The 121,899-nt window shown below is 40.1% G+C and overlaps 4 protein-coding genes across 10 annotated transcripts; 1 reads left to right on the top strand and 3 right to left on the bottom strand.

Moving 5' to 3' along the window:
- The first annotated feature begins 8,633 nt into the window (after positions 1-8,633).
- On the top strand, positions 8,634-56,049 carry MCUB (mitochondrial calcium uniporter dominant negative subunit beta). Of its 4 annotated transcripts, none has more exons than XM_070757913.1 (9): positions 8,634-8,986; positions 40,473-40,619; positions 41,780-41,855; positions 42,875-43,045; positions 46,617-46,721; positions 47,321-47,481; positions 50,239-50,442; positions 52,334-52,450; positions 55,671-56,049. In XM_070757913.1, the coding sequence occupies exons 3-9, from the start codon at positions 41,780-41,782 to the stop codon at positions 55,746-55,748; spliced, it is 912 nt and encodes a 303-aa protein (XP_070614014.1). In that variant the 5' UTR covers positions 8,634-8,986; positions 40,473-40,619; the 3' UTR covers positions 55,749-56,049. The 4 variants fall into 4 exon arrangements, with proteins under 4 accessions (XP_070614014.1, XP_070614013.1, XP_070614015.1 ...); XM_070757916.1 differs by having other exon boundaries at positions 8,697-8,986; positions 41,780-41,915; XM_070757912.1 differs by lacking the exon at positions 40,473-40,619 and having other exon boundaries at positions 8,655-8,986.
- A 1,158-nt stretch (positions 56,050-57,207) lies between these two features.
- CASP6 (caspase 6) lies at positions 57,208-76,273 on the bottom strand. Of its 3 annotated transcripts, XR_011559641.1 has the most exons (9): positions 75,840-76,273; positions 70,222-70,260; positions 69,497-69,539; positions 67,121-67,273; positions 65,045-65,121; positions 63,685-63,860; positions 60,874-61,039; positions 58,006-58,613; positions 57,208-57,384 (listed from the first exon to the last, which is right to left on the bottom strand). XR_011559641.1 is itself a non-coding variant. In XM_070757917.1 (8 exons), exons 1-8 carry the CDS (start codon positions 75,880-75,882, stop codon positions 58,378-58,380), a joined length of 933 nt encoding a protein of 310 aa, XP_070614018.1. In that variant the 5' UTR covers positions 75,883-75,973; the 3' UTR covers positions 57,208-58,377. The 3 variants fall into 3 exon arrangements, 2 of the variants coding, with proteins under 2 accessions (XP_070614018.1, XP_070614019.1); XM_070757917.1 differs by having other exon boundaries at positions 57,208-58,613; positions 75,840-75,973; XM_070757918.1 differs by having other exon boundaries at positions 57,208-58,613; positions 70,222-70,257; positions 75,840-75,973.
- Positions 76,274-82,306: 6,033 nt separating this feature from the next.
- PLA2G12A (phospholipase A2 group XIIA) lies at positions 82,307-91,258 on the bottom strand. The gene is made up of 4 exons (XM_070757886.1): positions 90,580-91,258; positions 88,180-88,256; positions 85,408-85,573; positions 82,307-83,375 (listed from the first exon to the last, which is right to left on the bottom strand). The coding sequence occupies exons 1-4, from the start codon at positions 90,800-90,802 to the stop codon at positions 83,257-83,259; spliced, it is 585 nt and encodes a 194-aa protein (XP_070613987.1). The 5' UTR covers positions 90,803-91,258; the 3' UTR covers positions 82,307-83,256.
- Positions 91,259-94,525: 3,267 nt separating this feature from the next.
- On the bottom strand, positions 94,526-119,551 carry LOC139170528 (complement factor I-like). Of its 2 annotated transcripts, XM_070757884.1 has the most exons (14): positions 119,167-119,551; positions 118,753-119,008; positions 117,499-117,649; positions 112,377-112,549; positions 109,715-109,825; positions 109,494-109,598; positions 108,361-108,387; positions 107,685-107,711; positions 104,911-104,946; positions 104,453-104,556; positions 101,699-101,805; positions 98,294-98,571; positions 96,993-97,094; positions 94,526-95,284 (listed from the first exon to the last, which is right to left on the bottom strand). In XM_070757884.1, exons 1-14 carry the CDS (start codon positions 119,221-119,223, stop codon positions 95,067-95,069), a joined length of 1,752 nt encoding a protein of 583 aa, XP_070613985.1. In that variant the 5' UTR covers positions 119,224-119,551; the 3' UTR covers positions 94,526-95,066. The 2 variants fall into 2 exon arrangements, with proteins under 2 accessions (XP_070613985.1, XP_070613986.1); XM_070757885.1 differs by lacking the exon at positions 107,685-107,711 and having other exon boundaries at positions 119,167-119,519.
- Positions 119,552-121,899: the final 2,348 nt, after the last annotated feature.

Genomic DNA, 121,899 nt, shown 5'->3' with positions numbered 1-121,899 from the left:
ATCTCATTGCCCAAACCCAATTTATGGTTAATGGGTTAGTTATGGGCTGATTTTGTGTGTGTACGTGCACATAGCCACTGCCTTAAACACAATTTTGAAAGTTGATAAAGTCTTTTCTAAAAAGTTCTGTACTCGATGGATTCTCGATTGATTTGACTTTAATACTGATAATAAGCATGTCAGATTATTCCATATGTATAATCTTCATGCTATAACAGTATTTTCTACCAAAATTGTAAATGTGAATCAATGCATAAATGAGCCAGGAAGGTAGTTTTACCCTGATAGCTACCATAAGAGTCATCAGTTCTATTGCCTCTGAATCAGTGGTGAATTTATGCTTTGTAGTGGCATGGAGTGAATAGGGCAGGAAAGCAGGAGGGTTTTTTTTAGCTTTTTAACTGAATAGATTTTGTGCATTTAGAGAATTTACATAAGCAGTATTTGAAAGAATTATTAGCTGAAGTTAATTAAGCTCAAGCTAGCTTACTCGCATTGAAAAAGGGTAGAAAATTTCATTTAAATCCAAATGTATTGGTTTTACTGATGTATGGCTGGCAAAATGGAGGGCAGCCTGTCATTATTGCATTACCTGTGCTTATTTAGAAGGAGATTCTAGTAATAACTATATGTTAATGGTAAAATCTGTTTGTTTTTTGTCTTTGAAAAGTATGTATCTTTAACAAGCCATGTGTGAAGCTTTTGCAAGTCTCAAAATGGAGAGATATTCAGGCTGAACTGAGCTACTAACCTTATTCTCTGTATTGAGACAAGTAGAAGGGCTAAGCCTACATATTAAAGAGAATCTTAAATGCTACTCATTTATTGTTGTCTTTTTCCAAGAGTGTGAAGTACGTAATCTTTTTTGAGTGAATATGCATATTTGGACTTTTGTGGGTATGTTTGGTTAGCGGAAGGCAGACTATAGACTGTGTCTACATTTTGATCTGAGATGTTTCGTGTAGGACTCGGAATATATTGGAATATAAATCCCCTAGAACAATATGTGCACAATCGCTTTACACTGATTGGTTGATGGTGAATCCTAGAGAATTCATTCCCAAATGGGAAACTGCATGCAAATGTGACATTTCCCACACAGATTTGTTTAAAGTCAGAATCTGAAGCGTGAGAAACTACTTATATTAGTACTGTGTTCTGAGTGTAACTCAAAGAAAAAAATGTCTAGGACTTGTGAATATGAAATAGATTAAAGAACGTGTAGTGCTTTCTGGATCTATAATTGTACTAAGCATGGATCTTTTATTTTGATCGCTTTCAGATATAGAATTGTGCATATTAATACATTGCACACATAATAGCACCACTTGTAGCACTTTATGTACATATTTGGAACTATCCCCAGGTATTAGTGTATTTTAGTTGGGAAAGAATTTATGTTGAAACTGAGTTAAAGTGATTTGCTTAAGGTTAGTTTGCATATTCAAAGCAGATTATTGGGAAGAGAGGAATTATACAAGTGTATAATTGTATATAATATTGTACAGTTTACAATTATATCAAGTCAGTTCCCAATGTTTTTGTTTTGTTTGTTTAGAGAAAATGTTATCAACTGATCAAAAATAATGCACCAAACAATGAATAATTTAGAAGAAAATTGCAACCAAATGTATTTTATAGACTAAATTTCTATGGAGCCTGACTTTGGTTTAACCTATACAGTGTTCCCTCGATTTTCGCGGCTTCGAACTTCGCGGATAGCCTATACCACGGTTTTTCAAAAAATATTAATTAAAAAATACTTCGCGGTTTTTTTTCCTATACCACGGGTTTTCCCCACCCAATGACAGCATATGTCATCGCCAAACTAATAATTTTTGCAAATAAATAGCAAAAAAAATAATTATTGTTAATAAATAATTATGTTTATAAATATCAGGGTCACTAAGTGTCTTATTCCATGGTGAGTACCAGTAATAATGGTGAGTAAATGGTTGTTAAGGGAATGGGAAATGGTAATTTAGGGGTTTAAAGTGTTAAGGGAAGGCTTGTGATACTGTCCATAGCCAAAAATGGTGTATTTACTTCCGCATCTCTACTTCGCGGAATTTCGACTTTCGCGGGTGGTCTCAGAACGCATCCCCAGCGGAAAACGAGGGAACACTGTATACAGTAGTACCTCTAGATATGAGCTGCTCCACATGCGAGTATTTCAAGATACGAGCCACGAGGGGAGAGAAATTTCTGTTCCAGTCCCGAGCTCAAATTCGGGATACGAGCCGAGCGTCCACTAGGTGGCGCAAGAATCCTTGCTTTTGGTTATCTCGGAGGGGAAAAACAAAGTCTAAAGCAATTTGTTCCAGATACGAGTTGCTCGACATACAAGCTCCCTTCTGGAACGAATTATGCTCGTATCTAGGGGTACTACTGTATATTGTATTTTTCATTCCATAAGACACCGTTTTTTGTCTCCCAAAAGTGGATGGAAATGTCTGTGTATCTTATGAAGTGAATATTTCTGAAGCCCCACCTACCTGCTGTCCACCACCAACACCTTTCAGCCATTTTTGGCCTCTGCATTCTATTTTTGGTCATCTGTCCCGTTTTCGGCGTTCATGCGTCCTGTTTTTGGCCTCCGCAAGGCGGCTGCAAATGTGTGCGGAGCCCAAAAATGGGGTGCATCTTATGGAGCAAAAAAATACGGTAGTTCTGCCTAAAACTATTATCTAGTGTTCTATGCTAATGCTTTGCATGATTTATAGAGGTTTTAGGAAGATATAAAGATTTTGGGGACTCAGAAAAATAGATATGGAAGGATGCCCTCCATATAGATAAAACATTTTCAATTTTCAAATAGTTACATATACAGCGTTCCCTCGATTTTCGCGGGTTCGAACTTCGTGAAATGTCTATACCACGGTTTTTTCAAAAATATTAATTAAAAAATACTTTGCGGGTTTTTTCCCTATACCACGGTTTTTCCCGCCTGATGACATCATATGTCGTTGCCAAACTTTCATCTGCCTTTAATAAATATTTTTTTAAATAAACTTTCATAAATAAACATGGTGAGTAATAATCTAAATGATTGCTAAGGGAATTTTGCAATTTAGGGGTTTAAAGTGTTAAGAGAAGGCTTGTGATACTGTTCATAGCCAAAAATAGTGTATTTACTTCCGCATCTCTACTTCGCGGAAATTCGACTTTCGCGGGTCGTCTCGTAACTCATCCCCCACGAAAAACGAGGGAACACTGTATTATTAGATTTGTTACTGTACATTGTTTCCATTGCTGTGAGCCGCCCCGAGTAAACGGAGAAGGGCAGCATACAAATCTAATAAATAATAATTATTATTATTATCTGAATATTTTATTTATTTATTTATTAGACTTCTATGCCCCCTTCCCGAAGTGACTCAGGGCGGCATACAACATTGTAAATGCAAACATTATAAATGCAATAATAATATATTATTAAACTATAATCTTTGTGTAACAGCCAATATTAATCGGTGATGTAGATAGGCATCAAAGGTCTCTGTTTAGGGAACTGAGTCTAATCCTCTTCACACATAGGTTGAAATGTTCCCATTTAATGCCTGTTACTATGGAAACAGATTACTAGTTTATTAAATCTTGATGCTTGAATTGCCGGTGTCCTGGAGAGCAAAGCGCCCATTACTTTTCTGCATTTGGGAATCTGACATGTTCTAAAGTATATCTCTATCCTCCAGCATCATTTTTTTAAATTTCCAACAAGCTTTGAAAGCTTTATAAATCAAAATGATGTAGACCAGTTACTCAGGAAAGATAAAATGAAGTAGATACGGAGCTGCTATTCTGGAGCCTTGGAACATATTTTTACAATCCAATCAATCGGGCGTTTACAGTGGGGTGTCCCTCTGACCTTCCTGCCAATCAGCTTAAAGTTTTGATGGCAGAATTGTTGCTAGACTTATGGTTGGGGGCCACCACAACATGAGGAACTGTATTAAGGGGTCACGGCATTGGAAAGGTTGAGAACCACTGCTCCAAACCAACATCCCAATCGTTATTTCACTCTGATGATTAAAAACTCCTTTTAAACAGCAACATTGCTGACTAGGCATTTTGTCTGTACTGCAATTGAAGAGGCATGGCTGCTTTGGTTGCCAATTCCTGTATCCCACACAGGCATTTTAATAGCATTTAATGCTATGGAATTGGAGGAGCAGCATGCTGCGAGGTGGTATTCTCTGCCACTTTTTCTCTCTCCCAACCTCTTCGGCCACCCATGCTGAAAAACACTGGTGGAGTTAAAAAAAAGGAAGCAGCTCTTCTGTCAGTTTTCCCATCCTGAGGTGTGATTATAACATCATAGTTCAGAGAAGCATAGAAACATAGAAGACTGACGGCAGAAAAAGACCTCATGGTCCATCTAGTCTGCCCTTATACTATTTTCTGTATTTTATCTTACAATGGATATATGTTTATCCCAGGCATGTTTAAATTCAGTTACTGTGGATTTATCTACCACGTCTGCTGGAAGTTTGTTCCAAGGATCTACTACTCTTTCAGTAAAATAATATTTTATTTATTTATTTATTTATTTATTTATTGGATTCTCATGTTGCTTTTGATCTTTCCCCCAACTAACTTCAGATTGTGTCCCCTCGTTCTTGTGTTCACTTTCCTATTAAAAACACTTCCCTCCCATGGCCCAGTTTCTCTCCAATCCCAAGTGGCAGGATTGATTGATTGATTGATTGAGATTTGTATGGCCAACTCATTCTCAGCAACTGAGTGGCTTACAACCAATAGAAATCCCAATATAGAATACTTTAAAACAGTGAACTCCACACACACACACACACCTAGGAACAACACACAATCAACAAGCCATTCTCACCTCTCCAGGATCATTGGCAACACCAGAGCATCCTTCAAGTCTCTGTGGGGATGATGTTACTAAGCAAGGGAGTCATCACAGAGAAGGCCCTTCTTTTGGGTCCCACCAGATGTACTTCCTACATCTATACAGGACCAGCAACATTCCCTACATTTTCAACCTTTCCAACAAGTCTTCGGAGAAGGGAGGCATACAAATCTAAATAATAATAATAATAATAATAATAATAATAATAATAATAATAATAGGTCGGGTGAATGTAACTGGGAAGAGATAGTCTTTGAGATAACCTGGTCCCAAGCCATGAAACATAGAAACATAGAAGTCTGACGGCAGAAAAAGACCTCATGGTCCATCTAGTCTGCCCTTATACTATTTTCTGTATTTTATCTTAGGATGGATATATGTTTATCCCAGGCATGTTTAAATTCAGTTACTGTGGATTTATCTACCACGTCTGCTGGAAGTTTGTTCCAAGGATCTACTACTCTTTCAGTCAAATAATAATTTCTCATGTTGCTTTTGATCTTTCCCCCAACTAACTTCAGATTGTGTCCCCTTGTTCTTGTGTTCACTTTCCTATTAAAAACACTTCCCTCCTGGACCTTATTTAACCCTTTAATATATTTAAATGTTTCGATCATGTCCCCCCTTTTCCTTCTGTCCTCCAGACTATACAGATTGAGTTCATGAAGTCTTTCCTGATACGTTTTATGCTTAAGACCTTCCACCATTCTTGTAGCCCGTCTTTGGACCCGTTCAATTTTGTCAATATCTTTTTGTAGGTGATGTCTCCAGAACTGAACACAGTATTCCAAATGTGGTCTCACCAGCGCTCTATACAGCGGGATAATAATCTCCCTCTTCCTGCTTGTTATACCTCTAGCTATGCAGCCAAGCATCCTAATTGCTTTCCCTACGGCTTGACTGCACTGTTCACCCATTTTAAAGGACTTTAAAGATAACAACTAGCATTTTGAATTGCTAGTTGCAAAAGCAAATCGGCAGCCCATGCAGTTCCCACATGAGAGGTGATATATGTGCACTCCTGGGTCTGTACAAAACAATCTGAACTTCCAGATGCTTTCTAAGGGCAGCCCTATATACAGTGTGTTACAATAGTCAATAGATTCTCTAGGTGATAAGGCCTGAGCAGGTACTGTTGATCTAGGAAAGTTGTGCAAAGGCTCTCCTAGCCATGATTGCCACCTACTCAAGCAGCACTCAAGTCCAGGAGAACCCCCGTATTACACGTTGGTTTTGTTTGAGGTGCCACCCACCCAAGATCAAAGGATGAAGAAATGTGTCTTTCCATTGCTATTTTTTTGTCACTGGAATGACGGTCCCAACCCCCACAATCACACAAATGAATCTATGGGGGAGCTTGAATCCTAACCCTGCCATGATAAAGATGCTGATGATTTTATGATGCCGCTCCGAGTCTTTGGAGAGGGGCAGCATACAAGTCTAATAAATTATTATTATTATTATTATTATTATTATTATTATTGGTCTGCATAGCAGTCAAGTTAAAGAGTCCAGTCACACACATTCAAATCAGTCGATATCTCTCAATACAATAATATTACAAGCCTGTCTTTGTCTTACATATCAGACATACATTACAGCTTACAAATACAGCAAACCATTTCAAACACAGAGCTTACTACATCAGTCACAGTGAATCAGCAGAAAGAACAGTGCAGAGAGAGACAATCATGCTTTCTGGCTCCCTCTTGTGGCCACCTGCAACACTATCTCTTAAAGCTATAGTACTTTAATACAAACAAACATTGTTTGCTTGTTTTTCCCCAAGTTTATTTATGTTTTCAAATACAGTAAAAAAAGTAGAAATAACTCATTGTACATTGCAGATCATAGCCCATTTCAGTTCTCATATATTGCGATTCGATTTCTGTTTAATTACATCATTAAAAGAAGAGAAATAAGAAGAAAATAGTAGAAATAAAGTCCCTTTATCTTATTGAACATTATAGTTTATATCTTATGTCTGAAGTTGTCTGGGTAGCTTTGTCTTTTGCCCTCTCCTAGTATCATTTTATTCTGGATCCAGCAATGCCATTTATCCCATAGTTTATCTTCTTCACCTGTTTGAATACCTTTGATGTCTCTTGACATCTCAACCATCTCCGCGCAGCTAAAAAAAAATTATATTTGTTTTTCTGATGGAGTGTCCTGTCTTTTCCAACTTGAAGCATATTTTATTCTCGCGGCAGTAATTACATGCGTCATTATATGAAGAGTTTGTTTGGAGTACTTCTTGTCCCAAATTCCTAATAAAAAGGCTTTCGGGGTAAATTCTATTTCTACTTGAGTAATTTTTAATAGCCACTTATGTATAGTGCTCCAATGTTTTTGCTTTTTGGCAGGTCCACCACATGTGGTACAATGTGCCTATTTCCTTTTTGCATTTCCAGCAATTTGTATTTGTATCAGGGTATATTTTCGCTATCCTGAAGGGTGAGAGATACCACCTATAGAATATGTTATAGTAGTTTTCTTTGTACGTTGCGGATAGTGTGATCTGTTTGCTTGTTTATGTATTGCAAAACCCAACTGTTTTGTACATAGTACTAACAATACTGACACATGAAGACTAGTGGACACAGAACAAGAACAAACAGCTGTAGCATGGAAGTCCATGTTCATGCCTCCACATGCTGAAGAAGCAGGCTTCCTGGATGTTGGGACAAGCAGGATGTGCGGATGAATACTCGGTGAAAAGACAGCAACCCAGATTGGAAGACCTGGTAAAGCAAAGGTGGTTTAAGGCTCTGTACTTTTAAACTCCAGACATTTGCATTTATTTCCCGTTGCAAGAACTATAACGGGCGTGCCATTTTCTCTTTTAATTTCCTGCCATTTAATATGCCAACCTACACAGGCTGCTGCATGCTTCCTCTTAGTCTTTGTCTTGGACTGCCTCGAATGTATAGCTGTTGGCAGCCGCCCAATCTGCCTATTCACTATTGAGTCATTCTCAAAGTAGGCCCCGGGGCAGCCGAATGGGAGAGCTCAGGAGGAGCCAAAGCTCTTTTGCCGCTTTGAGGAGCTGAAAAGCTTCATTAACTTCGCATTGTGGCTCCACTCAAGGCAATTCCATGAGGATTTTTTTTACTTTTTTACGGCCAAATCGACATTTTAAAAAAACTTTTCGGGGCGGCAAGGCCTACATCAGGCAGCAGTCCTGTCTGGTCAGAATTCACTCTTTCTTTCTACCTTTCTATCTGTCTGTCTATCTATCCACCCACCTGCCTATCTATGTATCTATCTATGTATCTATCTATGTATCTATCTATCTACAATCTATCTACCTACCTTTCTATCCGTCTATCCACCTACCTACCTACCTACCTACCTACCTATCTATCTATCTATCTATCTATCTATAATCTATCTATCTACCTACCTACCTTTCTATCTGTCTGTCTACCCACCCATCCACCCACCTATCTATCTAATTTGTCAAACATAATAGTAGTTTGTATACACACAAGTAACTGTCGCTTCACTTCTTGCGAGTTTCAAACAAAACCCCGTTTTAACGAACTCCACCACCACCACCACCACCCCCGCGAGCCGCAGACAAACGGCTGCCTTCGGAACGCGGGAGAAAGCGAGAAGCTCGAGCCTCCGTTTCGAAACGGGACACTTTCCTTCCCTCCCCTCCCCCCCCCCCTCGCTTCCCATTTCCCTCAGCCCCAATCGCGCGCGCGCGCCTTTCGCGCCGACCCGAAGAAGGGGGGGTGGGGAGAAGGAGCACGGAGTCAAACGCGAGGAAGCCACGCCCCTTTCCTTTAAAAAGCCCGCCCTCCTTGTCTTTGGTGGCGGCATTCCGGAGAGCCAAGCTCGCGACGGGAGTCTCGCGCCCCAGCGCGGGCATCGCCTTCCTCAGCGGGTGCGCGCGCGCGCTCCCGCTTCCCCATGCCTCTTTCCCTCCTAAAAGCTTAGAACGGAGGGAAGAGAGAGGAGAGAGAGATGCTCTCCGCGGCTCACCGGTTGCTCCGTGGCTGCCGAGGGAGATGGCGAAGGATTCCGATGCTTCCGGGCCCTCCTTTTGCCCAGCGAGGGCGAAGTCCGGGCGGCTGCCTCGCCCTCCCAACGGTCCGGTTGCAGGTGAGGCTTTAGAAACTCGCCCTTTCTCGTCGCAGCGGCGGACTTCGTGGCTCTCCTTCCGAGGCCTTTAAGGAAAGAGGGGTTTTTTTTGGCTTGCGCGCCTTGGGCGAGGGAGGGAAGCTTTGGGCAGGCGGCGTTTAACTTCTCCGGCGTTGCTTCAGGAAACCCTAGATTCAGGGTCCTCAAACTAGGCAACTTTAAGACTTGTGGACTTCAACTCCCAGAATTCTCCAGCCAGCTATGCTGGCTGGAGAATTCTGGGAGTTGAAGTCCACAAGTCTTAAAGTTGTCAAGTTTGGAGACCTCTGCGAGAAGTTCAATCCGCTTTCTGGAGACGCTGCGGCGACGGGAGCCGAAAGTTGGAGCTGCTTTTTAAGTGAATTGCATCCAGTAATTACAGGATAAATTGTTATTGGATTAATTAATCTAGAAATGAAAGTTTGAATTAAGGTGGGCATAATAGAGAGTTTGATATTGTTTATACTGACGCGATATAATTCTTTAATGTAAGGTGGGCAAAAAGATGGTGGTTGTTTTTTTGAGGTTTTCTTTATCTGAATAATATTATCTAAGTTCTATAGAACGGTGGTTTTTTTATGGAAGGAAATAAGCCTCCATTGAATGATTAATAAAAAAACAGGAAAAAATATTTTATTTATTTATTTTATTTATTTTGTCCAGTGCACAATAATATACAATGAAGCTTATAGAGATTTATTATTATTATTATTATTATTATTATTATTATTATTATTATTATTATTATTATTAAAATTTATATGCCGCTGGTGTCCATTGACTCGGGGAGGCTCACAGCAACAGTAGAAAACAATGTTCAATACAAATCTAATATTTAAAAGACTTAAAAACCCATAATTTAAAAAACATACACACAACATGGTATAGTAAAGAAGATATATGAGATATATATTTATATATGTTTTACTCTGAGCATGGTTTTAGTGTTTGTACTTAGGTATTGTTTTCCTTTTTTTTTTTTTGAAAAAAATTATTTACAAATATAATACAAGGTACATAGGGTACATAAAACATTACATCCAATATGAAAAATAAAAACACACAACCCCCCCCCCCAAAAAAGAAACCTATATATTAAAATAAAGGCGTGTACAGGATCAATATCTATATTCTTCCGAATCTAAAGAAAATTTACATAGGTATTGTTTTTTAATCTATGTTGGATAAAAATAAAATTTCTATTTTGGAGCGGGGAAAAGGAAAGAAAGTTGGAGCTGGCTTGGGGAGGGAGGGATGGTGTGGAGTCAATTGAGCCCCCTTTCCTTTTCTCCTCTCCTGTCCTTTTTCTCTGTCTCAAGATTTGCCTAATGCAATCCTCAATTCTCCCCTGGAAGAGAAGCCGGGATGCTTATGGCACAGAGGATAGAGGAGGAACGGCCCCTTGGGTTCTTATTTATTTATTTTATTTATTTGTTTTGTCACGTAAGTATTGGTGGTATACAAAGGTATAATACACTGCTCAAAAAAATTAAGGGAACACTTAAACAACACAATATAACTCCAAGTATATACAACAACAACAACACAAGAGCATGCAATAGATACAAACTAAATATAAATCGCTCCAAAGTAGATTGCAGAAAATACGATTTGAGCAATAGAGTGGTCAACGCCTGGAATTCACTACCGGGCTCTGTCGTTTTTCTCCCCAATCCCAAAATCTTCAACCTTACACTATCTACAATAGACCTCTCCCCTTTTCTAAGAGGGTCTGTAAGGGGCGTGCATAAGTGCAACTTCGTGCCTACCGTTTCTATCTTAATGTCCTTTATCCTTTCTATCTCTACTTTATACTTATGTTAATACAGTACATATTATAATACTATGCGAGTTTGACAAATAAATAAAATTAAGTAAATAAATTAATAAATAATAAATAAATAAATGTAAATCAAACTTCTGTGAAATCAAACACTTAAGAAGCAACACTGATTGACAATCAATTTCATTTTGTTGTCAGCACATTCAACGTTGTAGAGAAATGAGAACATTTCATTCCTTCAAGTCTAGGATGTGTTATTTGAGTGTTCCCTTTATTTTTTTGAGCAGTGTATTTACTTTCTTACTAGTAAGAAAGAAACATTAGGACAGGGGACGGAAGGCACTCTGGTGTACTTATGCATGCCCCTTCTTCTCTCTCCTTGCAAAAATTTTGGATTCTTTCGAGGATGGAATATTTGGATGTTTAGGGGAAGGGCAGGGAGAGCATCCCCATTAAAAGTTTTCCGGATTTTTTTTTTTCATTTTAAGTTAATCTGCCGACATTCAAATTACAATGGGCGCCTCGAGTATGTTTTCCACAGAATCTGATCTGAAAACATTCTGTTATTTAGAGAGTCTTCAATCAAGTGGTTTGCAGTCCATTTTATAGAATAATTCAAAGGAGAAAAGGGGGGAGAGAAGGAGGAAGAAGGGATGGAGGTTGGAAGAGAGGGGAGTGTTGAGTTAGATAAATAGATGTTGAAAAAAGGTGCACAATAAGAGATTGGTTTACAAAATAGTGAAAATGTATCTGTATTTTATGGGTATGTATTTAAGACATCTGTGTTTTGTTATAAAGTGGTATTTGTGGAAAGGAATAAAAAAATTCTTAAAAATAAAAAAGAATAATTCAAACCATCTTGTTGTGTTGAGCTAGGGGAAAATAAGGACAGTCTCAGTGGTGTCCAAGCCATAGGCTAAGTTGTCATAGATGATGAAAACAACTAAGAAATGAGCTTTATTCTTCTTCCAGTGCTCTGAACTGCAATATAGGCAGAGTTTTTAAAAAATCTAGACTGTTATAAAATCAGCTTGTGTCAGTAAATTCAGAAAATTACATTAATTAAATAAACCACGGTTTGTTACCTGGAGGTTGGTGGGTTGTGTAGATTTAAGCCCTAGAAGATTTTGTTAATTGCTAATTAAAAATGGATAAGTATGTGTGCTGGCCCATAATTGTTTTCTTTGGTGCTTAGAAACTGTCGTATAATCATTCGTAGTTCAGAAATAATTCATAGTTTTAGGCTCACTTCTTTGTATTAATGTACTTATAGTTCGTAGAAAGTTCAATAATATACTCCTTTTTGCAACAGACGTAAGTAATGGAGAAATGTAGAATGTGTTACATTTTATTAACATTTTAATCTGTAGCTCTGCCTATTTTTGAAGGATCTCCTTAATTAGGCTCCAGAACACATAGAAATTCTATGACGGTTATTAGAAGGGACTAATCACTTCAGCTGAAGAACACTGAGATCAAAGGAAAAAAGGAAATTTAGAAAAAATGCTGCAATATTAAGTGATAATATTAATGAACCACTATCCAAATTAAATACAATTTTCCATCATAATGTTACGTGCTTTTGAAACCCAATGATTACAAACTGATCCCCTATCAACAATTTTAGAGATATACTGTATTTTGCTAAACCTTCATACAGTTTAATAGGAATTGTCCGTTTTTGAGCCTCTAGGCATTTTTGGAACAAATGTATTTGGCAGAGGTTGTTGAGTTGTTTGGGGAAAATAGGAGTGAAAGGAATCAGCATCAGAACCTTTTTGGCTCAAAATATCTACCCGCTCTATCTACCACTTTTGAAATATAAACAATTGTGCATGAAAATGAATCCTCTAAATAAGATCTTATATGTGAGATTCCTAGCCCTTGCTATTACAGAAGTCTTTTTGCTAACAAGAAAGGTTAATCTTGTTAACATTAATCCTAGATTTTATATATCCAGCATGATGTGATTTTATATATCACATCATTATGTAACGAAGTAGAATCTTTCTTAGTATTTCTTAGTTCAGCAGTCAAATAAGAGTAGAATTGGAGGTGCAAACCTTACATGGTCCTATTCGCTTATAGTTTTATTACTGGGTTGAGCATCTTGCAGTTCCAAGGTTCCAGGCCTCCTTTTTTTTTTTTTACCCCTTTAAATCCCCTTTGACTGCAATTGCTGAAAATAACAGAATTTCCTCCAAGTTTGAGATGGGAAATTTATTTATTTATTTATTTACAGTATTAGATTTGAATGCCGCCCCTTTCCGTGGACTCGGGGCGGCTCACAACACAATAAAACAATTTATAACAAATCTAATAATATACAATTTAAAATGTAAAATAGTTAAAAAAAACCCATTTTTAAGCAGACATACCTACAAACATGTAAACAAATTTGTTTTGAATATCAGAACTAAATGTCTATAGAGATTCTCAGTCGTCCAGGTCATAGTTGTCTGACAGGTGCTTTTTCAAGAGGCAACTGGACTTTCTGGTTTTTCTTTGAATGTGTTTTACTTCTCATTCAAGAAACTCAAATGTTTTAAAATGCATGGACTTCATTTCCCAGAATTCCCAAGGCAGCATGGAGTTCGCCCATCTTAAACTTGCCAAGACTGAAAAACACTGATCTTCAGATAGGAATTTTTCCATTCCTCTTTTACTGGTTCTTACTTATGAGTAATCATAATGCAAAATCCTCACTTCCACCCCATTCATTCATTTATTTTTTTATTTTTTTATTTGATTTGATTTGTATGCCGCCCCTCTCCGTAGAGTCGGGGCGGCTAACAACAGTAAAAAACAATATAAACAAATCTAATATTAAAAGAAGTTTAAAAACCCCAATTTAAGAAACCAATCATACACACAAACATACCATGCATAAATTTTGTAAGCCTAGGGGGAAGGGAATATCTCAATTCCCCCATGCCTGACGACAGAGGTGGGTTTTAAGAAGCTTACAAAAGGCAAGGAGGGTGGGGAAAACTCTAATATCTGGGGGTAGTTGGTCCCATAGGGTCAGGGCCACCACAGAGAAGGCTCTTCCCCTGGGTCCTGCTAGACGAAATTGTTTAGTTGAAGGGACCTGGAGAAGGCCAACTCTGTGGGACCTAACCGGTCGCTGGGATCCCAGAGCAACCACAATTCCCGCACTAATATGCTTCCCAGCTCTTCTCTCCTGCATGCAGGATAACAAAAGAAGACAATGTGACTACCAGTTTCAAACAAAGTGCAATCAAACTTTCCAACTTCTCAGGGGGAAAAAAGATCTCGTGAAGTTAGAAGGTCTGACTTGAACTTTTTCTTTTTACTGTTGCCTTTGATCTTTCCCCCAACTAACTTCAGATTGTGTCCCCTTGTTCTTGTGTTCACTTTCCTATTAAAAACACTTCCCTCCTGGACCTTATTTAACCCTTTAACATATTTAAATGTTTTGATCATGTTCCCCCTTTTCCTTCTGTCCTCCAGACTATACAGATTGAGTTCATGAAGTCTTTCCTGATACGTTTTATGCTTAAGACCTTCCACCATTCTTGTAGCCCGTCTTTGGACCCGTTCAATTTTGTCAATATCTTTTTGTAGGTGAGGTCTCCAGAACTGAACACAGTACAGTATTCCAAATGTGGTCTCACCAGCGCTCTATATAAGGGGATCACAATCTCCCTCTTCCTGCTTGTTATACCGCTAGCTATGCAGCCAAGCATCCTACTTGCTTTTCCTACCGCCCTTTAATTTTTTATTTTCTACTCAGTAGGTCACCACACATCTCCTCTTCTGTTTATTAATACTCCCACTTCGGTTTGAAGAAAAATGCAGTTAGGCAGGTTTTGATAATTTGCAAATATTGTTTGCCATGTTTAAATAAGGATTAATTGAAAATGTTTCTAACAATACCAAACAAGGTGTGTTTAATTTTTCCTTTCAGAATCACACTCAATTTCCAATTATCAGATAGCTGCAAACCACAGTCAACAGTTTTACAACTGCTGATCATTTTGGCTTCCGGGTAAGGACTGAAGGCAGATTCTATGCCCTATGAACAGCTGTGCATGATGATTCCTGCACTGGAATCTTCAGTATGATGGAATGTACACCTATAGCAGCAAAGGAGAGGATTATTGCTAGAAAGAGACTGGAATCAAGAGTCTGCACGATTCTGTGCTTGATGTGGGAGGGAAAAGGAAGAGGTTCAGAGTAACTATACCCTTGAATCCTTCAGGATATATCTAGTAGAGCAGGGATGTCAAACTTAAGGCCAGTGGGGTCTAACATTTGGCCTTGAAATAGCAAAGGACTGGCCCGCGGTGCCGCTGTTAGCGAAAATGGAGCGTGGAGGATATGGTGGTCTCTGTGCACCCCATTTACGGCCTGGACAGTCTCCTGCAGCACTCTGCTGGCCAAAACGGCACAGGGGAATGCATTGGTTGCCGATCAGTTTCCGGTCACAATTCAAAGTGTTGGTTATGACCTATAAAGCCCTTCATGGCACCGGACCAGATTATCTCAGGGGACCGCCTTCTGCCGCACGAATCCCAGCGACCAGTTAGGTCCCACAGAGTGGGTCTTCTCCGGGTCCCGTCGACCAAACAATGTCGCTTGGCGGGACCCAGGGGAAGAGCCTTCTCTGTGGCGGCCCCGGCCCTCTGGAACCAACTCCCCCCAGAGATTAGAATTGCCCCCACCCTCCTTGCCTTTCGTAAGCTGCTTAAAAGCCACCTCTGCTGCCAGGCATGGGGGAATTGAGATACACTTTCCCCCTAGGCCTTTACAATTTTATGCATGGTATGTCTGTATGTATGATTGGTTTTTACATAATGGGTTTTTAATTGTTTTTAGCATTGGATTATTGTCATATACTGTTATTACTGTTGTTAGCCGCCCCGAGTCTGCGGAGAGGGGCGGCATACAAATCCAATAAATAAATAAATAATAAATAAATCCCAGGTGTTAGAAACATAGAAACATAGAAGTCTGACGGCAGAAAATGACCTCATGGTCCATCTAGTCTGCCCTTATACTATTTCCTGTATTTTATCTTACAATGGATATATCTTTATCCCAGGCATGTTTAAGTTCAGTTACTGTGGATTTATCTACCACGTCTGCTGGAAGTTTGTTCCAAGGATCTACTACTCTTTCAGTAAAATAATATTTTCTCATGTTGCTTTTGATCTTTCCCCCAACTAACTTCAGATTGTGTCCCCTTGTTCTTGGGTTCACTTTCCTATTAAAAACACTTCCCTCCTGGACCTTATTTTATGCTTAAGACCTTCCACCATTCTTGTAGCCCGTCTTTGGACCTGTTCAATTTTGTCAATATCTTTTTGTAGGTGAGGTCTCCAGAACTGAACACAGTTCTAAATGTGGTCTCACCAGCGCTCTATATAAGGGGATCACAATCTCCCTCTTCCTGCTTGTTATAGGTGTTGCAGGAGAGCGTCTGTCCCATCTCCTGTCCCTCCCCCTTGGCCCGGCCCACGGAGGACAATTACAATGCTGATGTGGCCCTCCAAGAAATCCATTTTGACACCCAGTTTGACAGAAAGTTATAGCTTTAGTTTGGGAAGATTATTTTTGGTGTAAGCCAATAAAGAATTGGACTCTATTGGATCTCACTGTGTGGCCTCTGGGATTGGGCCTTAGAATCAGCCAGGAGTCAAGTTCTTTTTGATGAGTAGAACAGAGAGATTGTTAGAGTTGCCCATTTGCACTCTGTAAGATCTACTCCTCGCAAGGAGACTGGAGGAAATGAGTCGCTTGTGGTTTGGTCATGAGTTGATGAACTTGGGAGCCAAAAGATAATTAACTTCTATGCAGCCTTTATGGACATTTGATGGACAAAGGCTTCCCTTTCTTAAACACTTTCTGATTTAATTACTTTATAACTTAAAACAGATATTTTAAATTGCATGAAGCTTAAAGACTCTCAGTGAGTACTTTAAAAGAAATTAAGGCAGGAGGGAAAGGGACTATTAAAGGATTTTAATTTAAAGGCAAAAGGCTTAACAAGGTTGTGATTCAAGAAAGTTTTAAATGTATAAATGAGCTGGGGTGGCGCAGCAGGTAGAGTGCTGTACTGCAGGCCACTGAAGCTGACTGTAGATCTATAAGTCAGCGGTTCAAATCTCATCACCGGCTCAAGGTTGACTCAGCCTCCCATCCTTCCGAGGTGGGTAAAATGAGGACCCGGATTGTGGGGGCAATAGACTGGCTCTGTTAAGAAGCGCTATTACTAACATGTTGTAAGCTGCCCTGAGTCTAAGGAGAAGGGCGGCATAAAAATTGAATGAATGAATGAGAAGGAAAAACGTTTTTTTTACAGAACTGCCTATGAGAATAGCCATAGTAAATAGACTAGCACTAGCAGATCAGACCAGTGGTTGCTACTGGTTTGCCTTGATCAGGTGAACCAGTGGCAGGGGGCTCCGCCCAACCACCCTGACCTCTCTGCACATGTGCAGAAACGTTTTGCACATGCTCAGAAGCGCTATTCACCAGCTCCCAGTAGCAAACCAGTAGCGAAGATAATTGAAATCCACTACTGGATCATATCTTTGTGGGAATGCAGATTTTCTACTATTATGAATGATAATTGCTGAATTTTACAAACCAAGAAAAGGATATAGGCTAAACCAGTGATTTTCAACCTTTTTTGAGCCACGGCACATTTTTTACACTGACAAAACCCTGGGGCACATTGAGTGGGGAGGAGTGCTAAAAAAAGTTTGGACAAAAAAATTCTCTCTCTCTCTTCCTCCCCTTCACTCTATTTCTTTCTCCCTCCCTCTTTCTCTCACTTCCTTTCTCTCTCTCTCTCCATCCCTCTTTCTCTTCCTTCCTTTTTGCTCTTTCTCTCTCCCTCCCTACCTCCCTCTTTCTCCTTCCCTCCCTCTCTTTCTCTCTCTCTTGCTTTCTTTCTCTCTCTTGCTCTCTCTTTCTCTCTCTCTTTCTTTTTCTCTCTTGTTCTCTCTCTCTCTTGCTTTGTTTCTCTCTCTCTCCATCCCTTTCTCTTCCTTCCTTTTTGCTCTTTCTCTCTCCCTCCCTCTCTTTCTCTCTCTCTTGCTTTCTTTCTCTCTCTTGCTCTCTCTTTCTCTCTTTCTTTTTCTCTCTTGTTCTCTCTCTCTCTCTCTCTTGCTTTCTTTCTGAGCTTCGCGGCACACCTGACCATGTCTCGCGGCACACTGGTTGAAAAACACTGGGCTAAACTGTGAGACTAAATCGGACTAATGAGTTAAATATATAGAAAGGTAAAGAAAACAAAGACAGAGAGAGAAGCATGCCTTTTACTTTTTCAAAAGTAATTGAATACGTTCACCCTACAATGGTAATCATAAGAAAAGCTGATAAATTAGGAGAAGTCTGTGCAGTGGCTCACTAGAACAATTTACAGATAAGGACATTTCACCAGATTATTGCAGAAAAGTGTTAAAGTAAGAGGCAAAGATATATTGTGTTAAATGCAATGCAAAAATGGCAGAAATTGTATCTTTAGTTCTAAACGATTTTTGTAAGTGCAGTTGAGCTCAGAATCAATATTTTGACATAATAGCCTTTTCTTTTCTTTTTCACATTATAGTGGAAACAAGATACCTTGCTTCCCCCAAAATAAGACATCCCTTGATAATCAGCCCAATTGGGCTTTTGAATGCATGGCCATAAGGCCAAACGCTTATTTCGGGGTTAGCACCCCTAATCCCCAGCCCAGAGCCCATCAAACTTGGCAATTTTAAAGACTTGTGGACTTCAACTCCCATTCCTGAGCTAGTCCTCCTCTAACTGTGGCTGCTTTGCTCTTTGAACTTCCCAGCTCTATTTACAAAGAGCCATAAAGATTATCAGGAAAGGAAGATCAAAGAGGGGAGATAGCGAAGTTACAGTACTTCTCTTTTCAGAGTAAAAGACACACCTTTTTCCTCCCTAAAAGAGGCTGAAAATTTGGGTGTGTTTTATATTCTTATACTCTAAATCTAGCTTTTCCAAGCCCGAACAAGGTACTAAGGATCTTCCCAGCTTGCAGGCTTGTTTTCATTTTTACTCTCTGAAGAATGTTTTTTCCAGCCCCTAAGTCTTTGCAGGCTTTTTTTCCATTGCTACTTGCTCCGAGTAAGTTTTTTCCCAGCCCTAACCAGGGGATAAAATAATGTTCTGAGGCTGACCAGACTAAGGACACTAGCCAGATGAACCTGTTCAGCATTCTCCCCACCCCCTCTATTTACCTCCCCAAAACTAAGGTGCATTTTATACACTAGTGTGTCTTATATACTGAGAAATATGGTAAGTTAGTAACGCCATTAAATAAGTAAGTGAACTTTGTCAGAATGTTACTAAAGGTAAATTACAAGATCCCTATTGCACTGCAACCATCATAAATATGTCAGTTGCCAAGCGTCTGAATTTTGACCAGGTAGCCATAGGGATGCTGCAAGGTTCGTAAGTGTGAAAAAAAATGTTAATGAGCCATTTTTTACAATGCTGACTTTGAACAGTTACCAAATGAACTGTTGTAAGTTGAGAACTACTTGTATTTTGAGGTTTTGCTTTGAAGTTCACGAGGTTTGAAAGTGTGTGTGTGGTGGGGGGAGAGACTAGGAAATAATGCTACCAGGGTGGCAAATGACATTTTATTTTCCCAGCTTCCTACTGCTAGATTATTTATTTATTTATTATTTATTTATTTATTTATTATTTATTTACTTACTTACTTACTTACTTACTTACTTACTTACTTACTTACTTACTTACTTACTTACTTACTTATTGGATTTGTATGCCGCCCCTCTCCGTAGACTCAGGGCGGTTAACAACAGTAATAAAAAACATCATATAAATCCAATACTAAAACAACTAAAAAACCAAACATCCATACAAACAAACATACCATACAAGAATTGTGAAGGCCTAGGGGGAAAGAATATCTCAATTCCCCCATTCCTGACGGCAGATGTGTGTTTACGAAAGGCAAGGAGGGTGGGGGCAATTCTAATCTCCGGGGGGGAGTTGGTTCCAGAGAGCCGGGGCTGCCACAGAGAAGGCTTTTCCCCTGGGCCCTGCCAAACGACATTGTTTAGTTTATGGGACCCGGAGAAGACCCACTCTGTGGGACCTAACCGGTCGCTGGGATTCATGCGGCAAAAGGCGGTCTCGTAGATAGCCTGGTCCGGTGCGTTTGGAAAATAAAGGCCGGTATTTCCCTTCAGGTGGCATCTTCTCACGCCCTGGTGTATAGTAGTGTAGGTTTTTTTGTTTCTCAAAAGTGTCTGATGTGCATATAATTGCACAGTATCTTGATCACATCTCAGGATATTGGTGGCTGCTTTGCATAGTCCTTTATGTGACTACTGTTTGCTAAACACATTATTGTATGTTTACCTTTTTTGAGCCGCGGCACATTTTTTACATTTACGAAACCCTGGGGCACATTGAGCGAGGGGGGGGGGGGGGCGGCTAAAAAAAGTGGACAAAAATTCTCTCTCTCTCTCTCTCTCTCTCTCTCCCTCCCTTTTGCTATATTTCTCTCTCCTTCCCTCTTTCTCTCCCTTCCTTTCTCTCTGCATCCTTCTTTCTTTCTCTTCCTCTCTTTTTTCCTCTCTCTCTCCCTCCCTACCTCCCTCAATGTCTTTCTCTCTCTCTGTCCTTCCCTCCCTCTCTCGCTTTCTCTTGTTCTCTTTCTCGCTCGCTCTTTCTCTCTCTTGCTTTCTTTCTCTCTCTTGCTTTCTTTCTCTCTCTTGCTTTTTCTCTCTCTTGCTTTCTCTCTCTCTCTGAGCTTCGCGGCACACCTGATCATGTCTCGCGGCACACTGGTTGAAAAACACTGATCTAATCAACGTATGAAATCAACTATATGCCCATTGTCCTATCTCCTTTAAAAACAACCTTTTTGTTGCGGTCAGGTTGTCTTAACACATTTTCACAGGTGACAGATCTTGTTACTCATAATTGCCCAGTCACAAAATAGTTTGACTTAATGTGCAATGTTTCTTGGTTTGATAGATCTGTCAATGAACAATTCATTTCCCCTAATGTGTTTCTGGTAGAAGTGACATTTGAACCATTTTCATTTGCAGTGGAGTGAAAGAATGGGTTAAGTGTGGGATAAAAATAGATCTTTGTCATCTGGTTTCACAATTGTAGTGACTTTAGGTTTGTCCTGTTCTTTTCACAAAAAGTAATGCAGGCGTTCACTTATATCTGTGATGTATATATTATACTTTTCCTCTTATTCATACCCATGTTGAGCATGTTAAATGCCAGATCTTGATATATAAAAAACATCTCAAAGCCAATTAAACACATTTTGTGTTAACGTATGTTCTGTCTGGGTCACTCCGGAAGCCAAGACCAACCCAAAAAGAGAAGCCAAACACACCGGTAAAAGGCAAAGGCAGTTTATAAAATTCAAGAAAAACACAGGTAACAGAAAATGTCCTGACAAACAGGAAAACGCTGTATCTTCAGATATATCCACGAAGACAAAAGTCCATGCAGCAATACAGGATTCTTGCTGCCAAGCCGAGGCTGTAGATAGCAGACCTACACCTCCCACGGGTCTTCCAAACTGCTGGGCCACAAGCCAGGAACAGACACGCCGAGAACACAGCAGGACACCATAACTCCAATTGATAACACTCCACATGGCTTCAAGGGCTTGCCTGCCTTTTAAACCCTGCTGATGAGGACCACACCCAAACCGAGCTGTTCCTAATTCAATGGTGATAATATTTCTTTAACTGCTCCTTTCTTTGCTCTGAACGTCTCTGTCGCATGTCAATGACGGCTTGAGCTTCATCCCCTAATGATTCCAAGCTACTGGCTGGGGAGAGCCCCCCCCCCCCCCGGGCTCTCATGCTGTTCATCCTCATCCCATTCCTGGCTGTCCCCTCCCCCGTCCGACTGCTCAGCCCCCTCCTCTTCGCTGTCATCCTCCTCCGGGCATGGAGCCAGCAGAGACACAGCTGGTCCCTGAGCAGCCTCAGGCTGAACCACAACAACGTATAGAATTATCCCCTTTTTTCCAGGATATTTCAGCATTTGAAGAAAGTAATCAGATCATCTTATTTCAGTTACAACAGATTTGCCTCCTTCAGCACTTCTAACAACAAAATTTATCCATCTTTTGCTTTTTTTCTTCTTCTTCAGCATAATGGAATTGAAAGTGGCATGCTGCCATCACCGTGTTTGGCTAGGAGAGAGGAATGCTGCTACTTTCAAATGAAAAATATTTGCTTATTTGTAACTTTAATTATATAACATTATAACCATCTCAGCTTTTTGGGGAATTAACTGCAGAAAGCCCACCATTTGGAAATAATTTACTATAGCAAAATGATCTAAAAATATTAAAAATTATGTGTCTGTTGCCAGTCAAATAAATATTTATTTTATTATTAGATTTTAGTAACTCAAGACAGCGAATATGGTAAAACTCCTTCCTCCTACTGTTTTCCTCACATCGATGACCTATAAAGCCCTTCAGGGCATCAGACCAGAATATCTCCGGGACCGCCTTCTGCCGCATGAATCCCAGCGACCAGTTAGGTCCCACAGAGTTGGCCCTCTCTGGGTCCCGTCAACGAAACAATGTCGCCTGGGGAAGAGCCTTCTCTGTGGCGGCCCCGACCCTCTGGAATCAACTCCCCCCGGAGATTAGGACTGCCCCCACCCTCCTTGCCTTTCGCAAACTCCTTAAAACCCACCTCTGTCGTCAAGCATGGGGGAATTGATTCCCCTAGGTCGTTTCCGCTTTATGTATGATTTGCACGAGATGTATGATTGTTTTTATATTAAGGGTTTTAAATTATTTTAATCATTGGATTTGTACTGTTCTGTTGTTGTGAGCTGCTCCGAGTCTTCGGAGAGGGGCGGCATACAAATCTAATTAATAATAATAATAATAATAATAATAATAATAATAATAATAATAATAATAGCCCTGTGAAGTAGGTTGGGCTGAGATAGAATGGCTGACCATTCAGTTGGCTTTCATGCCTTAGGCAGGACTAGAACTCATTATCTTATTTCTAAGTCAGCACCTTAACCACTAGACAAAACCATCTCTTTCTTATTCAATAGCAATAATAAATATTCCGATAGAAAGTTCTAGCTAGTACACTTCCAACAATTTGGAATGGGCATTTTTCACTCAGAAAATATTTTATTGATTTTTTCCAAATATTTGTTACCATAAAATATCATTTGATAAGCAACTTAAGACACACATGGCCAGGTCCCCACGCAATCTTGAACAGCACAAAAACCACGATCTTGACGAAACAATGAATCAGATAAACTGCCTTGAGGCTAAAGCACCAGGTTGCACTTTTATCTGAAGCACTAATTACAGCAGCACCACCCAACCACAGGTGGCCTCATTTTCTCTTGTAATAATCCTTCAGTTGTTGTCTCCTATGCATCACTCTACGCATGCGTGGATGTGTCATTAATTCTTGTTCAGAATCCAAGGATGATACAGATCATTGATTTCCTGGGCTGTCTGCCAAACTCCCCTCTTCCCTGTCACTCATGCTTCCTTGGTCAAAGGAGGCTTCGTCGGCAGATTCCATTGGGAGCAAAACAGCCCTGTGGCATGTGGATGTGTCCCCCACATCCACTTGCACATTCCTTGGGGCAGGAGCTGGGCCAGAGCTAACCACAACATGTATGCAGCCCCTCTCCGAAGACTTAGAGCGGCTCACAACATGCAATATACAGGGTGCAAATCCAATATTACAAATAGTATGTATGTATGTATTTATTTATTTATTAGATTTGTATGCCACCCCTCTCCGGAGACTCGGAGTGGTTCACAACAGCAAAGCACAGTACAAATCCAATTATTAAAAAGAACAGTTATAAAAACCCTTAATATAAAAACAGTCATACACCCCAAACAATCCATACATAAAGCAAAACGTCCAGGAAGAATCAATTTCCCCATGCCTGGCGGCAGAGGTGGGTTTTTAACAACCATACAACCCACATAAACCATACATAAATCATAATAGCTGAAGGGTATATTAATTTCCCCAAGCCTGGTGACATAGGTGGGTTTTCAGGAGCTTACGAAAGGCAAGGAGGGTGGGGGCAGTCCTGATCTCCGGGGAGAGTTGATTCCAGAGGTCCGGGGCCACCACAGAGAAGGCTCTTCCCCTGGGTCCCGCCAGACGGCATTGCTTAGTCGACGGGACCCCGAGAAGACCAACTCTGTGGGACCTAATCAGTCGCTGGGATTCGTTATTATTTAATATTTATGGTTTCCAAGGAGGAATAACACTTCTTAATTGTTCTCAGCATAATGGTATAATCATTGCAAGTGCTACTGCTGCACTATTGTATTTTTCATAACAAGTTTATATGTCCTAACCTCCCAATCACTGAATTGGAATAGCTGCGTTACACAACATTTTGAGGCTACCTCAAGCTTCTATACATAAGTGGAACAATGCAAGTACAGTATTAAATTGGAGATGAATTTGCTGCAGTGCCCTAATTCTGTGGCATAATGAAAAATCTATCTAGGTTTTTCCTTTGACTGGGTTTGCCCAGATAGCTGTCCCAGTTTTGGATTTGATTGAGAAAAGAGACTATGCAATATGCTGACTTATGAATATAGCATCTGCCTCTTGCTCATTAAAACAGTTGTGCTTTTTCCCAAGACTCAGTGACTTTCATGAAAGTTTCACTGCAGCAGCCATGCAACTTTGATGATGCTGTATAGCTGCTTTAATGGATTGTAGACTGGTTCTATGTTCCAAAACAATTCCACACTGTTGTGGTTAGCTCTGGCCCAGCTCCTGCCCCAAGGAGTGGATGTAGGGGAGACATCCACATGCTGCAGGCCTGTTTTGCCCCCGGTGGAATCTGCTGATGAAGGCTCCTCTGATCAAGAAGACAGAAGTGACAGGGAGGAGGAGAGTGTGGCAGACAGCTCAGAAGGAGATCAATTATCTAGCTCCTCCTTGGATTCAGAACAAGAGTTAATGATACAGCCACGCATGCGGAGAGCGATGCATAGGCAGCAACAACTGAGAGATTATTATCAAAGAAAATGAGGCCACCTGTGGTTGGGTGGGGCTGTGGTCATTAGTGAGGCTGCTATAAAGAGCAGCCTGTGGGTTTGGCCATTGTGGAGGATTATCTGATCTTTGTGTTTGGTGACTGCTTTACTGACTTTGACCTTTGTGTGCTGATTTTCCCCCGCTTTGAAACTAAACCACAGCAAAGTGTGTGTCACTTTGTGAAAGAAGAAGGACTGTGAATTGCCTCACAGCTGCAAGCTAAGTATCACAGAACTGATAAGGGACTTGTACAAATTACCAGTTTGTTTGGAGACAAGTGCTGCTTGCTATACCAAAAGAGGGCTTGGTTTAAGTGAATTTTCATTATAAAGAACATTGTTTTGAATTTTCAAACGTGTGTGTGTCTGAAATTTGTACCTGTGAATTTTTGGGAGGAGTCTACCAGAGAGCCCGACAGAACACACACTATCTAAACAGCATGACAGAATTCAAGTAAGGATTGGAAATATTCTCTTTAGATGCACATTAATTTTATATTGGTCTATCAATGGTCCATTTAATTTGGAGGTCCATTAAAGATCAATATAATATCAAAATGCAAAAGGATATTCTTAGGCACATTGTATGAATTTGATCTTAACTTAGTTTAATTGGGTTTCTGTTTATTTTTATACTCAGTTCAATATGCTGGACATATTTTTGAGCCAGCAAATGGAAGGAATCTTTCTCTTATATCATCTGTTTTAAATTAATCAATACAGTACTAGAAACATTTCTGGAGTTGTTTTCTTCTGTGGTGATATTATGGCCTTGGAATATTGAAACCTATTGTTATTGTTCTATTAGAGTTTACTTAACTTTTTATTTTGGTGGGCTTTTAATGTGTAATATTTCCTCACTTTTCTTTCTTAAGAGTTTTATGTATACTGTATAGGTTTTAGAATAGCTGGCATTTGTATTGATTTATGTTTATTTTTCACTCTTCTCTTCAGAGCATATAGCAAAGTGTACCACATAAATGGTTGATTCATACCATAATGATCTGTAATATTTGAAACAGTTCCATTAACAGTCTCCTTATTTTTCTGATGAGTTCTTACAAAGGCAGACTGGAGACTTCACTAAAATTAAGGAAGTAATTGCCTTATTTAATACTCCTAAATTGAGGCAGATAATGTGGGAGATATTTTATTTTATTTTATTTATTTCATTTTATCCAATACACAATAATACACAATGAAAGTTACAGAGGATATAGTAGAGAAAAAATACGAGATATAGGAGAGACTATAGGACAGGGGACGGAAGGCACTCTAGTGCGCTTATGTACGCCCCTTACTGACCTCTTAGGAATCTGCAGAGGTCAACCGTGGATAGTCTAAGGGTAAAATGTTGAGAGTTAGGGGATGATAGTACAGAGTCCGGTAATGAGTTCCACGCTTCGACAACCCAATTACTAAAGTCATATTTTTTACAGTCAAGTTTGGAGCGGTTAATATTAGGCTTGAATCTGTTGTGTGCTCTTGTGTTGTTGTGGTTGAAGCTGAAGTAGTCTTTGACAGGCAGGACATTGCAGCATATGATCTTGTGGGCAATACTTAGATCATGTTTAAGGCGTCGTAGTTCTAAGCTTTCAGGACCCAGGATTGTAAATCTAGTTTCGTAGTGTAATATTTATTTACACATTGAAATGTTCCAAGTACAGATTCCCAGGTTTCTGCTATTATTTTGTGACTGCTAGCTCAGTCGCAGCTAACGACTAAATAGCTTTTAAATGTGCTTGGTTGGGCTGAGAGACCAAGGCACATCCAAGAGTAAAAAGTAATTTATTCTAAATTTGGATAGAGGTATCATGTAAAGAGAACAACTATTGTCTATACAGAATCAAGGCTTGTTTTGTCTTAGGTAATATTAGATATTTTATCCTTAATTCCCATTGCATTCCAGGGATGCAATGATCTGTAGGAGAGATTTTAAAGAGAAAGGGGGAGCTAAGAGGGATCAATGGAAAACTATATAAATGATTTTATCAGAAAAACATAAACTTGGTACTTTAACAATACCTGACTTAGTCCTATATAAAATTAGCTGCACAAAATGTCTTGATTCATTTTTAATATATTGAAACATTAACATAGAAGACTGATGGCAGAAAAAGACCTCATGGTCCATCTAGTCTGCCCTTATACTATTTCCTGTGTTTTATCTTACAATGGATATATGTTTATCCCAGGCATGTTTAAATTTAGTTACTGTGGATTTACCAACCACGTCTGCTGGAGGTTTGTTCCAAACATCTACTACCCTTTCAGTAAAATAACATTTTCTCACATTGCTTCTGATCTTACCCCAACTAACCTCAGATTGTGTCCCCTTGTTCTTATGTTCACTTTCCTATTAAAAACACTTCCCTCCTGAACCTTATTTAACCCTTTGACATATTTAAATGTTTCGATCATGTCCCCCCTTTTCCTTCTGTCCTCCAGACTATACAGATTGAGTTCATGAAGTCTTTCCTGATACGTTTTATGCTTAAGGCCTTCCACCATTCTTGTAGCCCGTCTTTGGACCCGTTCAATTTTGTCAATATCTTTTTGCAGGTGAGGTCTCCAGAACTGAACACGGTATTCCAAATGTGGTCTCACCAGCGCTCTATGTAGCGGGATCACAATCTCCCTTTTCCTGCTTGTTATACCTCTAGCTATGCAGCCAAGCATCCTACATTATTATTCGATTTTACTTTTGAAAAAATTATATGCCATAGCCATAATTCCCACTGCAGATTGATATTGGAGCAAAATACCCTCTTCTCAGGACTAAATTTAGACAAAGAAAGAACAAAGGTAAATTCAAGATAATAAAGCTTCCCAATAGATGTTATACATTTTTTATCAGAGTTGAAAGACATTTAAGCCAAAACACACATGACATACTAGCACAGAGGATTAGGAAGGTATGTCTAATGAAGTAATATTATAAATATGAAACTCATGGCTTGAAAATAATTTTCAGTAGTACATGAAAAGTTTGCAGCATAATTATTCAATGTATAGATGCTCACTGAAGAATGAGCAATGGTAAATGTAGGGTAATGTTCAGTTAGTAATAACAGATCTGTGCTGTGTTGCATGATTGCCTAATGGTAGTAGGTTACCAAGAATGGTAAAATGTAATACTGTATATAATTTCAGATGTCACTTCAGATATTTTCAAAGTAGTGGAAAAAGCCTGCAAACATTGCACAATGTATATGTCCTTTGAAAATACTGGTGTCTCATGCAGTGGCTTACAATCTGGTTAGTCATAATATTTGGTATTAGGTCATGTGGTTATTTGGTCATGTGTTGAATAATCTTTTCCCCCTGTGGAGCGAGCTTGTAGCATGAATTTGTAAGAAGAACTGAAAACAAAGACAGGAATGTGTTTATGCCCAGCGGTTAGAATTGCCTTGCTCTGGTACATGTTTCAGAAAGTGTTTGGAAACTTCAGGCCGTGCAGAATGCAGCTGCGAGAGCAATCATGGGCTTCCCTAAATATGCCCATGTTACACCAACACTCCGCAGTCTGCATTGGTTGCCGATCAGTTTCCGGTCACAATTCAAAGTGTTGGTTATGACCTATAAAGCCCTTCATGGCATCGGACCAGAATATCTCAGGGACCGCCTTCTGCTGCACGAATCCCAGCGATCAGTTAGGTCCCACAGAGTGAGTCTTCTCCGGGTCCCGTCAACTAAACAATGTCGCTTGGTGGGACCCAGGGGAAGAGCCTTCTCTGTGGCGGCCCCGGCCAACTGGAACCAACTCCTCCCAGAGATTAATATTGCTCCCACCCTCCTTGCCTTTTGTAAGCTTCTTAAAACCCACCTCTGCCGCCAGGCATGGGGGAACTGAGATACTCTTTCCCCCTAGGCCTTTACAATTTTATGCATGGTATGTCTGTATGTATGTTTGGTTTTACAATAAGGGTTTTTAACTGTTTTAATATTGGATTGTCATATGTTGTTTTACTACTGTTGTTAGCCATCCCGAGTCTACGGAGAGGGGTGGCATACAAATCCAATAAAATTATTATTATTATTATTATTATTATTATTATTATTATTATTATTATTATTAATTGGATTTGTATGCCGCCCCTCTCCGCAGACTTCGGGCCGGCAATCAAATCAAATCAAAATCTTGCTTTTCTGTTAAGTCAAGATATGACTCAAACAGTAAATGTTCAGAATGGCAGTGAGAGAATTAAAATAGAGCCAGATTACAATCAGGCTTTGCTTATTGTGGAGCTCATGAGCTAAATGTGAAAATGGGACAATTGAGTACAAGAATTAAATAATTCTGCAGTTAAATACAATAGTTGAGCTTCCTCCTTCCTTAATTAGTAGTGAACAGATTTCTTTTAATAATATGCAAAGCTCTTTGTTGGCCTGCAAAACAAAACCATTATCTTTTATGTGAGTTTAAAAAAAATGTTTTGAAGAGTTTTTGTTATTGTTGTTGTAGAAGCATTTGCCTTTTTACTGCATGTAAATATCTTAGAAATAAAAAGTTTTCATGGAATTATTTGTGATTGGAAATTCCAAAAGGGTTGGCTTTTTCATTTGAATGAAATCAAGGTAATCGGGTGGTGGGATTTCTTTATTGTATCAAAGATGTGGTCTATTGACTCACTCTCACACATAACCTTGCTTTCTCCCCAATCCAGCAACAGTCACTTACCTAAGCAGAAAAAGTGACTGATTATGGGCAAAAAAGCTGTAGGAGCAGGAGTGACTTTCAATGTCCTACTTGCTTCCCCCCTGACTTTCCTTATGGGAAGTTGGCAGGGAGTGTTGTGACAATCGCTAGACCCTGGCTGATTGCTGAAGTGGCCACATTTCCAAATGTCAATCTCATGGGAGTAATGGGTTCCTAACTAAACAATGTTGCTTGGCGGGACCCAGGGGAAGAGCCTTCTCTGTGGCGGCCCCGGCCCTCTGGAACCAACTCCCCCCAGAGATTAGAATTGCTCCCACCCTCCTTGCCTTTCGTAAGCTTCTTAAAACCTACCTCTGCCGCCAGGCATGGGGGAACTGAGATATTCTTCCCCCCTAGGCCTTTACAATTTTATGCATGGTATGTCTGTATGTATGTTTGGTTTTACAAAAAGGGTTTTTAATTGTTTTAATATTGGATTGTCATATGCTGTTTACTACTGTTGTTAGCCGCCCCGAGTCTACGGAGAGGGGCGGCATACAAATCCAATCCAATCCAATCAAATTTTTTTATTATTATTATTATTATTATTATTATTATTATTATTATTATTATTATTATTTAGATTTGTATGCCGCCCCTCTCCGCAGACTCGGGGCGGCTCACAGCAGTGATAAAACAGTATACAATGACAAATCTAATATTAAGTCTAAAATAACAATTTTACATTAAAAACCTAAAAAAACCCTTATATAAAAACATACAGACAAACATTCCATACATAAAACTACATAGGCAAGGGGAGATGTCCCCCCATGCCTGACGCGAGAGGGGTTTTTTAAGAAGTTTACGAAAGGCAAGGAGGGTGGGAGCAGTCCTGATCTCCCTCCGGGGGGAGCTGGTTCCAGAGGGTTGAGGCCGCCACAGAAAAGGCTCTTCCCCTGGGTTAAAAAACACTTTCTATAAATTAGTCCATTTGAGATACTTTGGTTCAGAAACCGTTGCCCTATGAGGCACCATTTTTGCCCAATTGAAGGCTACAGGAGAGGTTTAGCAGCATATAGATGGGAGTTTTTGGAATCTGCCCTCAAGAATTGCTGTGTGGACGGTATTAAAGCTTGCTCAGTTTTAGTGCTCCCTGGAATTTAAAGACAGTTTTGTGATACAGCTATCTTATTAGCATAAATAAAATATGGTCCCTTTTTTATAAATACAGTGGTACCTCATGATACGAACCCTTCGCCATACGAACAACCCGAGATACGAACCTGGGGTTCGGATATTTTTTGCCTCTTCTTACGAACGTTTTCCGTCTTACGAACCCGCCCCCCGCTGCCCGGCTGGCACTTTTTGAAACAGCCGGGGGGCTTCTCAGCGTCCTCCTGAACCCGAACGCCAAACCCGAACTTCCGGGTTCGGCGTTCGGGAGGCCGCCGAGAAGCCCCCCGGCTGTATCAAAAGGTGACAGCCGGGCGGCGGGGCTTCTTGACGGCCTCCCGAACGCCGAACCCGGAAGTTCGGGTTTGGCGTTCGGGTTCAGGAGGACGCTGAGAAGCCCCCCGGCTGTTTCAAAAAGCGCCAGCCGGGCGGCAGGGCTTCTTGGCGGCCTCCCGAACCTGAACTTTTGCCGAACTTCCGGGTTCGGCATTGGGAGAATGCTGAGAAGCGCCTGGCTGTTTCAACTGAAACAGCCGGGCGTCGTCATTTTTTTCCGGGTTTTTTTTCGTTGCACGGATTAATTCATTTTATATTGTTTCCTATGGGAAACAATGTTTTGTCTTACGAACTTTTCGCCTTACGAACCTCTCCTGGTAACCAATTAGGTTCGTAAGACGAGGTATTACTGTATTTCCACTTGTACTTGTCTAAGAATAAGTTCGTCAAGTGATAGTTTACGTTGGATGAAATAAATATCATAAATATCATCTAAAATTGTTCCCTCCAAGTTAGTATCAAGTTCTTTGCAACTTTCTGGTTGGGGTGGATTTGGATCCCGATTTCTGTTTCATCTCTACAGTAACTATTGAATATTCAGTCAACCAAAACTACTTGTTTCTGAATTCTTTCTTTGAGCAATACTTACAGAGCAGAAATTCCCAATGCAGAGACTGAGCTATATAATCAACAGCCATTCAACTTAAGAGTCATGAAATATACAACAAAATGTCTGATGAAACATAATAGGGAGACAAGCAGGAGGATTGTCACACGCTAGAAATTTGAACGGGAACTTAACCGTCTGTCTGAAAAAGGACAATAATTGTTTTATAGAGCTGTGTCATGTGTTGAGAGATTACAGCAATAGCACTTAGAAACAGGGCCTCCACCCTCCCTGTGGTTTCCCCAATCGGCACACATTATTTGCTTTTACATTGATTCCTGTGGGAAAAATTGCTGCTTCTTCAAACTTTTCTACTTAAGAACCTGGTACTATAGAGTACAAATCCCTGGGAATCCAAATCCTTCTTAGCGGGCTCTTTGGGGCGGGGGGGAAGCAGCGGGAGCAACTTGCAACCTTCCCTATAGACTTTGCTTATGAGAAGCTGGCAAGGAAGGTTATAAATGATGATTACATGACCATTGCAAATGTTGTAAGTGAAGGCTGGTTACCAAGTGCCTGAATTATGATCCTGTGGCTGAGAAGGTTGCAAGAGTTGGAACTTTGAGGACTATACCGCAGTCAGGCGGTAGGGAAAGCAAGTAGGATGCTTGGCTGCATAGCTAGAGGTATAACAAGCAGGAAGAGGGAGATTGTGATCCCGCTGTATAGAGCGCTGGTGAGACCCCATTTGGAATAGTGTGTTCAGTTCTGGAGACCTCACCTACAAAAAGATATTGATAAAATTGAACGGGTCCAAAGACGGGTGGAAGATTTTAAGCATAAAACGTATCAGGAAAGACTTAATGAACTCAATCTGTATAGTCTGGAGGACAGAAGGAAAAGGGGGGACATGATTGAAACATTTAAATATATTAAAGGGTTAAAAAAGGTCCAGGAGGGAAGTGTTTTTAATAGGAAAGTGAACACAAGAACAAGGGGACACAACCTGAAGTTAGTTGGGGGAAAGATCAAAAGCAACATGAGAAAATATTATTTTACTGAAAGAGTAGTAGATCCTTGGAACAAACTTCCAGCAGACGTGGTAGATAAATCCACAGTAACTGAATTTAAACATGCCTGGGATAAACATATATCCATCCTAAGATAAAACACAGAAAATAGTATAAGGGCAGACTAGATGGACCATGAGGTCTTTTTCTGCCGTCAGACTTGTATGTTTCTATGTTTCTCCTTCAAGTGCCATCATGACTTTGAAAGAGTGGTCCTTAATCAAGGACTACCTGTAGACGTTGTTTAGAATGGCTCCTTAAAAATTAGACTATTATTTGTTTCTCTAATAGTTTATCGAGAAATATTCCATGCAAGTAGCACATGCATAATTTTAAGAATGTCTGTAGAGATTCTCAAGTCATCCAGGTCATGGTTGTCCCAAAGGTGTTTTTTCAGGAGCCAACTGGACTTCCTTGTTTTTTCTTTGGAGACTTTTCACTTCTCATCCAAAAAGCTTCTTCAGCTCTGATAGGATAGTGAGGACTAGAAGGATTTATAACCTTGCAGACAGCTGATCATTTGCATCCTCTTAGAGGGTTGTTGAAGCACTTGGAGATTTATCTGTGTCCCCTGAGGGACTAAAAGAATGCAAATGACAGCTATCTGTAAGGTTATAAATCCTTCTAGTCCCCGATATCCTGTCAGAGCTGAAGAAGCTTTTTGGATGAGAAGGGCAATGTCCACTTCCCTGGGAGGGAAATTACTGACCCCCTCAGAGAGGGTCCGCAACTTGGGCGTCCTCCTCGATCCACAGCTAACATTACAAAACCATTTTTCAGCTGTGGCGAGGGGGACATTTGCCCAGGTTCGCCTGGTGCACCAGTTGTGGCCCTATTTGGACCGGGAGTCCCTGCTCACAGTCACTCATGCCCTCATCACTTCGAGGCTTGACTACTGTAACGCTCTCTACATGGGCCTACCTTTGAAGAGTGTTCGGAAACTACAGATCGTGCAGAATGCAGCTGCAAGAGCAATAATGGGCTTCCCTATGCCCATGTTACACCAACACTCCGCAGTCTGCACTGGTTGCCGATCAGTTTCCGGTCACAATTCAAAGTGTTGGTTATGACCTATAAAGCCCTTCATGGCATCGGGACAGAATATCTCCGGGACCGCCTTCTGCCGCACGAATCCCAGTGACCAGTTAGGTCCCACAGAGTTGGCCTTCTCCGGGTCCTGTCGACTAAACAATGTCATCTGGCGGGACCCAGGGGAAGAGCCTTCTCTGTGGCGGCCCCGACCCTCTGGAACCAGCTCCCCCCGGAGATTAGAACTGTCCCCACCCTCCTTGTCTTTCATAAACTTCTTAAAACCCACCTCTGCCGCCAGGCATGGGGGGACTGAGACTACTCCCCCGGGCCTATACATTTTATGAATGGTATGTTTGAGTGTACAGTATGTTTTCTTTTTAATAAGGGTTTTTTAAATGATAATTATTAGATTTGTCATATATTGTCTATTATTGTTGTGAGCCGCCCCGAGTTGAATGAATGAATGAATGAATAAATAAATAAATAAATAAATTTTATGAATGGTTACGCAGAAAAGAGTTTCTTGCAGGTTTCCCTTGTGGAAATGTGAAGTGGATGGATCATGCTGGTCTCTTGTTGATCTTTTGTTGTCCTTAAGATATCAAGTGCTGATTCTGGGTTTTATTCTGCAAACTCAACTGCAATGCTTTTAAGTGGAGCAGAAACAAGACTTGGCAGAAAAAGTAAATAATACTGCAAAATGTTGGGAGAAAAGAGCCATATAATTTCATCAGCCCTTGGTTTGTTTGTTTGTTTGTTTGTTTTTATTTTTATTTATTTTTATTCATGCATGCATGCATACATACATACATGCATGCATACATACATACATACATACATACATACATACATATATACATACATACTTCTATGCTGCCCAATCCTGAAGGACTCAGGGCAACTCTGGGTGGGTGTATTTATTTGTTTTTATTTATTTTATTTATTCATTTGTCCAATACACAAATACATAGGAAGAAAAATAGACATGTGGTAATATATATAAGGGTAAAAGTGAACGTAGAGGAGAGGATATATGAAAGGAAGAGAATATATAAGGTAGGTGAAAGAAAGGAAAGACAATTGGACAGGGGACGAAAGGCACACCAGTGCACTTATGTACGCCCCTTACTGGCCTCTTAGGAACCTGGAGAGGTCAATCGTGGAGAGTCTAAGGGAGAAGTGTTGGGGGTTAGGGGTTGACACAATTGAGTCCGGTAATGAGTTCCACGCTTCGATAACTCGATTGTTGAAATCATATTTTTTACAGTCAAGTTTGGAGCGGTTAATATTAAGTTTGAATCTGTTGCGTGCTCTTGTGTTGTTGCGGTTGAAGCTGAAGTAGTCATTGACCAGTAGGATGTTGCAGCATATGATCTTGTGGGCAATACTCAAATCGTGTTTTAGGCGCCCTAGTTCTAGGCTTTCTAGGCCCAGGATTGTTAGTCTATTTTCGTAGGATATTCTGTTTCGGCTTCCAGAGAGCCTCCGGGGGGTGGGGGTATTTTTACCCTCTCCTGGCTCCAGAAAAGCCTGGAGAGGGCAAAACACGAGCCTACTAGGCCCACCAGAAGTTGGGAAACAGGACATTTCCAGCTTCCAGAGGCCTCCGGTGGGGGAGGGGAGCTGTTTTCGCCCTCTCCAGGTATTGAATTATGGGTGTGGGCTCTTGGGCATAAGCACGCCCGCACTCTTTCGGCACCCTAGGGAAAAAAGGTTCACAATCACTGCCCTTCAGAATGAGGATGGAAATTTAAACAAAATTGCATGGGTCATAAGCTTGGAATGAATTGAACCTCCATTGTCATTGTAGTTGTGTTTGCTGCACAGGAAGAGTTTTACTTCTAATCACAAAGAGCCAACCTCTAACTAACTAAGCATTTTGCAAAAAAAAAAAAAAGCATGTTAAGTTTGCTAGGTGAGCAACTCTGTCACACCCAACCTTAATTCTATGCCAAACATCTAAAGTTTGCTTATTGATTTACCCCCAGCATATTTCATCTGGTCTATACTCTGCAACCAATAACTAGCGTTCTACATTTCATGTTGAGATTATTAGCACAAGCCTTTTATGACTTAGGAAATGAAAACAACCGGAGCATTACAACTTTAATTAAATTTTTATAGCCAACCGACTTACCTTCAGTATTGCAAACTCAATACCTTGTATAAACCAACCACTTCGATCTCGTAGGTACAGCACAAATACAAGGTTATATCAACAATAAATTTATCAGCAGAATAGAGATAAATAAATAAATAAATAAATAAATTTGCACCTTTTAACACTTGTCTTTGCTGTGCTTCTATACTTTTTTTTTAATCTGTGGACCATCCACTCTCTTTTTTGAAGGTACATCACCTTCTTTTACTCAGCTGCTAGCTGCAGAGCTTTCAAAAGACACATCTCTCCCTATCTCCTCTCACATCTGTTTCAAGGTTGCAACTTCATTAGCAACGCTGTTCTGCTGACTCAGGGGAACAGGCTCACATGCAAAGGAAAGAAGGCAACACAGGTGTCTGCATTTTTCTAAGCAGCCTGCTCTTCATCATTGGCTATCTTTTCAAGCTAAGAAAGCCCCATGTATCCAGTTTAGAGAGATTATTTTGGAATCCGTCATTAACATTTATGTTTTAATTTTCATAAATAATTACATACTCTTAAGCAGACATGATTATACCACTGCTGCTCACCCCCTCATTTCATTTCACTTATGAACAAATTAAAAAGAGCAGTCCTATTCAATCATCATCCCACTTAACCTGCTATGTTAACCATGTTTCATTATTAAGGAAATGATTACTAAGTGATTTGATTTTACATGTAATTACATAGCACCCCCCCCCCCAAAGGCTAGTAATTTAAGAAAGCAATGCAATAGCCTGGTTAGCTTTCAAAAGTCTGCATTGTCAATGTACATACATAAAAAGTTACCTTAATAACTTTGTTGTGGTTAGCTCTGGCCCAGCTCCTGCCCCAAGGAATGTGCAGGTGGATGTGGGGGAAACATCCACATGCCGCAGGCCTGTTTTGCTCCCAATGGAATCTGCCGATGAAACCTCCTCTGACCAAGGAAGCGTGAGTGACAGGGAAGAGGGGAGTTTGGCAGACAGCCCAGGAGGAGATCAATCGTCTGTATCATTCTTGGATTCTGAACAAGAATTAATGACACATCCACTCATGCGTAGAGTGATGCATAGGAGACAACGACTGAAGGATTATTACAAGAGAAAATGAGGCCACCTGTGGTTGGGTGGGGCTGCTGTAATTAGTGCTACAGATAAAAGTGCAACCTGGTGTTTTAGCCTCATGGTAGTTTATCTGATTCATTGTTTCGTCAAGATCGTGGTTTTTGTGCTGTTCAAGATTGTGTGTGGACTCTCTGGACTTTAGAATTGGACTCAATTTCCCAGTTATTTGGTGAGCAATGGGATTGCATTTAACCTGTGCTGTGTGTGTACCAGAAAATCCCTTTGACACTTAAAAAGGGAGCTGTTTCTGTTTTTCTGTTTATAAAAACTTTTGGGTTTTCCTTTTATCGTGTGGTGTGTGTCTTCCTGGACTAATTACCCTGTAATTACAGGCGGTTGAAACATGCCGGCAGAACAAACTCAAACTATCAACAGCATTGAAAAATGGTTTTGTCAATTTTCATTTATCATCAGACTCAATTTTTAAGATTAAATGCTGTAAACGCGTGCCTAGCTTCATCCTCCTAATAAGGAAAAAAAATATCTTCAGCTAGTTAAATGAAACTAGCAAGGAATCTAATAACAAAATTAAATCCTGGTGTCATTACACAGTCTCTTAGATTTCTAATAGCATTTATTCGCATTAAAGGACTCAGCTATACAGGACTTTGCAGTGTACAGATTCCATGGGTAAAAAGATCCTATCAAAATATATATCTATATTTTATCACCATCCACTTTCCTACCTGCAGCAATTGCCAGTCCCTGAATGTTTTGAATAAATATGAATGGAATAAGCAGCACAATTTGGCAAAAGGTGCAAAAGGTAGATTAGTTTTCCAAGCGGTTGTCAAAGATAATAACAAACAGCTAAAATAACTTGGGGATTTCTGCTTCCACAAGCCATATTCAGATTCCCAATGTGACACATACTAGCAGATGAAAAATGACTGCTTACTGTTTTGTTCAAAACGAATGAGGGAACATTGCTGAATGCATGCGCCACAGCAAACATAAATTAGCAGGCAATAAATAAAAGAATATTAAAACTATGCTGTGTATGAAGGAAGAAATATCACATTACAAATCACAATGCCTAAATTAAATATCTAATTTTGTAAAGAGGTTTTCAACGGTTCATGGTTGAAATACACAAGATATAGAAGAGCCCTTCACTCTTCCACTTGAAACAGAATATCCTACGAAAATAGACTAACAATCCTGGGCCTAGAAAGCCTAGAACTACGGCGCCTAAAACACGATTCGAGTATTGCCCACAAGATCATATGCTGCAACGTCCTACCGGTCAATGACTACTTCAGCTTCAACCGCAATAACACAAGAGCACGCAACGGATTCAAACTTAATACGAACCGCTCCAAACTTGACTGTAAAAAATATGATTTCAACAATCGAGTTATCGAAGCGTGGAACTCATTGCCGGACTCAATTGTGTCAACCCCTAACCCCCAACACTTCTCCCTTAGACTCTCCACGATTGACCTCTCCAGGTTCCTAAGAGGCCAGTAAGGGGCGTACATAAGTGCACTGGTGTGCCTTTCGTCCCCTGTCCAATTGTCTTTCCTTTCTTTCACCTATCTTATATATTCTCTTCCTTTCATATATCCTCTCCTCTAAGTTCACTTTTCCCCTTATATATATTACCACATGCCTATTTTTCTTTCTATGTATTTGTGTATTGGACAAATGAATAAATAAAATAAATAAAAATAAATAAATACACCCACCCAGAGTCTATGTGAGAGCTAAAAATCTGCTGGCCGGCACACACATACATGTTTGAGCTAAGCTCGGGCAATGGCTCACATGCCAGCAGATATGGCTCCAAGTTCCACCTATGGCACCCATGCCATAGGTTCGCCATCATTGCTGTAGGGGATTGGCAGACCTGGGGTCTGGGATTATGATCTGATGAAATTACCAGAGAAATGAGAGACTTAATTTATAGATAAGAGTAGTAATTGTTTTAAAAAAAGGATTTTCAAGAAGTACAAAGGAGTGTAAATCTCGCTGCGGCAAAAGGTGGAATAGAGGTACCTTTCAAGATTGCTATGAAGATTAACTGTGGGGAGGAGATTCTGATTGCCTGGCAAATTTAACTTTTTTTGTAATCCATAAACAGGTATTCCCATTTTTCTTTCTATCTTTATCCAGTTGTTCCTTCCCTTTTCATTAACTTTTTTCTCTATCTTGCACCTGCCTGCCTTAGTATGCAAAGAAAGAGGGATCTAGGACAACTTGCTGTGGACAATCCATTTTGTCTGCCGTGCTACTCCCTGGTCCTCCTTGCCATTCGGTTCTCTAGCGAGCTCCCTTCTCTAGCAAGCCTCTAGATCAGGGGTCCCCAAACTTTTTACACAGGGGGCCAGTTCACTGTCCCTCGGACTGTTGGAGGGCCGGACTATAAAAAAAACCTAAGAACAAATCCCTATGCACACTGCACATACCTTATTTAAAGTAAAAAACAAAATGGGAACAAATACAATATTTAAAATAAAGAAGAAGTAATAAGTAATTAATAATTAAGTAATAAAGTAATTTATACTTCTTTATTAACAAGTAAATTTAAACTTAAATCAACAAACTCCATTTCTCCTTCCCTCCCTCCCTCCTTCGTCTCCACTTCTCTCTTCCCTCTTCCTTTTCTCTCATTTGTTTCATTTTCCTCTCCTTCTTTCCCTCCATCATTTTCTCATTTTTCTCTTTCTCTCTCTCTCTCTCTTTTTCCATCTCTCTCTCTTCCTTTCACTTTCCCTCTCTATCTCTCCCTCTTTCTCTTTCTTTTTTTCTCTGTCCCCCTATCTCTTTCTCTCTCTCTTCTCTCTTTCTCTCACTCACTCTCTTTCTAACTCCCTCTTTGTATCTCTCACACTTTCTCTCTCTCCCCCTCTCTCTATTTCTCCCTTTCTCTCTCTCCTCTTCATTTCTCTCTCCCTCTCTATTTCTCCCTCTTTCTCTCTCTTATTATATCGGTCGGTAAAATCTCGTGTGCTGCCACGGGCCGGTTAAAAGACCTCAGCGGGCCGTAGTTTGGGGACCACTGCTCTAGATAGAGGGATAGAGGGTTAGATGATTGATAGATGGATAGAGGGATGACGTTTTATAGGTGATTATAGGTGGTCCTCAAGTGAGGACAAATAAAAGGAAATATTTCTTTACGTAGAGGGTCGTTGGTTTATGGAATTCACTTCCAGAAGACGTTGTGACAGCTGTCAGCCTAGGTAGCTTCAAGGCAGGATTAGACAGATCCATGGATGCCAAGTGTATCAGTGGTTATTGAAATGGATGTCCATGTGCCGCCTCTATGTTGGTTGACGCAGGCAGGATTCCCTTGAGTACCATTTGTTGAGGGTCAAGGGAAAGAGAGGGTCTTGCCTTCTCTTTCTGCTCAAGATCCCCATGTGCAATTGGTGGGCCACTGTGTGACACAGAATGCTGGACTCGATGGGCTTTGGCCCGATTCAGCATGGCTCTTCTTATGTTCTTATGCTCATACGTTGTGGCAGACATTAAATAGATCACCACATGGCCACACCTGATTTTACCTTTTATTTGGTGGTTGTGGTTTACACTTAAACAGTGTGGTTGTTAAACGAACTTGTTTTCTTCAATGGAGCTTTTTTCCAGAAACTGGAAGGAAAGGTCAGAACCACAAAATGCTGAAAATTGCTATCAAATGACCACGGCCATAAATGAGTCAGTTGCCAAGTCCCCAGTCCCATGACTGCTGGAGATACAGCCTTTGGACCTTCAAAACTGGGTTGTAAGTAGCTCTGGGCAGGTCTGTTATAAGTTTGAACTGTTGCTAAGTGAAGATTTCCTGTATCTGATTTGACACGGTAGAATAATGGAGAAAAATCGGTTCGGACCTAAAGCACATTTTGTCATTGCTTTCATCATCACAGTTTGTACTGACCTTAAATCACCTTTTATTGGTAAATAAGATCTGAAAAAAATTGACTCTATTAATCTAATGCCATACTTTGCGCATCACTTCCTAGAATGCTTTCTTTTATATCACTTTTCAGAAGTCTTTGGAATTTAATGGGTTAATGTGGCACCAGAAGTTTGGCTTTCACGAGATTTGTAGCATGGCTGACTATCACAACAATACAATAACCACCTTTCTTTAATGCACGGGTGTCAAACTCACAGTATCACGTGGACGTATCGCGACATTTCCCCCCTCCTGAAGCTGGGGTGGGCGTGGCCTGCGCGTGTGACTTATCCGGTTCGTGGGCCGCCAGTTTGGCGACTCTGCTAATGAAATCCAGCTATAAAATAGGAATCCTCCATAGAAATCTGGTTTTTTGAACCATACAGTGGATTCCATGGGAGAAAACCAAATACAGTGATACCTCGTCTTACAAACGCCTCGTCATACAAACTTTTCGAGATACAAACCTGGGGTTTAAGATTTTTTTGCCTCTTCTTACAAACTATTTTCACCTTACAAACCCACCGCTGCCGCTGGGATGCTCCACCTCCGGACTTCCGTTGCCAGTGAAGCACCCGTATTTGCATTGCTGGGATTCCCCTGAGGCTCCCCTCCAAGGGAAACCCCATCTCTGGACTTCCGTGTTTTTGTGATGCTGCAGGGGAATCCCAGCAGCGCAAAAACAGGCGCTTTGCTGGCAACGGAAGTCCGGAGGTGGGGTTTCCCATGGAGGGGAGCCTCAGAGGAATCCCAGCAGCGCAAAAACGGGCGCTTCGGCTGGCAAAAGGGGTGAATTTTGGGCTTGCACGCATTAATCGTTTTTCCATTGATTCCTATGGGAAACATTGTTTCATCTTACAAACTTTTCACCTTAAGAACCTCATCCCGGAACCAATTAAGTTTGTAAGACAAGGTATCACTGTAACTGGGAAGGTATTCGGTTAAACGCATTCATATCTGAATCAAAAATTATTTTTTTTTGCCAGATGCTGTGGGTGAGAGGAACTGGAAATTTGAGGCACCACAGAAGAGCCCTCTATAGCACGCTAGTGCCACCTGATGGTATGGTTTCTAACTAATTGCTACCTTCATATCAAATATCCCAATAGTACCACTTTCAAGGTGCGTATCCCCACATATTCCTATTTTATGTTAGGCAGTTTGAATCCTGCAGAGTTTATGTTGGCTCTGAAATATTCACTGCTTTCTGGAATAACATGAGAAGCTTATAACTTTTTATATCAAGGTATGAGTATCCGTTGATTAAAATGAATAGTTTATGCTGCTTTAATTGGAGGTTTGGAAGCTTGCATTATAAAAATTAATACCGCCTTGAGACTAATAGTTTAATGCCTGGCAGGTTCTGCCTCCTTTAAACCCTAGGTCTGTTTAGACTTCATTATACCCTAGCATGAAGTCCTAACTGAAGTCTACGGAGAGGGGCGGCATACAAATCTAATAAATAATAATAATAATAATAATAATAATAACAACAACAACAACTCCAACATAAATTCTAGCTAGGGTAAAATTCAATTTACTTTCCATCCACAGACATCTCTTTCCTGCAAGCACTGGGTATTTAGCTTGAATGTTCATGTTCCATATCCTTGTAAATTAGATTTATTTACATACATGTACTTCCAGAATAATATCATTACTTGCACCCATGTCCATACCATACGCCAACACTTAGCCAAAAGAAAGGCAAGATAAAAGTTAGATTTGTTTAGTATTTAGATGGAAGACTACCAGAGGGTATGATAGACCAGGAAGTTGAAAAATTATTGTGGAAGAAAGCACTAGAAAAACATTTCCATATTGTTGCCAAGAAAACTTCATCATATAATCAGCAGAGACTGAGCTCAGTTTGAGTCTTTAAATTATTGAATGACTGAAGAGCTCATAGATAATTTATCAATGGCACAAAGTTATATATGCTGAATTCCATAATTTCCCCAAAATATACATCAACTCTTGACTACTGTTTTAAAAACAACACCAAAGCCTTATACAGGAGTATGTATGCAAGAGTATGCCCTATACATATACATCTTTTCCTTTCTTTTTAATCTTTGCAGAAGTAACTATTCATTATAAATATGGTCTGCCCGTCATAACACTTACATTGCCGTCAAGAAAAGAACGTTGCCAGTTTACTATCAAGCCAATGCTAACAACTCTGGACACCTTCTTACAGGACATAAAGAGAGAAGATAATGCAATTGAAAAGGTAGAAGTCTTCACAACAGGTACTAATGCTGATATCACTTTGAAAATCAAGGTTGTTCCAACTTTTTCCAGGTATTACAAAATCTAGGAGACCTTATGAATGATTAAAATCTGCCAAGGTTACATCCTGGCAGGGGACCCATTAAAATGTATCTGACTCAACCCTCACTGTTGCTGCATTTTTCCCTTCACTTTCTTTCCATTTTTCATCCTTTGACTAGCTCACCACTAGGGGAAAAAAGGGGGTGCATGAAATAAATGGGAGCTCTGAATAAGACAGTGGAATGAAATCTACAGGTGGCAAAAAAAAAACCTCGGCCGAAACATGGCCTCCAGGAAGGACGTCTTCGTGACATCAAAGCTCCGCCCATGGAATTCCCTATTGGGATTCTCCACCTCCGTTTCAGCCTCCAGATCGGCCGAAAATGCCACTGCCGATTGCAAAAACGGCACTCCACCGGGCGCCGCCGCCCAGCTGTAACCTTCTGAAACAGCTGGGCGCTTCTCGGCGGCCTCCGGAACCCGAACCCGAACTTTTGCTGAACTTCCGGGTTTGGCGTTCGGGAGAATGCCGAGAAGCCCCCCAGCTGTTTCAGAAGGTGACAACTGGGCGGCAGCGCTTCTCGGCGGCCTCCCGAACCCGAAAAGTTCAGGTTCGGGAGAACGCCGAGAAGCCCCCGGATGTTTTAAAAGGTGACAGCCGGGTGGCGGCGCCTAACAGAGCGCCATTTTGCAATCCCCCCCCCGGTTGCACGCATTAATCGCTTTTACATTGTTTCCTATGGGAAACATTGTTTCGTGTTACGAACTTTTCGCCTTACGAACCTCCTTCCGGAACCAATTAGGTTCGTAAGACGAGGTATTACTGTAATAGTAATTTATCCTGAAGAAATTACAGAATTTGTATGCAGTTATTATTGATGTAACTTTGTTTCATTTTTCTTTTGTGATTAAATGAAGACAAATGCTTACTCTTAAAAAAAAGTAAAAATACTTTATGACCCGACATATTTAGTTTTTATCTCTTTTCAAATAGATCCCCTCAAGTTTCATCCATTGTAGAGTGGGTAGAATAGATTAACTAAAAACCAGGTACAGTGTTCCCTCGATTTTCCAGATTCAAACTTCACGAAAAGTCTATACCATGGTTTTTCAAAAATATTAATTAAAAAATACTTTGCGTTTTTCCCCCTATACCACGGTTTTTCCCACCCTATGATGTCATATGTCATCGCCAAACTTTCGTCTGCCTTTAATAAATATATTTTTAATAAACTTTAATAAATAAACATATTAATAAACTTTAATAAATAAACATGGTAAGTAATAATCTGAATGGTTGCTAAGGGAATGGAAAATTGCAATTTAGGGGTTTAAAGTGTTAAGGGAAGGCTTGGGATACTGTTCATAGCCAAAAATAGTGTAGTTACTTCCGCATCTGTACTTTGCGGAAATTCGACTTTCGCGTGCAGTCTCGGAACGCATCCCCCGCGAAAAGTGAGGGAACACTGTATACGATTTCAGTCTTCAAGATCCCAACTCAGGGGTGAAATGCTACCAGTTAGGACCGGTTTTCCCAAACCGGTAGTAAAAAAAAAACGCTTGGAAAAAAAACCCTGCCAGTGATCAGCAATGTAGCACATGATCATTGGCACTTAAAAAAACAACAACTTTTAAAACATTTTTAACTACCGGTTCTCCAGATGCTTTGAAAAGTTTTTTTAAAAAAAGTTCCAATAATCATGAGTCACACAGCTGATTGTCGGCACTTTAAAAAAAAAACTTTTAAAGCATTTTTTTACTACTGATCCTCCGGAACCAAAAGTTAAAAATGCTTTAAAAGGTTAAAAAAAAAAGAGCAGAAAATCCAAAAGTGCACGCATGCATACTTGGCGTATGCGCGGGCAGTGAACCGGTGGTGACCACAGAAGCTTTCACCATTGTCCCAGATGTCTAATTCCGGGAAGAATATGCTCATACACGTTTGCACATTTGCAGGTACAAATGGTAAAGAGAACAGTTTTCAAACCAATACCGGTAGCCTTCAACTTACAATCACAACTGGGATAGGAAAATTTGTTAAGTACAGTAGTACCTCCAGCTACGAGTTTAATTCGTTCCAGAACGGAGCTCGTATGTTGAACAACTCGTATCTGGAACAAATGGCTTTAGACTTTGTTTTTCCCCGCGGAGATAACCAGAAGCAAGGATTCTTGCGCCACCTAGTGGACGCTCGGCTCGTATTTATTTATTTATTTATTATTTAGATTTGTATGCTGCCCCTCTCCGCGAACTCGGGGCGGCTCACAACAAAAATATAAACAATCGTACAAATCCAAATAGATTCAATAAATTTAAGTATTTAAAATAGTTTTAAAAAGAACCCCACTATATTAACAAGCACACACACAAACATACCATACATAAATTGTACGTGGCCGGGGGAGGTGTTTCAGTTCCCCCATGCCTGACGACAAAGGTGGGTTTTAAGAACTTTACGGAAGGCAGGGAGAGTAGGGGCAGTTCTAATCTCCGGGGGGAGTTGGTTCCAGAGAGCCGGGGCCGCCACAGAGAAGGCTCTTCCCCTGGGGCCCGCCAACCGACATTGTTTAGTTGACGGGACCCGGAGAAGGCCCACTCTGTGGGACCTAATTGGTCGCTGGGATTCGTGCGGCAGAAGGCGGTCTCGGAGATATTCTGGTCCGATGCCATGAAGGGCTTTAAAGGTCATAACCAACACTTTGAATTGTGACCGGAAATTGATCGGCAGCCAATGCAGACTGCGGAGTGATGATGAAACATGGGCATACCTAGGTAAGCCCATGACTGCTCTCGCAGCTGCATTCTGCACGATCTGAAGTTTCCGAACACTTTTCAAAGGTAGCCCCATGTAGAGAACGTTACAGTAGTCGAGCCTCGAGGTGATGAGGGCATGAGTGACTGTGAGCAATGAGTCCCGGTCCAGATAGGGCCGCAACTGGTGCACCAGGCGAACCTGGGCAAACGCCCCCCTCGCCACAGCTGAAAGATGGTTCTCTAATGTGAGCTGTGGATCGAGGAGGATGCCCAAGTTGCGGACCCTCTCTGAGGGGGTCAATAATTCCCCCCCCCCAGGGTAATGGACGGACAGATGGAATTGTCCTTGGGAGGCAAAACCCACAGCCACTCCGTCTTATCCGGGTTGAGCTTGAGTCTGTTGACACCCATCCAGGCCCCAACAGCCTCCAGGCACCGGCACATCACTTCCACCGCTTCGTTGACTGGGTATCCCGAATTTGAGCTCGGGTCTGGAACAGAAATTTCGCTCCCCTCGTGGCTCGTAACTTGGAATGCTCGCATGTGGAGCACCTCGTATCTAGAGGTACTACTGTAGTGCAATTATCAGTGTTTTGACCCTAACCACAGGCCAAAAAGCCTCAAAAACGCCCCCCCCCCAAAAAGCCACTGGAAAAGTGCCAAAATGGCCAAAACTGGGGTACGCAGAGGGCAAAAACTATTGTTTGTAGTTTTCTAAATTTCGGTGCATTTTACAGTCCAGAAAATACAGTAACCTTTTATTACTTTGACTGAAATACCTTTTGTCTCTTGCAGATGGCAGCAGGATTTCAAATTCGGTGTCGATGGAAGTTCTGCTAATGAATGATTTTAAACTCATTATCAATAATGCAGAATATAGTGTACGTCCACCACTGAAAGGTACATAACTTCGTGACCACCCTGAAATGGAATCTTTTAATGATTATCAGACTATTTGGAATTAAAAATCCAGCGAAAGCCAAGAACCTGCTCAGAAATTAATTCCCCTTTGTTTATTGTGACTTCACTTGAAAGAGAAGTTGTGTAGGCTACGCAGGGAGAAAGTTCCCTGCAGATTTTCTCGGCATCTGGGTGCTTATAAGTAAACTAAACTAAACAATGTCGTTTGGCGGGACCCAGGGGAAGAGCCTTCTCTGTGGTGGCCCCGGCCCTCTGGAACCAACTCCCCCCAGAGATTAGAATAGCCCCCACCCTTCTTGCCTTTCGTAAGCTTCTTAAAACCCACCTCTGTCGTCAGGCATGGGGGAACTAAGATATTCTTTCCCCCTAGGCTTCTACAATTTATGTATGGTATGTTTGTATGTATGATTGGTTTTAAAATAAGGGTTTTTAGCTGTCTTAGTATTGGACTGTCGCATGTTGTTTTTACCACTGTTGTTAGCCGCCCCGAGTCTGCGGAGAGGGGCGGCATACAAATCCAATAAATAAAAATAATAAATAAATAAATTGTAATGACACAAGCTTCACTCTTCTTTCAGATAAAGTGAGCAGAGAGCATGCCACAGAGATAGATGACATCAAGTCAACAGTCCATAAGTTATTTGTAGCCCTTCACTTAGAAGAGCACCAGACAAGGAAAGAGAAAGAGCTAATGCAAAAAATGGAACTTCTGAAGGAGGAACTGCTCCCTCTAGAAGAGGTTTGGAAAATTCTTCATAAATTCAGCCTTGCGAAAATTGATAATCAAGTTAGAAACATAGAAGATTGACGGCAGAAAAAGATGCTCATGGTCCATCTAGTCTGCCCTTATATTATTCCCTATATTTTATCTTAGGATGGATATATGTTCATCCCAGGCATGTTTAAATTCAGTTACTGTGGATTTACCGACCGCGTCTGCTGGAAGTTTGTTCCAAGCATCTACTACTCTTTCAGTAAAATAATGTTTTCTCACGCTGCTTCTGATCTTTCCCCCAACTAACCTTAGATTGTGGCGCCCTGGTTCTTGTGTTCACTTTCCTGTTAAAAACACTTCCCTCCTGAACCTTATTTAACCCTTTAACATATTTAAATGTTCCAATCATGTCCCCGCTTTCCCTTCTGTCTTCCAGACTATATACAGATTGAGTTCATTAAGTCTTTCCTGATACGTTTTGTGCTTAAGACCTTCCACCATTTTTGTAGCCCGTCTTTGGACCCGTTCAATTTTGAACAGATTCAAAAGTTAAATTTTGAATCTGTTCCGTTTCATGAAAACCTAAATAAGAATATTGATTATTGGTAGTTCCTTCTATTCAAGACATAGCATATAAATGATGCTTGGGCAGGATCTGTAGTATTGTCTGGGATGCTACTTGTCTTCTTTACATCCTGTTTTCCTTGTCACCTTCTGGGAAGAGGCTTTGTGGTATCCCAAGCAGAATATCTAGATTCAGTCACAGTACTGTTCTATGTAGTGTCAACCTTGTGAATTCTCAAGCTTCCTCTTTCCAATATGTATTCAAAAGGTACAGTAATTAATATATATGTGTATATATGTGTCTGTTCTGTCGGGCTCTCTGGTAGACTCCTCCCAAAAATTCACAGGTACAAATTTCAGACACACACACGTTTGAAAATTCAAAACAATGTTCTTTATAATGAAAATTCACTTAAACCAAGCCCTCTATTGCTATAGCAAAGAGCCTTCGTCTCCAAACAAACTGGTAATTTATACAAGTCCCTTATCAGTTTTGTGATACTTAGCTTGCAGCTGTGAGGCAATTCACAGTCCTTCTTCTTTCACAAAGTGAAACACCCTTTGCCCTGGTTTAGTTTCAAAGCGGGGGAAAATCAGCACACAAAAAGTCAAAGTCAGTAAAGCAGTCACGAAACACAAGGATCAGATAATCCTCCACAATGGCCAAACCCACAGGCTGCTATTTATAGCAGCCTCACTAATAGCCACAGCCCCACCCAACCACAGGTGGCCTCATTTTCTTTGATAATAATCTCTCAGTTGTTGCTGCCTATGCATCGCTCTCTGCATGCGTGGCTGTATCATTAACTCTTGTTCCGAATCCAAGGAGGAGCTAGATAATTGATCTCCTTCTGAGCTGTCTGCCCCACTCTCCTCCTCCCTGTCACTCATGTCTTCTTGGTCAGAGGAGCCTTCATCAGCAGATTCCACTGGGGGCAAAACAGGCCTGCAGCATGTGGATGTCTTCCCCACATCCACAGTCCTTGGGGCAGGAGCTGGGCCAGAGTTAACCACAACAGTATATAGCATGGGTTATATATGGGTATGGGTAGACATATACTTTCTTTTGAAAGCAGACAATAGTTTCATTTTTGATGTGTGCCAGTGTGCCCACAGTAAAAAAATAATGTTTATCTCTTTTCTAATAGCTGCATTTTTCTAAATGAGATCTGCAAGAGAATATCATGATTCGAAAACAGTGCTCAGAAGTGTATCCACCAGTGTCTAGAAAAACAAAAAGTTGCGTCCCAGCAGGCCATATTTTGAAGTGTCTTCCTTGAAAGTAATAGCTGTAGAATTGAATTTATATTGAAGCTTTATGCTTAAGAAGCTATTAGAATGTATTTGGATGAACTCCAAATTCCAGTTGGGAATATCAGTTTGAATACAGCAGTTCTAAATACAGTGATACCTCGTCTTACAAACGCCTTGTCATACAAACTTTTCAAGATACAAACCCGGGGTTTAAGATTTTTTTTGCCTCTTCTTACAAACTATTTTCACCTTACAAACCCACCGCCACCTCTGGGATGCCCCGCCTCTGGACTTCCTTTGCCAGAGAAGCACCCATTTTTGCACTGCTGGGATTCCCCTAAGGCTCCCCTCCATGGGAAATCCCACCTCCGGACTTCTGTGTTTTTGTGATGCTGCAGGGAAATCCCAGCAGGGGAATCCCAGCAGCGCAAAAATGGGCGCTTCTCTGGCAATGGAAGTCTGGAGGTGGGGTTTCCCAGCGAGGGGAGCCTCAGTGAAATTGCAGCGTCGCAAAAACACAGAGGTCCAGAGGTGGGGTTTCGAGGACTTCGGTGTTTTTGCAATGCTGTGATTTCACTGATGCTCCCCTCGCTGGGAAACCCCACCTCCGGACTTCCGTTGCCAGCAAAGTGCTCGTTTTTGCGGTGCTGGGATTCTCCTGCAGCATTGCAGAAACACAGAAGTCTGGAGGTGGGGTTTCCCATGGAGGGGAGCCTCAGGGGAATCCCAGCAACACAAAAACAGGCGCTTCAGCTGTCAAAGGGGGTGAATTTTGGGCTTGCACGCATTAATCGCTTTTCCATTGATTCCTATGGGAAACATTGTTTAGTCTTACAAACTTTTCACCTTAAGAACCTCGTCCCGGAACCAATTAAGTTTGTAAGACAAGGATTTCACTGTACAACATTTGACAGGAGCATAATTGAACACTGTGGAATGTAACATAGCTTTTATTTTTCCCAGATGAAGGCTAGAATTGCAGCAGATATTGATGGAAAGACCTCTCGCCTTCTATGGATTGGTTTAGCCTTAATGTCTACTCAAGGTGGAGCCCTGGCTTGGCTCACCTGGTGGGTCTACTCATGGGACATTATGGAACCTGTTACTTACTTTATCACTTACGGAAGTGCCATGGCATTCTATGCGTACTTTGTACTTACTAAGCAGGTAAGGAGCTTGTTAAGGTGATACTAACAAAAATCAGTTACGACTGCCTGAAATTTGAAACATACATGCACGCATAAGGCTTTGACGTATATGGTAAGGATCCTTAACTTTTTCTTTGAGAGCTTAGTTGTAGCATAATTTGTTTCAAAAGTTCTGCAAATTGTTCAGAGAGTTCAGTTGATCAGTAAAGACATCAATGCTTCAGGTTCTCCAAACCTGAAAAATTCACAATGTAGCATCTACTACTATGTAGCATCTACTTAAAGTAATTCAGTTTATGTGTATTGTGAGTACTATGCAGGAAGGACTATCTTAGTCCCTTCTGTTCTTCTTTTTAATTAGCAGCCTTTTTCATAATACAAAGACATATCGGCCCTTATTCAATATCTGGAGAAACTAATGCTTTAAAGAAACAATTCAATGCTTTAAAGAAACAATTCAAAGTGTTGGTTATGACCTATAAAGCCCTTCATGGCATCCGACCAAAATATCTCCGAGACCGCCTTCTGCTGCACGAATGCCAGCGACCAATTAGGTCCCACAGAGTGGGCCTTCTCCGGGTCCCGTCAACTAAACAATGTCGTTTGGCGGGCCCCAGGGGAAGAGCCTTCTCTGTGGCGGCCCTGACTCTCTGGAACCAGCTCCCCCCCAGAGATTAGAACTGCCCCCAGCCTCCTTGCCTTTCATAAACTCCTCAAAATCCACCTTTGCTGTCAGGCATGGGGGAACTGAGATATCTCCCCTGGGCCTATACAATTTATGTATGGTATGATTGAACGTATGTCTGCTTGATAATGGGGTTTTAAAAAATATTTTAAATTGTAAATTATTAGATTTGTTATGAACTGTTTTATTGTGTTGTGAGCCGCCCCGAGTCTACGGAGAGGGGCGGCATACAAATCAAATAAATAAATTAATAATAATAATAATAATAATAATAATAATAATAATAATAATAATAATAATAATAATAGGCTGGATCCAAGAAAGGCCCTGGGATCCTATCATGTAAAAATTGCTGGAAGAATTGTGTGGCAATCATGTGAGACTATGCCAGCCTTACCATATAGATCAGATAGGAAACACAACCAGGTAAATTAATTCTGCTTTATTAAAAAGCAATATTAATAGAATCTTGCAAACATACATACATGCATAAGGCTTTAACGTGTATGCTAAGGATCCTTAACTTTTTCTTTGAGAGCTTAGTTGTAGCATAATTTGTTTCAAAAGTTGTGCAAATTGTTCAGAGAGTTCAGTTTATCAGTAAAGACATCAAATCTGAAAGTAAAATTTCCTGGCTCCTTTACAGCCTAATGAACTAGGGAAAGTGTCTTCTGAGCCACTTGTAATTCCCATTATAAAGCTGAGGGCTCTGCTCTCTCTTATCTGATCATTCCCAGGCAGCTTTCCTTTGCCCTGTCTCCCAAGGTCCTTCCCACATTGCCATTACATATTGCCATATCCTGAAAACAATGTTTTCTAATATTATTCAAGATACGTTAATTATAAATAAGTATTCTACAGAGACCTGATCATGCAAATCAATCCTTCATAAATCCTCAGAAACCCTCTCTAAAATTTTGAGCTATTAGTATTTGAGATATTGTTGAAGGTGGCACCCCACAAAATAACGTTTGTTACAAACCACTTTGTATAACCAAGCTTATAGCCTCCTTGAGCGCAATTAGAATTTGATTTATTATGTGTCATGATTAAAACCTGGTTTAATGAAATATATAAATCCACTGTGTTTCATTTTAAATCAAAGTCAGCTTGAAAGAGTTTCCATTCTGCAGACTTCCACGTGTGAGCCAGGGGAGATTTTCTGGGTGGTTGGTTGATATTCAGAGTTATTAAATGAAAAAAAAAATCTCCTTGTCATTTTAAGGACTATATTTACCCAGATGCTCGAGACCGGCAATTTCTTCACTATTTTCACCAGAAAGCTAAAAGCCAGAGCTTCAATATGGTTCTATATAACAAGCTAAAAGAGGACCTGGAAGAGGTAATTAATTGCATACATCTGTCTGATTTATATGACCTTCCCTCCCAACTCAGGACTGTTTACTACAACAATAGGACAGTACATTTATTATTAGAGTTGAAAGGGACCTTACAGGTCATCAAGTTCAACCCCCTGCCTGAGCAGGAAATCCTACATCACCCCAGCCAAATGGCAGCCCAATCGCCTCTTGAAAGTGTCCAAAGTTGGGGAGTCCACAACCTCCACTGGCAGGCCGTTCCACTGGTTGATCGATCTCACTGTCAGGAAATTCTTATCTCCAGGTTGAATCTTTCCTTGGTCAGTTTCCAACCGTTGTTCTTCGTCCAGCCCTCTGGTGCCCTGGAAAACAGTGTGTCCCCCTCCTCTCTGTGGCAACCCCTCAAGTACCTGTATACAGCTATCATGTCCCCCCTAGCCCTTCTTTGTACTAGCTATCCATGCCCAGTTCCAGCAACCTTTCCTCGTATGACCTGGTCTCTAGTCCCTTTATCATTTTAGTTGCTCTTTTCTGCACCCTCTCTAGAGTCTCTATATCTTTTTTGAAGTGTGGTGACCAGAACTGGATGCAATACTCCAGGTGCGGTCTGACCAGGGCCTTATAGAGTGGTATTATTACCTCTCTGGTCTTGGAGTGTATCCCCCTGTTTATGCAGCTTAGGATATTGGATGCATAAGAAAGCAGGGAAAAGAGCTTCAGTATGTCTTGAAAATCAATTTTTTGCAACCACCACTGGCAGTTTTACTCCCTTTTCTTATGTACGGAAAGTAGTTCAATATTAACTTCTGAAAAGTAAAGTTTTAAATGCATGTACACAGTCCTCCGCGAAAGGAATCGTGTTACCTTGTGGGAATTCTTCCAGTTCCATCTGCTATAGCAGCTGCAATTAGTGCATTAGGGATGAAAATTTGAAATCTTATAGATTATCTGCTTTGCTGCCTGCAAAAGCTAATAAATAAGCTTTAGTAGATTGTAAACTGAACCTGACAATTTACTCAGATCTTCCAGTTGATGAAGGATGACTTGGAGAGTATCCAGTTACAACGTATGTTCACAAAAATCACACTCACTAAACCCAAAAATGGTAATCTAGCCAAAGTGTTACGTCTGTCTTGAACAGACTAACTCAGCTGCTAATAACAGCAGTCAAGGTACCTTTTTCAGGCAGAGAAAATACTATGCCATGCTACATAGCACACTTACCCTGTGTCAGGACCTGTCAAACAACTGTATATTTAATGCAAAATGATTACATAGAAACATAGAAGACTGATGGCAGAAAAAAAACCCATGGTCCATCTAGTCTGCCCTTATACTATTTCCTGTATTTTATCTTACAATGGATATATGTTTATCCCAGGCATATTTAAATTCATTTACTGTGGATTTATCTACCACGTCTGCTGGAAGTTTGTTCCAAGGATCTACTACTCTTTCAGTAAAATAATATTTTCCCACGTTGCTTTTGATCTTTCCCCCAACTAACTTCAGATTGTGTCCCCTTGTTCTTGTGTTCACTTTCCTATTAAAAACACTTCCCTCCTGAACCTTATTTAACCCTTCAACATATTTAAATGTTTCGATCATGTCCCCCCTTTTCCTTCTGTCCTCCAGACTATACAGATTGAGTTCATTGTCTTTCCTGATACGTTTTAAGCTTAAGACCTTCCACCATTCTTGTAGCCCGTCTTTGGACCCGTTCAATTTTTTCAATATCTTTTTGTAGGTGAGGTCTCCAGAACTGAACACAGTACTCCAAATGTGGTCTCACCAGCGCTCTACATAAGGGGATCACAATCTCCCTCTTCCTGCTTGTTATACCTCTAGCTATGCAGCCAAGCATCCTACTTGCTTTTCCTACTGCCCGACCACACTGCTCACCCATTTTGAGACTATCAGAAATGCACATGTTCTCTTGCTCCCTCAGCACATTCATTCAGTGTATATAATTTTGTATAATAGTTTCTTTTCTATTACTTTTTCTTTACATTTTAAGTATTTTGAAACACACTGCAAAATTATGGTCTAGCTCAGAGGCCTTCAAACTTGGCAACTTTAAAGACTTGTGGGCTTCAATTCCAAGAATCTCCAGCCATAACTTTAAGTCCATAAGTCTTAAAGTTGCCAAGTCTTCAAACTTGTAATCAATTGTAGGGTGTCCTGGTTAACAAAATACATAATTGAATAATGTGGATTTTGATAAAAACTATTTACAACTATTTAAACTCGTCACTTTTTCCCCTTTTACACTATCAGGGGAAGAATCCTTGAAACGACTGAGGAATCCTTTACAGTTGTAATCAATCACAAATGTTGAATTGGATTTGCAAAATTAAATTAAATAGGCAACATGATTATAGACTACCTCTGAAGGAGATAGACCAGGGGTCTTCAAACTTGGCAACTTTAAGACTTATGGACTTCAACTCCCAGAATCCTCCAGCCAACATAGCTAGGAATTGAAAACAGGTCTTTAAAGTTGCCAAGTTTGAAGACCCCTGGTCTATCTCCTTCAGAGGTAGTCTATAATCATGTTGCATATTTAATTTAATTTTGCAAATCCAATTCAACATTTGTGATTGATTACAATTCAATTAATTATTTCCTTTAGTGCAGAATAGTTTATTGGATATGTATTCTGGCTAGGTTGGTCTAGCATCCATAGATATAAAATAAAATGTATAGAAAAGTTTATTTCAGAATGTCATGCTGTCTGCTAGCTAAATCAGTTTCCTAATTTTAAAAGCTAACTGTAATTCCCTCAACAGTGTCAGACTTTCTACTAAATCTACACTTCTATTCTACTAGTTTTTCTCATCATTCCTATCACCCATTTCCTCCCATGTTGACTGTATGACTGTAACTTGTTGCTTATATCCTAAGATTTTTATTAATATTGCTTCTTCATTGCTTATTTGACCCCTATGACAATCATTAAGTGTCGTACCACATGATTCTTGACAAATGTATACATTTTATTTTATGTACGCTGAGAGCATATGCACCAAGACAAATTCCTTGTGTGTCCAATCACACTTGGCCAATAAAATTCTATTCTATTCTATTCTATTCTAATTGAGTCCCACTTAAAATAAGAGATGTAAATTCAAGTTACTAGGGTGTCCTGGTTAACAAAATACATAATTGAATAATGTAGATTTTGATAAAAACTATTTACAACTATATTTAAACTCATCACTTTTTCCCCTTTTACATTATCAGGTGGAAGAATCCTTGAAACGACTGAGGAATCCTTTACAATTACAGCTTCCAGTGCGAGAAATTAATGACAAACATTAATTTTACCTTTCAGCTTGTTGAGTTCTTTCCAAAAAAAATCACAAACTGGACATTTTGACTTACTATATTAAAGCTGAATGTACAAAACTTTACAAAAAAACCAACAACAACCCAAATCATACTTTTTGTATATATCAATTCTCCACAATATTCAAGTTTAGAAAGAATAATCATCTTAATTTTGGATGGCCCATCCATTCTTAATTAAACAAAACAATGTTTTTAAAGGATGGCTTTATTATTAGAATCCTGTATTTGAGTGTAATTTTCATAATGAGCTAAATAAAAAAGATACAAGTTTTGGATGTCTTCTTTGTGTTCTGTTTAGGATGTTTGTTTATTTATTTATTTATTTATTTCATTTTTATGCCGCCCTTCTCCTTAGACTCAGGACGGCTTACAACATGTTAGCAATAGCACTTTTTAACTGTTCCTTTCACACTTGCACAAAATATCTCACTGCTGTACTGAGTTACATACCGTGTTTCCCCGAAAGTAAGACAGTGTCTTACTTTCTTTTTACCCCCAAAAGCCCCACTACGTCTTACTTTCGGGGTATGTCTTACATTGGAAAAAAATTGAAAGGGTCGCGTTCCCGAAGGCATCTCCCCAGAGTCCAGAAGGGCAGCCGCGGGACAGGAGCCTCGTGAGCCCTTTTCCAAGTTCAACCTCAGGGCTCCAAGCGGCGTGCACGCGTGGAGCCACAGACGCGTGTCGGGGAAGCGTGTGTCTGGAGGGGAGGAGCCGCTCTGTGCAGTTGGGCAGCCCCACCTGCCTGCTGGAAAGGAGGCGGGCGAAGGAGGGCGCAGCTCCGGCCGCTCGCCTCGGAGCCGGTCGGCTTCGCTGGCCGCTTGCAGCCGAGCCTCGGCAGGACTCGGTTGCTGGGACGAGCGCCTTCGCTGCAAGCCGCCGCCCGCTCGGCTCGCTTCGGACCAGCGCCGTCCTTCGCTTTGCCAAGCCGGGGAAGAGGCAGTGGCGCCGCGGCGAGGTGAAGGCGAGGGGCGCACGGGGAGCTTGAAAGCGACGTCATCGGGCTCCCCCCCCGGCAATACCCCCGTGTTTCCCCGAAAGTAAGACATATGTCTTACTTTCAGGGTACGGCTTATATTAGCCGACCCCCCTGAAACCCCCGATACGTCTTACAATCAGGGGTGTCTTACTATCGGGGAAACAGGGTATGTAGCACACATAGCGCCTGAAAGATTTATGAAAACTGGTTTCACAAATTAACCTTTCTCAAATAATAACAATAAAGATGCTTTCCATGGAAAATAATGCAAATGTTTCAGATAGCAATAACCCCACAAGTTAACACAAGCTGCTATAACTAACTAAAGTAGTCACAATATCAGATTGATTGCATAATTCACTTTTCCAAAATGTTAAAGTGGGAAGGAAACAATTTCCAGAGTAGTATTATCAGATGAACAAAATGATTTCCACAAGACAAATTACTATCTATGTTGAAACAAAAGTAATTTAATAACATATCCATTAGTACAAAATATCCATTGTAACATCAATTATGGAATGTAAATCTAAAGATAGCTACCTTTTGATTAAGTCTTCCTTTATTATTCCAATGTCAAGCCTGAACTTATTTTTAAAATTCCCTGAGGGTAGCAGAATAGCATAACTACAGTGATACCTCATCTTACAAACGCCTCATCATACAAACTTTTCGCGATACAAACCTGAGGTTTAAGATTTTTTTTGCCTCTTCTTACAAACTATTTTCACCTTACAAACCCACTGCCGCCACTGGGATGCCCCGCCTCTGGACTTCCGTTGCCAGCAAAGCACCCGTTTTTGCACTACTGGGATTCCCCTGAGGCTCCCCTCCATGGGAAACCTCACCTCCGGACTTCTGTGTTTTTGTGATGCTTCAGGGGAATCCCTGCAGTGCAAAAAATGAGGGCTTCGCTGGCAACGGAAGTCCTGAGGTGGGGTTTCCCAGCGAGGGTAGCCTTAGTGAAAATGCAGCATCACAAAAACAGAGAGGTCCGGAGGTGGGAGGGGAGGCTCAGGGGAATCCCAGCAGCGCAAAAACGGGCACTTCGGCTGGCAAAAGGGCTTGCACACATTAATTTTGGGCTTGCACACATTGAATTTGGGGCTTGCACACATTGAATTTGGGGCTTGCACACATTAATCGCTTTTCCATTGATTCCTATGAGAAACATTGTTTCGTCTTACAAACTTTTCACCTTAAGAACCTCGTCCTGGAACCAATTAAGTTTGTAAGACGAGGTATCACTGTATTTCAAACGCTGTATAAAAACATTTCTACCTGAGTAGAACTTCATAGAAGTTTTCTTTTTCAGTTTTCAATATACAGTAGTTGTATTTCTGTTTGCCATTTAGACCTTGTGATTGTTGCCTCTGATTTTTATTGCATCGATCTACTCAGCTAACAATTTTAATTCACCATCTTCTAAAAATCTCAGTTTAAGTGCAAAATAATAGACTATATACTAACTAAACACATTTTACATTATCAATATAATTTTATACGTCTATTCAGAATCAACTCTCATTGAGTTTAATTAAGCATTATATTGATATGTTTTTTGTTTTGATTCGCTGCCCACCACCTATGTAGTAAAAAATAATAATTTACTCCACCATGCTATGATTTGGGGTGGAAGTACAATTTTTTAGTTAACATTGAAGCAAAGCAAGGGATCTGCTTTTTCCCTATCGCATGAATATCTTTGCATACGTCCACGCTGCGTTGTGATACCTTCCTGTTAACAAGCATCAGCAATTCTGTGAATTCCAGGGAAGCACCATACTTTCTGATCATCTCACACAGATCTTGAATGTACCAAGAACCATTTAGAGTCTCCCGATGGGAATAGAAACCTATTAGAAGAGGGACAGAGAAGAGATTACATTATTGTGTCAAGAAATTAGCTTTAGTTTTCGACCTGTATTTTTCTAAGTAACAAAAGAAATGGTGAGGAAAAAGAGTGCAAAAAATTTTTGGAACTTTTTTTAATGTGCTAGTATTCTGACATTTTTGTTACATTCGTAGTATTTTTGCTTGGCAAAAATAATCCAAGGATTTTTTATCTGTTCCAAACATATAACCTTCCCCTTTTATTAACTATGTTTATATAATAAACATATATCAGCTTACTAGCTGATCCAGTTCTGCTATAATTTACTCAAACTCAACCCAGACAAGACAGAGTGGCTGTGGGTCTTGCCTCCCAAGGACAATTCCATCTGTCCGTCCATTACCCTGGGGGGGGGAACTACTGACCCCCTCAGAGAGGGTTTGCAACTTGGGCGTCCTCGATCCACAGCTGACATTGGAACATCATCTTTCGGCTGTGGCGAGGAGGACGTTTGCCCAGGTTCGCCCGGTGCACCAGTTGCAGCCCTATTTGGACAGGGAGTCATTGCTCACAGTCGCTCATGCCCTCATCCCCTCGAGGTTCGATTACTGCAATGCTCTCTACATGGGGATACCTTTGAAAAGTGTTTGGAAACTTCAGATCATGCAGAACGCAGCCGCGAGAGCCATCGTGGGGCTTCCAAGATTCGCCCATGTTTCTTCAACACTCCGTGGCTTGCATTGGCTGCCAATCAGTTTCCAGTCACAATTCAAAGTGTTGGTCATGACCTTTAAAGCCCTACATGGCATTGGACCAGATTACCTCCGCAACCGCCTGCTACCGCATGAATCCCAGCGACCGATAAGGTCCCACAGAGTTGGCCTTCTCCGAGTCCCGTCGACTAAACAATGTCGTTTGGCGGGCCCCAGGGGAAGAGCCTTCTCTGTGGCGGCCCCGACCCTCTGGAACCAACTCCCTCCGGAGATTAGAACTGCCCCCACCCTCCCTGTCTTTCGTAAACTACTCAAGACTCATTTATACCGCCAGGCATGGGGGAGTTGAGATAGCTCTTCCCCCTAGGCCATTACAAGTTATGCATGGTATGTTTGTTAGTATGTTTGGTTTTAGAATAGGGGTTTTTAGTTGTTTTTTATTATTGGATTGTACATGTTGTGTTTATTATTGTTGTTAGCCGCCCCCGAGTCTGCGGAGAGGGGCGGCATACAAATCCAACAAATTATTATTATTATTATTATTTTTATTATTAATATTAATATTACTACTAATAAATACTGCATCTAGTGAAGTCCAATTATTTTAATGGTGGCCTTTGTCACATTGAGGAGGGAAATTGATAAATGGCCATAAGAGAAAGTGTTCCTGGTGGCATTCTCAAAAGTGAAATTAAAAAAGACTGGAAGATGAATCCTTTCTGTAGCTACATTCATTTGAGCGTGCCAAGCCACAAACTAGTAACGCCAATTTAGGCTATTTTAATGTACAATCCTAGTTGGTATAAGTCATTCCTGAACTTGTCACCTAAATATCATCAAAGTTGCATTCATAAATAGAGTATGGGCCAAACATTTCTGCACTCGGTAGTAGGTTCTGAAAACTGTTGCTACAGATCTGCGTGCACATGCAACACTTATGTGCATGTGCAGTAGCATCCCAGGTGGGTGGACTGTGGCTCCTGCCGCTGCCATTTCACAGAACCAGGCCGAACGGGAGCAGCCCACCGCCGTCTGCATGCATTGCAAGCATTTGCAACAAGGAAGCTGGCTCTTTGTATTGCATGGAATTACATTACAGCTATATTTACATTATTTGGTTAGTTAATACAGTATTTGCTCTGCTGTGTGGAAATATGGACACCACCCTGTTGGGGAAGAAGTTCCAGTTGTGATTTACATAATGGTAAGTGCACCACCACTTCTTGCAGATTCAATTTCTATCTGCCATTTTTTATTTACTGATTAGTTTTGGGAAAGTTTGTTTTTATTAGTTTTTTTTTTCAAATAGACTAAAGGCAAAAAGACTTTTTTTTTGTTTTCAAATAGACAGACAAAAAGTCTTGGATGACATCATCTATTCAATCTATAGCAGGAACAACCAAAACTAACAAACTATTCGCTTGATGAGGTTAAACTTTTTCTTGTAGGATATGGTGTCAAATGCGCATCATCATGTCACGTTACATATCGCTACTTTTCCCGTTTGCTAAAATGGGGGTAGGCAAGGCGAGCACGTGACATATTTGAGAGGATAACTTTTTTTTTTACCTTCTGCCACAGAATAACACATCAGGAAATCAGCACCAGCAGGTAAAGTATAAATTGCAGCGGCATCAACTTCGGTTTCATTGACAAGTGGAAGTGCACGATCTGTAACGCTATCCATCTCATCAACAAGAGCGACTGGATCATCATGCTTATCTCCTCTGCATGCCTAAAATGAGATAAAAGAACGGCTGGAAATGAAATCCTGCACCTGAAATCACTTATAAGTACCAACCCGCCATTACAGATCCAGGAAAGTTCACTTAAATGATTGAATATACCTAAAAACGCCTCTACTTAAGAACTTTTCTAGATAAGAATTGGGTGTTCAAGATTTTTTTGCCTCTTCTTAACCATTTTCTACTAAGAACCCAAGCCTGGAAAAGTTTCCCAGGAAATTTGAGAGGGGCATGAAGGCCCGGCCAGTTTCCTGCCATTCCCCCTTTAATCCACTGCTGAAAAAAATAAAGGGAACAGTCAACACATCCTAGATCTGAATGAATGAAATATTCTCATTGAATACAGTGGTACCTCTACTTACAAACACCTATACTTACGAACGTTATGAGATATGAACCGGTTGTTTAAGATTTTTTTGCCTCTACTTACGAACCATTTTCTACTTACAAACCTGAGCAGGCGCCGCTGGGATGCCCCAACTCCAGACTTCTGTTGCCGGCTGAAGTGCATGTCATTGCTTTGCTGGGATACCTCTTTGCTCCCCCCCGCTGGGATTCTCTTCATTTTGTGCTTGGGCCAGCCGCTGGGATACCCCTTTCCTCCCCCCCCCGCTGGGATTCTCTTCATTTTGTGCTTGGGCCAGCTGCTGGGATACCCCATTGCTTCCCCCCCGCTGGGATTCTCTTTATTTCGTGCTTGGGCCAGCCGCTGGGATACCCCTTTCCTCCCCCCCCCGCTGGGATTCTCTTCATTTTGTGCTTGGGCCAGCCGCTGGGATACCCCTTTCCTCCCCCCCCCGCTGGGATTCTCTTCATTTTGTGCTTGGGCCAGCTGCTGGGATACCCCATTGCTTCCCCCCCGCTGGGATTCTCTTTATTTCGTGCTTGGGCCAGCCGCTGGGATACCCCTTTCCTCCCCCCCCCCGCTGGGATTCTCTTCATTTTGTGCTTGGGCCAGCCGCTGGGATACCCCTTTCCTCCCCCCCCCCGCTGGGATTCTCTTCATTTTGTGCTTGGGCCAGCCGCTGGGATACCCCTTTCCTCCCCCCCCCCGCTGGGATTCTCTTCATTTTGTGCTTGGGCCAGCCGCTGGGATACCCCTTTCCTCCCCCCCCCCCGCTGGGATTCTCTTTATTTCGTGCTTGGGCCAGCTGCTGGGATACCCCTTTGCTTCCCCCCCCCACTGGGATTCTCTTTATTTTGTGCTTGGGCCAGCTGCTGGGATACCCCTTTGCTTCCCCCCCACTGGGATTATCTTTATTTTGTGCTTGGGCCAGCTGCTGGGATACCCCTTTGCTTCCCCCCCCCCACTGGGATTCTCTTCAGCAAAGGGCGATCCCAGCCACGCAATGCCGGCAACGGAAGTCCAGAGGTGGGGCATCCCAGCGGAGCTGACAAGCACAAAGAGAATCCCAGCGGGGGCAGGCAAAGGGGAACCTCCCCACAAGCTGAGGCGAATAGAGTGGAGACAGGGACAGTGAGGAGAAGCGGTGAGTGGGGACACGGCCAGCAAGGGTTTGCACTCATTATTTGCTTTTACATTGATTCCTATCGGAAAAATTGCTTCTACTTACGAACATTTCTACTTAAGAACCCAGTCACGGAACGAATTAAGTTTGTAAGTAGAGGTACCACCGTACTTTGTTACCAAGTTGAACATGCTGACAACGTGTGAAATTTATTGTCAATCAGTGTTGCTTCCTAAGTGGACAGTTTGATTTCACAGAAGTTTGATTTATTTGGAGTTATATTGTTTTGTTTAAGTTTTCCCTTTACTTTTTTGAGTAGTACATAAGTTCCTTTATGCCCTGCTATAGATACGGGTGATGTTTTAAAGCCCCCTGTGTAACACAAACAACATCTTAAGGTGATTCTGGCATTTCTTCCACCCACCCATTTTCCCACTATAAATTGCCAGTCATAGACATAAATCTTTACACAATTTAATGGTAAACCCTCCGGGAAGTTTAGGTTACATAAGTGTAAACATATGGTGGTATATCATGTTTTCATTAAATGCACCAAATGCTATACAGTGTTCCCTCGATTTTCGCGGGTTCGAACTTTGCGAATAGCCTATACCACGGTTTTTCAAAAAGTGTGAATTAAAAAATACTTCGTGGTTTTTTTTCTATACCACGATTTTTCCCGCCCGATGACGTCATATGCCAAACTTTTGTCTGCCATTGCTGATTGGCCGAAATCTCGGGCAATCAGCGTTGTTATCACAAAAAAATAATTATTGTTAATAAATAATTATGTTTATCAATATCAGGATCACTAAGGATCTTATTCAATGGCGAATACCAGTAATAATGGTGAGTAAATGGTTGTTAAGGGAATGGGAAATTGTAATTTAGGGGTTTAAAGTGTTAAGGGAAGACTTGTGATACTGTTCATAGCCAAAAATGGTGTATTTACTTCCGCATCTGTACTTCGCGGAAATTCGACTTTTGCGGGCGGTCCCGGAACGCATCCCCCGCAAAAATTGAGGGAACACTGTACTTCAAGTTTGCACTTTTTGCATTTAAAAGTGATGCCTTTAATATATGGCAGTCTTAATTTCTTTCAAAAATATTGATTTTAATCCCATATTATGAACCCAGCTTTGGAATGAAGAACGCCGCAATCTCACCTGAATTATGAATATTTTTGGCTTTCCTATCAGGCTGGGACATTTATCACCTCTGAACTTATTGGTCAGCATCTGTACCTCTATTTTAGCATTATAAGCATAAACATGATTGTCTTCTCCATGGCTCAGGAAAACGCACATAAAGCAATCTGCATCTTCATGCTGCTCTCTGGACGCTGCAAAAATAATGATGACATTTATCTACACAGAGAAGTTATTTTTATATTGCTGGCTATTAAAGTAGTAAGATTTAAACTTCTGGACATAAATCAAACCAATCCAGTTCTACCACATGCTAAGCAAATAGTTGGTTTTATTCTGAGCTGGATTTAAAAATTGAAAAATCAGTTGACACTCCATTATTCCTGTTGTGGTTACCTCTGGCCCAGCTCCTGCCCCAAGGACTGTGGGTGTGGGGGAGACATCCACATGCTGCAGGCCTGTTTTGCCCCTGGTGGAATCTGATGATGAAGGCTCCTCTGACCAAGAAGACATGAGTGACAGGGAGGAGGAGAGTGGGGCAGACAGCTCAGAAGGAGATCAATTATCTAGCTCCTCCTTGGATTCAGAACAAGAGTTAATGATACAGCCACGCATGCGGAGAGCGATGCATAGGCAACAACAACTGAGAGATTATTATCAAAGAAAATGAGGCCACCTGTGGTTGGGTGGGGCTGTGGTAATTAGTGAGGCTGCTATAAAGAGCAGCCTGTGGGTTTGGCCATTGTGGAGGATTATCTGATTGTTGTGTTTCATGACAGCGTTACTGACTTTGACTTTTTGTGTGCTGATTTTTCCCCGCTTCGAAACTAAACCAGGGCAAAGTGTGTTTCACTTTGTGAAAGAAGAAGGACTGTGAATTGCCTGACAGCTGCAAGCTAAGTATCTGGACTGATAAGGGACTTGTATAAATTACCAGTTTGTTTGGAGACTAGTGCTCTTTGCTATACCAAAAGAGGGCTTAGTTTAAGTGAATTTTCATTATAAAGAACATTGTTTTGAATTTTCAAACGTGTGTGTGTCTGAAATTTGTACCTATGAATTTTTGGGAGGATTCTGGAACCAACTCCCCCCGGAGATTAGAACTGCCCCCACCCTCCCTGTCTTTCGTAAACTACTCAAAACTCACTTATACCACCAGGCATGGGGGAACTGAGATATTCCTTCCCCCTAGGCCATTACAAGTTATGCATGGTATGTTTGTGTGTATGTTTGGTTTTATAATAAGGGTTTTTAGTTGTTTTATTATTGGATTGTTACATGCTGTTTTTATCATTGTTGTTAGCCTCCCCGAGTCTACGGAGAGGGGTGGCATACAAATCCAATCAATCAATCAATAAAATAAACTTGGTTTACCTACCATCATCAATGTTCTGCAACACTTCTTCTGCGCTAAGGTCATCAAAACATTTCACTTCAAATCCAAGTCGAGTCAAGCTATTTTAAACAGAACGATATTTCACTCTAGGATCATGTTCATATATTCTTAATAATTCATATATTAATATTTAGATCTCAGAGGATACAGCGTTATTTAACTAGCCAGCTTTAGAAATTTACTGAAACATTACTTTCAGCAGATGAAAAGTCCGAAACAAACTCTAACCATCATGAATACCAGAACTGACCTGAGCTCAACATTGTTACATTCTGGGGACCATTATTCTGAGAATTTTCCTCCAAGTAATTTATGAATGAAAGAGGACATACTAAACAGCATTTTTTAATGGTGCTAACTTTAAAATCCCAATTTCGACTCCCAGAATTCCCCAGCCAACATGGTATCTGAGCAATTCTGGATGTTGAAATTCACACATTTTAAAGTTACCAAGTTTGATAAAAATTGGATTTTTTCAATTTAAATTGAACTTTTTAAAATTTGAATTAATTTGAATTAACTTTAAAAAATAGTTTTTTTATTTAATATACATTAATAATGTAATTTATATTGCATGAAATGGAGCTTAGTTATGTAGCATGATGTTGTAATCATAGGTTCATAAGCACTGAAAATTAGGAATGGAATATTGCTGAAGGGTGATGTCTTAGCCTAATGGGTGCTGTATAAACTTTATTCTTCTTCTATAGAAAGGGAGCAAGAGTCCAGGCTGAGTAAGCAAGTTGCAGAATCCATGACCACGTGGAAAATAATTAACTTGATATACAGCATGAAGAAAACGTATAGCTAACTTCCATATAAGGAAATATATGCCTTACTCTCATTCCTTTGCTAATCACCAGTAAACACACAATCCAGGAAAAGGCAAAGAATGGAGCTTCCGTTAATTATCTATAGGGAAGTCACGAGGAGGTTGCCTTATACAGCGCATGAGTGAATGATAGTTGGGGAATGGCTTAATGTATGTGGAGTTCGCGAATTGGTTATTCTGTACCACTTGTCAGGAAAAGTGAAATACAATAAAAGGAGAGATCTCAATACAATCAAGGTCGTCTCATTGAGAAAATTATCTCCGTTGCTTCATTCTGATGTGGCAATTATGGCATCCTGTGCCTCCCTAGAGGTCGGCCCACTGGGGAAGGGCAGTTTGCCTTAAGCATGAGGCTTTATATTCTGCAATATTGGGACTATTGGTGAGTCAACAGCAGGTCAGACAAGGAGTCACTGCGGTACAGAGATGACAGTTGCTCTTTAAAAATTATGATTTAAATTGAATTAATTTAAATCAAGGCTTTCTACTAGTGATTTAAATCATGATTTAAATTGTGAGTCAAATTGACTTGATTTAAATCAAATCCACCCTGATTGCACTAAAGAATACAGCTAGTTCTCCACTTACAACCAAAACTCAGCCAAAAATTTCCATGGTTAAGCAAGATAGTTGTTAAGTAAGTTTTACCCCAGGTTTTACTTCCTTTCTTGTCACAGTTGATAAATGAATTGCTGTGCTGGGATTCCCCTAAAGCCTGCCTCACTGGGATTCAAAGCAGCACAGGCAAAAATGAAGGGAATCCCTTCATTTTTGCAGGCGCTGCTTTGAATCCCAGCGAGGAGAGCCTCAGGGGAATCCCAGTGCTTCAAAGGTGGGATTTCCCAGCGAGGGGAGGCTCAGGGGAATCCCAGCACTTTGGCTGGCAACAGAAGTCTGGAGGTGGGGGATTCCCAGTGGCACAAGGCAAAAGGTGTGACTTGTGGAATGGGGTTGCACACATTATTTGCTTTTACATTTATTCCTATGGGGAAAATTGCTTCATCTTACGAACTTTTCATCTTACGAACCTGGTCACGGAACAAATTAAGTTCGTAAGACGAGGTATCACTGTATCTTAAAAGGTCTGACAGTCTGCACCTCCTCAGTAAACATGGAATAATTTCTTCCTTGACACACAATTTCTTAAAAAATGGAAATAGTTTTTGAAAAGTCATTGCATTCTTCGGTGTAAAAGAAAATACATGGAACAACAATGATTCCTTTACCTGCTCTCCAGATTATCTCGGTCAGCACAAGTACCACGTCTCTCTGGTAACATTAAGTGCCAGTAAAACCTCTCATGATTAAAGATCAAAGCAAGTCCTCTTCTATTTTGTTTCATTTTGTATTCCACAGATGGATCAAAGAGCTGTCTCATCCTGCAAAAAAAAAAAAGGCTTAGGTTATAAACTTAGGTCTTTCTCATTCATACAAACACATTTATATGTTTAAGCAAGTTAATGATTAAGATTCAAAGAAATGGACAATTAGTTCAAATCATATACAGTGTGGTACCTCTACCTAAGAACGCCTCTACTTACAAGCTTTACTAGATAAGAACTGGGTGTTCAAGATTTTTTTGCTTCTTCTCAAGAACCACTTTCCACTTACAAACCCGAGCTTCCGAAACTGTAACCGGAAAAGGCGGGGAGAAGTCTCTGTGGGGCCTCTCTAGGAATCTCCTGGGAGGAAACAGGGCCGGAAAAGGCAGGGAGAAGCCTCTGTGGGGCCTCTCTAGGAATCTCCTGGGAGGAAACAGGGCCTCCACCCTCCTTGTGGTTTCCCCAATTGCATGCATTATATTCTTTTACATTGATTCCTATGGGAAAAATTGCTTCTTACAAACTTTTCTACTTAAGAACCTGGTCACAGAACAAATTAAGTTCATAAGTAGAGGTACTACTGTATAATATAATTTGATTACAAGAAGGATATTCTTTACCATTATAGGTACATTTTTGGTACCTACCCACCTACATTGTTCAACTTCTTTTTTATTGCATTGGTATTTATTTATATTGTATTTTTATTATTGTAAGTCACCCTGAGTCCTTTGGGATTGAGCGACATAGAAGACGAATAAATAAATAAATAAATGAGTGAGTGAGTAAGTGAGTGAATGAATGAATAAATAAATAAATAATACATATCAATCATATTACAGTATTCCCATTTAGCAGCATTATACAAAAAGACAAAAGGAATATTAAGCCAAAGAAATTAAAGACATAAAAGAAAACAAAAAGTACTACAGCTAAAACTACATTTATCCACACCATTTATTATGACTTGGAAACTGCTTCTTTCTACCATGTTCATACTTTGTTTCACATGTAGCCTTTTGTTCCTTAACTTTGCCAATCGCCTCTTTTTAGGATCATTACTCAATGAACCCATGGCTTTCTTAATCTTTTTATGACTTCCTTCATATATTTGTTTAGTGATATGATTTTTGTTCATTCTCTTCATGTGTGTGGTCAAATTATTTACATACATTTTCATAAGAGCACTGTTTTGTACTATATCCAGATTCATTCATTAAGTATGTGGCCCAAAAGTATTAATCAAATTTAAGGTGGTTAAGGATGAATTTAATCTCTATGATCTTGGTCCAATATCTTAACGAGTACCTCATATTGTCTCTTTCCCTGTCCTTATTTAGTAATGAATAACAGATAGTCTTCTTACTCTGAAAATTTACATGTTTTTTTTAAATTTTATTGAATAATGCACAAATTCTATGTTCTCCAACTTATTTATTGCTCACTGATATTTATCACTCTTATTGTTCTGTTATATTTAATACATAAATAACATTGCAAGAACTATTCCCTCAACACTGTCAGACTTTCTACTAAATCTGCACTTCTATTCTACTAGTTTTTCTCATCATTCCTATCACCCATTTCCTCCCATGTTGACTGTATGACTGTAACTTGTTGCTTATATCCTAAGATTTTTATTAATATTGCTTCTTCATTGCTTATTTGACCCCTATGACAATCATTAAGTGTTGTACCACATGATTCTCGACAAATGTATATTTTATTTTATGTACGCTAAGAGCATATGCACCAAGACAAATTCCTTGTGTGTCCAATCACACTTGGCCAATAAAAATTCTATTCTATTCTATTCTATAGGCTTAAGGTGACTTAAAACAATTTTCAATCAACAGCTAGCACCAAGTATACAATTTAACTTGGAAATTTCTGTTTGTGATGATTCCCACCCAGCCCAATAAATTTAGGAATAATACAAGAAACAAAGCAGATGTGAAGGAAATGGGAGGGGGGAGAATTAAGTATACATAAGCATAAGACATTTTCTGTTTAATATCAGACATCTGATATTAAAAATCAATTTCAAGCATCAAAATCAAAATACTTGCATCCAATGGGAAAAAAGTGCAACCCCGATGGATAACTGTAATTTTAAAAGGATTCTGATTTGGTAATAAAAGCTAGCTAGGAGATCAACTGATCCTAAAATGGATCCATGCAATAGAATAATGGAATAGAGCCATACAAGATCCACAAATAATTATGATGGTTGTAAGAAAAGAAAAAAACTGCAAAACCTTCTGACTCAAAAAATATTACCTTTCACCAAGGGCATCTGTTTCAGTCAAGTTTTGCTGCTCATCTGTAAATAGAAAACAATTCAAATATAAATAAATCAAAATAATTTAGTTTCTGCATGATAAAAAATGTGCAAGCATAGGTAATACATTTACATTTTACCCTATTTTTAAAGTATGCTTTAAATATGTTTTCACTGAAAATGCATATTTTCTTAGGGAAACTTATTTTATGAAAATCTATAAAATAAAAAATGTAAATGAAAAAAAAAGAAAAGAAACACAACCCGATGCGGCTCTCGGTGAAATCAAGCTTGACACACCTGCTCTAAGGAGAAAATAAATTAAAAGCAGAAATTGCAGAGAGAAATTGCAGCTTACCAAGTCCCATTGCTGAGTATCTTTGACAAGCCAAAATATCAGTGGTGAAAATCTTTCCAGATGCTAATTTTTATGTGCTGCTGTGCCACAACAGTTACTGAATTCAGATGATCACAATGACCATGTCATGTAAACATAAACATTCCTCAAAATGTTGGGGTGGTTTCAATCTCTTGGTTTCTTCTTATTTAAATGTCAATTATATGCATACATATATGTATACATATGTACCTACGTATGTACGTACATCTATCTATCTATCTATCTATCTATCTATCTATCTATCTATCTATCCATCCATCCATCCATAACTATATCTATCTATCTATATCTATATATCTATATCTATAATTCTGGGTACCTTACCTTTGCCTTGTAGTATATTCTTGCTGTCCACGTGGACTTCTATAGCAGAAAAAAATACAGTGAGTATCTCTCTTATAAACCATGTTCAAACTCAATTGCAAAAGAAAAAAAAGGCAGGACTCAATATTTACAGCAATATACAGTATGTATTTCATTATTAGAATTAGATTCTTTATTGGCCAAATGTGGTGTCTTTATTTATTTATTTTATAGATTTGTATGCTGCCCCTCTCCGCAGACTCGGGGCGGCTCACAGCAGTGATAAAACAATATATAATAGCAAATCTAATATTAGTGTCTAAAATAACAATTTTACATTAAAAGCCTAAAAACCCCATTGTATAAAAAGCATACACACAAACATACCATACATAAAACTACATAGGCAAGGGGAGATGTCTCAGTTCCCCCATGCCTGATGGCAGAGGTGGGTTTTAAGAAAGGCAAGGAGGGTGGGGGCAGTCCTGATCTCTGGGGGGGAGCTGGTTCCAGAGGGTCGGGGCCACCACAGAGAAGGCTCTTCCCCTGGGTCCCGCCAGCCGACATTGTTTAGTCGACAGGACCCGGAGAAGGCTAACGCTGTGGGACCTAACCGGTCGCTGGGATTCGTCTTTGCTGCATATGCTCTAAGCGTACATAGAAAGACAATATACCTTCATCAAGAATCATAAAGTACAACCCCTTAATAAGTCATAGGGTACAAATAATCAATCAAATCACACTAGGAAACAATCAATATAAATCATAAGGATACAAGCAACAAGTTACAGATAGATACTGTATTTTTCGGAGTATAAGACGCACCAGAGAATAAGACGCATCTTAGGGGAAAATCTACTTACCAGGTATTCATCTAGTTAGCGTCCTTAGTCTGTTCAGCTTCAGCACATTTTTTAATAACCGGTGCATCTTATACTCTAAAAAATACGGTATTTAACACACACTCACACAAACACTCACACACACACAAACACACAAAGAAAGAAACTACACAAGATATGTATATAATGACGAAAAATAAAACATGACAATGTATAGAGTTCCCAGAATGTTAATATGATTTTTTTTTTCTCATGGTGGATGTTAGGTGGGACTGGAATTTCAGCCTGGGAAACCACAAGCTTAGAATTTGCATGTGAAAGTTGCATGGCTAGTGACCCAGTCCTGTTTCTTGAGAACAATAAAGGTGCACTACGGAGAGCAATGATTTACGGCAGAGTAATTTCCTGCTGGCTCTAAGAACACAGCGAGCAACTGTATTGATATGGCTGCTGTCTCATCAGCCAGTTTATTGGCAGAAAAAAGGGGCTTGGTTTACTGAATCTAGAAAGTGGATGTGAGTGTGAATTCATCAATAAGTACGTTAAGATGGCCTCTTTGATTGAGCCGCGGTGGCGCAGCAGGTAGAGTGCCACTGAAGCTGACTTGTAGATCTGAAGGTCAGCGGTTCAAATCTCATCACCGGCTCAAGGTTGACTCAGCCTTCCATCCTTCCAAGGTGGGTAAAATGAGGACCCGGATTGTGGGGGCAATAGCCTAGCTCTGTTTTTTAAAAAGTGCTATTGCTAACATGTTGTAAGCCGCCCTGAGTCTAAAGAGAAGGGCGGCATTAAAAAATCAAATAAATAAATAAATAAATAAATAAATAAATAAATACATACATACATACATACATACATACATAAATACATACATACATAAATACATAAATACATAAATACATAAATACATAAATGGATGGATGGATGGATGGATGGAAGGAAGGAAAGACAGACAGACAGACAGACAGACAGACAGACAGACAGACAGACAGACAGCTGTGATACTTCTTCGGTCACTTGACTTAAGAGGAATTTGCTCCCTTTAGCCGCTCCTATTTCCAGTAAAAGAGATGAATTAGAACCAGGTAGTAAAGAAATTGGACTCAAAGTTCAACTCTCCCAAAGAGAAAGTGACAAGGTTTCAAGGTGCCCTGATAACCCAGAGTGTGTTTTATATTATGAAATGGGTGGATACTGTACTACAATTTAGATTGTGGTAGAGCAGTGATGGTGAACCTTTTTTTCCTTTGGGGGTCAAAAGGGCACACGTGCACTAATGCACATGGCGCAAGTACCCACACCCATAATTCAATGCTTAGGGAGGGTGAAAATGGCTTCCCCCCCCCCCCAAGGCCCTCTGGAGGCCGGAGATGGCCCGTTTCTCAACTTCTGGTGGGTTCAGTAGGCCTGTTTTTCACCCTCCCAGAGGCCTCCCTGGAGTCTGAGGAGAGCGGAAAAGCCCTCTCCATCCACCCGAGGCCCTTCGGAAGCCAGAAAAACATCCTCCCAGTGTCCTGCAAGCTGAAAATCAGCTGGCTGGCGCGCACACATGCACTGGAGCTGAGCTGGGCAACAGCTTGTGTGCCCCCAGATATGGCTCCGTGTGCCACCTGTGGAAAGTGTGCCATAGGTTCACCATCACTATGATAGAGTATCTACCCATTTTATTATTATTATTATTATTATTATTATTATTATTATTATTATTATTATTATTATTATTTAGATTTGTATGCCGCCCCTCTCCGCAGACTCGGGGCGGCTCACAACACTTCACAACACTTCATGACAAATCCAAATAAATTTTAAAAATTTAAAAAACCCCATTTTACTAACAAACACACACACAAACATACCATGCATAAATTGTACATGCCCGGGGGAGGTGTTTCAGTTCCCCCATGCCTGACGGCAAAGGTGGGTTTTAAGGAGTTTACGGAAGGCAGGGAGAGTAGGGGCAGTTCTAATCTCTGGGGGGAGTTGGTTCCAGAGAGTCGGGGCCGCCACAGAGAAGGCTCTTCCCCCGGGGCCCGCCAACCGACATTGTTTAGTTGACGGGACCCGGAGAAGGCCCACTCTGTGGGACCTAATCGGTCGCTGGGATTTGTGCGGCAGAAGGCGGTCTCGGAGATATTCTGGTCCAGTGCCATGCAGGGCTTTAAAGGTCACAACCAACACTTTGAATTGGGACCGGAAATTGATCGGCAGCCAATGCAGACTGCGGAGTGATGGTGAAACATGGGCATACCTAGGTAAGCCCATGACTGCTCTCGCAGCTGCATTCTGCACGATCTGAAGTTTCCGAACACTTTTCAAAGGTAGCCCCATGTAGAGAGCATTACAGTAGTCGAACCTCGAGGTGATGAGGGCCATAATTCTAGAACATGGCTGTCCAACATTTTGGTTTGCCTAGGCTGCACTAAAGAGAAAAGGAATCGTCTTGCGCGGTTTAAAATATACTGTATAGCTAAACGTATATAAATTTCACATACAACTAGTTGCCCAGGGCCAATGCCACGGGTTGGACATGCCTGTTCTAGCCCAATTCTGCTTGAACAATGTACACAAATATAATTATAAATTTTGCTCTTATTGGACAAGCGTCATTGTCACTATTGGGGAATGAATGAATGCTTTTCTAGGGCCAACAGTTGATCTACTCTCCCAAAAGACCTTGACGCTGTTCCTGAGTGGTCTAACACATGGCAACTCCAAATCTCAACTAGCAAATGCTCTGTCCTACACATTGGGAAGAAGAATCTGAACTCCAAATAGGAACTGAATAATCAAATTATCACAGATAATCCCCACTCGGTTAAAGACCTTGGTATACTAATAACAAAAGATTTAAGTGCCAAAGCCCACTGCAACAATATAGCCAAGAAGGCTTCAAGAGTTGTAAACCTAATCCTACGTAGCTTCTGCTCTGGCAATCTCACACTCCTTACCAGAGCTTACAAAACTTTTGCCTTCCGTCCCCTGTCCTATTGCTCTCCTATATCTCCTATACCTTTCTTCTATTCCTATATCTCTTCTTCTATTCTTTCATTGATATGTTCTATTACTATATCTTCTTTTCTATTATTTCTTAGATATATTTTACTATGAGTATCTCCTCTATAACCTTCATCATGTATTTTACTATGTGTATATAGATATATACCCACTAAAACCCTCATTGTGTATTGGACAAAATAAATAAATAAAATAAAATAAAAAAATCTGCTCTCCTTAGAAAAGGCAATAGCTTCCTCTTATTAAGATCATTGAATTGGCCCTGCAATCAAACTATAGCATTGAACGCTATAAATTTGCAAAAAGTCGGCTGGCCCGCGGGGGAGAGCCTTATCGGTGGCTGCTCCGGCTTTCTGGAAACTCCTGAGATCCGTACTACCCCCACTCTACTGGCCTTCCGGAAATGGCTTTCCGGCAGGCCTGGGGCCCTTGATCAGAGGATACACCTTCAAGATCGGGCCATAAATGATATCGTATGGTTTTATTGTGTGTTTTAAATTGCTTTTAAACTTTTCTTTTTAGATGTTCTAATATTAATAGTGCAGGTCTTGGTTGTGAGCCACCCAGAGTCCTTAGGGCAGGGGTCGGCAACCTTAGCGACTTTAAGACTTGTGGACTTCAACTCCCAGAGTTCCTCAGCCAGCAAAGCTGGCTGAGGAATTCTGGGAGTTGAAGTCCCCAAGTCTTAAAACCGCTAAGGTTGGAGACCCCTGCTTTGGGAATTGGGCAGCATACAAATTGAACTGACTGACTGACTAAATAAATAAATAAATTTCTGATTTAAAACGGGGAGGGGGCAATTACTCGGAGGTTTCCTTCCTCCGACCAAGCCTCCATTACCAAATACTCCGCCGCCTGTCCTCGGGAGTGTAAGTTACAGTACAAGTCGTGCCGCTACTTGTACGCTCGAGTGAGTAGTAAACACCGCGACGCGGCAGCCACGCTCGAAGTAAATTAATGAGGCGGAACAAAGGAAAGGCAGGAAGAGGAGCGAGAACAAAGCGCCGGCGGCCTGCCCCCCCCCCCCCAAAAAAAAAGCAGCCACGGCCACTCGGGACAAACAAGGCAGGAGGAGTTGCGGACCTTCAAGGAGAGAACGAAGAGCAGAAGCAAAAAGTTGCATTTGAAATCGCAAAACTGTTGTTTTTTTTAATTTATTGCAAGCAAAGATGGAGCACGTCGGTCCCCAAGGACTGAATTGTGTGTTGTCTTTCCTATCTTCTCCCTGCGCGTCACAGCCGCTACAGGAGGCGCTTTGAAACTTAAGGTTCCCTTACTCCGTGGTTGTCTGTCTGTCTGTCTTCAGACAGGCCCTTCCACCAAGTCGGAGCAAAGCCCTAGCAGCTGCCCATTGCCCCACCTGCACGTCATTCTTTTCGTTTTCGTTTTCGGGGGGAAGGTTGCGTGGCACCCCCAGCTCAGACCGCGGAAGAATGGAAGGATTGAGTACCACGGAGTGGTTCATTCACCCGGTTGTAGCGAGCTGTGTGAACGCAAACCTGGCGTGCGCTTAACTAACTGCCTCCCTGAGAGAAACGCCACGTGTTCAGACGCCTTGGGACGGGCTCCGTTCTCCTCAGCGCTTTTGTGGCCCTGAGGTGCCGTTTCCACCGAGGGCGTCCGTCCACCCATGCGTGTCTGGGAGGATCCGTCTGTAGCCGGCGGCCAGCCTTGTCTTAAGCTGCACAGCCGGAGAGAAGCTCCCTAAACTCTAGCAAAGTCAAGCCACCCGAAGCATCCCAGGCCCGGAGCAGCTGCTTGCAGCCCCTTTTCTGCGCCTACCTGAGGACTTGGTGACATTTTTCTGCTTCTTGGCGCTCGCCATGGCTGGGCTCCGGTTCCTACACTGCCTTCAGACGGTCTCCCTCTCTCCCTCCCGGGAAGGTTGCTGCCACTATCCTCCCCTCCCTTCCTCCAGTTGCCTAGGAGGAAGGCGGCCATCCTCCGCCCTCTTCTCCTCCCCTGAGAAAGGGGCGCCTCCCCCTCCTCAACTCTCCCGACTAGTTCTTATCGCGACTGGGCGGGCTGAGCGCTCGCCTCAGTCCTCCGAAGAAAGGCCCAGCCCTCAGCCTTGGCCTTGCGTGAGCGGGAGAAAAGTGCAGTGAGGCCGAAGGTTTGTGGAGAGTTGAACCGTAAATAAACAGACCCGCCGTTTCCCAGAAGCCAAGGTGGCTGGGATAGCCTGAAGCGAGAAAGTATCCCTCTGAGGACACCAGGTCCCCAGAGAGCGAGCAGGCTTCCCATAAATAACCTCCTTGTTGCCACAGCAACCAATTAGGTGCCACAGAGTTGGCCTCTTCCAGGTCCCTCAATGGGACAATGTTGTCTGGCAGGACCCAGGGGAAGAGCCTTCTCTGTGGTGGCCCCGACCCTCTGGAATCAACTCCCCCCCTGGAGATCAGGACTGCCTCTACCCTCCTTGCCTTTCGCAAGCTCCTTAAAACCCACCTGGGACGTCAAGGCATGGGGAAATTGATTCCCCCTGGCCGTTCTGTTTTAAATATGGTTTGTCTGGGATGTATGACTGTTTTTATATTAAGGGGTTTTAATTGTGTTTTTTTAGTCATTGGAGTTGTACTGTGTTTTGTTGTTGTGAGCCGCTCCGAGTCTTCGGAGAGGGACAGCATACAAATTTAATAAATAATAATAATAATAATAATAATAATAATAATAATAAAGGGAAGGATTTGTCCATAAATCCATTCAGGATTTATGGCTTCCAGTATTAGGCTATTGATTTAATATGGACTGTGCAAGAACCTTTTATTTTTTTAATAACAATTTTATTTTATGTAATATAATATATAAAATATTTATATAATAAAACACACTGCTCAAAAAAAAATAAAGGGAACACTCGACTGCAGAAAATATGACTTCAGCAATAGAGTGATCAATGCCTGGAATGCACTACCTGACTCTGTGGTTTCTTCCCAACCCCCAAAAACTTTAACCTTAGATTGTCTACAGTCGATCTCTCTCCATTTCTAAGAGGTCTAGGGGCATTCATAAGTGCACCACTGTGCCTACCATCCCTGTCCTACTATCCTAGTGTCCTCTTTTACCGTTACATTTTATTTATCTTATTTTTATTTTGTCTTTATCTTTTTTTATTTTGTCCAAAACACAATGAGGTTACAGGGGATATATACATAGTACATCAATCAATGGAAAAATAGAGAAGATGCAGGAATAATATAAAACATAGGAAGGGTAGTAGAAGAAGAAATAGAGATATAGTGATAGAAGAAAAAGATAGTTATAGAAGAGACAATAGGACAGGGGACGATTTATGCACGCCCCATACTGACCTCTTAGGAATCTGGAGAGGTCAACCATGGATAGTCTAAGGGTAAAATGTTGGGGGTTAGGAGATGACACTATGGAGTCCGGTAATGAGTTCCATGCTTTTACTTATGTTTATAAAAACTACTACTATCCTATACATGGTTGACAAATAAATACATTTTATAATATTTTATAATGTTAGTAGGATGTTATGTGCTTCTGGCTATTTTCCTTCGTGAGCAGAGGAAAGCTCACCTGACAAATAGCCAACCCATAAATGGTGAAGGTCATGTACATTAAAATTAAGAGATCCTTTATATACTGTGTATCAGTTAATGTTAAACAGGCGCACTCAGTTTTCAGTTCTGAGGATATTTTATGGCTCCTTGGAACAATAGGTTATTTCCTATTTTTCATTTGTTTGCCTTTCTTGTTATCGCTTGTTATTACGTTTCTCTGGCAGCTGTTTTTACTTTCTATACTTCCTTTTCCCTGTTAATTTTTATTAAGTTTTCACTACACAGTGGATTCAATTTTATTTATTTTTTCTTTCAATATTAAATTTTGAAGACCATACACTTAATCTTATCACATGCAAAGAAAATACAGCAAAGTAAATGATAGAAAAAATGGGGAAGGGATGTTGCAAGGAATATTCTTCTGGGCTCAAGTTCCAAGTGGGAAGAAGACACTGGATTCGTGGAAGTTGCTTGGAAAGAAATTTTAATGGAGGACAAGAGCACATGGCATAAGCTCCTGAACAGAAAAGGTGGATCACATGCTTCCAGATGTTGGGTGAAGAGAAAAAAAGGTTGAGATGCTGAGAATTCCTTGTTTAATGTCCTCTCTTGGGTCCTGGGGTGGGGGGCGCTCCTGTGGAAGAAATGAATTCTGATTGGCTGTCAAACTCCCATGGGGCCATGCGGGGGCATCTCTGCAGGCTATGCTTTTGAGTTCAAGTTTGGTTGCTGGATGATGGTGTAATGAAAGCGCTTTGGGTAATTCCTACTATGGCTGTCTGAAGGAGGTAGATCTTTGTTATGTAGAATAGACTGGTCCAGGCTATTAACAAAGGTTGGAGGAGGATGAGTGAGCTAGGGCATTACTTGATGGCACATTGACAAAGCAAAATGCCAGCCACTTTCTCAGGTGAAACGGAAGAGGGGGAAAAATTTCTCGTCAGTCTAGAAATTATGCCAGTGTTTCCTAATTTTTATAAGAAACAACCAATCTGCAATTTAATTGAACCATGACTTCGGGATACAATGGTACCTCTACCTAAGAACGCCTCTACTTACAAACTTTTCTAGATAAGAACCGGGTGTTCAAGATTCTTTTGCCTCTTCTCAAGAACCATTTCCCACTTACAAACCCGAGCCTCTGAAACTGTAACCAGAAAAAGCAGGGAGAAGCCTCCGTGGGGCCTCTCTAGGAATTTCCTGGAGGAAAACGGCTGGAAAAGATGGGAAGAAGCCTCAATGGGGCCTCTCTAGGAATTTCCTGGAGGAAAACGGCTGGAAAAGATGGGAAGAAGCCTCCATGGGGCCTCTCCAGGAATCTCCTGGGAGAAAACAGGGCCTCCACCCTCCCTGTGGTTTCCCCAATCACACCCATTATTTGCTTTTACATTGATTGTAAAATCAATGGGAAATGGGAAAAATTGCTTCCTCTTACAACTTTTCTACTTAAGAACCTGCTCACGGAATGAATTAAGTTCATAAGTAGAGGTACCACCGTACTTCAGAATTTGAATTGGTAGTTTCTTTTAAAGCAGACATGTCAAACTCAAGGCCAGCGGACTAGATCTGACCCACAATGTGTTTAGGTCTTGCCCTGAAGAAAGTGATGGGCCGGCCCCCACACCTCAGCCCCACCCCAGGATTTAAACACAGAATTGCAAATTCACTCTCCTTCTAGATTATCTGAGTTGAAATTCTTTCCTCTTTAAATTATTCTACTATTTAAAACAAGTTAAAATAAGTTTCCTTTCCACTTCTTTTCCTCTTTTTCTTTTAATTTGTGCTTCACGGATTATCTGCACTGTACTTTAGACCTGCATCAAGATAATCCATATAAATGCCTGGCTTTGAGTTATGTTACAAGAAAAGTTGGTGGCACGCCAAAATTCTGTTCAGATTTTACAGCAAGTACATATTTAAAAGTCTGGATTTTTTTTAACGGCTTGCTAAAACCATCAAAACGTCTCTTGTGAAGATGTTAAAGCAGAATGCCTATATTAAAATGCTTTTGCTATGGATCAGTTTTAGCTCTTATGAGCTGTATCGAAAACACACTGCAAACATTTTCATGTTAATCGATTTCCAAGTTAATTGGAGAGGATTGTTAAAAAAGTGGCATGTGCTGAGCTAAAAAATTTAAATTGTGTGTCAGGAAGATTTCCCTGAATGATTACTTATCTATTAAAGGTCACAACTAATGATTTTAAATACAACACAAGCATATGATATGGGATGCACATTGAGTTTACAAGGCACATTAATAAAGCTGAAAAGACACTTTTGAATTTTTATATCAAAATGTTCTGCAGAAGTTTTGTTAAGTGTTTTAAGAACTTCCCAGTGATCAAGGAAACATTTTGGAAATGTGATAAGAGACAGGAAGCTTTCAAGCCACTGTATTCTGTCTCTTACACTCCACAAAAGTCAAATGAACATTAAATTTCACTCAGTTTAGATAAAACAGATACTATTCTCAAGGCACAGGAGTATTTTTTTTACTTGAGATATGAAACCAATAATTATAACATTCTATTTAGGCATGTAACTATATTTTTAAAGATAGATACTGTATCTGACTTCTCTTAACATTTGTTGCATTTATTTATCAAATTTGTACAGCCACCCATCTCACTAAAATGAAAGGACTCTGGCAGGCACACAAGAATTGGTTAAAGAATAGATATAAAAACATAAAAATCCACATTAAAAATATTATAAAAACATATATACGGAGAGGGGCGGCACACAAATCTAATAAATAAAATAAATAAATAAAATATATACAAATCTTAGGCAAAGAGAGAATATGCCAGCTCAGCAATGGATCCTTCCCAAGCATGCCTCTAGTTCCCTGGGAGACCCAGATCTGATAACATAACCAGGTGTCAGGGTCTTCCAGAATATCAAAGGCATGGAGCTAATCTAATTTTGAGAAAGGGCAGGGAGAAAAAAATGTTCCATAAAGCAAGCACCATAGCAGAGAAGATGTCGCCTGCCTTCCACTCGGAAATGTTACGTTGCTCACTGATGGACCCGTGGTACGTCTTCTCTATCAGATCTAATGGGATGGGCTGAAGGTAACTGGGAACAGGTGATCCATTAATAGGATTGTCCCATGTTATGGAGACCAGTCTTATGTCGTCTTTATGAATGAGACATGTACCGTATTTTAGAGTATAAGACGCACCAGAGTATAAGACATACCTAAGTTTTAGGAGAGGAAAATAGGGGGGGAAATCTACCTACTAAGTATTCATCTGGCTAGCATCCTTAGTCTAGTCAGCTTCAGCACATTATTTTATCCCATTTAGGTCTGAAAAAAAACTTTTTTGGAGGGAGCAGCAATGAAAACAAGCCTGCAAAGACTTAGGAAAAAACCTTCAAGGGAGTAGAAATGAAAAAATTCTGCAAGCGGAAGGATTGTTAGCACCTTGTTAAGGCTGAAAAAACCTTTTTTGGAAGGAGTAGCAATGAAAAAAGCCTGCAAAGTGGAAAGAGCTGGAAGATTAGCAGTTAGGGCTGGGGGGGGGGACGCTTCAAAAAAGCTACATTCGGAATTCAAGACCAAGATATAAAGAATAAACTGTAATCACTCTATCGTTTATAAACATTGTAATGTTCTTGGTTGAAAACAATATTAAAAAGTACACCCTCATTTTGGTGGAGGGGTATGATGAATGATGTTGGGTGGTGGGAGCACACATCACTGGGCACTGTGTTTTATGTAGTGTGTATGTTATTATTAAAAATTAATTTAATTTTTTTTTTAAAAAAAAGGCTACATACAGAGTATAAGACACACCCAAATTTTCAGTCTCTTTTAAAGGGGGGGGGGCAGGTGCGTCTTATACCCCAAAAGTTGTTGTCAAATGTTCACTTAAGATCAAGTTTCACTATTATACACTGTCATATTGTTTTACCCGAGTAACTTGCTTTATGCAAGCAAGTCATAGCTTCAGATTCATAGAACTTTGAGTTACAGTAGTCCCTCGCTATACCGCGCTTCACCTACTGCGGCTTCACTTCATCGCGGGTTTTCAAGAAATATTAATGAGAAAAATCATTCGCGGATCTTCGCTGGTTCGCGGGTTTCTGAGGAAGTCGATCGGCAGATTTAAACAGCCCACCGAACTCGATCGGCAGGTTTTTTTAAAAAAAAATGTCTAAAATTGTAAATACTGTATTTAAATACTGTATCTAAACTAAATACTGTGTGAGAAGGGTTTATAAACACTTAAAACAATGAAAACTTACCAAACAATTACAATATAAATACTTAAATAAGTACTATCAGTCGATAAATTCCACATCGCGGATTTCACCTATCGCGGCCGGGTCTGGAACGTAACACCAGCGATAGGTGAGGGACTACTGTACTTGCTTTAATGACTGCACTGGTGCAGTAATACGGTATATAATGTAAGTAAACTTGCAATGCGCCTAATCAATGGAGGACAACTTCCAATTCTCCTTTCTTCCTGTACACAAATGCCCATGAGATAAAGTAATATATAGCAAGCTGGATTTCTAGAAGAATACAAAGGAATCATCAAACTTCTCTCATAAAATCTTAGGTAATTATCAAGAAACTGGATGCAAAGGCCGACAAATACAAAACGGTGGAAAACAATAAAATAAAAGCTTATCAAGTGAATCCTGTAAGTTCTGCTAGTAGTTGTTTTCTTAAATGGTGCTGATGGAAAAAATACATGACATATATTAAATTTAGCATGTTTAATTTTTCCCTTTCAAAACAGATAATTTTATTTCACACCTATTCACTTTTAATTAATCCATTTCAATAAAGGCACTAGAAGAAATTGCATCAAAGACCACTTTTCAAGTAATATCAAGTAATTCAGCAGTTTTTATATTTAAGGCAGAATTTGCTTCAGTAGAGATTATTGATAGAAACGTTTGGAATGAGAACTATATAAAACTTTGATTTTTAAAAAATGAAATTATGACAACCCATGAAAGAATCCTTGCACAGTTAAAGTGATTCCTAGCATTAAGGATGAATGATAAATTAGTCTTAAAATTAAATTTTAAGTTATTCCAGAATAAAAGGGATATAATATTTAAACAGCATACACAATAAAGGACAAATATCTTTGCATCAAACATTTTCAATTCATGATATAATATTTCTCTTCAATGGACATTTTTTAAAAAATGAACTATTGTTTTCACAGAATTACAATACTCTTGGACAGCTGTAAAACAGTTATTTTGTGGTAGGGACAAATATTACATACATCCCACAATGTCAAAATACAAATAAACGAACGTTGTCAGTCATATCTTTCAAAGTCTTTCAAATATTTGATTTTTGCCTTTTAGAGTACTGTTCTTCTATAAGAAAAATCAACCAAAAGAGACATTGATTCATTGTGACCCCAAGGATTGACCTACTTCATGATTCACTTCCTTCGGTTTAGAGCAGCATTCACTGACAATCCTATGTACTTAAGTTGCAAAAATGTCCTTTTCATCTCTAAAAGAGGTGCCCCAGATCCTTATAGTTTAAGAATGCTGATGAAAGAAGTGCTACATAAAAATATATACATATTAGTGTTTTCTCGTGAGTCGACAGTCCATTTGCGTGCTCACTGTATCCTTAGGACAGCGTTGTAACAATAAAGGGCTCTATCACTTCAGAAAAATCTTTGTCACAGGTCTCTGTTGACTTCATATTGGCATATACAAGCAGCTCTCTGACTGTCAAGATATGGCTTGCATCCGAGATGTATGACTGCATCAAACACTAGTTGTATGGCAGATTCACAAGCTGCAAGATAGGGAAATACCTTTAATAGTGCAATAAAGAAAAGCTTGAGAAGAAAAGATAAATAAAGAATAGTAATCAGTACAATCATAGCTTTAGGTCAAGGGTAGACAAAGCTGGCTCTTCTATGACTTGTGGACTTCAGCTCCCAGAATTCCTGAGCTAATCGTGCTAGCTCAAGAATTCTGGGAGTTGAAGTCCACAAGTCATCGAAGAGCCAACTTTGCCTATCCCGGCTTTAGGCAATGGTGGATTCAAATCACAATTAATACTATGTTCTTTACCCAATCTTAAATTGCAGAAGTTAACTCACAAAGACTTAGAACTGGCAGTGTTTATAAGAAGCTTGCTAGTCATACATTATATATCTTATTATTTTATTTGGGAATTATTTTGGAGCGGCTAAATAATGTACAATGTCTCCTATATTACTTTAATGTAAAAAAAAATGCAATATCATCTCCTATTACTGCTTTCTTGGTAGATTTTATCCGGATAGCTAAAACAGGAGAAATTAATAATTCATAGATATGCAATTTGAAGTGCGATGCAAATAGCTAATTTCCCTGATTTCCTTCTGAAAGTGTTCTACATTAATCAACAAATCAAAACAATTAAATATTAATCAAAATATTAACACCTACTTATATGCTGTAAGTATACTTTGATTACTCCTACAATATCAATAAAGTATAACCACAAATACCGTATTTTTCGGAGTATAAGATGCACCTTAGTTTTGGGGGAGGAAAATGGGGGGGTGGGGGGGGAGAAATCTGCCTACCTACCAGATATTAGTCTGGCTAGCATCCTTAGTCTGGTCAGATTCAGCACATTATTTTATCCCCTGGTTAGGGCTTAAAATAAAACCTTATTCCACAAGAGTAACAGTGAAAGAGCTTACAAGCTGCTAAGAGCTGGAAACATCATTAGCACCTGGTTAGGGTTGGAAAGAAACATTCTGAGAGCAAGTAGAGCAATGGAAAAACCCTGCACAGATTTAGGGATTGGAAAACATTCTTTGCAGAGAGTAACAATGAAAAAGCTTGCAAGAGCTGGGAAGATCGTTAGCAGCTAGTTAGTTCGGGGGGGGGGGAGGAAGCTACATTCAGAGTACGGTGTTCCCTCCCTCGCTTTTCGCGGGGGATGTGTTCTGAGACCGCCCGCGAAAGTTGAATTTCCGCAAAGTAGAGATGCGGAAGTAAATACACTATTTTTGGCTATGAACAGTATCACAAGCCTTCCCTTAACACTTTAAACCCCTAAATTACAATTTTCCTTAGCAACCATTCAGATTATTACTCACCATGTTTATTTATTAAAGTTTATTTTAAAAAATATTTATTAAAGGCAGACGAAAGTTTGGCGATGACATATGACATCATCGGGTAGGAAAAACCGTGGTATAGGAAAAAAACCAGCAAAGTATTTTTTAATTAATATTTTTGAAAAACCGTGGTATAGACTTTCCGCGAAGTTCGAACCCGCGAAAATCGAGGGAACACTGTATAAGACACAAATTTTTAGCTTCTTTTAGGGAGGAAAAGGTGCGTCTTATACTCCAAAAAATGTGGTATATTTATGAAGCCACACAATGATTTTTTTAAACTAGCAAAACTAGTGAAATTTTATTCTCTCCTTAATATAAAGTCTTAAATCCTCATCCTCTTCCATGCAGAACATGTTTTAAATCCACATTTCAGGGAAGAGAAAAAGATTAGACAGAGAAAGAATTATCTTAGCCTGCAAGTAATTTAATTTAATCCTAAAAACTTAGTGGATGGTTGGTTTAATCTGAAGAGTTTTAATTAAAACGTAATGGGTGATTCTGGTACATTCTTAATTTAAACATGATTCCCTTTAAATAACTGAACAAAAGTATGTACCTATCCACTTGAACATGTAGAAGAACCAAGTGGTAGATAATGCAATCACATTAAAAAGATATTTTGGTTTAAATTCCTGTTTAGTTGGGCTCGGATTATATAATCCCGGTAATTCTCTTGTCACACTTTATTTCTCAAGACCGACTCACCTTGCACAGACTCAGGTAATCCTAATGTCTTCTGCACATCTCTGCAGATCTTTGAAAGGCAATATTGAAACTGCTCGTCACAATCATGCTTTTTGCTCCCACAGGTGTCGTAACATCTGTCGTGTAGGTTGCAGCATTTTGTCATTGAAGGAATGCCAATGTCAAACTGAAAAACAAGTTCCAGGGATTAGCATTTTGAGAACTGAATACTTCAAGCCCACGAAATTAAGAAATTGTCCCTTTCTGAAGGGTGATGGAATGTTGCAATGCATAAGAAAATCTATTCCAAACAATAAGGAAAAAGAGGGCAATATGTTGAAGAGCGTGGGAGGACACTTTTTAATTGTACTTTTTGAAAGTTGGAACTACAAGGAAGTGACAACAGTACAATGGTGTCAAACAACTGATACTTTATTCAGGCTTTTGTGCTGATTTGAAGATAAAGGAAAAAGGGGTGGCAGGTTAAAATGTACTAACTTGATCTAAACCTTTCCACTCCCAATTTCTTTGGTTTCTTCCATTAGCAGGAAATTATATTATTGATACTTTGCAATCTGATACCAAATATTGAACATAGATTTCCCAGGTGGTCGGGAAAATCATACTTTGAGAGCCATAAAAAAATTAGTAACAAAGCCAAATGAATAAGAAGTGAAAATCTTAAAAATAATCACAGTTGGATGCAAACAGAAAAAACAATTGCTGCCAACCTGCCTTCCATTGAGGACCTGTATACTGCACAAGTCAAAAAGAGGGCGGGGAAAATATTTACTGACCCCTCACATCCTGGACACAAATTGTTTCAACTCCTACCCTCAAAACGTCGCTACAGAGCACTGCACACCAAGACAACTAGACACAAGAACAGTTTTTTCCCGAACGCCATCACTCTACTAAACAAATAATTCCCTCAACACTGTCAGACTTTCTACTAAATCTCCACTTCTATTCTACTAGTTTTTCTCATCATTCCTATCACCCATTTCCTCCCATGTTGACTGTATGACTGTAACTTGTTGCTTATATCCTAAGATTTTTATTAATATTGCTTCTTCATTGCTTATTTGACCCCTATGACAATCATTAAGTGTCGTACCACATGATTCTTGACAAATGTATATTTTATTTTATGTACGCTGAGAGCATATGCACCAAGATAAATTCCTTGTGTGTCCAATCACACTTGGCCAATAAAAATTCTATTCTATTCTATTCTATCTTAATAGATTTATCAGAGCAACTATACTACAGAACAATGGAAGTGTGATTTAGCAATGGACTTCATACACAAAGTTCAAAATTCTCATTGAATTTATATCATTTGGTTAAAGATGCCATTACTGTATTCTAATGATGCAAAGTCATTACGAAAATGACAGGATGCAAATTATGCATTATGAAATAGTTTACATGTTATCTAGTCCAAAGGGCACTCAAGAGTAAAACCCACCCTACCTCAATTTGGTCTTTTAAACATTCACTGAATGAGCCCTCATAAATTGTACTCTAACAGAATTACATTGATTTATTATATTATTACTCATTGATTTACTTATTCTTATAAGTTGTTATCTGGAGCTATAACTCTCTGATTATTAAAAGTAGAAAAGAGCTTCTTTTAATTCAGAGCTTAGAGATATTTAATATGCCATGGTAGCGGAAGAATATTTTCACAAGACACCGAGAAATATTAGTCTATATTAGAAATAATGTGATTCATCATTTATGATTTGGTGTGTTAGTCAACTCAATAAACTTTGGGTAAATGAATCATGCAGAGAATCTGGCTGTTCTTGGGTTGTGAAAATTGACATTAAGAGGTTGACCATTAGTTTTTAAACACTGCAAAAATAAAATACGTGGACGTCAAGAAAAAAGTAACGTACTCTATACCAGTGGTTCTCAACCTTTTTAATGCCACGACCCCTTAATGCAGTTCTTCATTTTGTGGTGACCCCCAACCATAAGTCTAGTGCCAATTCTCCCAACAGAGCTTTAAGCTGATTGGCAGGAAGGTCAGAGGGACACCCCCACTCTACACACCTGATTGGTCAGATTGTAAAAATACGTTCCAAGGTGCCGGAATATAAGCTTTAATTCCTAACACCATGGGAAATTTGTCTTTTCCCATGGTTTTAGGTGACCCCTGTGAAATGGTTGTTCGACTCCCAAAGGGATCCCGACCCCCTGGTTGAGAACCACTGCTCTATATCAATGTTGGCAAACTTTTTCAACACGGAGCGCCAAAACAGGAGCACATGTGCGGGGCAAGCACCAGAAACTGGAAGAGCAATTCCCCAGTGTGCACATACAGGAGCGCTTGAAACTGGAAGAGCTCTTCCCCGGAGCAAATACTGCTCTTTTGGTTTCTGGCGCTCCCATACATGCAAAGATCAGCTGGCCAGAATGCTGGAACCTGGAAAAGCAATGGGCAATGGCTGGCATGCCCGGAGGGATAGTTCTGTGTGCAACTTCCTGCATGTATGCCATAGGTTCCCTATCACAGCTCTATCTGCAAAACCACACCTTTTTTTAGGTGAGTAAAATGACGACCCAGATTGTTGGGGGTCTGTAAGTATTATTGCTATTGCTAGTATCTTTGACTTTTTCTGCACCCCAACTGCCACTTCTACCTAGAAAAAAATAAATTCATTTTGTTCTGTGCACAGGCCCAAACATCCAAAATGTGTAATTGGAACTAAGTCCCTCCATGGATTCTGTGAAAGGATCAGTTCATCCATGGAGTATTCTGCACGTCTCTTAGCAACTTACATGAACTCCAAAGAGTGGAGAACCACATCCGTTGGGTGGTGAAGGCTTATAATCATACCGAGGTAAAGGTTTGTATCCTGTAAAACATTAAGTGCTTAGATTGGAATATGTAAAATGCTTTTGGTTTTTCCAGACTGACTCAAGACAAAACTAATAAATGATTAATCTATTGTTATAGATATGTGAACTTTTATTCATTAGTTATATATCACATCTTTCAGGTATTTAAGGTACTGTACATAACACTTTCTCTTCCAAACTTTTCCGCTTAACAATAACCTGGTGAAGTACTGTACTTGGGATGAGATGGTGCAGCTACCAAATTATTCCCTGGATTTCCACTGAGTCTGGATTTGAACCAAAGTCCCTAGTTCCACATCCATACTACTTTGTCATTTGAATTTAACAAGACAATAGTCTTATTTTAATTATACAAAAATGATAAGCTAAACAACTTAATCTCACAGTACTATACACATCTATTCAGAAATCATGGCCCTTGAACTGAATGAATTTACCAAGTGAATGAATATAAAACTACAATGCAATTCTCAAATTGAATCATTACTATTTTTTGGAGTTATCTTCTGTTCATTGTTTGAAGTGTTGCACTGGATACCCATTATGAAATTAAAATTAAATTAAAGTCAAGGTTTTTTAAATAGCTATTCAGTTTGGGCATGTTAATAAAGTTCCATTAATTTACTTTAGCCTTAGTATATAGAGGTTTATCTTTAACCAATTGTCAAAACTCCCCTAATGATATGGGCATAAGATTAAGATTGTGAAATCACAGGAAATTCAAAGAATTAAAACAATGAATATGTGGAAACTGGGTTCCAGTGGGTTAACCTAACCTTTTAAATGCGGTTGAAGGAAGAAGGGATTATGTTTCACATCCATTTCCAAATTTTGTAATCCATTTAGCAGAATTGATGATTGCATAATCTCCTCTGCAATATAATCCTTTGCATTTTCGCAAAATAACATGAACTGAATATGCTTAAGATCATGATAAGCTACAACAATAGCTATATTGTATGCGGTAAGGAGTCAAAATCATGTTATTGCTAGCATTTTAAATAAGTATTTTAGATATCCTCTGAAAGTTACAAATAGGAGACAGTCCACTAAATTTAGCATGACTATTTTTGCAACAGTCCAATAGAACATGCTGTTCTATTTGCAGTTTATCTATTCCTCAGGGGTTGCCACAAAGAAAACCTATTCTCCAACGCACCTGAGGGCAGAACAAGAAGCAATGGATGGAAACTAAATAAGGAGAGAAGTAACATAGAACTAAGGAAAAATTTCCTGATAGTTAGAACAATTAACCAATGGAACAGCTTGCCTCCAGAAGTTGTGAATACCCCAACACTAGAAGTTTTTAAGAAGATGCTGGATAACCATCTGTCTGAAGTAATGTAGGGTTTCCTGCCTAAACAGGGGGCTGGACTAGAAAACCTCCAAGATCCCTTCCAACTCTGTTGTTGTCATCATTATCATCATTGTCGTTGTTATTGTTGTTATTATTATTATTTATTTTATTTTATTTTATTGGATTTGTATGCCGCCCCTCTCCGTAGACTCGGGGCGGCTAACAACAGTAGTAAAACAGCATATGACAATCCAATATTAAAACAGTTAAAAACCCTTATTGTAAAACCAAGCATACATACAGACATACCATGCATAAAATTGTAAAGGCCTAGGGGGAAAGAGTATCTCAGTTCCCCCATGCCTGGCGGCAGAGGTGGGTTTTAAGAAGCTTACGAAAGGCAAGGAGAGTGGGAGCAATTCTAATCTCTGGGGGGAGTTGGTTTCAGAGGGCCGGGGCCGCCACAGAGAAGGCTCTTTCCCTGGGTCCCGCCAAGCGACATTGTTTAGTTGACGGGACCCGAAGAACACCCACTCTGTGGGACCTAACTGGTCGCTGGGATTATTATTATTAATCATCATTAATATTTACATCTGCAACCTAAAAACATTGTCTGATTTGAATAACTATATTGTATTTATAACCTGTTTCTTTCCTGTAATAAAACTGGCTGGGGATCTCAAGATTTTCCTCTCTTTACCAAAAGCAATTCCAATGTTTTACTTATTTATTTTTACGACATTCTCTTAACATTGCTTTGAATAGGAAAAAAACCCTTAAATTAAAATTTAAGAGGCATGCATAAGCGCACCATCGTGCCTACCCTCCCTGTCCTACTGCTCTATTGTTTTCTATCATAAGTTTTTATCATTACTTTTCTAATGTTTTATTTATACAAATTACGATCCTATAATTATTTGACAAACATATAAAATAAACAAATAAATCCATTGAACATGTTTTGGCTCTATAACAAATTGTCAAACCTACATACAGGCCTTCTAATATAGTATGATTATTACCATCGCTGCACTTATACTGACAGAGTCCATCTTCTCCTCCCAATAGATCCAGAGCGGCGTTGATGTAAGTATCGATCTTATGAACGCCGTTTCGGATCGTCTTCAACGTCATCCTCCAATCCGGGGTTTCAGGCTCCCGGCACCGGCTCGGCTCGAGCAAGAGGGCGAAGAAGAAGGCCCCGGTGGCGAGCAGCGGCAGCGAGACCGCTCGCCTCGGCGGCATGTCCGAACGCCCCCCGGCCCGGAGGTTTACAACTCCCACGCGTGAACGACGCAATTTCTGGATCTCTGGGCCCCGCAGCCTTCGAAAAGTTGCGGGAAAAGCGAAGAAGGCTGGATGTCTCCAAACGCTGACGGGCGGCTCATGATACGGGCGCGCCGCCCCAGTTTTACTTTCCCCTCAGCCCCGCGGGTAGAGGCCTAGCCGAGTCCCCGCACTTGTAGTCAGCCGACGAGGCCGGAAAATGTCCACCATGCCGCAAAAAAGTTTTCGATACCTGCTTCCGCAACACCGTCAGGTCGCCCCGCCTCAACCCAAGCCCACGAAGGTGGAGGGAACTGGGGGAGAGGCGTTGCCAATGTTTTGGAAAGCGAAGGAAAAGGAGTCGTGGCGCAAAGAGTCAGGCTGAGCGGCAGCTCCGAGAAGCGGGTTTCTTCCCCCCTCCCATAGATTTCCTCTGAGGGCTTTTATGTCCTCCCCCAAAACTAGGCCGCGGCTTGGTAATCGAAGCCAAGTTTTTCAGAAGTGATTTGCCTGGTTCCTAGGGACGGTTAGCTCAGTACAGTATCCCCAAGTAGACTTTGTGCCTGAGATGGAACTAGTCAGACTTTGGCTATTTTCATCGATATTATGCGTGGAAGCAAAAAATGGCAAAAAATCAACAAAATTTCCCCTGCCCTTTAAAGCCCTACATGGCATTGGACCAGATTACCTCCGGAACCGCCTGCTACTGCACGAATCCCAGCAACCGATAACGTCCCACAGAGTTGGCCTTCTCCGGGTCCCGTCGACTAAACAATGTCGTTTGGCGGGCCCCAGGGGAAGAGCCTTCTCTGTGGCGGCCCCAGCCCTCTGGAACCAACTCCCCCCGGAGATTAGAACTGCCCCCACCCTCCCTGTCTTTTGTAAACTACTCAAGACCCACTTATGCCGCCAGGCATGGGGGAGTTAAGATATTCCTTCCCCCTAGGCCATTACAAGTTATGCGTGGCATGTTTGTGTGTATGTTTGGTTTTATAATAAGGGTTTTTAGTTGTTTTATTAATTGGATTGTTATATGCTGTTTTTTATCATTGTTGTTAGCCGCCCTGAGTCTACGGAGAGGGGTGGCATACAAATCCAATCAATCAATCAATAAACAAACAAACAAACAAATAAATAACTCATGAGTGCAAGTGAGATTTTGACTATTTTCACCAGTGTTTTTGTTTCCGCATATGCACAGAAGCAAAAACCTGTCGATCTTCATCGGAAATCTGTCGGTTGTCCCATTCCTGGGCCATATCCCCCACTTGGGGGGAAGAGCCCATGACTGCTTCCATTGGTGCAGCCTAAGATAGAACTGGGCTGAAGACAGAACCCTTACCTATCCCACTGTATACCTTCCTTCATGTAGGCAGAGTTCCATTAAGCACCATGTATTGAATGAATTCATTGAGTGGTGGATTATCCACATTATTACATTTTAGCTTTGATTAGCGAGGTCAATCTCTTTTTCACATCCTACACCTTTGCACCTGGGAAAGAACACACTTTCCTTGGTATCATGTCTTGTTTGCAGATTGCCAGTTCCATTCCCTTCAGTAGTGACACATTCATCTCGACCATATGCCTGTAGTTCTTTTGGACCGCGGTCAAATTCCTCACCTCAGTGGAAGACTTGACCATCTTCCCTTCCCCTACAAAGGTTTCTTAAATGAATCCTCTTTCCTATTTTTTTAAATCTCTCTTGAAGTTATTTATTTATTTATTTTGTCCAATACATAATACACATTGAAGAGAATAGATATGTAGTAATATAAATAAAGAAAAGAATAGAAAAAAAGATATTAAAGTATAGGTGAACATATTTGAAAGGAAGAAAAGATAAATGAGATAAGGAGAGACAATTGGACAGGGGACGGAAGGCACACTGGTGCACTTATGTACACCCCTTACTGACCTCTAAGGAACCTGGAGAGGTCAATCGTGGATAATCTAAGGGAAAAATGTTGGGGTTAGGGGTTGACATTACTGAGTCAGGTAATGAGTTCCACGCTTCGACAACTCGGTTGCTAAAGTCATATTTTTTACAGTCCAGTTTGGAGCGGTTAATATTAAGTTTGAATCTGTTGCGTGCCCTTGTGTTGTTGTCTGAACCTTTTGCTGATCACAACGATGCCTGCAGCATTGTATATCTGGGGTGGCACAGCAGGTAGAGTGCAGTACTGCAGGCCACTGAAGCTGACTAGATCTGCAGTTCAGCGGTTCAAATCTTATCACCAGCTCCAGGTTGGCTCAGCCTTCCATCCTTCCGAGGTGGGTAAAATGAGGACCCAGATTGTGGGGGCAATATGCTGGTTCTATTAAAAAGCGCTATTGCTAACATGTTGTAAGCTGCCCTGAGTCTAAGGAGAAGAGCGGCATAAAAATTGAATGATGTAATAATTAAGTATGTGGTCGGGCAGTAGGAAAAGCAAGTAGGATGCTTGGCTGCGTAGCTAGAGGTATAACAAGCAGGATGAGGGAGATTGTGATCCTGCTATATAGAGCGCTGGTGAGACCACATTTGGAATACTGTGTTCAGTTCTGGAGACCTCACCTACAAAAAGATATTGACAAAATTGACCGGGTCCAAAGACGGGCTACAAGAACGGTGGAAGGTCTTAAGCATAAAACGTATCAGGAAAGACTTAATGAACGCAATCTGTATAGCCTGGAGGACAGAAGGAAAAGGGGGGACATGATCGAAACATTTAAATATGTTAAAAGGTTAAATAAGGTTCAGGAGGGAAGTGTTTTTAATAGGAAAGTGAACACAAGAACAAGGGGACAGAATCTGAAGTTAGTTGGGGGAAAGATCAGAAGCAATGTGAGAAAATATTATTTTACTGAAAGAATAGTAGATGCTTGGAACAAACTTCCAGCAGACGTGGTTGGTAAATCCACAGTAACTGAATTTAAACATGCCTGGGATAAACATATATCCATCCTAAGATAAAAATACAGGAAATAGTATAAGGGCAGACTAGATGGATCATGAGGTCTTTTTCTGCCATCAGTCTTCTACGTTTCTAATAATAATAATAATAATAATAATAATAATAATAATAATAATAATAATAATAATTATTTATTAGATTTGTATGCCGCCCCTCTCCGAAGACTCTTGTAGTTATTAGTCCACTGCTGAAAGAAAAAACATCTTAATCCTGTCAAACTTCTTTTTGTTTTCTGTTTGGCTTGTCTTTTTCCATTTATATGCAATTACATTAGTTGTCTTAGAAATGTATATAGCTGTACATCACTTTAGGTTCTCTGCCATTTTAAATAAGAAAGAAGAGAGAAACATTGATCCTACTGCCTTGCAAGTAAAAAGCTGTTTTTACCTGTCATTGTCTTTCCAGAGCTCTTAATCTTTTTCAGCAGATGCTATCAAATTGCGATGCCTTATTCTGCTCATTTCTAAATAATGGCAAACATGTTTTTCAATCAGTGCCATAAGGGGCCACTCCACAATTCCAGAATGTGAAATACTGTCCATAATGTGTTCTGCATTTTTGTAAGAAATATGTGCAGTTTGGTATGTTTCACATTCTGGATTTAAATGATATGGAAAACAGTATATATAGTGGTGCTTTATGTTTATATTCTAGGGTGTGTCTTTATATTTTTAATATTGTTATATCACTAACATGCCTTATTAGTGGTTCTTAATACAAAACAAAACTAATGAGAAACTCATTGTTTGTTGCATGCATCTTTTTTTATTTGAATGTACAAAGTGAATACAGTACATAAAAAATAGAGCAGATTTTTCTAAAAAGTCAGCAAGGTTTGAAAGCCATAAATGTAAAATTTTGTATGTCCTCAGAGCTCTTTTTCTGGGGCATAATCCATATTAAAATAAATTTCTAAGTACTAGAGATTTTAACAAGCTTAAACTCTACTTTTATATATAGTATGTATTTACTTAGGAAGATGTTTCAAATAATTTTACCATTTTCAATTTAGTACAGTGGTTAAAGCATCAGGCTAGAAACTGCCTTGGGCACAAAGCCACCTCGCCAACCTGGGATCAGTCAACTTTGCTTCAGCCCCTATGAAGAGGCAATGGCAAACAATTTCTGAAATTTTACCAAAATTACAGGGATTAGGCAGCTGCCAGGAGTCAAGACTAATTCAAATCACAAACAGCAAAGCAAAATTTCAAATTGTATAGGAGCCACCAGTTTCCTAAAGTTGATCCTTGTTTCATTAATGCTGGTAAATGTTTGCATTCTAACAATCACAAATTATGTTTGGCAATGAGATTTATTCCAGTATGTCGAGCAATCCAATCATAGTAGTGTGCCACTTTTGTATAAACACCAGGATGTCCCCTTTCACCACAGTTTTCACCCCAGCTCACAATACCCCAAAGATATCCCACATTGTTAGAGTCAAAACAAACCAAAGGTCCTCCTGAATCACCTTTACAGGCATCTACAGAACCATCATCCGTACCTGAAATAAGAAAAACAAAAAAAGTTGCCTGTGAACATTATTCATTTTATATTTTTAAACAGAATTTCACATATTTGCTGGTCATCCACTGAAAACATACTACTGCGTATATGCAGTGTATTAGTTGTATGCCATGATTTATAACAATCATACCACTCTATAAGGCCATAATACCACTCTATAAGGCCCTGGTCAGACCGCACGTGGAGTATTGCATCCAGTTCTGGTCACCACACTTCAAAAAAGATATAGAGACTCTAGAAAGGGTGCAGAAAAGAGCAACTAAAATGATAAAGGGACTAGAGACCAGGTCATACGAAGAAAGGTTGCTGAAACTGGGCATGGATAGTCTAGTAAAAAGAAGGGCTAGGGGGGGACACGATAGCTGTATACAGGTACTTAAGGGGTTGCCATGGAGAGGAGGGGGACACACTGTTTTCCAGGGCACCAGAGGGCTGGACAAGGAACAACGGTTGGAAACTGACCAAGGAAAGATTCAACCTGGAGATAAGAAAGAATTTCCTGACAGTGAGAGCGATCAACCAGTGGAACCGCCTGCCAGCGGAGGTTGTGTACTCCCCAACTTTGGACACTTTCAAGAGGAGATTGGACTGCCATTTGGCTGGGGAGATGTAGGATTTCCTGCTCAGGCAGGGGGTTGAACTTGATGACCTATAAGGTCCCTTTCAACTCTAATAATAAATAAATAAATAAAAATAATCTAAAGTATTTGTAATTCATTCAGTTAAACTATTTGTATCACTCATTTTATTATTTTACTTTATTATTGTTTGAGATTTACACTTTGTCTTTCCTCCAGGAATTCAAGGTATATACAAAAGATTCCTTTTTCCTGTTTTTGCCACAACCAACCCTCCTGTGAGGTATTGAGAGGTTATGATTGAATTGATAGTAATTGATTCAATGTCATTGTTAAGATTCTATGGCTGGAGAATGGTCAATGCTGCAGTGGCACGGTAAACTTGAACTCAGATCTCAAATCCCTAGTTCAATATGTGAACCTTAATTCTATACTAAATCAAAACAATGTCAATCTGGAAGAAAACCCAAATTCTTCCTCCAAAAAATGTTTTAAATTACCTATCCATAATTGGTTTGTGATGGCTGAGAAAGGGTTGCATCCTAGATTGGGATGATATATGTAATACAGTGTTCCCTCGATTTTCGCGGGGGATGCATTCTGAGACCGCCCGCGAAAGTCGAATTTCCGCGAAGTAGAGATGCAGAAGTAAATACACCATTTTTGGCTATGGACAGTATCACAAGCCATCCCTTAACACTTTAAACCCCTAAATTACCATTTCCCATTCCGTTAACAACAATTTACTCACCATTATTATTGGTATTCACCATTGAATAAGACACTTAGTAATCCTGATATTTATAAACATAATTATTTATGAATAATAATTATTTTTTTTGTTATTTATTTGCAAAAATTATTAGTTTGGCGATGATGTATGATGTCATCGGGTGGGAAAAACCATGGTATAGAAAAAAACCTGCGAAGTATTTTTTAATTAATATTTTTTGAAAAACCATGGTATAGGCTATTCGCGAAGTTTGAACTCGCGAAAATCGAGGGAACACTGTATTGAAATTTTCGATCGGAGACCAACATTTGATGGCCCATTCTATTAGGTAATTGTATCAGAATATAAGTAAGAATGATACATTTCATGCTCACCAGCACATTCCATTCCACTGTAAAATCGATTCTTGTAGATTTCTGAACAGTTATCCATTAGATTAATATAACCCCACTTAAGAACATATTGCCTTGTGGATTCTAAACAAGAAGTGGGAAAGAGTCAGATAAATCAATACCAAAGCTTAATTACAAAAATATTTCCAGCAGGTTGTCAAATCTTTCTTATGTTTTAAAATTCAAATTGACTTAATTGATCCAATTCTTTTTGTGACAGTAATTAATTTAAAAAAAAAATCATGTATGCTTTTTTTCAAAATTGTAAGGCATTTCTTTTCATCCTATTTTAGAATATTACATTTTGCACTTCCTTCCTTCCTCCCTCCCTCCCACCCTCCCTCCCTCCCTCCCTCCCTCACTCACTCACTCACTCACTCACTCTTCTTATGTCAGTTTCTAGGCCGCCCTTCTCCTGATGGACTAACGGTGGCATACAAGGTTAAAACGGAAATACAAAGTTCAAAACCCCAGAATTAAAAAAGACTCTCATCCATCATTCATTCATAGCTAGTGGCCAGAGCAATACAGTATGCTGTCGCTCAATGACCTCAGACCTGCTGGCAAAGCCATGTTTTTAAGGCCTTTCAAAAGGCCAGGAAGGTGGGGACAGTGTGAATTTCCGAGGGGAGTTGGTTTCAGAGGACCGGAGCTGCCACAGAAAAGGCCCATCCCCACAGTCCCGCCAGCCGGCACTGTTTGGCTACAGTCAAGTTTGGAGGGTTTACTTTTAGTTTGTATCTGTTATGTGGTTGTGTATTGTTGTGGTAGTCATAACTTCAAACAGTAGCCAGATATTAAGTGAAGACTACTTGTACCTAGTAAATTTTATTTATTTCATCACCCATCTTACATCAAACTCGAGATGATTCCCAATCAACAATTACAACATTGCCAATAAAAGGTCCACCGTATTTTTAGGTCACCAAATGGAACCTAGATAGCCACTGGGGTTTAGATAGGTGCTAACCTATCTAAACGATTGACTTCTCCAGGTTCCTAAGAGGTCAGTAAGGGGTGTACATAACTGCGCCAGTGTGCCTTTCGTCTCCTGTCCAATTGCCTTTCCTTTATCTCATATATCTTTTCTTCCTTTCATATATCTTCTCCTCTATTTTTATATCTTTTCTTCTATCCTTTTCTTTATATATATTACTACATGTCTATTCTCTTCAATATGTATTGTGTATTGGACAAATAAATAAATAAATAAATAATCTATGTGCATATTCGCTCCAAAGAAAACATTCTTATAGTCTCACCAAATAGTAAGCATTAATTACCTGCATCAAGTCCCCAGCCAGATACTTTACACTGTTGACCACCTTTGAACATATATTGTGACCAGGGAACACATATTGGCACAGTATCAGGTGGAGAACATGGAGTCCCTGGGTTTTTCGTCTTCATCTCCAGCAAAGCAATATCATTTTGATACGTTTTGGAGTTATATTTATCATGTATTATCATGTCCTTTAAAGAATATGTTTCTATCCTGCTATCGAACCTTAATGAGTCTAATATCCCTGTCCAAACCTTATAAACATGGAGACGGCTCTTCCTAGCAAACAGGAAAAGGAAAAAAAAAGAGGGGAAGGGAAATATTGTTTAAAATATGACTTGATATGAAAGTAAATCTGGCTCCAATTAGATTTTGAGTTGACTAAGAAATGGTTTTATGTTCTGCCGGGCTCTATGGTAAGAGTCACCCGAAAATTCAAGGGTACACACACACTTGAAAGTTCAAAAACAATGTTCTTTATCAAAAAAATTCAAAAGAAACAAAGCACCCTTTTTGTATTGCAAAGAGCACTCGTCCCCAAACAATCTGGTAGTCTGTACAATCCCCTTAATCAGTCTGTAAGTACTTAGCTAGCAGCTGTGATGAAACGTCACAGCCCTTCTTCTTCCACGAAGTGAAATACACACACACTTTGCTCTGCTTTGGTTTCAAAGTCGTGAAAAATCAACAAAGTCCGGAAACAGCAAGGCACAGTCCTGAAGAACAACAATCAGATAATCTTCCACAATGGCCCAAGCCAGCACGCTGCTATTTATATCAGCAGCTCTAATTACTGGAGCCCCACCCAAACACAGGTGGCCTCTCTTATCTCCTGTAATATTTCTTCAATTGGTCTCTTCTATGCATAACTCTGCGCATGCGTGGGTCTAACACTTCTTCATCCGAATCGACCGAAGATAATGGAGATTGGCTTCCTGGACTGTGTGCCAAGCCCCCCTCTTCCAAATCACCCCCACCTTCTTCTTCGTCCGAGGAAACTGCACTACCTGACTCTGTCGGCAATAAAACAGGCCTATGACATGTTGATGTTTCCCCTGCATCCACCTCCACATTCCTTGGGGCAGGAGCTGGGCCAGAGCCAACCACAACAGTTTTATATAGTTATTTTCCACTTTTAGAGAGATGCTTTACCCAATTGATGGGAAGGCCGATTCTTAGTAAACATGAAAGAAAATCCCCCACAATAGGAATACTTTGATCAGAGATGGGTTCCTCCCAGTTCGGACCGGTTTGCCCAAACCAATAGCGACTTCCTGGTGACATCACAATGATGTCATGGAACCAGTCCATGGGCACCACCATCTTTTTAGTAGTAAAAATTATTATTATTGTTATTTTAATTAATTTTTTTAAAATATTTTTTCTTCTGAGCATGTAAAGAAGCCAAATTTCCAGCACTGTGCTAGCGGTCACCATCTTGTTATTGGCTTTTAAAAAATATCGGACCTTTTGGCACTGCACATGTGTCCTTGTGCTAGGCGCATCTATGCAGCACGGGAGGAAGCGAACCAGCAGCTAGGTAAGTTAGAACCCATCCCTCACTTTGATGGTAGATTCAATGAGCCAAAGTTGTGGTGAGCTCTTCCTTTGCTGAATGTATTCAAGTGGAGGCTACATGACCTTCTATTAGGAGTAATTAATTTGGATTCCTGGACTAAGAAAAAGAGTAGAATAGTGTGGACATTTTACCCTTTTCAACTTCGTGAATTCAGGATTTTATAGATATTTTTATCAATATTTCTAACATTCATTAGAGAGTTTGTATTTAGTCACTTCTGAAGTACTACCAGAGCACTCAATGCTCTAGGTCAGAGGTGGGGAACTATGGTCCTTTTATGACTTGTGGACTTCAACTCCCAGAATTGTGGGAGTTGAAGTCTCCAACAAATCATTAAAGGGCCATAATTCCCCAGTCCTTCTCTATGGGTATGTGCATATAAGTAAGGATTTGTACACAGATGCTTTAAACGCAAGCACCCTTATCTGTGTCTCTACTTGTCTAATCCCACAAGCACTATATACTGAACTTTGAGATGGCTTTCCTGCCTCTATCCCACATTCAACTACAACTCTACATCATCCAAAGGACCTTGAAAGTACCATATTTTTCGGAGTATAAGAACGCACTGGAGTATAAGACGCACCGTAGAGGAAAGAATCTGCTTACCAGATTCTTCTGGCAAGCGTCTTTAGTCTGCTCAACTTCAGCACATTATTTTATCTCCCGGTTAGAGCTTTAAAAAAACTTTATTCAGAGAGAGTAACAATGAAAGAGCTTGTAAGCAGGTAAGAACTGGGAACATTGTTAGCACTTATTTTGTATTTGTATTTGTATTTTGTATTTATTAGATTTGTATGCCGCCCCTCTCCGAAGACTCGAGGCGGCTAACAACAATATAAAAAGACAATGTAAACAAATCTAATATTAAAAATAATTGGTAAGGGCTGGAAAGAAACATTCGAAGCAAGTAGAGCAATGAAAAAAAAACCCTACAAAAACGGGGTTTGGAAAACATTCTCCGCAGAGAATAACAATGAAAGAGCTTGCACCTAGTTAGGGTTGAAATAAAAAAGCTTTGGGGAAAAAAGCTACATTCAGAGTATAAGACCCACCCAAATTCTCAGCCTCTTTTAGGGAGGAAAAAGGTGTGTCTTATACTTCGAAAAATATAGTAGGTCCACAAGTTAAAAGCAAATATGAACAGCCATACCTTCTTCCTCTGAAACTAGAGGTGGGATTTAGTGGTTCTGACCAGTTCTAGAGAACCAGTAGTGGAAATTTTGAGTAGTTTGGACAACCAGTAAATACTACCTATGATTCCCCCTCCCCCAATCTATTCTCTGTCTCCCGAGTCCCATCCGATCGAGAGGAAATGGGAATTTTGCAGTAACCTTCCCCTGGAGTGGTGCGGGAATGGAGTTTTTACAATATCATTTACCTGCCAATCCCACAAAGCTATGCCCACCAAGCCACACCCACAGAACCAGTAGTAAAAATTTGTGAATCCCACCACTGTCCCAAATACATGTTACAAGCAGAATTTGATACTCTATTATTACATTTCCAGAACCACGTAAGTAACTTTGAATATATTTCTTAAAGAAACTTTCGTAAATAACAATAGTTGGGCTGTCATGGTTTCAGTATAAGATTTTTATCTGAAGTTCCTATATTCCTTTAATCATCACTATAAGAAAGTCCCAATCAGCTTAATTTAAAATTTTAAGGAGTTATAACCCTTAGTCGTTTCAAGAAGGGCAGCATAGAAATCAGATAGATAGATAGATAGATAAGATAGATAGATAGATAGATAGATAGATAGATAGATAGATAGATAGATAGATAGATAGATAGATAATACCGGTAATTCAGAAGGTCTCCTACCGAACACAGTGTGCAGCGGTCAAAATCCAACAGCCTCCAATGTACGTCCCACCACAGTTCACTGTATGCCCTTCGCCTCTAAGGGCCACTTGCCAAGGAAATTCAAGCTATTAAAAAGGGGTAGAAAGACCACAGAAAATCAATGTAACTATCTGGATTATTACAGATACACTTTTAATAATCAGAAAAGTTTTTGATAAAAACGTACATATATATATTCTATATATATGTAAATATACATTCTATATTTACAGCAGCACGAAGCTTATAACTTCGGTCTTGGTATATTCGGGTTTCTTCCCGTGTAGGATTTGGAAATTTCTGGCGACGTTTCGACGAGGTCCCACTCGTCATCTTCATGCTGGTGCTTCTGTCCTTGTTCGTCATATGATTCGACACAAAACTATGTAACCCTTCCCTGGTGCAGAGCTGAAGGGATTGGATACTGTAGCCTAGAGGAAAATTCTCTGCCTTACAAGGCAAAGGTTGCAGGTTCAAGTCCCAGTGGGTATGGCTAGCTGATGATGCCAAAATAAGGCCGAGATAGATCTATCCTAGCCTCCCTTAATTTTCAAATTCAGCAAAAAAACACGTGACACACACACACACATATATATCACATGTTTTTTTGCTGAATTTGAAAATTAAGGGAGACTATATATACCCAACAATCTCTTACAATTTATCCATCAGTGGATTTATTTAATCTACAAGGACAGCAAAGTTGTAGAATAAATACCAATTCTCCAAATATTACAGAACATTAATTTTACTTGTGCTGTCCATTCTGGCTCTCTATTTTAGAGAAAGAGAGAAGAGAGAAATAAGAAAACAGGGATCTAAAGATTGAAACTATAACAGGCAACTGGTCTTTCTTGTTTTCTTCTTTTCAAGACATTCTGTTTCTCATCCAAGCAGCTTCTTCAGCTCTGACAGCAGTAGCGGCTTCCTACCAGTACAGTTGATGCAATCACACCATTCATGAAGTACATGTGAGAGATTTTATTATGTATTATTATTATTATTTATTAGATTTGTATGCCGCCCCTCTCCATAGACTCGGGTTTTTTGCTTCGGCGCATGCGCGTAAGCAAAAAAGTCACTGAAATCTCATGCACGTGCTTGTCCCCTTGGAAGATATTGCAGAAACAAAATGTCGCTCGGATACGCACACATGCACACCAGAGATGTGAAGCTATGCACGCAGCACACTGGGAGCAGCATGAGCGGCAACCCCTGCTTGCCTGACAAGATGGCGGAGGGATTTATATTCCTTGCAGACAACTTGTAAGAACCCCCTAAAAGAATGCAAGTTACCAGCTGTCTCCTGAAAAAGCACCATCGGGTCAGCCATGACCTGGATGACTGAGAATCTCTAAAGACTTTTATAACGTGATAATTAACTACTTGTTATAGTCTCCAGATTTTCTCTTTTCGAACGATTATTAGATTACAGGTAGTCCTCGGCTTATGAACAAACCTGAGCCCAAAATACAGTGGTACCTCTACCTAAGAATGCCTCTACTTACAAACTTTTCTAGATAAGAACCAGTGTTCAAGATTTTTTTGCCTCTTCTGAAGACACATTTTCCACTTACAAACCCGAGCCTCCGAAACTGTAACTGGAAAAGGCAGGGAGAAGCCTCTGTGGGGCCTCTCTAGGAATCTCCTGGGAGGAAACAGGGCCGGAAAAGGCAGGGAGAAACCTCTGTGGGGCCTCTCTAGGAATCTCCTGGGAGGAAATAGGGCCGGAAAAGGAAGGGAGAAGCCTCTGTGGGGCCTCTCTAGGAATCTCCTGGGAGGAAACAGGGCTGGAAAAAGTGGGGAGAAGCCTCTGTGGGGCCTCTAGGAATCTCCTGGGAGGAAACAGGGCTTGAAAAAGTGGGGAGAAGCCTCTGTGGGGCCTCTCTAGGAATCTCCTGGGAGGAAACAGGGCCGGAAAAGGCAGGGAGAAGCCTCCATGGGACCTCTCTAGGAATCTCCTAGGAGGAAACAGGGCCTCCGCCCTCCCTGTGGTTTCACCAATCGCACATATTATTTGCTTTTACATTGATTCCTATTGGAAAAATTGCTTCTTCTTACAAATTTTTCTACTTAAGAACCTGGTCATGGAACGAATGAAGTTCGTAAGTAGAGGTACCACTTTATCCCTTACTAAGAGAGACCGTGAATGGATTTTGCCCCATTTTACGACTTTGCTGGCCACAGTTGTTAAGCGATCCACTGCAGTTGTGAACAGATAGTTCAATGGTTATTAAGCGAATCCGGGCTTACTTTGTTTCTGAGAGGGTTGCAAAAGGTGATTGCATGACCCCGGGACACTACAACTGTCAAAAAACGAGCCAGTTGCCAACCATCCAAATTTTGATCACATAACCACGAGAATGCTGCAACAGTTGTAACAGTGGTGAAATGCTACTGTTATGCCCCAGTATGGGTATACCGGTAGCGGCAGCCACTGGTGGTTTGAAGAACCGGTGGTGGCAGTAGCACAAGGCACCTCCCGCTCTCCCGGACATCACAATTCCCTTCTTTTTTACACTCTGCGCATGAGTAAAGCTTTCTGCTTATGCACAGAGAGTGAAAAAACACGCACTTCCGAACCGGTAGGGAAGGGAAGTAGATTTCACCGCTGAGTTGTAAATGTGAAAAAGGGTCATAAATCACTTTTTTCAATTGCCATTGTAATTTCAACTGGTCACTAAATGAATAGTTGTAGTGCGGACTACCTGTATTGTACCCTTTTGCATTTACCGGTTGTGCAGTAAATCCACCAATGATTCTCTTCCGGCGAGTAACAGTGTGGTTTCTAATGCCGCAAGATACTCCAGGAAGTAAAGTCTTTATCCTTTTTCTTTCTTTAATAAAACAAATAAGCAGTGTCATAACTCTCATACGCTAAGGTTTTTTTAATGCCTTTATTATTAAAGATATAATATTAGCTATTTCCACAATTCTTTTTAATTTTAGAGGGTTATCCTACATGTCCATTGTAAATCAATATGGTAAGTTTTTAATGAGAAGTGGAAAAATTGAGTTATGTTCAGAGCCACTTTAAGAATAGATATTTCAGTTTAGCAAATTGCTTTACATTCAACTGATGTACATAACCCTACTTGAACATAGTCATATCCCCAGAATTTAAAAATGTGAAAAAAGAAATGATTAATTTTAAAATATGAGGTTTTATACTAATTTATCTCCACGTTTACCTTCATCCATGGACTCTCTAACTTGATTTGAGTCTTCTGCAAGAAAATAAAAACATTACAATTAACTTGAAAGTATTGGAAAAGAAATTTCCCTAATAGAGAATATACATAAATTGTTTTAATTGAACAATTACTTGTTCACAGTAAACTGTTCCATTTATGTGGCTTTTCTGGGCTTTTTGATATTTATTTATTGGACTTTGATGCCACCCCCTCTCCGAGGACTTGGGGCGGCTCCCAACATATAATAAAACAATGTATAGCATTTCAGATCCAATTAATTAAATATAATTTTTTTTAAAAACCAAAACCATTAAAAACAGTCATTCCCATTCAATCAACTTTCTCTCGGCACATTCATTGGCCAGGGGGCAAGAATCTAATGGCCCCAACCATGGTGGCATAAATGAGTCTACAGACTCTTACGGAAGGCAAGGAGGGTGGGGGCAGGATGAATCTCCGGGGGAGCTGGTTCCAGAGGGCTGGGGCCCCCACAGAGAAGGCTCTTCTCCTAGGCCCTGCCAACTGACATTGCCTAGTTGACGGGACCTGGAGAAGGCCGACTCTCTGGGACCTGACCGGTCGCTGGGATTCATGCCGCAGAAGGCGGTCCCGTAGGTATTCTGGCCTGATGCCATATAGGGTTTTATAGGTCATAACCCTACATACAACCCTACAATGCCCTACATGGCATTGGGCCAGAATACATCTGGAACCGCCTTCTACCGCACGAATCCCAGCGGCCGATAAGGTCCCAGAGTTGGCCTTCTCCGGGTCCCGTCGACAAAACAATGTCGTTTGGTGGGCCCCAGGGGAAGAGCCTTCTCTGTGGTGGCCCCAGCCCTCTGGAATCAACTCCCTCCAGAGATTAGAACAGCCCCCACCCTCGTCTTTCGCAAGTTATTCAAGACCCACCTTTATCGCCAGGCATGGGGAAGTTAAGATATTCCTTCCCCCTAGGCCATTACAAGTTATGCATGGTAGGTTTGTGTGTATGTTTGGCTTTTATAACAAGGGTTTTTAGTTGTTTTATTAATTGGATTGTTACATGTTGTTTTTTTCATTGTTGTTAGCCACCCCCAGTTTGCGGAGAGGGGCGGCATACAAATCCAATAAATAATAATAATAACAAACACTTTGAATTGCTTCCAGAAACCAATTGGCAGCCAATGCATTTAATAATTAGAGTTGGTCTCCACTTGCACATAACATCTGTTTTTAAAAAACCTAAAGGTAAAGTAGTGGATTAAGACTGCAGCAGAGTATCATCTGCTGAGATTGTTGCTAGGATTGCAGTAGACTAGAACAGAGGAGTCTATAATCTTGGCAACTTTAAGCCTGGCGGACTTCAATTCCTAGAATTCCCCAGCCAGCAAAACTCTGTTGAAGTGTGCCAGGCTTAAAGTTGCCAAGGTTGGAGACTCTCTGGGCCAGAAGTTCACATAATTAAATATCTCCTTGTGTAGAATGTTAATACCTTCTTTGAATCCTTATTGGGTTTTCAGCATTACAAGTACAGTGATACCTCGTCTTACAAACGCCTCGTCATACAAACTTTTCGAGATACAAACCTGGGGTTTAAGATTTTTTTGCCTCTTCTTACAAACTATTTTTACCTTACAAACCCAAGCCGCCGCCACTGATGCCCTGCCTCCAGACTTCTGTTGCCAGCGAAGCGCCTATTTTTGCGCTGCTGGGATTCCCCTGAGGCTCCCCTCTATGGGAAACACCACCTCTGGACTTCCATGTTTTTGTGATGCTGCAGGGGAATCCCAGCAGGGGAATCCCAGCAACGCAAAACGGGCACTTCGCTGGCAACGGAAGTCCGGAGGTGGGGTTTCCCAGTGAGGGGAGCCTCAGTGAAATCGCAGCAACCCAAAAATACAGAGGTCCGGAAGTGGGGTTTCGAGGACTTTGGTGTTTTTGCGATGCTGCAATTTCACTGATGCTCCCTTCACTGGGAAACCCCACCTCTGGACTTCCGTTGCCAGCAAAGCGCTCATTTTTGCACTGCTGGGATTCCCCTGCAGCATCACAAAAATACGGAAGTCCAGAGGTGGGGTTTCCTATGGAGGGGAACCTCAGGGAAATCCCAGCAGCACAAAAACAGGCACTTCGGCTGTCAAAGGGGGTGAATTTTGGGCTTGCACGCATTAATCGCTTTTCCATTGATTCCTATGGGAAACATTGTTTCGTCTTACAAACTTTTCACCTTAAGAACCTCATCCCGGAACCAATTAAGTTTGTAAGACAAGGTATCACTGTACTTTGATTCTGAAATAGTTTCATCAAATTCAGCCAAACTACCTAAGAGTCTGTGAACAGTAGAGCATATGGAGCTAATGCAGACCTGTTTTTGTCTACCTATTGATGTGTTCACCTTTAAAACACAGGAAGCATAAATACTATTTCCCAATTTATTTGTCCCAATGTAGACAATGAAAGAGCACAAAATTACAGAATGATGATATTTTATTTGTTTGTTTGTTTGTCAAGAGCTATTGGTAGTGTACAAAGAAATAACACTGTTTATATACATGATATTGATACTAATATTAGTATTATCATTAATATATTAATATTATACTACTACTATATTATTATTAATAATAATTTTTAATATTAATTATACAATATTATTATTATTATTATACTAATACTATTACTAACATTATTATTATTATTAATAATAATAATAATATAATATTAATAATAGTATCAGTAAGATATTATCTTTACAGTCTACATTTACTTTTTTCTATGGCCAAATTTACCTTTGTTTCCTTTTCTTCCTTTGGTTTCTATTAAAGTAGAATAATAGTTAACATTTAGGTGAAATTCTTATTATTTGCTTTTTACATCTTATTTAACACCAAAGTATAGTGTCAAAAATATGACCTTGAAAAGTAGATAAAGAAAATTATTGTACAATTAAGGTTCAGTATGAGAGTAATAAAAAATAAACTGCATACAACAAAATTCACGTAGTTATTTTTATGGTATAAAAAGAATATCAATCTTGGATTTTAAAGCCAAAATCTCCACTGTGGGGTGTGTGGGGGTGGGGGTGTACCCTGTTTTTCCTAAAATAAGACATCCCCTGATAATAAGCCCAATTGAGCTTTTCAGTGCATGGCAATAAGGCCAAGCACTTATTTCAGGGTTCAAAAAAATATAAGACAGGGTAAAATTTTATTTTTATAATTATTGCATATGAAATTTATTTTATATGTCTTTTTAAACATATCCAAAGCTCCCTTTCAAGTCAATATTTCCAAGGACACAGATAGAACTTAATAAAAATATTCAGAACAATTTACCCCAGATAACAATCACTTTGTTTCCACCCCCATTAAGTGGTTTCCAACAAAGAGCTAAAATGATAAAGAGGCAATCCCATTTAAGACCAAAACAATAACTAGAGGAATAAAAACATGCAAATAATTTTACCTTCCTTAGTTCCTTCAGTTTTATTACCTAATGAAAACAAACATAAACCAACAAATACATGATTTAAAATGTTAAAAAGTGCAATTTTTATACAAAATTACATACGCAGTCTGGGATGTGAAGTGAACCAGCTTGGTTCAACCCACCTACTAAAATTAGCACCATAAAACTTTTTTTTTTAAAAAGTGATTGTATTCATTCCAAGTAAAATCCCATGTGAGTTATATTAAAATGCATAATATCCCAGCCTTCTGTAATCAGGTTTTCCCCAAACAAAGAAATCTTTGTCAGGTTTTCTTGATCAGTTCTGCATACTTTCAGCCACCGTTGCCCTTGAGAAGTTAGGGAATTTGGACTCTGTGATCAAAACCAGAGATTTCTATAAACCAGAGATTTGGATCTCTAAACCAGTGTTTCCCAACCTTGGCAACTTGAAGATATTTGGACTTCAACTCCCAGAATTCCCCAGCCAGCTGGCTGGGGAATTCTGGGAGTTGAAGTCCAGATATCTTCAAATTGCCAAGGTTGGGAAACACTGCTCTAAACTATGAAATTTATCTGGCCTATTCGCTTCATTACTGATGGTTACTCCACTGACATTCACCTGTGCCTTGTTTCTCCCTTGGGAGCTACTGGTATTTGAAGGACAAGGAGAAACCTAGTGGATGCCCATTGTGATGTCATCCTTCTAGAAAGTCTAATGATAGACCGATGATATACAGGTTGTCCTTGACTTATGGCCATAATAGAGCTCAAAAATTATGTAGCTATGTGAAATATTTGTTGAGTGGGTTCTGCCTCATTTTACAACTTTTCTGGCCATAGTTGTTAAGTGGATCATTGCAATTGTTCAGTGAGTAACCCAGTTGTGCATGGCGGGGCAGCAGGAGGGTTGTGCACATGTGTAGGGCATTGCATTATGAGTGTGGGCACACCCGTGTACCCTTTTGGCACCCGAGCGAAAAAAGGTTCTCCATCACTGCTATACGAAAACCTCTATTATAGGCTACTTTAAATACCCATAATAGCTGATTCTAACCTAATATATCTGAAACTTATTCAAGTGTTTATACCCATGTGAGAAATTACGGTTTTTAGCCTAGCCATAGATAATTTTAGAAAGCAATGCTTACAATTGTGTTCATCTTCTCCTGTTAGACAATCCAATTCATTATTACACACATAGGTGCTTGGAATACACACATCTGAGTTACAATGGAAAGATTTCCTTTTGCAAGCTGTTGGAAAAGAAATAATTATATAGTAAGGAAGGGTTTATTAAAAGTTAGGCCAAATACTATACAATAAATACACATGTTCATATTGAACGGAGACATGTAGAGAAGGAACATACCTTTGCAACATAATTCATCACTTAAATCACCGCAGTCATTCATTCCATCACATGTTCTACTCGAAAGGATACATTTCCCATTGACACAGCGGAATTCTCTGTCTGTGCAATCTGACATGCAGAATTAAAAATAGTTTGTTAATCATGGTGTGGAAAATAAAACAGCTAAATCGAATTACTCCATCATGTTGCCTTTCAAATGTGCTGGAATATTACATAGGTCCCATTACCTTCAGTTAAATGTAGTCCTCAACTTACAACAGTTTGTTTTGTTACTGTTCAAAGTTACACCAGCATTGAAAAAAGTGACATGAACATTTTTCACACAGCCATATCAGCATCTCCATGGTTGCGTATCAAACTTCATGGCATCGGACCAGAATATCTCCGGGACCGCCTTCTGCCGCACGAATCCCAGCGACCGGTTAGGTCCCACAGAGTTGGCCTTCTCCGGGTCACATCGACTAAACAATGTCGTCTGGCGGGACCCAGGGGAAGAGCCTTCTCATTGGCGGCCCCGACTCTCTGGAACCAACTCCCCCCGGATATTAGAGTTGCCCCCACCCTCCTTGCCTTTCGCAAGCTCCTTAAAACCCACCTCTGTCGTCAGGCATGGGGGAATTGAAATTTTCCCTTCCCCCCTAGGCTTATAGAATTTATACATGGTATGCTTGTATGTATGAGTGGTTCTTTAAATTGGGGTTTTTAGATTATTTTTAATATTAGATTTGTTTACATTGTCTTTTTATTGTTGTTAGGCGCCCCGAGTCTTCAGAGAGGGGCAGCATACAAATCTAATAAATAAATAAAATAAATAAATAAAACTTCAGCCACTGACTCATATTTATTATGGTTGCAATGTCCTGGGTTCATGTGATCACTTTTTGCAACCTTCTGACAAGCAAAGTCAATAAGGTATCCAGATTCACTTATTACTAGCTTAAGAACTACAGCAATTCACTTAACAACTATGGGAAGAAAAAGGTCATAAAATGGGGCAAAACTCACTTAACCAATGTCTCACTTAGGAAAAGAAATTTGTGGCTCAATTGTGTTAACACCTCTGGAAAGCACCAGTTAAATTTTAGAGGAGAAAATTGTGAGAGGAAGACCAGTTTCACAATGGAATTATCTAATGGGGGAAGTAGTAACTCATCTTCCTTGAACAAATTTAAGCGAACACTGGAGAGATATCTTTTCATTTTGGCTTGTAGACAGGGGTGGGCTGCTGGCCGGACTGGAGGGTAGGGAACGCAGTGAGATAGAGAAAATGGAGCTCCATCCCAAAGCACCCAATTTGCACTGAAAGATTTTGAAAGAAAATGCAGGGCGTCCTGCACAGTGTGGTAGTAAAAAAATTGGTAGCCCTTCACTGCTTTGAAGGGCAGAAGAGAAGATTGAAGTCATTGACCATAATGCCCTCTTCTAATTCAATCAATTAAGATTCAGACACATCTACTCACAAAACCCCCTACTAAGGCCAGATCATTGCAGCAACTCAAGAATGCTGATTGTCTCTTGACAGGAGGATAACTAAATCCAGGCTGTGTTCAGTTCTGGAGACCTCAGCTACAAAAAGATATTGACAAAATTGAACGGGTCCAAAGACGGGCTACAAGAATGGTGGAAGGTCTTAAGCATAAAACGTATCAGGAAAGACTTAATGGACTCAATCTGTATAGTCTGGAGCAGTGATTTTCAACCTTTTTTGAGCCGCGGCACATTTTTTACATTTGCGAAACCCTGGGGCACACGGAGGGGGGGGGGGCCGGGCTAAAAAAAGTTTGGACAAAAAAATTCTCTCTCTCTCTCTTCCACCCCTTCACTCTATTTCTTTCTCCCTCCCTCTTTCCCTTCCTTCCTTCCTTTCTCTTTCTCTTTCTCTCCATCCCTCTTTCTTTCTCTTCCTTCCTCTCTTTTTTGCTCTCTTTCTCTCTCCCTCCCTACCTCCCTCTATGTCTTTCTCTCTCTCTCTTTCTCTTGTTTTCTCTCTCTCTTGCTTTCTTTCTCTCTCTCTTGTTCTCTTTCTCTCTCTTGCTTTCTTTCTCTCTCTCTCTCTTGCTTTTTTTCTCTCTGGGCTTCGCGGCACACCTGACCATGTCTCGTGGTACACTAGTGTGCCATGGCACACTGGTTGAAAAACACTGGTCTGGAGGACAGAATAGAAAGGGGGGGACATGATCGAAACATTTAAATATGTTAAAGGGTTAAATAAGGTCCAGGAGGGAAGTGTTTTTAATAGGAAAGTGAACACAAGAACAAGGGGACACAATCTGAAGTTAGTCGGGGGAAAGATCAAAAGCAACATGAGAAAATATTATTTTACTGAAAGAGTAGTAGATCCTTGGAACAAACTTCCAGGAGATGTGGTAGATAAATCCACAGTCACTGAATTTAAACATGCCTGGGATAAACATATATCCATCCTAAGATAAAATACAGAAAATAGTATAAGGGCAGACTAGATGGACCATGAGGTCTTTTTCTGCCGTCAGACTTCTATGTTTCTATGTTTCTAACGCAAGAGAGTAAAGAATATATCAATCACTGGAGGGCTGAAAATCATCATTTTGCATTATATTTTACTGCAGACTACTTTTGTCTCTAACTTCAAATTAGAATATCAGAAATGACTAACTATATATATAAATATATTACCAACCTCTCTGTCCTCTACTGCATGTCACCTTAGCCAACAACTTCACAGTGGTCAAACGCATTCTCCTTAAGCCACATTCGGTCAGCCTCGTCTCTATCCCTCTGCAAGTTGCTTTAAGGCATTCAGTGGAATCCAGGTCTTCCTCTGGCTCAATTAATTCTTTGTTATCAGCTCCTCTGTACAAGTCAGCAAAAAATAAAATAAAAAATAAAATCAGATACAGTGATACCTTGTCTTACAAACTTAATTGGTTCCCGGACGAGGTTCTTAAGGTGAAAAGTTTGTAAGACGAAACAATGTTTCCCATAGGAATCAATGGAAAAGTGATTAATGCGTGCAAGCCCAAAATTCACCCCTTTTGCCAGCCGAAGCGCCCATTTTTGCACTGCTGGGATTCCCCTGAGACTCCCCTCGATGGGAAACCCCACCTCCGGACTTCCGTTGCCAGCGAAGCACCTGTTTTTGCACTGCTGGGATTCCCCTGCAGCATCACAAAAACACGGAAGTCCAGAGGTGGGGTTTCCCATGGAAGGGAGCCTCAGGGGAAACCCAGCAGCACAAAAACGGGTGCTTCGCTGGCAACGGAAGTCTGGAGGTGGGGCATCCCAGAGGCGGCGGTGGGTTTGTAAGGTGAAAATAGTTTGTAAGAAGAGGCAAAAAAATCTTAAACCCCGGGTTTGTATCTCGAAAAGTTTGTATGATGAGGCGTTTGTAAGATGAGGTATCACTATATATTCAAATGTTCATGTCCCAGCATTCCGAAATTAGATGAATCACTTAATTACTAAATTTTATTTTTCCACCTGATGAGCAGTACATCTATTATTTATCATTATCTATGATTTAGGGCATTTATCTTATTTAAGATTATCTTACATATCACAGTGGGGAAAAAGAACAATGGGTGCAAAAGAAATGTTTTCCCCAAAAGTAAAATTATCACGAATTTCAATCAAACCTCATCCCCAGACGTAGACAGAATAATGATATGACCAGAGGAAAAAAAGCAGGTGGGAGATGGGGAAGGAAGTTTAAAGAAAGAAATATTGCACATAAAAATGAAAAATGGAGAAAGGGAAGAATAAAACTGGAAATAGATGGTACACAATAGTTGTCGAAGCATGGAACTCATTACCGGACTCCATAGTGTCATCCCCAAACCCCCAACACTTTACCCTTAGATTATCTACGGTTGACCTATCCAGATTCCTAAGAGGTCAGTAAGGGGCGAGTACAAGTGCACTAGAGTGCCTTCCGTCCCCTGTCCTATTGCTCTCCTATATCTCTTATACCTTTCTTCTATTCCTATATCTCTTCTTCTATTCTTCCATTGATATGTTCTATTACTATATCTTCTTTTCTATTATTTCTTAGATATACAATGTTCCCTCAATTTTCGCGGGGGCTGCGTTCCAAGACCGTCCGCGAAAGTCGAATTTCCGCGAAGTAGAGATGCGGAAGTAAATACACTATTTTTGGCTATGAACAGTATCCCAAGCCATCCCTTAACACTTTAAACCCCTAAATTACAATTTCTGATTCCCTTAGCAACCATTTAGATTATTACTCACCATGTTTATTTATTAAAGTTTATTAAAAGAATATTTATTAAAGGTGGTCGAAAGTTTGGTGATGACATATGACGTCATCTGGCGGGAAAAACCGTGGTATAGGGGGAAAACCCGCAAAGTATTTTTTAATTAATATTTTTGAAAAACCGTGATGTACACTTTTTGCGAAGTTCGAACCCGTGAAAATCGAGGGAACACTGTATTTTACTATGAGTATCTCCTCTATAACCTTCATCATGCATTTTACTATGTGTATATTGATATATACAGTATACCCACTAAAACCCACATTGTTTATTGGACAAAATAAATAAATAAATAAAAATAATAAAACAAAAAGATAACTGTAAAGAGAAAGAAAACAAGAATGATCTATTTGGACATTAACAACAACAAATCAGCCTCATGAAGGATATGTGCTACCTTCCAAGTCAAAATATGCAGCAAATATTTTTTTCTTCTATTGAGACCTTGTTATTCAGTAAGTTTAATTGTTTGCTGGCAGGTATTTTATTACTAGGTAACATGATCAGTGCCATTGATGTTAGTAACTGGGTAATGGAATGTTTGCCAACAAGTAATCAGGTTCATAGTGCACAAAGCACTCGGTAATTCAGCAATGTGCTTTGGATATTCTCTTCTTTGGGATTTTATTTTTTTGGTTGTGTTAATAGTTTCTTCTATAAATCACCAATAAAGAACTACTTCTTCCTCATTCACCTGCAGTGAATTATTATTTATTTATTTATTTATTTATTTATTTATTTATTTATTTATTTATTAATTAGTTGGACTTGTATGCCGCCCCTCTCCGAAGACTCGGGGCGGCTCACAACAAATAAAAACAGTCACAACAATCCAATTAACTAAAATATTTAACGATTTAAGAAAAACCCCATGTAATAGCAAACACACACACAAGCATACCATGTATAAATTAACATGCCCAGGGGAGATGTTTAGTTTCCCCATGCCTGACGGCAAAGGTGAGTCTTAAGGAGTTTTCGGAAGGCAGGAAGAGTAGGGGCAGTTCTAATCTCCGGGGGGAGTTGGTTCCAGAGAGCCGGCGCCGCCACAGAGAAGGCTCTTCCCCTGGGACCCGCCAACCGACATTGTTTAGTTGACGGGACCCGGAGAAGGCCCACTCTGTGGGACCTAATCGGTCGCTGGGATTCGTGCGGCAGGAGGCGGTCTCGGAGATATTCTGGTCCGATGCCATGAAGGCTTTAAAGGTCATAACCAACACTTTGAATTGTGACCGGAAATTGATCGGCAGCCAATGCAGACTGCGGAGTGATGGTAAAACATGGGCGTACCTAGGTAAGCCCATGACTGCTCTCACAGCTGCATTCTGCACGATCTGAAGTTTCCGAACACTTTTCAAAGGTAGCCCCATGTAGAGAGCATTACAGTAGTCGAACCTCGAGGTGATGAGGGCATGAGTGACTGTGAGCAATGAGTCCCGGTCCAGATAGGGCCGCAACTGGTGCACCAGGCGAACCTGGGCAAACACCCCCCTCGCCACAGCTGAGAGATGGTTTTCTAATGTGAGCTGTGGATCGAGGAGGACGCCCAAGTTGCGGACTCTCTCTGAGGGGGTCAATAATTCCCCCCCCCAGGGTAATGGACGGACAGATGGAATTGTCCTTGGGAGGCAAAACCCACAGCCACTCCGTCTTATCCGGGTTGAGTTTGAGTCTGTTGACACCCATCCAGGCCCCAACAGCCTCCAGGCATTTGTTTATTATTATTTGAGAGGAAATTATTTGAGAGGAAATTATTTGAGAGGAAAAAATAGAATCAAATAAAATAAGAGGTTTCTCTTTTTTAAAAATATCATGTTTTTCCGAGTTATGTGATTGCTACAAAACATTTATTTGTTCGGGTTGTGGATTGCACATGAATTTAATCACGCATTTCTGCTCTGGTCCCAACTCTTTTTTTCTGACCGTTCCAACTTTTGAATATTGAACTCACTGCAACACACAAGACTGAACGAGGGTCTTGGCCCCACAAAGGTTGCTGATGCTATGTGAAGTAAAGAGACTGAAATTTTATATCTAGATGATAGCTTCACCAGATTGTGCTTTTCTAATGATGTTTGTAAATCTACACATTGGATAAAGCTGATGCATTATATATTTTCATTTATTTTTTAAAGGGAAGATATATAAAGCTGATGCATTATATATTTTCATTTATTTTTTAAAAGGAAGATATTGGAAGGACTACTGTTCTCTAAATAATATTTTATTTAATATTTGTTTTTTTTTTGTGGGCCGAAAATAATCTTATCAAGAAGATTGGTTTTTTGAAAGCCTAATTTGTTCTTATCTTCATTATATTTTGATTTAATTTGTAGGTAATGTAGCCAATCCACTTTAATACCTTTTTCCACGAGTTTTTGTTTAGGGATTAGATCATTATTTTCATTTAACAGTTGGTCGTATGTTATAATTTTGTCAGGGGTTAATGAATTTGGGTATATAATTGCTTCTGTTGGGGATATCCATTTCGGGATACAGAGATAATGGTTTTTTTTAAATGAAGTGCCAGGTGTTAATTAAGGTTTTTCATATGTAGTGTGACCTAAAGTATGTTGGTATTTTACCTATGTCTGCCATCAGACATGTGTGCCACCTGGATTGAAGGTCAAAGCCTTCAAGTGTTAATATTCTAGAGTTTTTTAGTATTATCCATTCTTTCAGTAAATTCACAATTGAGGCATGGTAATATAGTTCCATGTTTGGTCACCTGAATCCACCTCTTGATCTATGGTCTTGTAGGTTTTTGAGTTTTATTCTGGCCTTTTTTTTTTGTCCATATAAATTTGCGAATTTTTGTGTGTAGGTTATTGAAAAAGGTCCTGTTTAATTTAATGGGTGCAGTTTGAAAAAGGTATAAAAATCTAGGGAGTATATTACTTTTAATTACGGCAATTTTCCCCATTATAGAAAGTGGGAGCTTTGACCATCTGGAAAAACCTTTGTCCATTTCATTGATTAACTTATTGTAGTTGTCTTTCTTAATGGTGCTACAATTAGTGGCAATCCATAGTCCTAGGTAATTAACTTTTTATTTAAAATTATTAGCAAAAAAAGTATTTTATTCTATTAAAGTAAAGCCCAAGGGCTGGATCCAGCTCGTGGGGTGTTTAGATCTGACCTGCAGAACTGCCCTGAAAACAGTGAAGAACCAGCCTGCGGTACCTCTGCCAGTGAAAACTAAGCTCAGGAGGGTTACATGAGGCCCTCCTGAGGTCCATTTTGGTTGGCAGAGGATTGGAGGAGGACATCGCAGCCTAAAAGAGAGTTCGCAAGGGCCGCGGGAGGCACTCCCAACTGTGTTTTTACTGGAAGAGAGTTGCAGGAGGGCAAAACAGCTGAAAATAGAGCATAGGAGTCTGTTTTCACTGGCAGAGCACTTGGGCCACCACAGGACCACCCTTAACATGAGTGATGTTGAGATAGTCATGCCCACCCTGGTTCCCCAAAGTCAAACACAACCCTGCTCAATGAAATCAAGTTTGGCACCCCTGTATTAGAGAATCTTACATATCAAAACCAAGATGTCTGCAGATCACGTTGGCTTCAGTCATGGTTAATCCTTTCCCACATATATATGATATATTTGAGTTGTTCAGTTCAACCTGAACAATTCCTTCTGAGCTTGAATTTGTATGACTGAAAAGAACATCAAACTGATCTAGAAAATAAAGCAAAATATATTAATATACATGTTTACACACCTTACCAAAGACAGAGATTGATTTTACAGTGGTAACTCTACTTATGAACTTAATTTGTTCCATGATCAGGTTCTTAAGTAGAAAAGGTTGTAAGAGGCATCCCCCCCCCCCCAGGAATCAATGTAAAAGCAAATAATGCATGTGATTGGGGAAACCACAGGGAGGGTGGAGGCCTTGTTTCCTCCCAGGAGATTCCTAGAGAGGCCCCACGGAGGCTTCTCCCTGCCTTTTCCAGTTACAGTTTTGGAGGCTTGGGTTTGTAAGTGGAAAATGGTTCTTGAGAAAAGGCAAAAAAATCTTGAACACCCGGTTCTTATCTAGAAAAGTTTGTAAGTAGAGGCGTTCTTAGGTAGAGGTATCACTGTATTAACTACAAATTGGCTAATCTACAGCAGTAAGGCACTAATGCTACAGTAAAACAACTTGTTATGTAAATATTTACAAAAATATACATTTGTCAAAAAAAATAAATTCCAGTAGAATATTTTTTTAAAAAAATATGAATTTAGTAGAATTATTTTATTTATTTATTTATTTATTCTTTGTCCAATATACAATACATATGAGAGAGAATAGACATTAGGTAATATATATAAAGATAGGAAGTAAAAAAGAAGAGAAGTGGATAGGAAGAGAATATATATAGAGGAGAGAATATATAAGATAGAAGGGGTAAGGAGAGAGAATTGGACAGGGGACGAAAGGCACATCAGTGCACTTATGTACGCCCCTTACTGGCCTCTGAGGAATCTGGAGAGGTCAATCGTGGAGAGTTATCATCTGATTGTCAAGAGTGAACAGTCCCCATCCCTCCAATTCATTTTAGTAGCCCACTTCTTACAATCCTACTCTTGTATGAGCCATTTATGAAAGAAAACCAGACGTATGAAAGGGAAATATATAGTAATCTCTAGAATTTGGCCCAGAGTGAAACAGAATAACTCAAAGAACCTATCATTAATGAAAATACTTCTACATTGTACTTCGATCTTAAAGCTTGTCTGCTCCTACTAGTGATAGCTGAAAAAGCAGCAGCAACAAGTGGTGGGTTTTTTTTTACCTCCAGGGTTACAAGTGCCCCTGTTCAAAAATTTGCTGTATTTTTGACGACACTCAAAACTTTTGAGTTGACAGTATGTTTGGAAGCTTCTTTTGATATTGGAACAAACTGAAGTGCCATTTCTGGGGCACTGGTAAGGTATTTTACACTGACAGGTTCCTTCTATACACGTCTGCCAAGGTTGACAAAAAACCTTCTCACAAGATCGGTCTGTGTAACTGTTCTTCAAACATTCCTCTATCAAGTAATTTTCTTGCTAGGAAAAAGAATAGAAAACAGAAATTATGAAATTAACTCATTCCCTTAAGATTTTTAAAAATATACTTCACAAGGAAGTTTATTAACCGCTTAAAATGCACCTTAACATATAGTAATGAAAGTCTCTCAACCATTTTAATTAAAATAAAAGCTTACCCCTTGTACATGATGCGACAGGTATAATATAAACAAAAGAACTGATCCTTGTTTCATGATGAAGAACTATCTGCAGACCCAGAAGAGATTCTTGCTCTCAAATCCTCTTAGATGCCTCTGTTTAATTTTTAACTATAAACAAATATTTAAAATATGATAATGAAATGAGGGTAAGTCCCTCTCTACTGTGGTAGTTCCCGAATTCTTGACTCTTTTGAAAAGATTCTTCTCAGTTTCACGCTAAGTCAAAGAAAAGGTAATAATAAAGAAAATGCCAAGTACAAAGGTACTATTTTGTGCTTAATCCTTCAAATCCTGCCTCAACACTTTCATTTTTGCACAGAGGCACTTCCTCATGTGCCTCTGTAGAACAGCCCTAATAGATAAATCATGATTGGCTGTTATTTGCATAATGAACAGTAACAAGATTATGTTTGGTCAGCTAGTTGCTCAGATCCTTGGAATAGAAAGGTGTGTTAGAAAAGAAAGAAATGTAAATAAGTTCTTCCTTATGTTGGAGATGAAGAAATAATGCAGAATGGCATTAAAATTGGTTGCCGATCAGTTTCCGATCACAATTCAAAGTGTTGGTTATGACCTATAAAGCCCTTCATGGCACCGGACCAGATTATCTCAGGGACTGCCTTCTGCCGCGCGAATCCCAGCGACCAGTTAGGTCCCACAGAGTGGATCTTCTCTGGGTCCCGTCAACTAAAGAATGTCGCTTGGCGGGACCCAGGGGAAGAGCCTTCCCTGTGGCGGCCCCGGCCCTCTGGAACCAACTCCCCTCAAAGATTAGAATTGCCCCCACCCTCCTTGCCTTTCGTAAACTGCTTAAAACCCACCTCTGCCGTCAGACATGGGGGAATTGAGACCTTCTTCCCCCTAGGCCTTTACAATTCTATGCATGGTATGTATGTATGTATGTATGTTTGTTTTTTGTTTTTTTTATATTAATGGGCTTTTAATTATTTCTAACATCAGACTACTATTGTACACTGCTTTATTGTTGCTGTTAGCCCCTCCGAGTCTCCGGAGAGGGGCGGCAGACAAATCCAATAAATAAATGAATGAATGAATGAATGAATGAATGAATGAATGAATGAATAAATAAATAAAATACAAATCAAATTATGAAACCCTGGAAGATCAAGCAAGTATGTAGGATCATCCATTAGATTCTTATCTGCATTAAAATTGAATTAGTGTAGCACTATTTGTATGAGATTGATGATCATCCTAATAAAACCAGTGTTATAAGATTAATTTCATTTTTAGGCAGATTGTGAAAAGGAAGTAGGGAGAAATTATAACTTTTTATAACATTTAGAATTTTTAAATAGAGGCAAAAAGGAAGTGGAGAGAAATACAATGTTGTGTTCCTTTTTGCATAGACTTAATCTATCTTTCGCTGAAAAGGGGAAGGTTAGTCTTTCTTGCCTTCTCGTATTGCAAAATTTAAAACAAATATGGTAGTCTAACAATGAATTTCCCAGGAAATGTTGAGTAATAAGTAACAGGATAATGGCAAGGAATTGCTTCAGGTTGCTGAGACTAATAAAAGACCTTTGATATATTTACTTTGTATGAAATATGATAAAATGATGCCGTAAAATATCACATTGTCTCAAGCGTTTTAATATTAAAGTTATCTAGTGTTAGTCCCTTCAGTTTTTCATCTATCGAGATGTGTGTGCACTTTATTTAGAGATTTGCTATTTCAAAAGAGAGAATCAATCAATCCTAAAGGAACTTGAAAATTACCAGATATTTGGTAAGGTCAAAATTGAATAGCCACATCTTATTCCACTACCCATCTTCCCTCCCTCCCTTTTCTGTAATTTTGGATCTCATAACTAGAGGCACAGGCCATGCTCTTGTTCTATTGCATGGTTTATTATGACTAACGAAGGGGAACGTTTTGGGTTTTTTTAAAAAAATGACTGCCCCGTTAGTCTTTTGAAATAAAATACAGTGATACCTCGTCTTATGAACTCCTCGTTATACAAACTTTTCTAGATACGAACCCGGGGTTTAAGATTTTTTTGCCTCTTCTTCAAAACTATTTTCACCTTACGAACCCGCTGCCACTGCTGGGATGCCCTGTCTCTGGACTTCCGTTGCCAGCCGAAGCGCCCGTTTTCGCGCTGGTGGGATTCCCCTGCTAGGATTCCCCTGCAGCATCGCAAAATCCAGAGGTGGGGTTTCCCATGGAGGAGAGCCTCAGCGGAATCCCACCAGCACGAAAACGGGCGCTTCGGCTGGCAAAAGGGGTGAATTTTGGGCTTGCACACATTAATTGCTTTTCCATTGATTTCTATGGGAAACAATGTTTCGTCTTACGAACTTTTCCCCTTACAAACGTCGTCCTGGAACCAATTAAGTTCATAAGACAAGGTATCACTGTATGTTTAAATCCAAGCTTTTTCCTAGGTCATAAAATACTTATTTGGAAGTAAGAGTCTCATGAATATTCTCTTGTTATGAGATGTTTCAAGTCAGACAATAGACATTTTCAGACTATAGATATTTTCTCGCTGAACTGTTCTGCATTCTTTATCCTTCTCATGGTTTCTGGAAGTATTGTACAGTATGTCATCATTCACTACTAACCGTAACAGGGATTAAATAACAGGTCCGGCTGCATTCTGTCTTTTATAAATATTTCTACTCTGTGTCCAGAGTACTGAGACTATTTATGCTAAACATCCTTTGCTATGTTGGGCCGTTTTT

Source organism: Erythrolamprus reginae, chromosome 7 (genome assembly GCF_031021105.1).
Source record: "Erythrolamprus reginae isolate rEryReg1 chromosome 7, rEryReg1.hap1, whole genome shotgun sequence".
Classification (NCBI taxonomy): Eukaryota; Metazoa; Chordata; class Lepidosauria; order Squamata; family Dipsadidae; genus Erythrolamprus; species Erythrolamprus reginae.
The sequence above is the reverse complement of the archived record's forward strand: the minus strand, read 5'-3'. Positions and strand labels throughout refer to the sequence as shown.

What these genes read in the sequence shown, in the direction of transcription:
- MCUB (XM_070757912.1), top strand. Translation starts at nt 8,849, where the DNA reads ATGCTCTCCGCGGCTCACCGGTTGCTCCGTGGCTGCCGAGGGAGATGG. An exon ending in CACGCTAGTGCCACCTGATG is followed by an intron (nt 41,856 to 42,874) that starts GTATGGTTTCTA and finishes TAATCTTTGCAG; the next exon opens with AAGTAACTATTCATTATAAA. An exon ending in GGTAGAAGTCTTCACAACAG is followed by an intron (nt 43,046 to 46,616) that starts GTACTAATGCTG and finishes TGTCTCTTGCAG; the next exon opens with ATGGCAGCAGGATTTCAAAT.
- CASP6 (XM_070757917.1), bottom strand. Translation starts at nt 75,882, where the DNA reads ATGGCGAGCGCCAAGAAGCAGAAAAATGTCACCAAGTCCTCAG. An exon ending in ACAGATGCCCTTGGTGAAAG is followed by an intron (nt 67,274 to 69,496) that starts GTAATATTTTTT and finishes TTTTTTTTGCAG; the next exon opens with GATGAGACAGCTCTTTGATC. An exon ending in GTTGCAGAACATTGATGATG is followed by an intron (nt 63,861 to 65,044) that starts GTAGGTAAACCA and finishes TTATTTTTGCAG; the next exon opens with CGTCCAGAGAGCAGCATGAA.
- PLA2G12A (XM_070757886.1), bottom strand. Translation starts at nt 90,802, where the DNA reads ATGCCGCCGAGGCGAGCGGTCTCGCTGCCGCTGCTCGCCACCGGGGCC. An exon ending in CTCCACTCTTTGGAGTTCAT is followed by an intron (nt 85,574 to 88,179) that starts GTAAGTTGCTAA and finishes CTTGTTTTTCAG; the next exon opens with TTTGACATTGGCATTCCTTC. An exon ending in ATTACCTGAGTCTGTGCAAG is followed by an intron (nt 83,376 to 85,407) that starts GTGAGTCGGTCT and finishes CCTATCTTGCAG; the next exon opens with CTTGTGAATCTGCCATACAA.
- LOC139170528 (XM_070757884.1), bottom strand. Translation starts at nt 119,223, where the DNA reads ATGAAACAAGGATCAGTTCTTTTGTTTATATTATACCTGTCGCATCAT. An exon ending in ATGCAGTAGAGGACAGAGAG is followed by an intron (nt 109,826 to 112,376) that starts GTTGGTAATATA and finishes TCTGCATGTCAG; the next exon opens with ATTGCACAGACAGAGAATTC. An exon ending in TAGAGAGTCCATGGATGAAG is followed by an intron (nt 104,557 to 104,910) that starts GTAAACGTGGAG and finishes GTTTTATTAAAG; the next exon opens with AAAGAAAAAGGATAAAGACT.